At 42.2% G+C, this 144,179-nt stretch overlaps 2 protein-coding genes across 4 annotated transcripts in view; both read left to right on the forward strand.

Moving 5' to 3' along the window:
- Window positions 1-18,057: 18,057 nt before the first annotated feature.
- riok1 (RIO kinase 1 (yeast)) lies at window positions 18,058-108,131 on the forward strand. Of its 3 annotated transcripts, none has more exons than XM_034183462.1 (17): window positions 18,058-18,210; window positions 40,208-40,400; window positions 42,000-42,090; window positions 59,181-59,250; window positions 59,320-59,362; window positions 66,460-66,552; window positions 75,290-75,402; window positions 81,680-81,760; window positions 85,208-85,294; window positions 86,262-86,399; window positions 89,204-89,307; window positions 89,387-89,493; window positions 89,655-89,720; window positions 89,819-89,935; window positions 90,144-90,197; window positions 90,358-90,421; window positions 107,815-108,131. In XM_034183462.1, the coding sequence occupies exons 1-17, from the start codon at window positions 18,137-18,139 to the stop codon at window positions 107,970-107,972; spliced, it is 1,653 nt and encodes a 550-aa protein (XP_034039353.1). In that variant the 5' UTR covers window positions 18,058-18,136; the 3' UTR covers window positions 107,973-108,131. The 3 variants fall into 3 exon arrangements, with proteins under 3 accessions (XP_034039353.1, XP_034039355.1, XP_034039356.1); XM_034183464.1 differs by having other exon boundaries at window positions 40,211-40,400; XM_034183465.1 differs by lacking the exon at window positions 107,815-108,131 and adding an exon at window positions 105,476-105,736 and having other exon boundaries at window positions 90,358-90,462.
- Window positions 108,132-127,619: 19,488 nt separating this feature from the next.
- impa1 (inositol monophosphatase 1) overlaps window positions 127,620-144,179 on the forward strand; it is an 87,295-nt gene continuing 70,735 nt past the window's right edge. The window contains exon 1 of the mRNA XM_034183570.1: window positions 127,620-127,693. The gene's annotated coding sequence lies outside the window, so the exon portion shown is untranslated. The remainder of the gene's footprint in view (window positions 127,694-144,179) is intronic.

The following is a 144,179-nucleotide window of genomic DNA, read 5'->3' on the forward strand; positions in this document are numbered from 1 at the left end:
TAAATGTTATTAAGAAATGATCAGACAGAAGGGAGTTTTCAGGGAATACTGTTAAGTCTTCTATTTCCATACCATAAGTCAGAACAAGATCTAAGATATGATTAAAGTGGTGGGTGGACTCATTTACTTTTTGAGCAAAGCCAATAGAGTCTAATAATAGATTAAATGCAGTGTTGAGGCTGTCATTCTCAGCATCTGTGTGGATGTTAAAATCGCCCACTATAATTATCTTATCTGAGCTAAGCACTAAGTCAGACAAAAGTTCTGAAAATTCACAGAGAAACTCACAGTAACGACCAGGTGGACGATAGATAATAACAAATAAAACTGGTTTTTGGGACTTCCAATTTGGATGGACAAGACTAAGAGACAAGCTTTCAAATGAATTAAAGCTCTGTCTGGGTTTTTGATTAATTAATAAGCTGGAATGGAAGATTGCTGCTAATCCTCCGCCCCGGCCCGTGCTACGAGCATTCTGACAGTTAGTGTGACTCGGGGGTGTTGACTCATTTAAACTAACATATTCATCCTGCTGTAACCAGGTTTCTGTTAGGCAGAATAAATCAATATGTTGATCAATTATTATATCATTTACCAACAGGGACTTAGAAGAGAGAGACCTAATGTTTAATAGACCACATTTAACTGTTTTAGTCTGTGGTGCAGTTGAAGGTGCTATATTATTTTTTCTTTTTGAATTTTTATGCTTAAATAGATTTTTGCTGGTTATTGGTAGTCTGGGAGCAGGCACCGTCTCTACGGGGATGGGGTAATGAGGGGATGGCAGGGGGAGAGAAGCTGCAGAGAGGTGTGTAAGACTACAACTCTGCTTCCTGGTCCCAACCCTGGATAGTCACAGTTTGGAGGATTTAAGAAAATTGGCCAGATTTCTTGAAATGAGAGCTGCTCCATCCAAAGTGGGATGGGTGCCATCTCTCCTAACAAGACCAGGTTTTCCCCAGAAGCTTTGCCAATTATCTATGAAGCCCACCTCATTTTTTGGACACCACTCAGACAGACAGCAATTCAAGGAGAACATGCGGCTAAACATGTCACTCCCGGTCCGATTGGGGAGGGGCCCAGAGAGTCCGACATTGTTTTTGCAAAGTTACATACCGATTTAATGTTAATTTTAGTGACCTCCGATTGGCGTAACCGGGTGTCATTACTGCCGACGTGAATTACAATCTTACCAAATTTACGCTTAGCCTTAGCCAGCAGTTTCAAATTTCCTTCAATGTCGCCTGCTCTGGCCCCCGGAAGACAATTGACTATGGTTGCTGGTGTCGCTAACTTCACATTTCTCAAAACAGAGTCGCCAATAACCAGAGTTTGATCCTCGGCGGGTGTGTCGTCGAGTGGGGAAAAACGGTTAGAGATGTGAACGGGTTGGCGGTGTACACGGGGCTTCTGTTTAGGGCTACGCTTCCTCCTCACAGTCACCCAGTCGGCCTGCTTTCCTGGCTGCTCGGGATCTGCCAGGGGGTAACTAACGGCGGCTAAGCTACCTTGGTCCGCACCGACTACAGGGGCCTGGCTAGCTGTAGAATTTTCCACGGTGCGGAGCCGAGTCTCCAATTCGCCCAGCCTGGCCTCCAAAGCTACGAATAAGCTACACTTATTACAAGTACCATTACTGCTAAAGGAGGCCGAGGAATAACTAAACATTTCACACCCAGAGCAGAAAAGTGCGGGAGAGACAGGAGAAGCCGCCATGCTAAATCGGCTAAGAGCTAGTAGCTACGCTAAGCTAGCGGATTCCTAAAAACACGCAAAGTGAATAATGTGTAAATAATTTAGAGGTGATTCTCAGAAGGAGTGCTTCAGTTAAGGCACGTAAAGATTACACTGGGAAACAAATCGTAATCTAGATAACTAGATCAATCTAACTGCGCAGATTAAACAGCTAACAGATACAGAAAAACACCGCTGTGCTCCGGAACAGGAAGTGATACAATACCGCAGTGAGAGCCAACCACCAAATGCCAAATAAAAGAGGAAAACCCACCACACCTGCACGATGGCATCCAAAGCATGTTTAGACAGCAGGTGGATGACGCAGATTTCTGTCAGACGGCCATAAAAAGCTCTGCAGTCTGCAGCAAATAATTACTTAGTCTCTGTTTTACTTGTAGCCACGTTGTTTTCTTAGTCAGTTCCAGTTTAATTTTGTCTTAGTGTTTATTTTCTTATTATTCTCTTATCAGTTCTTATGTAGTTTTTCTTCTGTACTTATTGTCTGATGTTTTGCTTTTCAGTTCTTATGTTTATGCTCAGTTCGGTCATGTTCATATTAGTATTGTATTCTGCCCTCAGTTTCTGATTGATCTTTGTTCTCAGTTTTCCTCACTCCTATCTGATTGTATTGTCACTCCATGCCCCTGCACCAGCTCTTGTGTCTTCGTCTCTCACTGTGACTCTTTCTGCTTAGTGTTTCTATTCACTCCCACTCTTTGCACCTATTCACGTGTCGTTGTCTCTTTCATCACCCCACTTTGTGAATTCCTTCCTCACTATCTTGCACCATGCACAATCTTTGTCCTCCAGCCATGCCCCCTTTCTAGATCGTACACCTGCACGTGCACCTTGTTAACACCTGCCTATTTAAACTCCTCCCAGCAAACACTCCTTTGCCAGTTTGTTGTCTCTATACACATTCCAGCTCTTGTATCAGTCCTGTTTTTGCCTAGTCATGTTTCTGAATCCTGCTCTGTGTTTTTGACTGCGGCTTTTGCCTCAATGCTGATATCGGTGTTTGCTCGTGCCTTTGGACCCTGCTTGATCATGACCGCATTTTTGCCTAGCCCTGCCTGTAACATTGCTCCACTGACTGATAACCTGTGTACCATACCTTGTCCTGGAATAAAGAGTACGAGTCTGCATTGAGGGTCCACCCTCTTCTGGTGCCAGACATCCTCACAGCCTGATAGAACATACTGGCCATAACATGGACTCCGCGGGCTCCACCCTTGCCTTAGACTCTTTTTCTAAGAACCAGGACATTGAGGTGATTCAAGAGATTTTTTTCTGACCTCTCCTTTTTTGTGTGTGTTTTCATGACTGCTATGCTCCCAGGGAAATATTTGAGTATCTAGAGCAAGCCTGGGAGCTGGTACAATCAAATTCATGGCTGTTTGATATTTTACCAGAGCTACAGGGCTTGGACGATATTTTTTCTGAGAAGAGACTTCCTGATTGGGTGAGGCCCCCCGAGGCACACTTGCCATCCGAGCACTCACCTGCTGACAACGAGCTGGACTGGAGTGAACTAGAAGAGGATTTTTCTTCTGAAACAGAGCAGGTAGCTCTCCAGGACACGGCTACATTTTGATCAAAATTCAAGACTTATTTTTTAAATATCAGGACTGCCCCAGTCGGCAGAGCAAACAGCAAATCTTTTCAGCTCTCGACCAGATCCTTCAAGCTGAGCCTGAGCTGGTAATAATTTTTCCTGAGCTATGGGACATTAAAACGCAGTTCAAGCAGGGCAGGGTTCGTCTCCGCATCGAGGATCCCATAGACTTTTTGTCTGATATTACCACCGCTTGCTGCGAGGAGCCACGCACACTCACCCTCTCAGATGCAGCAGGTGCTCTTCCCCAGGCACGCAGCAGCACAGAAAATGGCTGCTTCCCTTCAGCCATCAGTTCCGGTTTTACAACCACGCTCAACACCAAGGCCAGTCTCGCCTTGAGTGCCTCCAAAGCTTGCTCCATGGAGGAACCAAGTGGCACCCACATTCATGCTTCCAGATCCAGCAGAGCTACTCACCTCTGTGACGAGCACATCGACACATCCAGGAAGTTCTGGTGTCGGCACCTCTGAAACTGTGAGCGTATCCTCTTAATCCACTGATACCTGCTTCAAGAGTTACTACACCGATGAACTCTGCAGCACCTGCTTTGCCGACTCTCTGGCAGCCTCACCCACCTGTCTTTCTGGACAGTCTGTGTCCTCTACGTCACCAGTTGAGCCATCGGGAAGGTGCACGTCTCCATCAGCGTCAATCAGCTCAGCCTCAGCGCGCACAGCGGTACCAACACTGACGGTGCCACCCGGGCCAGGGTCATTGATGTCACCAGCTGACTCAGCCTCAGAGTGTACTGCCGTTGCATTATCTGCGATGCCACCCGGATCTGCTCTCTCGATGGCACCAGCTGGTTCCGCCTCAGCACGCACCACGGTCGCCTCATCTCCACCTTCATCCTCAGCTTGCTCAGCCTCTTCATCACCAGCAGTCGACACAGCTTCAACGTGCACCGCTGCTGCATCACCGAAGATGCCGCTCAGTTCAGCAGCTTCTGTGATGTCAGCCGAATCATCACCTGCTGTCGAGTCAGCCTCTGCACATACCGCTGCCGTTTCTCCCACAGCACCTGCTTGAAGAGTTACTATACGCCCAGCTACACGGCCAGCAGTGGCACCTGAGGGTGCGATTCACACACACAAACAATTCAGCTGCCCCAGATCCTCCTCGGCCGGCCCCAGCATCTGTGTCGACTGAAGATGACTACTGAGATCTGTAATTATGGGACGTTTAGTAATTTTACTTTTTGCATCTGGATTATGCTGCTCTGTTTTCATGCTTATGAATCTGTTGTGTTGTGTGGGCCGCTGAAGAGGAGGTACTGCTGGCCCACCACCACAAGATGGCGCCCTGCTTGAAGTGCGGGCTTCAAGCACGAGAGGGCGTCGGCTTTGCTGGAGGTGACAGCTGTCATTAATCAACACAAGCTGTCACCCATCACCACCACTACAAAGACCGGACTGCAACTCCACCTCCTCGCCGAGAAATCAACTACCATTCAGGTAATTTCTCTGCTGACTGACACTTTGTGTGTAATAACCTGAACTTCTGTTGCAGCCGTTTTCCTGGAGTGTGTCCTTATCTGAGGGATTGGCGTTTGGTGTGACAGCGACGGCTTCGCCTCACACCCCAACCCAGATAAGTGGTTGACCAGGAGCTGCACGAGTGTGTGTGATTGGAGGTGGAGGTTTTCCCTCCTTTACTTAATACAGACTGTGGGATTACTGAGTGTGCGAACTCACACTCATCTGGACTGTCTCTGTTCTCTGCCAGCAGTACCGGGTCTGACTGCTGAAGACAGCGGCCACCTGGGGCGCAGGGCTTGGCGGCTCCGGTGTTCTTCAGCTCCGTTGGTGTTGGAAGCTGTGTGGGGATCCGGCTCTTCTCTCTCCAGGCGTCTTCTATCGTCGAGCCTGCCCACACATCACCTGGTGTATGATTGACAGTCCACCATATTGTTATTGTCTGTACGTTGTTGTGCGATTCATAACATTAAATTGTTACTTTTTGGCTTATCCATTGTCCGTTCATTAACGCCCCCTGTTGTGGGTCCGTGTCATGACACTTTCACAACACTGTTGGTAATCTGTTAAAAGTGCCACATCTGAACCTGAGATGGTTTTCATGTAAGCGTCTTATGAAATTAATGATTGCCATGTGTTTAATGATGAGCTGCAGACTTATTTCAATCTTAGGGTCCTCTCTGGGGAAAGGTTGCCATTTTGTGGGTATAAACTCCACTCATGAAGTAGTAGAGCACTGTCATTGGTTCCTGAACAATTTTGCTTTGGATTTATCTGGAGGAACCTGTTATTTTTAGCTTTTTTTTTTTTGAGGGAAATTGTTTTCAAGATTAGCTCTTTCTCTGGTGAGATTTCTTTTCTTTGGTCATGCAATTGGCTGCTGAACTTTTAATGTTTTTGGATTAAGCATCTGTGTGCCTCATATAAGCTCTCTCTTGGTGCTCACCTCAGCCCTTTGATTGAATTGTTCAGACCTTGAATTGTTTATCTGAATACATTAGTTCTCTGGTTCCTGTAATGTTTCTGTGTAGGCTCTCAGTTGTCCAGGTGGTTTCCATAGTAGAGAAGCTTGAATCTTCGACTGGACTGGGTTGCTTGATGCGAGGACGTTTCGCTTCAAATCGCAGAAGCTTCCTCAACTAGTTAGCACCCTCCTTATAACAGGGACAGTTGTCCTGTCATTAGGAGGGTGCTAACTAGAGCACTAGTTAGAGCTATTGTTTAGTCACTAGCCCACAGCAGTCTGCCTCTCCTTAGGAGGGGTCTGGTTAGGTTCAAAACTCCAGCTTTTGTGGCTTCTGTTTATTCTTCTCTACAAGAGTCAAGACAGAAGTCAGACTACCAGAGCAAGACTTTTAGCTGAGGAAGCTTCTGCGATTTGAAGCGAAATATCCTCGCGTCAAGCAACCCAGTCCAGTTGAAGATTCAAGCTTCTCTACTCTGGTTCCAGTCCTCATTTGAATGGATTGTTGTCTGGATTTAGGGTTTCGAGACAAGTTGCAATGTTTCCTCTCATTGGGTATACAGGATGATATTTGTGTTATTATTCATTCTGTCTCTATGGCTTCCCTGCTTTGTGGGCCGCACCTTCAAGTGTCTGTGCAGCCCCTTATGTGGTTCCTGGTTGTAGCGCATGGCCTCGCTTCGCCGTAAATAAATAAATACATTAATGCTTTCTCAACAAAAACCTGAGGTTTTAAACTGAGGACAGAGACTGTTGTCTTTTCACTCCTAACTGAGAAATTCCTGGTTCCATCTGGAGATAAGCTTTGGAGACACCCCCCGTGGGCCTCCACTCTGGCCCCACATCACAATAGAACTGTAACTCAGTTTTTCAAAGGAGCCCTTGCTTGCTTGTTAAATTTCAGTCACTGTGAATTACATGACATTATAATTTCTTCACTTCAGAATCTGAGCTTCCCCAGGCCAAGAGAATCCACCTTTTATGGCTTCATGCCAAGGCCAGAAACTCTCCAGATGTGCAAGAGGAACTCTTCCATGATAAGATGTGGCCATAAACTTTGAGCCTTGACAACCAGCTATTATCTCTATGTAGCAGGATGAAGTCCGGATTGAAAAGATGTTCCTGCGAGCTTGGCTAATGGGAATTCCCCTTTGGCTGATCTGGTAGAGTTTTGGTCTTTAGTTTGATCAGTCCGGGGTTCGATCCCACCGCCGTCCCGGCCACAAAGGTCCACCGGTCACATCTAGGTCTAAGTGAAGAAAAAGGGGACCTTTGGTTTAAAGTCAGGAGAACAGTATTCTTTTATAGTATATAACAATTCTAATGTTTTCTCTGTTGTTTAATCAAACAAAATGCTTTGCATATAATCACTTCATTTAACTGACATATGTTCCTTGCAACTTATGTGTGTTTAAATGTAATATTTCTGTATTATCAATATGTGATGGTGAAATATTCTGTTTTAACCAAATGGAGTGTTTAAGTGACTATTAATAATGTGTATCCATTCGAGTGTCTTAGAACAGATAGCGTGCCAAAATAATGTGTTTAAATAGTTGAATCATTTCTTTGTCTTTCTCTTCACATGAATTTTCTGTGAAGTTACCTGTCCACGTCGGTGGGGTTTAATGATGCAAACCCACTTTAAAAGTTTCAGAAAAGAGATACCCTCTTCTGCCTACCTTCCCTCTTCTCTCACTTCCTTTCTTCAAACACTTTATTTTTGGGTCAACAAGGCCCCATGCAAGCCTAGCTAAGCTACCACGTGGCTTCATTCATTGTTTCATTCTTTGATAACTTTTAACAAATTAATAGCCTGACGTTTTTAAGGTTCATCAAGTCTTTCAAATTTTTAAGAGAACTTCCAAGCTGAACTTTTCAAAATAATAGCGAATTTACAGAAAAGCAACTTTCCTTTTCTGTACTTTACAAAGCTGCTCTTAAAGTTTTAACTTTTTTCTAAATTCACAGACTTTTAATCACTCCAACAAACTTTTTAAAAGCTACACTACCAGAACCCATTTTCAACAAACGCCTTCCACCTCTGGGGTCAAGCAAGTTGATGACAGACCTGACTGCAAAGCATCAGCCATCCTGTCGGTACAACCAGCCGACACTGAAGCCTTGGGATCGCTGGGGAGACCACTGGTTTAACCCCTGACCCAAGTGAGCTCATGCATCAACGGCAGACAGGCAGTTCATCTGAACCATCTCTTCAACGGATCAGCTAAGTGACCCAGTTAAAGGTTTCATAGAAACGGTTTTGTTGTCAATGGATGCAAAGTGGCTTCTTTTTAAACATATTCACACACACACACACACACACACACACACACACACACACACACACACACACACACACACACACACACACACACACACACACACTCATCTTCAACCGCCTAGTCCAATCAAGGGTTAAAGATATTCATATGTTTGTTTAATAATTTCTTAATAATTGGCTTTAAATTTCATCACTAAATTCAAATCAGATTTATTTACTTAAAGTCTTTAATCAAATTATCAATAATCCATTTCAACAGCAGAAGTCTATATGCAAACTTTAACAACATTAAAGAATATTTAAGTCAGTTTAAAAAAATATTTAACATAATTGCTATATCAGAAACATGGATCAATGAAGATAAAGGAATGGATTTTGAACTGGATGGATATGAATTTAATTGTGTAAACAGAAAAAATAAGAGTGGAGGAGGAGTGGCTGTGTATGTGGATAAGAACATGGATTATAAAATAGTAGACAATATGACAACTGTGATTGATAACTTATTAGAATGTATAACTATTGAAATATGTGAAGAAAAAAGCAAAAATGTATTAGTCAGCTGTATATATAGAGCACCAGGATCTAGTATTGAAACATTCACTGACTGTATGGGAAAAATGTTCTCAAAAACTAATCAAAAAACTGTGTTCATTTGTGGTGACTTAAATATTGATCTGCTCAATCCAAATAAGTATAAAATAACAGATGAATTTATCAGTATAATGTACAGTATGAGTTTATATCCAAAAATCACCAGGCCAAGCAGAATTACATCCCATAGTGCCACCTTAATTGATAATATATTCAGCAATGATATTGAGAATAACACTGTGAGTGGATTATTAATCAATGACATTAGTGATCATCTACCAGTTTTCATCGTTTATAATAGAAACCATCGGCAGAATCAGCCAGAGGAGAAAATAAAATACAGGCGAGTGCGGACAGAGGAAAACATGAACACACTAAAGAAGGATTTACAGGAGCAAAACTGGGAAAAGGTATACAGTGAAAGTGATGTTGATAGTGCATATGAAACTTTTTTACAATATTTACATCATTATATGATAAAAATTGTCCAATTAAACAAGACTACAGAAAACAAAAAATCCAAGCTCGACCATGGATGACGAAAGGGTTACGAAATGCATGTAATAAGAAAAATACACTGTATAGAGAATTCATAAAACTAAAGACTAAAGAGGCAGAAAATAGATATAAGAAATACAAAAATAGATTACCTAATATTATACGGGTATGTAGGAAGGAATATTATAGTAACATATTATATAATAACAAAAACAATATTAAAGGAATATGGGATATATTAAATAGCATTATCAAAATGGTAATAAAAAACAGAGTTACCCTCAGTATTTCATTGATAATAATGTCAAGAAGGAAAATAAGGATGAGGTAGTCAACGGTTTTAATAATTTTTTTGTAAATATTGGACCAAGCTTGGCAGAAAAAATTCCCGATTCCCAACCTGAGGATTGGGATAATAATCTCATAGAAAGAAATCCCTGTTCAATGTTCCTCACAGCAGTGGATGGAAAAGAAATTATAGACATTGTGAATAATTGTAAATATAAAACATCTACCGATTTAAATGAAATTGATGTGGTGGTGGTAAAACAGGTCATTGAATGGATTGTAGAACCATTAACATACATCTGTAACTTATCATTTCAAACCGGTAAATTTCCCAATCAAATGAAAATAGCTAAGGTTGTGCCGCTGTATAAGACTGGGGATAGACACCACTTCACAAATTATAGACCTGTTTCTTTGCTTCCACAATTTTCCAAATTATTAGAAACGTTATTCAATAATAGATTAGACAAATTCATAAATAAACATAAATTACTTACTGATAGTCAATATGGATTCAGAGCACATAGTTCAACATCACTTGCATTAATAGAATCAGTTGAGGAGATTACAAACGCCATAGACCACAAATTACATTCAGTTGGAATATTTATAGACCTTAAAAGGCTTTTGATACAATTAATCATGACATATAATCAATAAACTTGAACAGTATGGGATTAGGGGGTTGGTGTTGCACTGGGTGAGAAGCTACTTAAGTAACAGAAAACAGTTTGTGAAGTTGGGGGAATATACATCATCATGCTTGGACAATGCTTGTGGCGTCCCACAGGGGTCAGTATTGGGTCCAAAACTGTTTCTAATTTATATAAATGATATTGTCAATGTTTCCAAAATATTAAAATTAGTATTATTTGCAGATGACACAAGCATTTTTTGTTCAGGGGGGGATTTGCAGGAGTTACTGAGGAGGATCAGTATAGAAATGGGAAAATTGAAAATATGGTTTGACAGAAATAAATTATCATTAAACTTAAGTAAAACAAATACATGTTATTTGGCTATTGTAATACAGACATACAGGTTCAGTTACAAGTCGAGGGGGTAGATATTGAAAGGGTACATGAAAATAAGTTTCTGGGGGTGATAATAGATGATAAGATAAACTGGAAGACTCATATAAAACATATACAAAGTAAACTGTCAAGAAGCATTTCAGTTCTAAACAAAGCGAAACATATTCTGGACCACAACTCACTCCGCATTCTTTACTGCTCACTGGTTTTACCATATTTACAGTACTGTGCAGAGGTATGGGGTAATACTTATAAAGGTACAACACAATCACTATCAGTAATGCAGAAAAGAGCTATAAGAATTATTCATAATACTGGCTATAGAGATCATACAAATCCACTATTTTTACAATCCAAATTCTTAAAATTCACAGACTTGGTTCATTTTCAAACAGTACAAATTGTGTATAAAGCAATAAACAATTTACTTCCAGCAAATATTAAAAATATGTTTTTTAACAGATCAGGGGATTACAGTCTGAGGGGGAAATTTAATTTAAAGCATCAGTGGGCACGAACAACATTAAAAGGTTTCTGTATTTCTGTCTGTGGGGTGAGGATGTGGAACAGATTGGGAGTGGGGCTCAAGCAATGTCCAAGCATGAACCAGTTCAAACAGCGGTACAAAAATATGTTTTTTCTGGGTATAGGGAGGAGGAAGGGTAATGAGGGTTAGGGTGTTTTTGTTTTTTGCTTCGGCTTGTAAATATATAGTATTTTGTATGTAAGTAGGTATGTGTAGGTGTATATTTATGTTTGTGTATATATATGTGTATATATGTATATATGTATATATATATATATATATATATATATATATATATATATATATATATATATATATATATATATATATATATATATATATATATTGATATCGGTTTAGGTGTGTAGGAATCTATGTGTATATGTGGCAAAGGGTATTACTGGTTGTGGGGAAGAAGGGGTAGGGATAAATAAGCTGATGCTTCACCCTACCCCTTTTCGGACATGTTGGGTACACAGTAGGAACTTTTTTGTTGTTGTCTTTACTGATCTATCTTGTAATTGTTGTTGTATCAAATGTTCGAAATAAACAGTTTTCAATCATTCATTCATTCATTCATTCATTCATTCATTCATTCATTCATTCAATCTTTATCTCACTACTTTCTTTCAACGTCTCATGAGGAAGCAAATTGTTTCCATAAATGAACAAGTGACAGCTGTCACTTGTCAACCACACCAGCTGTCTCTCATCAACCACCTCATAAGAAGCGGATTACAACTCCACCTCCTCGCCGAGAAATCATCCACCACTAGAGGTAACCTTCTCTGCTGAATTATCGATTGTCTAACATTGTTCTGTGTGCAGCCGCATTCCTGTGGAGATCCAGAAGAGGGACAAACAGGAGCTGCACGAGAGAAAACGTATCTGGAGGTGGAGGTTTTCCCTCCCGGAGGAATTGAGTGTAAAGGTTGCTGGGTGTGAGGACTCACACTCACCGCCTTCTGTTTCTTCTTTGCCAGCAGTACCAGGGCCGACAACGGAGGACAGAGACCACCTGGGGACTCAGGACTTGGCGGCTCTGGTGTTCTTCAGGCCGTTGGTGGTGGAAGCGGTGTGGGCTCCGGCTCTTCGATCATCAGAGGTCTCCTATCTTCGAGCCTGCCCACAGTCCTCTTGTGTACAATTGGCACCCATTATTTCTGTTTGTATTCCGTTGTGTACTTTCACAGCATTAAATTGTTACTCCTTTTCTTATCCATTGTCCGTTCACTTGCGCCCCCTGTTGTGGGTCCGTGTTACGACACTTTCCCAACAAGTTTAACAATACTTTCACTACATATTTTTTGGTTCTCTCCGTGAGGCCAATAACACATTGCGAGGCTTAACTACTTATTCACTACATTAAATTGGTGCCTCTGTGTGATGTGCCATTCACTCCAAATAATTAAATTAATGTAATTTGTTACATGGTGTTTCGGCTCCTTTATGTTCCTCTGACTCCACCTTCAACTCCTGCATCCCCCATGGTCAGTTCCCTGAGTCTGTCATGCACTTTGAAAAGCCTCATGGCTACCCTCCGGACCTAGTCTTAAGCCGGCCCCTGATTTATTCCTGCACCAGGAGACTTCCTGCTAGTGCATCATGTCCTGTTTATCACCCGGTGGTTCCCTTAAGCTGCGTTTACACATAACGACAACAAGTCACGAATGCCACGAAGTACACATTCTTGGCCGCTGATCACGAATGTGATTATTCAGGGCAGAGGTGTCAGGTGTCCTCAGGAACTCCTGCAACCTGTTACCACACGTTACGATTAATGGTACGTGTTGCTGGAGAATTATCAGGAACCATTACGCACGGTCAAGAATAGTGTTTCGCCTTGTTGTGCGCTATTGCGCGTAACAGCGCATCGTTAAGTTCTGTCACGTTGTGAACGAGGTGAATTGTCTCCACACACACACCCATATTCATCCATCCGAATTCAGATCGCTCCAGTTTTTCAGAAGAACTTTGTGACTGCATGCGTAGTTGGGCTCTGTGCCATGGAGTGGTGCAGAGAGGAGGAGGAGGACAGAGCCAGATGTGTGGCTTCATGCGGCTCTCGTCTGGCGCGTTTTCCCAAACATCAGGCACATGCAGCAGGTGGAACACCTGCAGGAGCGCGCTGAAGAGCACTGAAATGAGATTTTTAGCCAACTTGCTGTCAGCAATCAAACTGAATGCGGTGCAGCAGGGTTTAATTGTGCGCGCGCTTCTTCCTCCGCCGGACTGGAGGAGGTGCAGAGATGTCTGGCTGCACGTGAGTCTCCTCTGGTTCCTCTGGTTGCTCAGACTCGTTCTCAGTGATGCCGGTAACGCGTTACATTACTCTAATCTGACCACTTTTTTTAGTAACGAGTAATCTAACGCGTTAATCTTTCCAAATCAGTAATCAAATTAAAGTTACTTCTCCATGTCACTGTGCGTTACTATTATTTTTCATTGTGGGTCGATAACAGCATTAAACTTGGTCTGTGGGCAGGAGGTCGGAGTTCAACTGAACTGTCCACTTTAAGTGAGCTGTGAGCTTTTCATCCGCGTTTTTTTGCAGCTGCTCAACTCGTCCTCACCTCTTAAAGCGCGGTGATCAGCACACCTGCACTGAGCTTTACAAAGACATTTTTATACTTTTTTTCCTCCTTTATTTAGAATTCTGAGCTGCACCGTATCTGCTCACTAAAAACAGCTGATCCTCCGCGACGTGTCAACAACTAACACTATTTTCCACTCAAATGCACCTAAACTCTCTTTCTGAGGACCACATGATGTGAAAACACAATAAAACTTTCTTACCTGTAAATCTGGTCCTGTTTTCTGCATAAATAAATGTTATCCATTCTTTGTGCTCAAACACCAAAGCAGGGGCGAATCCAGATGGAATGGGGGCGTGGGGCAAGGATGTGCCCCCCCCTCCCCCCACAACACCCCTAGATTAAAGGTCCAGTTTTGAAGCCGTTTTTTACTACACCTACTAATATTGCTTAAAATAATAATAATTTCAACAAGTAAAATGTTTAGAGAGAATTTAAATGTTAGAAAAATGTTAGAATTTAATAGTTACATTTATAAACAATGTAGGTTTGAAATTGTAAGTTTTACTGTTACAGTGCTGTCAACAGTTAAATATGAGGTCAAGAAAGAGGTCTTTATTTTACTTTTTATAAAACAAGTATTTATTTTCAATGAAGTCAAGAAAGGGTGACTATAAAGTGAGTTTTGGCAAAACAGGTATCATTGTCATGTTGATGTGGGTTGTTTTCGGCAGCTGGGAAAAGTAACTAAAAAAGTAACTAGTAATCTAACTTAGTTACTTTTACAATTGAGTAATCAGTAAAGTAACTAAGTTACTTTTTCAAGGAGTAATCAGTCATCAGTAATTGGATTACTTTTTCAAAGTAACTGTGGCAACACTGCTCGTTCTCCCACTAATTGGTTACAACAGCAGGTGGAACACCTACAGGAGCATCCTGAGGAGCTTCAGCAGGAACTGTGGAATGACACTTGGCTGATTTTGCGTCACTGTTCCTCTTCAGCATACTGCATCAAACTGAACGCTGTGGAGCCGAGTTTAATTGTGTGCACGTGACAGAAAACTGATTCATCATGGCGTGCAGTGAAATGTGACGCCGCGTTACAAGTCGTGTCAAAACTTGACAGTTTCCGTGTAATAACGCGTGACAGTTTGGGCTCCAAGAACATCACAGGAACCACTATGAACATTGTCACATTCCATTAAGGATCAATACTCATCAAGACGGATCAATACGCTCAGTTGCGACCTCCACGACGTGAGACGAAATGAGGGTGTTGTGTGACATTCGTGGAAGATTTTTTGACAGACAAAAACATGCTCCACGAATATCAAGAATATCACGCACCAACACGCACTATTAAGAAACATATTCAGAGGCGTTAAGTCACATTAAGAATGTCAGGAATGTGTCAGGAATGACAGAAAAATGACATTCGTAACGCGTCTTGGTTATGTGTAAACGCACCATTACCTGTTTTCAGTCATGTGGTCAGTCATCCTTGGGGTCTCCAGTCTTATAAGCTTTTTTTGTGTGAACTGGGTCTCTGTTTGTGTTGTTAGAAGGAAAGGTGATGTAACACAGTGGGAAACATACCACTGTCCCAACTTTTTTGAAACGTGTTGCAGGCATCATTTTAAAATGAGCAAATATTTGCACAAAAACAATAAAGTTTATCAGTTTGAACATTAAATATCTTGTCTTTGTGGTGTATTCAATTGAATATAGGTTGAAGAGGATTTGAAAATCATTGAATTCTGTTTTTATTTACATTTTACACAACGTCCCAACTTCATTGGAATTGAGGTTGTATAATGCAGACAGAAACAAAAATATTGTGGTGCCCCTATAGCTGCAGAGAAGTCAGCCATAGACCTCGGTTCTCTTTCAGGACTTTTATTGAACACCGATAAAAAGAAGAGTTGCTGTTACAGCCAGAACTCACACTCAACTCTGTAGTCAGACGCTCAAAAAAACAGTCTCACAACACTGAGAGGCCTCTCTCACGCCCCATCGCTCCGCTCCCAAACTAATGACCAGTTAACCCTTGCATGACAACATGAACATCAACTCTATGATCATTACACTGCTCCCCCCTCCCCCTTTATGAAGCTCCTTGCCCTCGAGGGGTCAACAAATACTCCTCAAACCGTGGGGGTCTCCATCTCTCTGGCCTGCGTGGAGCTGGCACACACTCATTCCCAGATGGCAACAGAGGCTGAATGGATGTCACTGGAAATGAGACTGGGGAATCTGGCTCTGCTGAATGATCTGGGCTATGGAGTGGGGTACAACTTTGTTCAAATGAAGGGACAGCTCCCTTCGTTTGATAGGCTCTTCAATAGGGTGCCAATCTATCCCGGTGGAGGGCTACTTTCCTGCCCTTAGGGGGCACTTGGACACTATAAGCCACCTCCCCAGCTTGTTCTAGCACCCTACATGGTCCATCCCAGTGACTGTCCAGAACGTCCTTTCATTTGGCCGTGTAGACCCAAACCAACTCACCAGCCCTGAAGCTTCTGCCTTTGCACCTCAAATCATAGTTCTTCTTTTGTCTCATGCCAGCCTTCTCTAGCTGGTCCCTGGCAAAAGTGTGATCTGTGTCGAGATGATCCTGCAGCATTCTTGCATACTCTGGTACTGGTGGGTCCCATGTTGTGTTTGGTGGCAGTCCAAAAATCAGCTCAGTTGGGGTCCGGATTTCCCTAGCTAGAATCAGCATGGCAGGGGTGCAGTTTGTGGAGCTCTGGACAGCAGAGGAGTAGGCCATTTAAGACCAGGGGAATGTGTCGGTCCCAGTCGCGCTGGTGAGTGGCAGTAAGGATGGCTAGCTGCTGCTGCATCGTACGGTTAAAACACTCCACTAAGCCATCACTCTGTGGATGTAATGGTGTGGTGTAGGTGTTGACGGCTTTATGGCACAGGTGGCGATCTCCCTCTCCAGGGCCAGTTCAAGCGCCTCACCCAGTGTCGCAGGGTGGGCGACCTGTACGTGTAAGCGCAGCTCCACAGGTGTCATTGCATGGATGAACTGGTCACAGACTAGCTCAGGGGTGGGCAGCGAGGGCCGAGACACTGCAGGTTTTCCTTGCAACCAGTCACCTCAGCAGGTGGGTTGCTGATGAGCTTCTCCTCTGAGCATAAACACCTGATCATGAATGAAATCACCTGCTGAGGTGATTGGTAGTAAGGAAAACCTGCAATGTTTTGGCCCTTCATGGCACATGATTGCCCACCCCTGGACTAGCTCATTCAGGTTTGTGCTTGGCATGCCACCGTATGCACGTCTGCCCAGGCTCTCAATCTCGTGAGCCAGGGATCGCAGGGGCTCATCTGGCCGCCTGACATGGTGTTAAAACTCACACTGCAGGGAGTCTTTCAGATTAAAAAGTCCAAAGCGTCTCTGCAGAGCTCCAACCAACATAGAGCAGTCCCCTCTCTCCTCTGGGCTCAGGAGCAGGAGGCAGTCTGCAGCTTCCTCTGTCAGTGAAAGTGTCAGTTGTACAGCTTTAATCTTCTCGGACCAGCCCGCCGTGGCTGCTAACAGTTTGAACTGCACTCAGTAAACTTCCCAGCTCCCTCTGCAGGAGAACAGTGGTGTTGTGGAGCAGGAGACAATGAGCTCCTAGGTGCCGTCATCTATGTTGACATCCGGACCCGAGCTGGGTTCAAGAGCGGGCCGCATGGCGTCCCGATGGTGGGGAACAGTGCCGTCCAGCCGCCGTAAAATCCAGCACTCTGAGGCAATCATGGTGCTTTCTTGAATGTCTATTGCACACTTGTTGATGTCTTTCTTTACCTGGAGTCGGGCACCGAGCCAGAGGACATCTCGCTCTGTTTAGAGCAGCGGCTCATGCATTGGGCGAATTCCGACCTTCTGACACCAATGTAGCGCCCCTAGCTGCATATAAGTCAGCCGTAGACCTCAGGAAGAGTTGCTGTTACAGCCACAACTCACGCTCAATTACAATATTATGTTGGGAAAAACAAAAATGTAATGTTGAGATAATCAAAAATATAATGTTGGGAAAAACAAAAATGTAACACAGAGCTAAAAAAAAATATATGCTAAGAGAAAAAAACATTTCAAGTGAAATAAAAGTATAATGTTGGGAGAAATAAAAATATCATGTTGAGAGAAACTTTTCCAGTCAACACAGGAAGAAGCAGCCAGAAACATGTATCATTAAATTCTTTGTTGTTGCTGTTTTTGGAGCAACTTTATTGAAGCAGCAATATATAACATATTTACATACAATTAAAAATAAACAAATAAAAAAACATAATTATTTTAAAATAAACAGAGTGAAAACAAAATATTTAAGGTAAAAGGATTCATTCATGTTTCATTCATGCAGATCATTCAGAGTATCTGGATATTTCTTCAGAGTAATTGGTCTAGTTCCCTGTTCCACACTCCAGTCCAGTTGGTGGCGGTAGTGCCCTTTTAAAGCTCACTTGTCAAGCGCCAATAAATGCTCCAGAAGAAGACGGCGCGCTCCTCCTTCCTCACATGTTGGATGCGTCGCGGTTCTTGTTCAGTTCCTGTTCGGTTCGAGCTTCTTTGGATCCGTCCGGGCCTTGATGGTGAATTGTGACGTCATGTCGCTGCTGATCGGTAGTGTGCCGGGACAGTTCGATGACGTAGACACGATCAGGTGAGGCAACTTTTAGACATATTCTAGCCTCCGGAGCTTAAACCACGACATCGGACTAGAGTGCCAGAGAGCAAAAAAAGAAACCAAAACACCCCGGTCACATGACTCCTGGTGCCATCTTGGGGCCAAACTAGCGTTCGCTCCGGTTCGCTCTTTCTGTCTGCCTGTAAATCCAACTATTTTATTGATTGATGGTTTGCCCCGAACTTTACACCGAACGCCCTCTGGTGGCCATTTTGGCCGATGAAACCACACTCTGGGAATGCGCATGCGCGACCAGTTTGGTTCAAAGGTCGAGAGGTGTAAAAAAACGTAAACAGTCGCTCGGCCGGTCAGTGACAGCGTCAAACAACTGTCTAAATCCATAATAAACATAATTTTACAGATGCTTATAGGAAGGAGTGAAAATGCAACTGTTTTACCAAGACATTACAATATAAATATTGTAAATAATGTCCTTTGAGAGGATCCCAGATGCTTTCTCCACCACATGAAGTGCACAAGAAAAGCTGCTGGAGAAAATTCCTCTGTGCTTCCGGAGTGAGATGGTTTTATCAGCCAATCTCTGAGAGCAAATGATGAATCCGCCACAAAATAAGTATTTTATATAACACATCGTCCAGCAGCACACAGCGCAGCGTCCAGCGGGTCGCGTTGGCCTGGCGAATAGATGGGTTTCCACTCCGGCGCATTTCCCATGACCCTTTGCTCTAGCCTTCAGGTTGTGTGTCAATCAAATTTTACAGGTCACTGATTCAGTTTGTTAACAAAACAGATATTGATATTGTCCCAAGTCACAATATACTGATAATCCAGGCACATATTGTCGCTGGTCATCAGAGCAAGAAGTAAAACTTGATGTTTAACTGTGAATTGTTTGTTTTTTCACACTCTGTCTCGCACGCACACACACACAAACACACACACACACACACACTCGCTCTCATTACGTCCACCGAGAACATAATAAAATCATCTGCATTCATTTAATATGCTGCTTTAATTCAGCGGGTGGTGTCATCTGATCTGAGGTCATAGTGTTCTAGGTATCTGGACATCGTTTGCGGGGTTCCCCAGGGTTCTGTGTTGGGACCAAAATTCTTTATTTTATATATCAATGATTTATGTAAAGTTTTGAATGTGTTCTGTTTGCTGACTGACAGAAACTTGTTTTTTTTTTCCAAGGAGAAAATTTACGAAAATTATTTGATTTAAGAACTGAAATGATAAAGTTGAAGAGTTTGTTTGATATTAACAAACTGTCATTAAATTGTCAAAAACTAAAATAATGTTATTTGGAAATTATAAAAAGGATGTACATATACAGTTAAATATACTTGGGGTAAATATAGCATGTGTCAAAGAGAATAAGTTGTTAGGTGTGATTATTGATGATAGAATTAACTGGAAAGTTCATATTCAAAAGAAAACATCCAAAAGTATTGCAGTATTAAATAAGGCAAAGCACATTCTTGGTGGCAAATCACTGCACACTCTATATTGTGCATTAATTACACCGTACTTGACTTACTGTGCTGAAGTCTGGGCAGTGGTGGGCACAGTTCCGATAATCCGATAACTGATAATTATCGAAGATAATGTTTTCATTATCGGATTATCTTTTCAGATAACTTTGAACACCATTATCGGACTAATTATCTTCTGATAAATTTTTGTCCAATCATTTTTAGACCATTAACGTGGTAAACAATGCTGAACAGCCACAAACACTTATAAAATTTAAAACCAGTTGAGCACCTACCTGTTAAATGTTTTGTAGCAGATGTGTAGTTCTACCCTCTGCAAACAGAGGAGAGCTGCTTCTAGAAGAAACCGCTCTATCGTCTGCAGGCAAAGGAGAACTGGTCACCAAAAAAAAAACCAACCTAATTTCTTTTAACCCCATACTGTTACACGGGCAATATCACCCAAGTCATCCAGAGGCATACATTTTTAACTTATGGTTCAAATTTTAACCAAACTAATTTTGGACAAGTTACGAGGGCTGTCCGTAAAGTATAGGTCCTTTTTTATTTTTTTCAAAAACTATATGGATTTCATTCATATGTTTTTACGTCAGACATGCTTGCACCCTCGTGCGCATGCGTGAGTTTTTCCATGCCTGTTGGTGACGTCATTTGCCTGTGAGCACTCCTTGTGGGAGGAGTCGTCCAGCCCCTCGTCGGAATTCCTTTGTCTGAGAAGTTGCTGAGAGACTGGCGCTTTGTTTGATCAAAATTTTTTCTAAACCTGTGAGACACATCGAAGTGGACATGGTTTGAAAAATTAAGCTGGTTTTCAGTGAAAATTTTAACAGCTGATGAGAGATTTTGAGGTGATTCTGTCGCTTTAAGGACTTTTCACAGTGCGAGACGTCGCGCTGCGCTCTCAGGCAGCGTCATCAGCCTGTTTCAAGCTTAAAACCTCCACATTTCAGGCTCTATTGATCCAGGACGTCGTGAGAGAACAGAGAAGTTTCAGAAGAAGTCGGTTTCAGCATTTTATCCGGATATTCCACTGTTAAAGGAGATTTTTTTAATGAAAGACGTGCGGACGGGTCCGCGCGTCGGGATGCAGCCGGCGCGGTGCGGCGGCACAGGAAAAACACCTCCGTGTTGATAACCATTTGTAAAATCCAGGCGGCTTTTGATGGCTTTCAGTGGAGTGAGTATATGAGAAATTGTTTATCAGCTGGAGATGTTCCAACTTGTCCTCAAGGCTTCCAACAGAGGTGTTTTTCCTGTGGCGGAGCGTCGCGGCGGCTGCGAGCCGACGCTGCAATCCGCCTGCACGTCTTTCATTAAAAAAATCTCCTTTAACAGTGGAATATCCGGATAAAATGCTGAAACCGACTTCTTCTGAAACTTCTCTGTTCTCTCACGACGTCCTGGATCAATAAAGCCTGAAATGTGGAGGTTTTCAGCTTGAAACAGGCTGACAACGCCGCCTGAGAGCGCTGCGCGACGTCTCGCACCGTGAAAAGTCCTTAAAGCGACAGAATCACCTCAAAATCTCTCATCAGCTGTTAAAATTTTCACTGAAGACCAGCTTAATTTTTCGAACCATGTCCACTTCGATGTGTCTCACAGGTTTAGAAAAAATTTTGATCAAACAGCGCCAGTCTCTCAGCAACTTCTCAGACAAAGGAATTCCGATGAGGGGCTGGACGACTCCTCCCACAAGGAGTGCTCACAGGCGAATGACGTCACCGACAGGCGTGGAAAAACTCACGCATGCGCACGAGGGTTCAAGCATGTCTGACGTAAAAACATATGAATGAAATCCATATAGTTTTAGAAAAAAATAAAAAGGACCTATACTTTACGGACAGCCCTCGTATTTAAATTAACGTCACGTCTGAAGTTTTATAAAGAGAAAATATCAGATATATGTTTTAGTTTTAAAGTAATGTGCAAATTCTTAAGGTTTTAGTGTGGACATGCTGTGTCCAGGTGCATTATGTGTAGGATAGGGTAATCTCATTACGTTCACGACATGAGAAATGCATTTGAAACACTCTGATCAGGCTCCACGGACAATAGCATTAAACTCTAGTACCTAAAACTCTCGTGAATATATTCTCTGGTTTTATAGACGTTGTTATTGTGTTTGCGTTTATTAAATTCCACGCATCTTAAAAGTAGCAACGCAGATTATCTGGAATTTTATTTTGCTACGTTTTCAAGGTCTCTACTGCCAACTACTGGCCAGTAGTTGGCAGTATTCAAACTGAAGCTGGGCTGATATTTTCAATCACTGTACTCGGTTCCAGCTCAAACTGTACCACAGAACCACATGGTGTAAAAGTTCAGAGCGCACAATTTATGTTCTCACACACATTGTATGTTCAGAAACCACATGTCGGACTCGTGTTTCCAGAAGCAAAACATAAACAGAAGCTTTTTTTTTTTTCAAACTTAATTTACAAAAACTCTCGCTGGGAGACATCAAAGTTACAAAAAAAAACAAACAAACAAAAAAAATTACAAGACAGGTCTGCGGTGTTTGCACAGGCACAGTGCGAGAGGTTGGATGCTTGTAGCGTTTCAGCAGCGGGATACCCTCATGACGGCTGACCAGAATATCAAACAGGTTTGATTTTCATCTGACCATACGATCGCTGATCAGGAGGTGGTCGTGAGATGTTAAATGCAGCTTGTTACTCCATGTATACTAAACGATGCAGGACACGTGATTAACCTGAAACTCGGTGCGATCCAAAAAATTGTCACACAAATAAAAAAACAGCTGAAAAAGGGCCAAAACTCGCACAGTGTAAACTGAACGTCTGGCACCAGTAGATCATGACAGTGTTCTATTTATTTTGACACCCGTTATATGAGACGGTTATCTAGTTACAGCTTGGCTCTTTTTTTTTTTTTTTTTTTTACAAATAAAAAAATGGCACATTTTACAAAAGCACATTTATCTGTAAACACCAACACACGACACACCTCACATTAATGTGTTGGTTTACATAATGAATGACTCAACCAATCAGTGTTAGCTGAGGCACATTTTACCCAGAATGCCATCTGTCTGTTTGTTACAAAACTTCAGAATTAGTGCATTATTCAACATTAGGGCAATTCTCTCAAAATAGAGCCTGCATGGCCAAATTTCAAAACTACTTGTATAATATATTTGTTGATTTTATTTAAAGCTTTATATATTATATTTTATTAGTATGGCCACCAAATTTCATGAAATGTTGATTTTTCAGGAGGGAAATGGCTATTAAAGAGGGCATGTTGTTTGAGTATGTTTGTTGTTAACAGAAATTGCTTTCAATTTTAAGGGTCGTTTTGTTATACATAATTGAATTTAGCATATATGTTAGAATCAATTTATATATTTAAGCCTTTTATTTCTTGTATTTTTTCATTTTCCTTTATATTAAGGAGTCAAACTAAACATTATAAGCCTAATATGTCACACATGTGACACTAGATATTAATTTATTTTTTAATCAAACATTTGTCTGGTTTCTCATTAACTTTATACTTAAAATTATAAATCGATAGAGCAGTCTTAAAGTATAAAATGAAAACTGTGTGGAAGGATCCATTAAATCAGCCTTTAAGGCAAAAAGAATAATTGTCACACACGTGACAAATTGTCACGTGCGTGACCACTGCAAATTATACGCTAAAAACACACTAAAATTATATAAATATTCATGATTTTTGCTTGAGCCTACAATATTTGCACTCAGTTGCAATTCACTTTGCACATGAGCAGAAATGAGCCATGAAAAACTACATGTGGCATAAACAAAGTGATTGAGCAATGGAACGAAACATCAAATTTACAGCCAAGGTTAGTGTTTTAATATACCGGATTGTTTATTATTTAAAGTAGAAACTGTTAGGAAAGCTTGAAATGTTTTTAATTCTAGCTAAAAACTAGTAGTTGTTGAAGAAAACATCAGAATAAAAGTGCTGTATTCTCTGGATCTTAAACAGTTTGTTCACCGTTACAACATGGCTGCTGTTGCACGTGTGTGATTTTGCTGTGTTGTTTTGGGACTAAAATATGGAAAGAAGAAATATTTTAATTAAATTCTGCATGAAAATTCTGTATGACTTGTTTCAGAAGGATTTCAGTGGGGTACATATTATGCGAGTAGGTTAGATGAGCTCATGAAGGCTGTTTAAAGTAACTTCCAAGCAAAACAGTGGAACACGTTACTGTATACTTTTTAGTTCTGTTAACTGTGGTTGTTTATATATATTCCATGTTTAATAATATCTGGTGCTATTTATACCAGATTTTTTTACTTGTTATTGTTTATGTTTTATCTTAACTCTGTACAAATGACAGAATTGACATTAATGGAGTTATTCTATCAGTGTTCATTTTATTTATACACCAAACCATAACTCAGCATTGCTTATTTTCCAAGACCTCGGCCTGACGGCAGCATTGTGATTGAGTAGAGAGTTGAGCTTTGTGGCTCCTCTCAGCTTGTGTCTGTGCTGGAAGCCATGTAGTAAACAGGAGCTTCCAGCAGGCGGCAGGATGCTCAAAGACAGAAGTGCTGACTCTTTGTTTGGGTCTGTAGTCGCTTTCAGTGCTTCCAGAAGTGATCGTGGTGTTAAAACTCAAAATCAGCTTGTTAGTAGTTGCAAGTCTACCGGAGACAATACTAGAATTACCCGTTATTGGTTATCTGTAACTTCCGATACATTTTTGGGTGGTTTATTGTTTTAGCTTTATCAAAGATAACTTTTCAGTTATCTGATTATCAGTTATCGAAGTTAATTTTTTGGTTATCTGTGCCCACCACTGAGTCTGGGGCAATAACTATAAAACTACAGTGCAACCATTATTCATCCTTCAACAAAGAGCATTAAGAATAATTCACAATGCAGAGTATCGGGATCATACTAATCCATTGTTCATTAAATCAAAGATATTAAAAGTTTATGATATGATTTCATTCAAGACTATCAATCAATCAATCAATCAATTTTTTTATATAGCGCCAAATCACAACAAACAGTTGCCCCAAGGCGCTTTATATTGTAAGGCAAGGCCATACAATAATTATGTAAAACCCCAACGGTCAAAACGACCCCCTGTGAGCAAGCACTTGGCGACAGTGGGAAGGAAAAACTCCCTTTTAACAGGAAGAAACCTCCAGCAGAACCAGGCTAAGGGAGGGGCAGTCTTCTGCTGGGACTGGTTGGGGCTGAGGGAGAGAACCAGGAAAAAGACATGCTGTGGAGGGGAGCAGAGATCGATCACTAATGATTAAATGCAGAGTGGTGCATACAGAGCAAAAAGAGAAAGAAACAGTGCATCATGGGAACCCCCCAGCAGTCTAAGTCTATAGCAGCATAACTAAGGGATGGTTCAGGGTCACCTGATCCAGCCCTAACTATAAGCTTTAGCAAAAAGGAAAGTTTTAAGCCTAATCTTAAAAGTAGAGAGGGTGTCTGTCTCCCTGATCTGAATTGGGAGCTGGTTCCACAGGAGAGGAGCCTGAAAGCTGAAGGCTCTGCCTCCCATTCTACTCTTACAAACCCTAGGAACTACAAGTAAGCCTGCAGTCTGAGAGCGAAGCGCTCTATTGGGGTGATATGGTACTATGAGGTCCCTAAGATAAGATGGGACCTGATTATTCAAAACCTTATAAGTAAGAAGAAGAATTTTAAATTCTATTCTAGAATTAACAGGAAGCCAATGAAGAGAGGCCAATATGGGTGATGGGTATTGATAAGATTTTATTGATATCGATGCCATTATCGATTCTGCTTATCGATCCGATTCCTTATCGATTCCCTTATCGATACCTCTTGTGAATTTTGTACTAAAAGTAGGCTTTACAGGTTTTCTATGTATTTCCTTGAGTCTTAAAGTAAATAAATGTGAAATTGGTCACTGTATCCTTGATCTCTGGACATAAATAATAACAGTAAATAAACAAAACGGTGTTTCTCTTTGAAGTTATTAATTCCGACTGGACTCTATCGTTCTAACTTGACTCAGCAGAGAGCCGCACAGTGTTTGGAGCTGTGTGAACAGAACGGAGGATGACTCTCATTTCTTTCTCGCAACGAGACAGGAGTCCCAGTTAGTAACTTTAATCTGCACAAAAGTGAATCACAACTCATATTCAGGGATGAAAGTGGTGAAAAACAAAAAAAGCTGAAACCCAAAATTACCCCCCAACACCAAAATGTTTGAATTCTAGAAGCTGTGAAATACAATCTGGGACTATTCCAGACAATAAACTGCAGTGAGTGCAGTGAGTTTCACTTTGAACGGCTGTCACGCCCACATACTTCATTGTATATCCTTCAAACCTGCTGGACATGATGAGGGCTCCACCCTGAACATCCCCATATATTAACTTCCCACCTAACTCATAGCGCCCTCCAGTGGTAACAGGGAATGTCCTATTTATACTTTAACAGGTCCTGATGTCACCTAGTTAACCCCATCAGCTTCATTCCACTTCTAAAACATGCAGAACAAGTTGATGAACGTATATGATGATCGCTGTGAAGCTACAAGTAATGGCATCTGTGTGGCAGCGTGCCGAATATCGACCCTTCACCATGAAATTACATTCATCCTTTTTATGGCTTTAATTTTGTCATGTCATCATGAAAATTGATATATAGGTCAAGAATGACAACCACTTACAGGTCATAGGGGCGTCGCCCATGGGTGGGGAAAATGCCTCTATAGCGCCCCCATGCAACTTTCAAAAACCCCTCCCCATAGAGGTTTTTTGGGGGTAGGGAGATGAAAATTGCTACATGTGTGACTTGCATAGACGTACAAAAACTCTTTTGGCGAGGGATTAAGGGATATAATAGCCTAGTAACTGTGGAAACCTTGGGGAATCCCCCTGGCAGATCTATGTGCAAGCGTTCTGGGGTGTGCCATGAATCATATGAATGCAGTGTGTGCACAATTAAAATGAAATTGTCATTTCAGTGGTAGAAATACATTTACGAGTGCACAAATTAGCCATAATTGGATGCTTAAATTAACCAGGAAGGAGTTTCATAAAGAAGGCCATATTTATAACACATAAAGTAGATATTAGGTCTCTCTCTTCTAAGTCCCTGTTAGTAAATGATATAATAATTGATCAACATATTGATTTATTCTGCCTTACAGAAACCTGGTTACAGCAGGATGAATATGTTAGTTTAAATGAGTCAACACCCCCGAGTCACACTAACTGTCAGAATGCTCGTAGCACGGGCCGGGGCGGAGGATTAGCAGCAATCTTCCATTCCAGCTTATTAATTAATCAAAAACCCAGACAGAGCTTTAATTCATTTGAAAGCTTGTCTCTTAGTCTTGTCCATCCAAATTGGAAGTCCCAAAAACCAGTTTTATTTGTTATTATCTATCGTCCACCTGGTCGTTACTGTGAGTTTCTCTGTGAATTTTCAGACCTTTTGTCTGACTTAGTGCTTAGCTCAGATAAGATAATTATAGTGGGCGATTTTAACATCCACACAGATGCTGAGAATGACATTCATGCATTTATTTCCTCTAGGCTGGACTATTGTAATTCATTATTATCAGGTTGTCCTAAAAGTTCCCTAAAAAGCCTTCAGTTAATTCAAAATGCTGCAGCTAGAGTACTGACGGGGACTAGAAGGAGAGAGCATATCTCACCCATATTTGCCTCTCTTCATTGGCTTCCTGTTAATTCTAGAATAGAATTTAAAATTCTTCTTCTTACTTATAAGGTTTTGAATAATCAGGTCCCATCTTATCTTAGGGACCTCATAGTACCATATCACCCCAATAGAGCGCTTCGCTCTCAGACTGCAGGCTTACTTGTAGTTCAGTTCAATTCAATTCAATCAATTTTTTTATATAGCGCCAAATCACAACAAACAGTTGCCCCAAGGCGCTTTATATTGTAAGGCAAGGCCATACAATAATTATGTAAAACCCCAACGGTCAAAACGACCCCCTGTGAGCAAGCACTTGGCTACAGTGGGAAGGAAAAACTCCCTTTTAACAGGAAGAAACCTCCAGCAGAACCAGGCTCAGGGAGGGGCAGTCTTCTGCTGGGACTGGTTGGGGCTGAGGGAGAGAACCAGGAAAAAGACATGCTGTGGAGGGGAGCAGAGATCGATCACTAATGATTAAATGCAGAGTGGTGCATACAGAGCAAAAAGAGAAAGAAACAGTGCATCATGGGAACCCCCCAGCAGTCTACGTCTATAGCAGCATAACTAAGGGATGGTTCAGGGTCACCTGATCCAGCCCTAACTATAAGCTTTAGCAAAAAGGAAAGTTTTAAGCCTAATCTTAAAAGTAGAGAGGGTGTCTGTCTCCCTGATCTGAATTGGGAGCTGGTTCCACAGGAGAGGAGCCTGAAAGCTGAAGGCTCTGCCTCCCATTCTACTCTTACAAACCCTAGGAACTACAAGTAAGCCTGCAGTCTGAGAGCGAAGCGCTCTATTGGGGTGATATGGTACTACGAGGTCCCTAAGATAAGATGGGACCTGATTATTCAAAACCTTATAAGTAAGAAGAAGAATTTCAAATTCTATTCTAGAATGAACAGGAAGCCAATGAAGAGAGGCCAATATGGGTGAGATATGCTCTCTTCTTCTAGTCCCCGTCAGTACTCTAGCTGCAGCATTTTGAATTAACTGAAGGCTTTTTAGGGAACTTTTAGGACAACCTGATAATAATGAATTACAATAGTCCAGCCTAGAGGAAATAAATGCATGAATTAGTTTTTCAGCATCACTCTGAGACAAGACCTTTCTGATTTTAGAGATATTGCGTAAATGCAAAAAAGCAGTCCTACATATTTGTTTAATATGCGCTTTGAATGACATATCCTGATCAAAAATGACTCCAAGATTTCTCACAGTATTACTAGAGGTCAGGGTAATGCCATCCACAGTAAGGATCTGGTTAGACACCATGTTTCTAAGATTTGTGGGGCCAAGTACAATAACTTCAGTTTTATCTGAGTTTAAAAGCAGGAAATTAGAGGTCATCCATGTCTTTATGTCTGTAAGACAATCCTGCAGTTTAGCTAATTGGTGTGTGTCCTCTGGCTTCATGGATAGATAAAGCTGGGTATCATCTGCGTAACAATGAAAATTTAAGCAATACCGTCTAATAATACTGCCTAAGGGAAGCATGTATAAAGTGAATAAAATTGGTCCTAGCACAGAACCTTGTGGAACTCCATAATTAACCTTAGTCTGTGAAGAAGATTCCCCATTTACATGAACAAATTGTAATCTATTAGATAAATACTCGTATGATTCAAAACACTGCAGCACAGTGCCTTTAATACCTATGACATGCTCTAATCTCTGTAATAAAATTTTATGGTCAACAGTATCAAAAGCAGCACTGAGGTCTAACAGAACAAGCACAGAGATGAGTCCACTGTCCGAGGCCATAAGAAGATCATTTGTAACCTTCACTAATGCTGTTCCTGTACTATGATGAATTCTAAAACCTGACTGAAACTCTTCAAATAGACCATTCCTCTGCAGATGATCAGTTAGCTGTTTTACAACTACCCTTTCAAGAATTTTTGAGAGAAAAAGAAGGTTGGAGATTGGCCTATAATTAGCTAAGATACCTGGGTCAAGTGATGGCTTTTTAAGTAATGGTTTAATTACTGCCACCTTAAAAGCCTGTGGTACATAACCAACTAACAAAGATAGATTGATCATATTTAAGATCGAAGCATTAAATAATGGTAGGGCTTCCTTGAGCAGCCTGGTAGGAATGGGGTCTAATAAACATGTTGATGGTTTGGATGAAGTAACTAATGAAAATAACTCAGACAGAACAATCGGAGAGAAAGAGTCTAACCAAATACCGGCATCACTGAAAGCAGCCAAAGATAACTTACGGGTTATCTGCTTTAAGCTACGAGTTTGTGAGTTGTACCACGGAGTCAGGCACTTCTGATTTAAAGCTCTCTTTTTTTAGAGGAGCTACAGCATCCAAAGTTGTCTTCAGTGAGGATGTAAAACTATTGACGAGATACTCTATCTCACTTACAGAGTTTAGGTAGCTACTCTGCACTGTGTTGGTATATGGCATTAGAGAACATAAAGAAGGAATCATATCCTTAAACCTAGTTACAGCGCTTTCTGAAAGACTTCTAGTGTAATGAAACTTATTCCCTACTGCTGGGTAGTCCATCAGAGTAAATGTAAATGTTATTAAGAAATGATCAGACAGAAGGGAGTTTTCAGGGAATACTGTTAAGTCTTCTATTTCCATACCATAAGTCAGAACAAGATCTAAGATATGATTAAAGTGGTGGGTGGACTCATTTACTTTTTGAGCAAAGCCAATAGAGTCTAATAATAGATTAAATGCAGTGTTGAGGCTGTCATTCTCAGCATCTGTGTGGATGTTAAAATCGCCCACTATAATTATCTTATCTGAGCTAAGCACTAAGTCAGACAAAAGTTCTGAAAATTCACAGAGAAACTCACAGTAACGACCAGGTGGACGATAGATAATAACAAATAAAACTGGTTTTTGGGACTTCCAATTTGGATGGACAAGACTAAGAGTCAAGCTTTCAAATGAATTAAAGCTCTGTCTGGGTTTTTGATTAATTAATAAGCTGGAATGGAAGATTGCTGCTAATCCTCCCCCTCGGCCCGTGCTACGAGCATTCTGACAGTTAGTGTGACTCGGGGTGTTGACTCATTTAAACTAACATATTCATCCTGCTGTAACCAGGTTTCTGTAAGGCAGAATAAATCAATATGTTGATCAATTATTATATCATTTACTAACAGGGACTTAGAAGAGAGAGACCTAATGTTTAATAGACCACATTTAACTGTTTTAGTCTGTGGTGCAGTTGAAGGTGCTATATTATTTTTCTTTTTGAATTTTTATGCTTAAATAGATTTTTGCTGGTTATTGGTAGTCTGGGAGCAGGCACCGTCTCTACGGGGATGGGGCAATGAGGGGATGGCAGGGGGAGAGAAGCTGCAGAGAGGTGTGTAAGACTACAACTCTGCTTCCTGGTCCCAACCCTGGATAGTCACGGTTTGGAGGATTTAAGAAAATTGGCCAGATTTCTAGAAATGAGAGCTGCTCCATCCAAAGTGGGATGGATGCCGTCTCTCCTAACAAGACCAGGTTTTCCCCAGAAGCTTTGCCAATTATCTATGAAGCCCACCTCATTTTTTGGACACCACTCAGACAGCCAGCAATTCAAGGAGAACATGCGGCTAAACATGTCACTCCCGGTCTGATTGGGGAGGGGCCCAGAGAAAACTACAGAGTCCGACATTGTTTTTGCAAAGTTACACACCGATTTAATGTTAATTTTAGTGACCTCCGATTGGCGTAACCGGGTGTCATTACTGCCGACGTGAATTACAATCTTACCAAATTTACGCTTAGCCTTAGCCAGCAGTTTCAAATTTCCTTCAGTGTCGCCTGCTCTGGCCCCCGGAAGACAATTGACTATGGTTGCTGGTGTCGCTAACTTCACATTTCGCAAAACAGAGTCGCCAATAATCAGAGTTTGATCCTCGGCGAGTGTATCGTCGAGTGGGGAAAAACGGTTAGAAATGTGAACGGGTTGACGGTGTACACGGGGCTTCTGTTTAGGGCTACGCTTCCTCCTCACAGTCACCCAGTCAGCCTGCTTTCCCGGCTGCTCGGGATCTGCCAGGGGGTAACTAACGGCGGCTAAGCTACCTTGGTCCGCACCGACTACAGGGGCCTGGCTAGCTGTAGAATTTTCCACGGTGCGGAGCCGAGTCTCCAATTCGCCCAGCCTGGCCTCCAAAGCTACGAATAAGCTACACTTATTACAAGTACCGTTACTGCTAAAGGAGGCCGAGGAATAACTAAACATTTCACACCCAGAGCAGAAACGTGCGGGAGAGACAGGAGAAGCCGCCATGCTAAATCGGCTAAGAGCTAGTAGCTACGCTAAGCTAGCGGATTCCTAAAAACACGCAAAGTGAATAATGTGTAAATAATTTAGAGGTGATTCAGCAGAAGGAGTGCTTTAGTTAAGGCACGTAAAGATTACACTGGGAAACAAATCGTAATCTAGATAACTAGATCAATCTAACTGCGCAGATTAAACAGCTAACAGATACAGAAAAACACCGCTGTGCTCCGGAACAGGAAGTGATACAATACCGCAGTGAGAGCCAACCACCAGTAGAGGCAAGCCTGATGCAACAAACAGTTCCTAGGGTTTGTAAGAGTAGAATGGGAGGCAGAGCCTTCAGCTTTCAGGCTCCTCTCCTGTGGAACCAGCTCCCAATTCAGATCAGGGAGACAGACACCCTCTCTACTTTTAAGATTAGGCTTAAAACTTTCCTTTTTGCTAAAGCTTATAGTTAGGGCTGGATCAGGTGACCCTGAACCATCCCTTAGTTATGCTGCTGTAGACGTAGACTGCTGGGGGGTTCCCATGATGCACTGAGTGTTTCTTTCTCTTTTTGCTCTGTATGCACCACTCTGCATTTAATCATTAGTGATTGATCTCTGCTCCCCTCCACAGCATGTCTTTTTCCTGGTTCTCTCCCTCAGTCCCAACCAGTCCCAGCAGAAGACTTCCCCTCCCTGAGCCTGGTTCTGCTGGAGGTTTCTTCCTGTTAAAAGGGAGTTTTTCCTTCCCACTGTAGACAAGTGCTTGCTCACAGGGGGTCGTTTTGACCGTTGGGGTTTTTACGTAATTATTGTATGGCCTTGCCTTACAATATAAAGCGCCTTGGGGCAACTGTTTGTTGTGATTTGGCGCTATATAAATAAAATTGATTGATTGATTGATATCAATACCTTCAAAATGGAATCAGTTTGAAGAGTTTTATTTACTGCCCACATGAGCTTTTCTTCTAATAAAATTCGACCACAAAATGTTTTTTTAGCTTTTAGTGGTTTCTCCCACAATAACTGTTGACCACAGATATGCCAAATTTACATATTTCATAGCCAGTATAGCTGCATTAAGGAGCCAAGAAATGGAAAGGCTTCTTTGAGTGTAATGGTATGCTTCAGTGTCTCAAACATGGATGCTTGCAATAGTCAGTGTAATATTTTCCATAGTTTGAGCATACATAAACTTCACAGTTTAGTGTCAGTGTCTGTAGTTTGACTATAGTCCAAGTCTGGGTGTCCATGACAACTGCCACAGAAAATTTCAGGCCTCTAAGTCCATTATTTGCTGAGATATTACCTTGAACATGGCTCCAGAAATGACGGCCATAATTTTTGCCTAAAAAGCAGCAGACCCCATGCAGACTAAATTGGCCATATCTCAGAAACTACTTGGCCTACAGGCCTCAAACTTCAGATTTATTGTTCTGAATAGTCTGGGAATAGTTGATTAAAATTTGAAGAAAATCTGAGACAAAGTGCGTGAGACCCCTCAAATATTCATTGAATTGACATGGAATGACCCAACTGTTTGAGGTTTGATTAACAGACAAACTCTGTTTTTTCCAGCTTTGTCTTGTGTCTAAAGTCCTTCCTCAGTAGACGTGATCTTCAGGTGGCTGTTCCAGCTTTCATTAGCTCTAGACTTGATTATTGTAATGTACTTTATTTGAGCATTAACTGGTCCAGTCCAATCCAGTTGGTGCAGAATGCTGCTCCTCGTCTTTTAACAAACATGAGCACATAACACCTGCCCTGTACTCACTCCACTGGCTTCCAGTTGGTTTTAGAATTGATTATAACATTGTAATGTTTGCTTTTTAAAGCTGAAATTGTAACTGTGCATTTAAAGTAGGACTTCACAGGTGTCTGGCTAGCTTTATTTCGATGTTCTGAGGTCACACTCCAAACTCTGGGGTGACCGTGCTTTTGCGGTAGCTGGCCCCAGACTGTGGAACAAGCTACCTCTTGACTTGTGCACTATTCCTCACCGAGCACTTTTTAAATGTAAGTTAAAAACTTATTTAAGGTGGCTTTTGACACCTGGTGGGGAGGAGACATGTTTGACATTTCTTTGTTGCATGTGTGTTTTATTTTATTTTTATAAATCTGCGTCGTGGAAGTACAAATTCTTGCCTTCGGATTGGCCACTTTCCCCGAAGTGATGTGTACCCAACCTCATCACTTGGGCAGCAGTTTCATTTGAACCCCTGCGTGATATCGAGCTAAACTGCCTCGACACGTTTGAGCTCCGGGTCATAAACAAACTGCAACACATGTCCACTTTTCACCGCATCGTCACTTTTTCTTTGCATTTTCACTTTGTTTGCTGTGTAATTTGCCCAAAACCTCAGAGAAAGTGCCATGTTTTTGATGGGGACAGATGAGGGCCGTCCCTGGCTGGAGGATTGTTGCATCATAGTTTAACCCTCAAATGAGACTGTGCTGCAGTAGCATTGTATAGCAGCACACAGGGTAAGAAGCACACAGAACATCAAAAGTGAAAGTAAGGCCCAATCTCAATTCTCTTTTGTTCCCCTTGGCCCTGCCCCTTTAAAACAAGGGCTGAGGGGTATGCCTCTGGGCCTATGAATTGAGACACCCCTCCACCTTAGGTGAAAAAAAAACAAACTCTGCCTGTCTCATGAGTTTGATGTCATCATGTTGCTTTGCTTAAAGTGCCGTCTTCGCTGTTTGTTAACATGGCAACCGAAGCACAACTTGTTGCAGTAGCCTGTGTGCTCTTTTTATTTTCTCGCCTCGTCAACGCAAAGAAACAGAAGGAGGCGCAGATTTCTTTGACGCATTGCAATCATGTGGGAGAATTTTGTGGTATGTATTCAGTGTCGATATGTCTTTTCTTGGCACTAGTTTGAGCTGACCTACGTTACTGCAGCTGCTCAACATGATTACACAATGAACATAATTTCAGCTGTTTAGAGAATCACTCCATTTTGCATTGATACTGACTTTAATGCAGCGTTACTTTTTAAAAGTGTACGGTGTGTGTTAGATATTTACAGATATATAGGTAATCAAAAACGTGTGGTCCATGTTAGTGCCGCTTTTCAATCTTAACAGGGGGAAGAATCACTCCGATGTGCAATATTACAGACCACGCGCAGACGTGTGCCTCTCCTCTCTTCCTCCACACTCTGGGACCTTGGCTTCCAAAGGAAATGCAAAATTTACTTTGATCAGAGAGCATAACTTTGGAGCACTCAGCAGCAGTCCAGAGTCCTTTTTGTCTTTAGTCCTGACAAGATGCTTCTGACGCTGTCTCTTGTTCAAGAGTGGCTTGACACAGGGAGTGTGAGAGCTGAAGCCTGTGGCTTGCACACGTCTGTGTGTGGTGGTTCTTGAAGCACTGAGTCCAGCTGCAGTCCGCTCTCTGTCAATCTCCCCCACAGTTTTGAGTGGGTTTTATTTTCACAATATTCTGATTTTCTCAGATACTGAATTTGGGGTTTTCATTAGTTGTCAGTTATAATCATCAAAATTAAAATAAATAAACACTTGAAATATATCAGTCTGTGTGTAATGAATGTATACATTATACAAGTTTCACTTTTTGAATGGAATTACTGAAATAAATCAACTTTGTCATGATATTCCATGGTACTAGCTAGGATAAAATTTTAGCATAGTGGTAATGTTGAGGGAGCAAAGCGACCAAGGGGGGAGGGGGGTGCAGAAGGGGGAAGCTTTTGAAAATTCAAGCTAAAAATGGGCCATTCTAGGGGCACCCAAAGGGGAAAAGGCTGTGGAAGTTTGTTGAGTGGACAATCTCATTCTGGGTTACCAGTACATGGCCCTCAGTGAGGCAGTCGGAGTCCGGAGACCTATTTTAATTTCTTTCTTATGAGTAGTTTTGATTTTGTTATGTTTTATTCTACTTCTGTTTTTAATTAGGTATTTGAATTTTATTTATTTATTTATTTAATTTTTTTATGTTGAACTGTTCTGTGTGAGGCACCTTGAGACGGCTTTTGTTGTAATTTGGTGCTTTATAAGCTGATTAAATTGAAATTGAACAACATTTTATTGAGTCTTAAAGTAAATAAATATGAAATTGGTTACTGGATCCTTAAACTCTGGACATAATAAACTCTACATGGTGGATCCTTGATCTCTGGACATAAACAGAAATAAAATCTGTTAGTTTTTGTCAAAAGCATTTTCTTTCAGACATTATTATTGGCATGAATGTCTTTCCATACTATGAGCTGCAGGTCAGGTTCATAAAGAATGCAGGTCGTCTCATTTTGGGAGGAAAAACGTTTTAGTCGATTGTAGCTTATTGTCTGTATTGCAACGTTTGTAAGAGGTGTCATTTTATTTAAAGCGGCGATTCATTTTCAAGTTATTAATTCAGAGAGACAGAGTCAGAGAGCTGCGCAGCGTTCGAATCTCGTTTCTCGACTGCAACCAGAGACCCAGTTAGTGACTTTAATCCACACAAAAATGACTCATGATATTTTAATGGCTTTCAGAGGGGTTCAGAAGCGGACTTACCGCTTCTGAAGAGCAGCAAATCAAAGAGCCACGAGCCATTGAATCGAAGCATTGCTTCGATTCACGCTGCAGAAACGGTTGATTACAGATGCTGTATTGAAAATAAGCGTAACGGTCCAAAATTATAGAGTAACGGGCCGTAACGCAAGTTTGCGCTAGCTAGAACCCTATATTCTAATTATATGACCAGCACCTGTATGTAAATTTTGGGCTGCATCTAGTTCTGTTCACCTGATATTTCTTTTTCAAATTCTCCCATTTTTTTTTTGCGTCCAGCCCTATTTCCTTTAGAAATGTCCTGACAGATAATATCGGTCTGTCAGGACATCAGGTTATGTGTTACACATGTACATGTGTGTGTAGATATTTTCCAACTTACTCCCACTGATGAAACTTATCATGTTCTGCCTCATTTTCTTATTAGGAGTCGAGTGTGTTCAGAGCTCCCTGTTTGTTAACTAAATACACACACGTTACAGACCTTGAAATCCAACAGCAGGGGGCGCTATTATCCAAAGATTTATGAACATACAGATTAACGTGTTTATCCTTTATCATGATTTCCTCCATTGTGAGATATAGGGCTGCAGCTATCGAGTATTTTTGCAATCGAGTATTCTATCAATTATTTTATCGATTAATCGAGTAATTGGATAAAAAAGTACTTTTGTATTTTTAAACGATATCAGTAGTGGCAGAGCTCAATGTCGCTGTGCCATCATGCAGATTTTTAAGTTTAGGATGTTCTCTCTCTCTGTTTTCCCAGCTAATTATTTATTGTTTCACATTATTAAGAGTTTTGGAGCTTTGTCAGACCATAAGCCCAGGCGCTCTGTGAAATGTTCAGTCTGCGGACAGGACATTCTTTTTTTTTTTTTTCTTCTTCTTCTTCTTATTGCACATTTCATTTGCACTTTTTATTACTGTGATTTATTCAGTGTTTAGTGTATATTTCTACATGCCGTACAGAGCATCTCAAACCAAAGTCAAATTCCTTGTTTTCTGTGGATACTTGGTGAATAACAAAGACTTTGAAAAAACGGCTGTGGAGTGCAACATTTCCACAACAGCTGCACTGATAAATTAACTCTACAGGCTGCTGATAAAAAAAAAACTCTTATCAAATCTGAATATAGGCATTTTTTTGAATATGTAGTTAAACATGATTAATTTAAACTGTGCTTCCTTTTACTTCATCTGCGGAGGTGGAGAGCAGCCAGTGGAGCAAACCACGTTTTTATATATATATATATATATATATATATAAACACACTGCTTCACTTTAAATGCATAATAAGTCCGTTTCAGACAATCAGCACAGAGTCTTTCTCTTAAAAGGCTTTATTTTACTCAGCATGTGGCTTTGTAAACTTGTAGCATCACCTGCTACATTGATTAGCACCAGTGTTGCCAGATAGGAAATATGCAACTATCGTACAAAAACCTCAAAATTATCATATTTTGGTAGAAATTATCGTACACAAATAAAACACATACAACGTAGCTATTTTAGCGTTTTTTTTTTTATATTTCCAAAGAATTTTATGTCACATTTTTAAACAGTAATTCACAATATCCCTATAGTAATGAGGAAACTATGGCACAAAAAGAATGCAAATGCACTACCAGACTAGAAAGATTTTTTTTCTGTGAAGGGACACAAACGTGTGTAGTGATGGTGATGGGGGTGGGCTAAGCTACATATGTGCGCATGTGCAGCCAAAACAGTCCACATTACAGGTCAGTTGTCTCAGGCCCAGGGAGGGAGGGGCAGGGCCGAGAATTAGGAAGTCATTACTTTGTAGGGAGAGGGGGCGGGCTTTCAAATGACTTTGTCCCCAGGCCGACCAAAGCCAGCAGCAGCCCTGTGTGTGGTGTGTCTTTGATGCCGCCTGAGTGCAACGCCTGCAAAATGATTCTTGGGTGTCAGAGAGAGATGTGTGTTTGGGCAACCAACTGAAATTATCGTACATTTTGGATTTTTTCCCATTATTGATCGTACATCGTACAGAGGGCAAAACTATCGTACAAATACGATAATTATCGTACATCTGGCAACACTGATTAGCGCTTACATTAGTTATGGGCATGCTCTACAGTCGTTTTCTCGTTTTTTTGTGGGAGTGTTACAGAATTTGCCTCAAACATTTATTGTAATCAAATGATTTGAATTACTTGATTAATCATTTCAGCCCTTTGAGATATAAAAGTGTCTTATCGTAGCGTTCGTGTGTATGTGCATTATAACACCTCAGTGCACGAGTGAAGTTACGATATTCTTCAGAATGACAATATACGCAACATGCATCCAGCAGCAAACATGTTACTGTCATAGACAACTGCCTGTAATGTTTTTTGGCAAGTTATAACTTTCTAAACAGCCTAATTTGTAACGAAAGCCGCTTCATTTGTGCGACTCTGGGCGCCATGTTTGTTTCTGTGGAGACAGCAGTAAGCTCCTCCTACCCCTCTAAACAGAGTGTGCATCCAGATTCACTCCCTTTGAAGGGGTTTGTAGCCCCCCGCCTACCCCTCCGCCTCGCTCCAAAAAGAGAATTGAGACACCTCTCTGTCTCTCGTGCCCGCGCAAAACGGAGGGGAAAGGGAAGGGGAGGGGCCAAGGGGTAGAATTGAGATTCAGCCTAAAAAAAACAATTTGCAAATATAAATATAAATACACAAATACTGGACATACTGATCAATCCTGGTTTACTGGTTTCTACTGTTCCTCTCCTTCCCGTCCTCTGTCTTCCTGTTCCTCCTCCTCCCCCTGAGTGAGGAGTTGTACAGTCTGATGGTCTGAGGGACAAAGGAGTTTTTCAGTCTGTTGGTCCTGCACTTGGGAAGGAGCAGTCTGTGGCTGAAGAGGCTCCTCTGGTTGCTGATGACGGTGTGCAGAGGCAGACTGGCATCATCCATAATGTCCAACAGTTTGTCCAGTGGTCTCTTCTCTGCCACCGTCACCAGAGAGTCCAGCTTCATGCCAGCCGCAGAGCCAGCCCACCTGATCAGTTTGTCCAGCCTGGATGTGTCCTGTCCTTCTGGAATGTGCTGCCTCCCCCAGCACATCACGGTGTAAAAGAGGACACTGGTTACCACAGACTGGTAGAACATCCACAGGAGTTTCCCGAAGATGTTAAACGCCTGCAGCCTCCTCAGGAAGTCCAGCCTGCTCTGTCCCTTCCTGTACAGGTGGTTGGTGTGGGTTGTCCAGTCCAGTTTGCTGTGCAGCCACAGCCTGAAGTTCTTGTAGGAATCCACAGCCTCCACCTCAGCTCCTTCAATCAGAACTGGTCACAGACTTGGTCTGGACTTCCCAAAGTCATTGACCAGCTCCTTTGCCTTGGAGGTGTTGAGCTGTAGATGGTTTGTGTGACACCAGGCAGCAAAGTCCTTCACTGGGCTCCTGTGCTCCTCCTCTCTGTCATCCCTGATACATCCAACAATGTCTGTGTCATCTGTGAACTTCTGGATGTGACACAGTTCAGAGTTGTAGCAGAAGTCAGACTGTACAGGGTGAAGACGAGAGAGGCCAGCACTGTGCCCTGGGGTGCTCCAGTGCTGCTGATCACAGTGTCAGACGTGGTGTCCCTCAGCCTGACATACTGCGGCCTGTTGGAGAGGCAGCTGGAGATCCAAGTGACCAGGCAGGGGTCCACTCACATCCTGTTCAGTTTGTCCTGAAGCACAAGGGGCTGGATGATGCCGAAGGCACTCGAGAAGTCCAGGAAGAGAATCCGCTTCCCTTATCCAGGTGCGAGTGGACTCGGTGTAGCAGGTAGACAGTGGTGTCCTCAACACCAACACCTGCCTGATACACAAAGTGCAGACAGTCCTGTATCCTGATGATACTAATTTTACAAAACAATTTGATGCAGGATTCGTGATTCAGTTGTGGTGTTTGTCGTTACATCTCTACACCGACTGTGGAGTTATGTTACAGTGATGGTTTTTATGGACGAAGTGGACGGCACCTTTATTACAGTGTAATAAGGAGTGAGAGAAAACAGACATCACTTGTGGTTTGATGAAGGTGTGTTCCTTTGCTCTTCAGTATTCTCTCATTTAAAATGTCTGTTATTTTCCTCTTCTGTAGTGACCAATCAGAGGAGCCGACCTCGCACAGTCAGCTCAGTGATGTCACACAGCAGCCGCCTTCAGCTGGTCCACACAGCGACGGTGATGATGACGATGATGATGATGATGATGATGACGATGAGTGGGCGTGGAGCACAGATGGAACAGATTTGACCAAACTCTACAACAGAACTCCTCTCAACAGTCAGGTCAGCTGAACAGCAGTCAGTTGATCGATCAGTCGGTCAGTGAGCCATTCAGATCAGAATGGTATCACTTGAGGTCAGTGCAGCAAAGGGAATTATGGGAATCAAATGCTGTGCTGTCATGCTGCTGGGAGAAAGAAGCTGATTGGCTGAACAGTGCGTTGCGTGTTTACTAGGCATGTGAATCTCATCACTGAAAACGATTCGATGCGCACCGCGATGCACTACCAGCAATACGATACATGACGATGTGATATGATTCACCCCTGTTCTTGATTCAGTGCGATTTGATATGTTTTTGATGGTGATTCAATTCGTCACAATGCGATATGATGTGATTCAACATGATACAAAAAAATTACACCAAAAATTTAAATAGAAAATAAGAAGCTGCAATTCAGTATGGTACTGTGGTATTCTTCTGATTCTACTAGAGGCAGACGATTTGTTTTACTCCTTATAAGCAGCAAATTTACCAGATTCAGTGGTGGGCACAGCCAACCAAAATGTTAGCTTCAATAACTGTTAATCTGCTAAAAGTTAGCTTTTATAAAGCTAAACCGATAAACCCCTAAAAATTTAGTGGAAGTTACAAATAAAAGCTAAGCTGATAACTTTCAATATTGATTTTAGTACACTAGCAGCTACTGACACAACATCAAGTCAGCACTTCTGTCTCAGATCAACCATCTGTCAGCAAAAGAGACCTGGTGACCAGAGATAAGGGAAAGAGAAGAATGAAAGGGAGGAGGAGGAGAAAAAAGATAATTTCTCTTCACACCATACAGACTCACTGGCATATCACACAAGTCATGCACAGGCAGACAGTTTTGACTTATGGTTTAAATTTTAAACAAACTAATTCCAGACAAATGATGAAATTAATGTCACGTCTGTCATTTTACAAAGTGAAAATATCAGCTATATGTTTTAGTAATGTGCTAATGTTGAAGGTTTTAGCGCAGGGGTCACTAACTCTTTTTACTGGAGGGCACCTACCCTGCATGTTTTCTAATTCTCCCAGATCCACTCCCAGGCACTTAACTCTGTCAGGTGTGCTCAGCTAACCAAGAAATGGAAAACAGCACTTTTAAAAAATCAGGTGTGTCTTGAGTACATAAATGTGGAAAACATGCAGGACAGGTGCCCTCCAGGAACAGGGTTGGTGACCCCTGGTTTAGCATTTAGACACACATTCCGCGGTGCATTATGGGTAAATTAGTTTCCTGACATGAGTGGTTTGTTGATTGGTAACACAGACAATTTACTGAAACGTGTGGTGGGTTTGAAAAACTGAAAATACAGATTTATTTGTAAAACCCACCACATGTTTCAGTAACTGTGTTATATGTTTTGGGTTTGGTGCGCTGTCGAGGGGTTTTGGACTTTGTTGGATTGCTTTGGGTCTGTGGTGGTGTTCCGTCCAGTTGTTGGAGCATTAATTGAACCTCACAGATGTGGCACTTGCTTATCCCTCCACTGTGTGGATCTGGACGTTGAGTTTAAAGATACGTTGGTGCGTTTCTCTGATCACTGTTTCTACTCCACTTTGATCCTGAAGATCTGGAGCTTTGCTTTGTTTATTTCTTCATTCATGTTCAGGCCAACAAACAGAATGTGTCCAGTAAGATGGTGCAGGTGTCCACACCCACCGACAAAGCTCTGAGGAAGTACGAGAACAGGATCAACCTCGGTAAGTCAGTAAAAATTAATAAATAAAAACGTATATTTTTACATCTGATGTCAGTGCCTAATAGGGATGGGTATCGAGAACCGGTTCCTTTCGGGTATCGTTAAGAAATGATTCGATCCACCGACATCAATAAGCTTTTTACTTAACGATTCCCTTATCAGTCCTTCAGAGTGGCCGTTGTTTTTGGGGGTGTTTGTCAGGAAAATGATCATTTCTCTATATTGATTACAGACCCTGCAGCGGGTCTGTAATCAACTTTTCTGCAGCGCTGCTTTGCTTTGAACCTTGAACCAATCGAAGCAGTGATTCACAGATTGAAGCAGTGCTTCGATCATTGCTTCGTTGATTCATTTTTTTCTTTCGCTTTCCCCTGCTAAAACCCTAAAGAGCATATGGCTGTGAGTATTATTTACCTTTTTTATGTTAAACCGACCTGTTATGGTCTTCTGAAACAGTTAATGTATTTTAGAACTTAAAAACGGGACCGATGCTAACACGTTAGCATGTCTATGGCATTTTCAATGTTAAAGTTAGCATTAAGCAGTTGCAGCTGTCAAGTGTTTGTTGTTGTAAAAGAGTCAAATGTATTACAAATTGTAACATTTTTTTAAATTTATTTTTGTTTATATGTTAATAATCTAATGATTAGCTATTATATACAATTTTAGAGAAAGAGACAAAAAGAACCTGAATAGAAACACGACACCGGTCACCGGTTCTGTTCATTATTTTTATGGACAGAATTTCTAGGTGCAGCCAGGGTGTAGAGGGGGTCTGGTTTGGGAACCACAGAATCTCGTCTCTGGTGTTTGTGGACGATGTGGTTCTGTTGGCTTCGTCAAATCAGGACCTTCAGCGTGCACTGGGGCGGTTTGCAGCCGAGTGTGAAGCGTCCGGGAATCAGCACCTCCAAATCTGAGGCCATGGTTCTCGACCGGAAAAAGGTGCTTTGCCCTCTTCAGGTCGGTGGAGTGTCCTTGCCTCAAGTGGAGGAGTTTAAGTATCTCGGGGTCTTGTTCACGAGTGAGGGACGGATGGAGCGTGAGATCGATAGACGGATCGGTGCAGCATCTGCAGTGATGCGGTCGCTGTATCGGACCGTCGTGGTGAAGAGAGAGCTGAGTGGGGGGGCAAAGCTCTCGATTTACCGATCGATCTACGTTCTGATCCTCACCTATGGTCATGAGATTTGGCTCATGACCGAAAGAACGAGATTGCGAGTACAAGCGGCCGAGATGAGTTTCCTCCGCAGGGTGGCTGGGCGCTCCCTTAGAGATAGGGTGAGGAGCTCGGTCACTCGGGAGGAGCTCGGAGTCGAGCCGCTGCTCCTCCACATCGAAAGGAGTCAGTTGAGGTGGCTCGGGCATCTTTTTTGGATGCCCCCTGGACGCCTCGCTGGAGAGGTGTTCCGGGCACGTCCCAGTGGGAGGAGGCCCCGGGGAAGACCCAGGACACGGGGAAGGGACTACATCTCTCGGCTGGCTTGGGAACGCCTTGGGGTTCCCCCAGAGGAGCTGGGGGAGGTGTGTGTGGATCGGGAGGTCTGGGCGGCTTTGCTTGAGCTGCTGCCCCCGCGACCTGACTCTGGATAAGAAAATGGGTGGATGGATGGATAGAAACACAACAGAAAATATAAAACCAACTAACAATGAACATACATGAATAAATAAATAAATACATACATAAATAAATGTGTTTCCTGTGAACACCTAGTGACTCTCACACCTCCATTTCATCCCTGTCTTATTTAAGTTTAATGACAGTTTCTTTCGGTCAAACCATATTTTCAGTTTGTTAATTTCTTCAGTGATTTCCTCCAGAACTATCTGACAAACTAGAAAACTGCTGCATCCTAGTAAGAGCAGAATACTACTGGAATGAATCTGAATAAGGAAAGTTGGGTTTTTTTCTTACCTAAATGGATGCTGCACTCACTGCAGTTTATTGTCTGGAATAGTCCCAGATTGTATTTCAGAGCTTCTAGAATTCAAACATTTTCATGCAGGTGGTGTTGGGGTATTCATCCCTGAATATGTGAAATCGTGAGTCACTTTTGTGCAGATTAAAGTTACTAACTGGGACTCCTGTCTTGTTGCGAGAAAGAAACGAGAATCGTCCTCCGTTCTGTTCACACAGCTCCAAACGCTGCACAGCTCTCTGCCGAGTCAAGATAGAACGATAGAGTCCAGTCGGAATTAATAACTTCAAAGAGAAACACCGTTTTATTTTTATTTATGTCCAGAGATCAAGGATACAGTGACCAATTTCATATTTATTTACTTTAAGACTCAATGAAATACATAGAAAACCTGTAAAGCCTACTTTTAGTACAAAATTCACAAGAGGTATCGATAAGTGAATCGATAAGGAATCGGCTCGATAAGCATTGCAGGGGTGGTGGCTAAGTGGTTAATGCGCTTGGTTTCAGTTCAGAAGGTTCCGGGTTCAAATCCCACCCCTGCCACATTTCTCCATGTAATGTGGAGTTACGTCAGGAAGGGCATCCGGCGTAAAACTTGTGCCAATTCAACATGCAGATACACCTTGGATTTGCTGTGGCGACCCCAAGTGCAAACAAGGGAGCAGCCGAAGGGACTTACTTACATGTTCAGGTTTTGCATTCTTTTTATGCTTTGTCTGTCTCTCCTTAGAGGCTATTTGGAATAATTTGTATGCTGTATAACGTGTTTATTGTATTTACTGAGGAAAAAACAGTGTGTGCCCCCACTACACCACATTTTACGGAATTGCTGGCATTGATTTTTGCCAGGAAAAAATTTCAGTCAGATGAAAATTTATTGCTTTTAACTAGGGATGTCCCGATCAGGGTTTTTTGGCCCCGATCCGATTCCGAGTCATTTGATTTTGAGTATCTGCCGATACCGAGTCCCGATCCGATACTTTAAAAAACTGAATGAACAATGAACAAATGCTAAATATATAATATTTTCATTTTAATCACCTTATTTTATTCTTTATCACTTAAACAGTGCACGTCTCCTTGAAGTAGCTTGAACAATCAAGTAATAATCTGCCAGACTTAAAAAATGTACAAATTTCCATGTTATTTTATTTGTCTAAAAATAAATGTCAAAGGTTCCTTATGTTAAACAAGAAATTATCTAATCTGAAATAACAGGTGGTTTTAATTTATAGATGAAAGGTTTTTAAAGAACCACTTATTGATTTAGCTATTTTAATTACAAGTGTTCTAAACTTTTTTAAACAGTAATCAGAGCCCATGGGCAAAGCCTTTAATCCCCTGTTGCTCCCAGTGTGTAGTGAGCGCCTTGTATGGCAGTACACTGATATCGGGGTGAATGTGAGGCATAATTGTAAAGCGCTTTGAGCATCTGATGCAGATGGAAAAGCGCTATATTTTTTTATTTATTTATTTCATTTAAAAGAAAAAGACAGAAAAGCAGAAATGAAATTTACCAGACTTTGAATGAAAAGGAGCAGAGAGAAGAACAAGTCTTATATTTTCTGCCCCTTTTTACAATACAATCTTTCAATTTTAAGTATCATTATTCAACATTATTAAACAGATTACATTTTGACTTGTCACATACCATATAAATGCAGTCCATTTACCATTTGTACAGATCGGTGGTTTCTGCCACTAGTCTTCCGTGTTTTGGCCCGACGCGTCGTTCCTATTGGACAGCATGAAGCTATGTCACAGCTCAGAGCGTCGAAAGTTCAAAAGTCAACTTGAAAAGTAAAAGGAAAAAAACAACTTACGTTTGCGTCCGGACAGTCCTCAGTGTCCCTCTGATGCTTTATCAGTGTTCAACAAGTTCAGAGCAGCGCAGTGAACGTGAATGAAGACAGAAGCTCTTTAAGACGCGCTCCTAAATGTGATTAGTGTGCACGTCGCTCATGCACACCATCTCTCGCTCCGTTTTGCAGACAAACGATCACAGGACAATTTGTTTTTTTTTGTTTTTTTTCTTTTTGTTAATCAGATGACAGATCGTCGTCCTGAGGACTTGGTCAGCACCGGGTCCTGCTGCGCAAGGAGGGATGACTGAGCAAGAGTTTTGGTGGGAAAGTGTCCATCATCCTCTTGTCGTTCCATCGAAGCGTCAGGCTGAGCGCGTAAACACACCAACAGCAGTTCTGCCAAAGAAACTTTGCGCGCGTAACTCCCCCCACCTCTGTCCGGGTGAACTTACGTTTTTTCTTTTGTTCAATTAAACAAAAAAGAAAAGATTGGGTTGAACTTTGACCACGTCAGCCTGCTGACAAGCAGCAATGCGCGCTCCCGTCAGAAGCGTCACTGACGCCTCTAAAAAGCAAAGCATCTCACACCTCTGACGCTTCCGACAGGTGAAAGGCCCATTAATCTGCAATAATGAGCCTGAAATAGGGCTGATCAAAATAATGAGGATAAAATCTATATTGGATTCCTGATCGGGATGCAACGTCCGATTTCAGTCAAGTCTGAAACCACGTGATTGGGCCAGATTTCCAATCACGTGATCGGATCGGGACATCCCTACTTTTAACCCATGCACTAGGGTCAAGATTAGGTTTCTTAAGTAATGGTTTAATCACTGCAGATTTAAAACATTTTAGGAACAGATCCAGAAGTTAAAGAAAGATAAATCATTTCCAGCACAGTCGGCCCAAGAGTGGGCCACAGGTCCTTAAACAGTTTTGTTGGTATAGGATCAAATAAACAGGTTGTGCTTACAAGATTACAAGATTTGTCAGCATTTCTAGTGAGATACTGTCAAATTCTGTAAATCTAGGTAATACCTCAGTAGTGGAGCCCACATCAATAGCAGGGTGTAGTGGCTGGATTAAGGCATGCTGGGATATATTTAACCTGATGTCTTTTATTTTCTTCTCAAAGTAATCCAGGAAATCTTGTGCTGTAAAAGGAGAGTGAACTACAGGTGGTTGTCCATGCAAATGTTTTGCCACCTTTGTTGAACAAGAACTTTGAGTTATGTTTGTTTTTGTTGAACAATCAGAGTAATAGGTCCAATAGGGGTGGTTGGCTCTCACTGCGGTATTGTATCACTTCCTGTTCTGGAGCACAGCGGTGTTTTTCTGTATCTGTTAGCTGTTTAATCTGCGCAGTTAGATTGATCTAGTTATCTAGATTACGATTTGTTTCACAGTGTAATCTTTACGTGCCTTAACTAAAGCACTCCTTCTGCTGAATCACCTCTAAATTATTTACACATTATTCACTTTGCGTGTTTTTAGGAATCCGCTAGCTTAGCGCAGCTACTAGCTCTTAGCCGATTTAGCATGGCGGCTTCTCCTGTCTCTCCCGCACGTTTCTGCTCTGGGTGTGAAATGTTTAGTTATTCCTCGGCCTCCTTTAGCAGTAATGGTACTTGTAATAAGTGTAGCTTATTCGTAGCTTTGGAGGCCAGGCTGGGCGAATTGGAGACTCGGCTCCGCACCGTGGAAAATTCTACAGCTAGCCAGGCCCCTGTAGTCGGTGCGGACCAAGGTAGCTTAGCCGCCGTTAGTTACCCCCTGGCAGATCCCGAGCAGCCGGGAAAGCAGGCCGACTGGGTGACTGTGAGGAGGAAGCGTAGTTCTAAACAGAAGCCCCGTGTACACCGCCAACCCGTTCACATTTCTAACCGTTTTTCCCCACTCGGCGACACACCCGCCGAGGATCAAACTCTGGTTATTGGCGACTCTGTTTTGAGAAATGTGAAGTTAGCGACACCAGCAACCATAGTCAATTGTCTTCCGGGGGCCAGAGCAGGCGACATTGAAGGAAATTTGAAACTGCTGGCTAAGGCTAAGCGTAAATTTGGTAAGATTGTAATTCACGTCGGCAGTAATGACACCCGGTTACGCCAATCGGAGGTCACTAAAATTAACATTGAATCGGTGTGTAACTTTGCAAAAACAATGTCGGACTCTGTAGTTTTCTCTGGTCCCCTCCCCAATCGGACCAGGAGTGACATGTTTAGCCGCATGTTCTCCCTGAATTGCTGGCTGTCTGAGTGGTGTCCAAAAAATGAGGTGGGCTTCATAGATAATTGGCAAAGCTTCTGGGGAAAACCTGGTCTTGTTAGGAGAGACGGCATCCATCCCACTTTGGATGGAGCAGCTCTCATTTCTAGAAATCTGGCCAATTTTCTTAAATCCTCCAAACCGTGACTATCCAGGGTTGGGACCAGGAAGCAGAGTTGTAGTCTTACACACCTCTCTGCAGCTTCTCTCCCCCTGCCATCCCCTCATTACCCCATCCCCGTAGAGACGGTGCCTGCTCCCAGACTACCAATAACCAGCAAAAATCTATTTAAGCATAAAAATTCAAAAAGAAAAAATAATATAGCACCTTCAACTGCACCACAGACTAAAACAGTTAAATGTGGTCTATTAAACATTAGGTCTCTCTCTTCTAAGTCCCTGTTGGTAAATGATATAATAATTGATTAACATATTGATTTATTCTGCCTTACAGAAACCTGGTTACAGCAGGATGAATATGTTAGTTTAAATGAGTCAACACCCCCGAGTCACACTAACTGTCAGAATGCTCGTAGTACGGGCCGAGGCGGAGGATTAGCAGCAATCTTCCATTCCAGCTTATTAATTAATCAAAAACCCAGACAGAGCTTTAATTCATTTGAAAGCTTGACTCTTAGTCTTGTCCATCCAAATTGGAAGTCCCAAAAACCAGTTTTATTTGTTATTATCTATCGTCCACCTGGTCGTTACTGTGAGTTTCTCTGTGAATTTTCAGACCTTTTGTCTGACTTAGTGCTTAGCTCAGATAAGATAATTATAGTGGGCGATTTTAACATCCACACAGATGCTGAGAATGACAGCCTCAACACTGCATTTAATCTATTATTAGACTCTATTGGCTTTGCTCAAAAAGTAAATGAGTCCACCCACCACTTTAATCATATCTTAGATCTTGTTTTGACTTATGGTATGGAAATAGAAGACTTAACAGTATTCCCTGAAAACTCCCTGCTGTCTGATCATTTCTTAATAACATTTACATTTACTCTGATGGACTACCCAGCAGTGGGGAATAAGTTTCATTACACTAGAAGTCTTTCAGAAAGCGCTGTAACTAGGTTTAAGGATATGATTCCTTCTTTATGTTCTCTAATGCCATATACCAACACAGTGCAGAGTAGCTACCTAAACTCTGTAAGTGAGATAGAGTATCTCGTCAATAGTTTTACATCCTCATTGAAGACAACTTTGGATGCTGTAGCTCCTCTGAAAAAGAGAGCTTTAAATCAGAAGTGCCTGACTCCGTGGTATAACTCACAAACTCGTAGCTTAAAGCAGATAACCCGTAAGTTGGAGAGGAAATGGCGTCTCACTAATTTAGAAGATCTTCACTTAACCTGGAAAAAGAGTCTGTTGCTCTATAAAAAAAGCCTCCGTAAAGCTAGGACATCTTTCTACTCATCACTAATTGAAGAAAATAAGAACAACCCCAGGTTTCTTTTCAGCATTGTAGCCAGGCTGACAGAGTCAGAGCTCTATTGAGCTGAGTATTCCATTAACTTTAACTAGTAATGACTTCATGACTTTCTTTGCTAACAAAATTTTAACTATTAGAGAAAAAATTACTCATAACCATCCCAAAGACATATCGTTATCTTTGGCTGCTTTCAGTGATGCCGGTATTTGGTTAGACTCTTTCTCTCCGATTGTTCTGTCTGAGTTATTTTCATTAGTTACTTCATCCAAACCATCAACATGTTTATTAGACCCCATTCCTACCAGGCTGCTCAAGGAAGCCCTACCATTATTTAATGCTTCGATCTTAAATATGATCAATCTATCTTTGTTAGTTGGCTATGTACCACAGGCTTTTAAGGTGGCAGTAATTAAACCATTACTTAAAAAGCCATCACTTGACCCAGCTATCTTAGCTAATTATAGGCCAATCTCCAACCTTCCTTTTCTCTCAAAAATTCTTGAAAGGGTAGTTGTAAAACAGCTAACTGATCATCTGCAGAGGAATGGTCTATTTGAAGAGTTTCAGTCAGGTTTTAGAATTCATCATAGTACAGAAACAGCATTAGTGAAGGTTACAAATGATCTTCTTATGGCCTCGGACAGTGGACTCATCTCTGTGCTTGTTCTGTTAGACCTCAGTGCTGCTTTTGATACTGTTGACCATCAAATTTTATTACAGAGATTAGAGCATGCCATAGGTATTAAAGGCACTGCGCTGCGGTGGTTTGAATCATATTTGTCTAATAGATTACAATTTGTTCATGTACATGGGGAATCTTCTTCACAGACTAGGGTTAATTATGGAGTTCCACAAGGTTCTGTGCTAGGACCAATTTTATTCACTTTATACATGCTTCCCATAGGTAGTATTATTAGACGGTATAGCTTAAATTTTCATTGTTACGCAGATGATACCCAGCTTTATCTATCCATGAAGCCAGAGGACACACACCAAGTAGCTAAACTGCAGGATTGTCTTACAGACATAAAGACATGGATGACCTCTAATTTCCTGCTTTTAAACTCAGATAAAACTGAAGTTATTGTACTTGGCCCACAAATCTTAGAAACATGGTGTCTAACCAGATCCTTACTCTGGATGGCATTACCCTGACCTCTAGTAATACTGTGAGAAATCTTGAGTCATTTTTGATCAGGATATGTCATTCAAAGTGCATATTAAACAAATATGTAGGACTGCTTTTTTGCATTTACGCAATATCTCTAAAATCAGAAAGGTCTTGTCTCAGAGTGATGCTGAAAAACTAATTCATGCATTTATTTCCTCTAGGCTGGACTATTGTAATTCATTATTATCAGGTTGTCCTAAAAGTTCCCTAAAAAGCCTTCAGTTAATTCAAAATGCTGCAGCTAGAGTACTGACGGGGACTAGAAGGAGAGAGCATATCTCAGCCAAATTGGCCTCTCTTCATTGGCTTCCTGTTAATTCTAGAACAGAATTTAAAATTCTTCTTCTTACTTATAAGGTTTTGAATAATCAGGTCCCATCTTATCTTAGGGACCTCGTAGTACCATATCACCCCAATAGAGCGCTTCGCTCTCAGACTGCAGGCTTACTTGTAGTTCCTAGGGTTTGTAAGAGTAGAATGGGAGGCAGAGCCTTCAGCTTTCAGGCTCCTCTCCTGTGGAACCAGCTCCCAATTCAGATCAGGGAGACAGACACCCTCTCTACTTTTAAGATTAGGCTTAAAACTTTCCTTTTTGCTAAAGCTTATAGTTAGGGCTGGATCAGGTGACCCTGAACCATCCCTTAGTTATGCTGCTATAGACGTAGACTGCTGGGGGGTTCCCATATGCACTGTTTCTTTCTCTTTTTGCTCTGTATGCACCACTCTGCATTTAATCATTAGTGATCGATCTCTGCTCCCCTCCACAGCATGTCTTTTTCCTGGTTCTCTCCCTCAGCCCCAACCAGTCCCAGCAGAAGACTGCCCCTCCCTGAGCCTGGTTCTGCTGGAGGTTTCTTCCTGTTTAAAGGGAGTTTTCCTTCCCACTGTAGCCAAGTGCTTGCTCACAGGGGGTCGTTTTGACCGTTGGGGTTTTACATAATTATTGTATGGCCTTGCCTTACAATATAAAGCGCCTTGGGGCAACTGTTTGTTGTGATTTGGCGCTATATAAAAAAAATTGATTGATTGATTGATTGACTTATTATTGTATTGCTCTCTGTCATTAATATTAAATTTAGAGGAAAATTCTGCAAAGGATAAAATATTGCCAGAGTTATCTAAAAAAAAAATGCATTACAGACCATATTCCCTCATTTCACCAGTTTTTCTGGTTTGTTTTTGACAACATACGTCAGAATCCATTCAGTTCATTTCAGTTCCATGCCCAGGCAGTTGGTGGCAGTAATGCACCGTGTTGGTTTGCAAGCTGCCAGTAATTTCCAAAGAAGGGTTCATTTGTTTTGGGTTTAAAAGTTTATAAAGTCATATTTTTGGGGATTGCGCTGTTGTTTTCTTAACAGTTTACTTTGTTGTGGACTTTAAACGTCATGAGCTGTGTTTTTCCTCCAGTAATCATACACTGAGTGGAGATAACGGGTGAAGCCTTAAGCTGCTAAAAATACTAACACCATTAGCATTCCGACCAGAGTTTAATTCTCAGCATGCGAGTCAAAACCACAAGATTGAGTTTGAGCAACGGACAAAAATTTGTCTGATTGAGTGAGTGAGTGGAAATAATACGTGACGTTGATGCTCTGCTGAAATTTATCAGCTAAATTAGCTTTTAGCTGCAGGATGTTGAATCAACCACTGTGTGACTTTAAAATAAAAGCGCACTTGCTGCATGTCGGTGCACTCATCAAACGCCCTGATCGTGGCAGTAATGAAACTGTAAAAACCCCATGATACAGTCCACTGTTTTCCAAGTGCAGTGATGTGTTCTGCACAGCCGGCAGGAGTGACCTGGGTTTAAACAGTGGCATGGTACATGCGACTGTGTGCACATTAAAAAAACGAACACATGCAGCTGCAAGTATGAAACGAACACAGAAAAAGGCTGAGTATGCGCGCATTTCGGGCGCATTTAAATGAAACACAATGCTGCAATACACAGCTCTACGAATACGCCAATGTGAAAGGGGCTTAAGGATTAAACAACGAGAAGCTGAAGCTTCGCATCGTGGTGTTTTAGACTCCGCAAAGTGCATTCAAACCGTATAATGCACGGCTTCCATCCATCCATCCATCCATCCATTTTCTTCCGCTTTATCCGGAGTCAGGTCGCGGGGGCAGCAGCTCAAGCAAAGCCGCCCAGACCTCCCGATCCACACACACCTCCCCCAGCTCCTCCGGGGGAACCCCAAGGCGTTCCCAAGCCAGCCGAGAGATGTAGTCCCTCCAGCGTGTCCTGGGTCTTCCCCGGGGCCTCCTCCCAGTGGGACGTGCCCGGAACACCTCTCCAGCGAGGCGTCCAGGGGGCATCCGGAAAAGATGCCCGAGCCACCTCAACTGACTCCTTTCAACGTGGAGGAGCAGTGGCTCGACTCCGAGCTCCTCCCGAGTGACGGAGCTCCTCACCCTATCTCTAAGGGAGCGCCCAGCCACCCTGCGGAGAAAACCCATCTCGGCCGCTTGTAATCGCGATCTCGTTCTTTCTTTCATGAGCCAAATCTCATGACCATATGTGAGGATCGGAACGTAGATCGATCGGTAAATTGAGAGTTTTGCCCCCCTACTCAGCTCTCTCTTCACCATGACGGTCCGATACAGCGACCGCATCACTGCAGATGCTGCACCGATCCATCTATCGATCTCATGCTCCATCCGTCCCTCACTCGTGAACAAGACCCCGAGATACTTAAACTCCTCCACTTGAGGAAAGGACACTCCACCAACCTGAAGAGGGCAAAGCACCTTTTTCCAGTCGAGAACCATGGCCTCGGATTTGGAGGTGCTGATTTTCATCCCGGACGCTTCACACTTGGCTGCAAACCGCCCCAGTGCACGCTGAAGGTCGTGATTTGACAAAACCAACAGAACCACATCATCCACAAACAGCAGAGACGAGATTCTGTGGTTCCCAAACCAGACCCCCTCTACACCCTGGCTGTGCCCAGAAATTCTGTCCATAAAAATAATGAACAGAACCGGTGACAAAGGGCAGCCCTGGCGGAGGCCAACGTGCACTGGAAACAGGTTTGACTTACTACCGGCAATGCGAACCAAGCTCCTGCTGCGATCGTACAGAAACCAGATAGCCCTTAGCAAAGGACCCCGGACCCCATACTCCCGGAGCACTCCCCACAGGGTGCCCCGAGGGACACGGTCGAACGCCTTCTCCAGATCCACAAAACACATGTGGACTGGTTGGGCGAACTCCCATGAACCCTCGAGCACCCGATGGAGCGTGTAGAGCTGGTCCAGTGTGCCGTGACCAGGACGAAAACTACATTGCTCCTCCTGGATCCGAGGTTCGACCATCAGTCAAGTTCTCCTCTCCAGTACTCTGGAATAGACCTTACCGGGGAGGCTGAGGAGTGTGATCCCCCTATAGTTGGAACACACCCCTCTGGTCCCCCTTCTTAAACAGAGGGACCTTCTCGTTTGCTCTCCTCCTCTTTCCATTCCTCAAAAGTTTTATTTTGGCCAAAAATATTAAAATTCACCTGGAAATCCATGTTTTATCGCGTTTCTGTCATTCACCTGTCAAAACACAGCTGATCTGCGCCAAATGATTTGCTGGTGACGACCAGAGCGAAGTGATTATTACAATGACTTAACTCACCAAACTACGTGTGTGTATACACGAAAATAATGCACGCCAGTTAGACATGGAATTCTCACTGACCGTGGTATAAAGTTTTTTAACCATCAAGTAATCAAAGAAAAGAGCACAGTGCTGTTTCATATTTCTCATGTTTCATATCAGAAACATACATTTGCTGAATACATGAATATACAATTACTACATTACACATTACTTTTCATGCTATTTTATTTGTCTAAAAATAGTTTTCAAATGTAAAGAAAAGTTTAACTTAAAAATGTCCAGTAATCAGAAATTAATGTTGAATTAGAAACTTATTTGTAAGGATTTTAAGGTGGCCAAGAATTTGAAAACAGAGATAATCAATAGCTCCAAAGCTCCTACCAAAATGTGGAAAACTCAGAAGTGAGTGAAGCTTGAACAAGTTGATCAGTTAATGTGTGATAAATACTCCAATTGTTCCATTGGAATTGATACTGAGAATGATTATTTTTGAGTTCTTTGAATTGTCTTTTCTCTTATGGTGTAGTTTTCTGAACCACAATGTAAGTTGTTTTTTGGATTAAAGGCTGGTAGCACAATACAAGTTGTGTGAAAAGACGGGGGTGGGAATCTTGACTTGACTCAACAAAAAATGTAATTATTTGGAGGTTTTTTTGGTGGGTAAATAAACCTGAAAATTAGGGCTCATCGATGGATCATCGATTAATCTGATGGGGTTTCGACACGATTAATCGGATTAGCGGGGATTTTTTTTTTTTTAAATATACCTGGGAAACAATTTTTCTCTCCTTCCATCACTTTATTTAACAACAGAACATTATTTGAAAACTTAAAATACTTGAAAATCAACAAATTGTCAAATGTCCCTTGGCTGTTGAAATATAAAATAATAAAGAATAAAACAGTTATAATAAAGAACAAAAATAATTATTTCAAATGACATTCCTTTATCAAAGTGCTGAGCTGCCATAAAACAACATTGAAACATATAAATGTTATAAAATATATGGTGAAAAAAGAGGTGTTTTTGTTGCTGTAAATGAGCAATTAGCATAACCAGTTAACCATCAAACCTAAATCAAAAACTGTAGCCGACTCATTATATGTGCAACGTTCTCTGTATAACTTTATGTGGTCATTTCACAATGACACACGTGACTCATGTCTCTTTCTCTAAAATTGTATTGTAGCATTATTAGTTATTATTACTATTATTATTGTTGCTATTATTATTAATATATAAATAAAAATAAATTAAAATATTATAATTTATAATACATTTGACTCTTTTACGACAACAAACGCTGAGCCATTAATTATTATACAGAAAACAAATGCACAAACATGCTGAAATGCTAGCAGCTTAATGCTAACTTTAACATTGAAAACACCATAGACATGCTAACACGTTAGCATCGGCGTTAGCACAAAATACATCTATCAACTGTTTCAGAAGACCATAACAGGTCAGTTTAACATAAAAAGGTGAATATTCCTCACAGACATATGCTCTTTAGGGTTTTAGTGGGGAAAAATTAAGATAAAGTGAAATTAAAAAAATGAAACCAACAAAGCAGCAGCTCGAAGCACTGCTTCATTGGTTCAAGATTCAAAGCAAAGCTTGGTTGATTATATGGAAGAAACAAAACATTTGCGGTAAAACAAAGTTATTTAGCAACTAATCGATGACTAAATTAGTTGACAACTACTTTAATAATCGATTTTAATTGATTAACTCGATTAGTTGTTTCAGCTGTACTGAAAATGCATCAGAATGTGATGAGATGAGTACCCCCAGACCCCCTCCAGGGGCTTTAGGCCTTTGGCCCTTGCCAGACCTAGACCACTAGTTTCCTCATATACACGGGAACCGCATTGCTGAAATGCACAATGTCATTGGTTACTTTTTCTACAGCAGCAAAATTTCAGCTAGTCAGAATCTCTGTAATATCTAAAGGCACTAAAAGTACCCGGACGTGGACATTTTGAGTTTCTGCAAGTTTTGGTCTGTCGAGCTGCGTCTTTAACATGGCCAAAATTACAGAGAGAGAGGACAAAGACCACGTTAAAGGGGAACAGAAACGCCTACGGATTATTTATAGCACGAATAAACACAAACAAGTGTGTCATTTTGATAGTTCAAGAAACACTAAAGACCATAAAACATGTACAGAAAACCTTGTTTCAGTTGTGGTCTGAGAGGCTTTGACATCAGTGGGGCTTATAGTTGGGGCTGGATCGGGTGACCCTGGACCATCCCTTGGTTATGTTGCTTTAGACGTAGACTGTGTTTCATAATTATTGTATGGCCTTGCCTTGCAATGTGGAGCGCCTTGGGGCAACTGTTTGTTGTGATTTGGCGCTATACAAGAAAAAAGTTGATTGATTGATTGATCAGCTGGCTGCTGCCATTTATGCAGGTCAGGTGGGTGACATCACCGGTTCGGAGGAGATGAGCCTCGTTCTGAGATTCCCTGCCAGAGGCACCAACAAAGAGGTTATATATGACTACTAGAGTCCACACTCCCAATGCTGCCCACTAAATGCCAACGTCCCTTCATGGACACCTCCTAACGGCGCAGAATATTGACTAAGTTCCTGGATGTTCATGCATTTTCAATGGGGACTCACTCAGAACACAGACACACTCAGAAAACACACGCAAAATACGTGTTAAAATGCCATTCTGACCTGGATATCGAGCCAGTAAAATTAATGCACAAATTCTCAAAAAGCGTTTCTGTTCCCCTTTAAAGACGTGATAGTGGTGTAAAAAAAGTTTCAGTGGACATGTTTGGAGCGGGAGGTGGACATGGACAAAAGCAAGACTCTGAATTTGTCTGCAAGGTTGAGCTCCCCGGAAAAGTCTCTGCACTTTCAGAGTGCAGAAGGGGCACAGCGAAACACGAAGCCTTTCAACTGTTAAATCAACCATAAACTTCTAAATATAGCATTAGCGACACTCATTAGACGGTATTGCTTAAATTTTCATTGTTACGCAGATGATACCCAGCTTTATCTATCCATGAAGCCAGAGGACACACACCAATTAGCTAAACTGCAGGATTGTCTTACAGACATAAAGACATGGATGACCTCTAATTTCCTGCTTTTAAACTCAGATAAAACTGAAGTTATTGTACTTGGCCCCACAAATCTTAGAAACATGGTGTCTAACCAGATCCTTACTCTGGATGGCATTTCCCTGATCTCTAGTAATACTGTGAGAAATCTTGGAGTCATTTTTGATCAGGATATGTCATTCAAAGCGCATATTAAACAAATATGTAGGACTGCTTTTTTGCATTTACGCAATATCTAAAATCAGAAAGGTCTTGTCTCAGAGTGATGCTGAAAAACTAATTCATGCATTTATTTCCTCTAGGCTGGACTATTGTAATTCATTATTATCAGGTTGTCCTAAAAGTTCCCTAAAAGCCTTCAGTTAATTCAAATGCTGCAGCTAGAGTACTGACGGGGACTAGAAGGAGAGAGCATATTTCACCCATATTGGCCTCTCTTCATTGGCTTCCTGTTAATTCTAGAATAGAATTTAAAATTCTTCTTCTTACTTATAAGGTTTTGAATAATCAGGTCCCATCTTATCTTAGGGACCTCGTAGTACCATATCACCCCAATAGAGCGCTTCGCTCTCAGACTGCAGGCTTACTTGTAGTTCCTAGGGTTTGTAAGAGTAGAATGGGAGGCAGAGCCTTCAGCTTTCAGGCTCCTCTCCTGTGGAACCAGCTCCCAATTCAGATCAGGGAGAACAGACACCCTCTCTACTTTTAAGATTAGGCTTAAAACTTTTCTTTTGCTAAAGCTTATAGTTAGGGCTGGATCAGGTGACCCTGAACCATCCCTTAGTTATGCTGCTATAGACGTAGACTGCTGGGGGGTTCCCATGATGCACTGTTTCTTTCTCTTTTTGCTGTGTATGCACCACTCTGCATTTAATCATTAGTGATCGATCTCTGCTCCCCTCCACAGCATGTCTTTTTCCTGGTTCTCTCCCTCAGCCCCAACCAGTCCCAGCAGAAGACTGCCCCTCCCTGAGCCTGGTTCTGCTGGAGGTTTCTTCCTGTTAAAAGGGAGTTTTTCCTTCCCACTGTAGCCAAGTGCTTGCTCACAGGGGGTCGTTTTGACCGTTGGGGTTTTACATAATTATTGTATGGCCTTGCCTTACAATATAAAGCGCCTTGGGGCAACTGTTTGTTGTGATTTGGCGCTATATAAAAAAAAAATTGATTGATTGATTGACTCACGCGCAGGATGTTAATGGAGTTTTTTTTTTTTCTTTTTTCTTTCAGCAGACAGAATCTCTGTTCAGCTGTCCTCCTCAGCTGCAATCTGAGCTGGCATTTCACAGCCTCGGGACTCTGAAGCAGCTAACTTTTCAGCAGCAATTTAGTTCATTTTTCAGAAAATCTATGCTCGATGAACAGACAATTTGAACCAGATAGCCGGGCGGAAATTTGCCGCTAACCGCAGCTAGAACACTGCGGAAGAGAGCTCTCTCAAACAGCCCGGCTTCAGAAAACCTCCCCTTCCGCAGCAAACAAAAACGTGATGGGTTGGATCAGTATTTTCCAATACTTGAATTACGTCTGTATCGGATCAGTCGAAACCTCTGGGATAGGGACTAGGACTAGGGATAGGGTTCGGATTGGGGAGAGGAGGGTTAGGGTTTGGATTAGGGATAGGGTTAGGTACCTATTTAACTGTACTGCAGAAAATGTCTTTGTTTAAAAAGTGATGATGCTGTTTTATTTATTTATTTGTTGTTGTCTGTAATATTGGTCCTCTAAGTGTCTGAATTGAGCCTTGGGGTCAAATAAAGTAGTTTGAATTTGTATTAACCCTTTGACCTCTGTTGGCAGACAAATTGAGGTTTTGTGACTCTGTCATCAACAAAGTGACGACGATGCAGAAACAGAACGATGCAGACATGTAGGTTCTTCAGTGATCATTAGTTATTGATAATGTGATCAGTGTGTCTGATTGGTTCCTTTTCCACAGGTACAGAGTTAAGGACAAATCAGATCGAGCCACAGTGGAGCAGGTGAGTGTCTCAGGAACACTCTCCTTTATTCCACATTCTGTACTGACATTTAACCCAAAGGCAGCAGATGAGGGTCAAGGTTTAAAGCGAGGGACCCGCAGTATGTCCAAAGACTGCACAACGCTTCAGTGCTGTCAGCTGGAGGAGCGCAGTTAGCACATTTAACTGTTACGTTTGTGCCAACAGTCAGACGTGCTAACAGTCAAACGTGTTAACGTTCAAATATACTAATGGTGAAATGTGCAAACAGTCCTTTTTATTTTTTCAAAAAATAAATGGATTTGATTCATATGTTTTTATGTCAGACAAGCTTGAACCCTCGTGCGCATGCGTGAGTTTTTTCACGCGTGCCGGTGACGTCATTCGCCTGTGGGCAGGCCTTGAGTGAGGAGTGCTCCACCCCGCCCGTCGGAATCTCTTTGTCTGCCGCTGCGGACGGCATTTTTTCTGGACCTGTGAGGAATATCCGAGTGGACACTATTCGAGAAATTAAGCTGGTTTTCAGTGAAAAGTTTAATGGCTGATGAGAGATTATGGGGTGTTTCTGTCACTGTAAGGACTTCCCACGGAGCGGGACGTCGTGCAGCGCTTCCAGACGCCGGACTTTATGCGGACATTCCACTGTTTAAGGACATTTTTTAATGAAAGACGTGCGCGCAAATTCGCCGAGTCGTTTCCGTGACGACTCGGCGAATCTGTGTGCGCCGCGACAGGAAAAACACCTCCGTGTTGAAAACCATTTGTAAAATTCAGGCGGCTTTTGACGCTTTCAACAAGTGAGTAACTGAGAAATTGTTTAACAGCTTGGGCATGTTCCAACTTGCCCGTTAAGGTTTCCAACGGAGGTGTTTTTCCTGTCGCGACCCCCCGCGGTCGGGTCCGGCCCGAGATGCGACTCTGCCCGCACGTTCTTTCATTACAAAATGTTCGTTAACAATGGAATGTCCGAATAAACTCCTCATGCCGACTTCTTCTGAAAGTTCTCTGACGACTTCCTGGATCAACAGAGCCTGAAATGTGGAAGTTTTCAACTTGAAACGGTGAGACGCTGCTGCCTCGAAGCGCAGATCGCTGTCAGGCGCCGTGGGCCGTCCTTACGGTGACACTACCAGACCAAAATCTCTCATCAGCCTTTAAAATTTTTACTGAAAACCAGCTGAATTTATCGAATGGTGTCCACTCAGTTGTGCCTTACAGTTTTGAAAAAATTTTGATCAAACAAAGCAGCAGTCTCTGAACCATTCCTAAACAATGAAAAAAATCGACGAGAGGGTGGGTCACTCCTCACTCAAAGACTGCCCACAGGCGAATGACGTAACCTACAGGCGTGAAAAAACTCTCGCATGCCCACGAGGGTTCAAGCATGTCTGATGTAATCACACGTGATTCAAATCCATATGGTTTTTGAAAAAATAATAAGGTCGGATACTTTTCTAATAGACCTCGTATACTAATGGTGAAACATGCTGTCAAATATACTAATGGTGAAATGCGCAAACAGTCAAACGTGCTACCGGTTAATCGTGCTAACAGTCTGACGTGTTAACGGTCCCCCTGTGCCGCTCTGGGCCACTGTGACTACGCCATGGTCCACCTGATTCCTACCTACAGACAGAAACTAAAGATTTTCAAACCTGTAGTGAGGACATCCAGACTGAAAGTACTCAGACGTGGACATTTTGAGTTTCTGCAACTTTGCTCTGTCGAGCTGCGCCTGTAGCATGGCCAACATTACAGAGAGAGCATGAAGACCACGTTCAAGACATCGATAGTGGTGTAAAAAAAAAATTAAGTGGACATGCTGGGAGCAGGAGGTGGACGTGGACAAAGGAAAGACTCTGTCAATGTGTGTGCAAGGTTGAGCTCCCCAGCGAAGCCCTCTGCACGTTATGTTCGGATTTCATCAACAAAACCTTGGAAGAACACTGCAAGATGAAGAAACATGTTACCAAAGTTAATATTAAACGGACTAATCTGCCCGGGTCCAGAAGAGGCACAGCGAGCCCCAAAGCCCACAGCACTCATACCGCTCAGCGACCCAACATCCAGTTCATGCAGTTAAAATGTTTACAATCACTTAATTTTTGAAATGTACAGTTATTTATACTGTACACACACTGAAGTGAAATTCAGTGTTGCAAAACCAGCGTTTGTATATGGATTTTTGTCGAAATTTGTTTCCATGTTCAGTTGATATAAAACCTGTTACTGAGGCTATGAGAGCAGGGTGGTAGTTCGTTTAGAGGCTAACTGTAGACAAGATGTTGTCGGTCAGATGAAGACACCAGACTCCAGTGTGCCCTTCAGCAGGCTTTACTCCAGCAGATATTCATGAACATCTTTACAGTTAGGGAGGGTGATGGAGTGAAGAGGTGAGTCTGAAACAACAACCCAAATAATATTAATTAGTTCAAAACATTACAGCTCTCAATTATTATAAACAAATAAGATGCAGCTCCTCATTGGTGTGCACACAGCATGGAAACTCCAAACCAGTAAATCACTACAGAAAGTAGTGAAATGGCACCATCTAGTGGCATTAGAAAACGACTACAACATAGGGACCATATGGACACAACTTTAACCGTAACTCATTTCAGCATTAACATAACTAAGAGTAAACGCGTTATAGCGCGAGATGACTCTGTAACATGCAAACACTCATTTACAGGCTCCTACTTGTGCATTATAATGACCGTGACTGGACCTCAAAGCTAACTGCTAGCGTGGCTAATTAAGTCACACAGACAGTCGAAACTTGCATTAACTGCATGTTACAGACACACAAACCGCACACTTACTTTTTGTCATTAACTCAATGCTGAGAAGGAACTTATTTCACTGGACTGCTCGTCTGTATTGTACTACACCTGAGAAGAAAAAACCCAGGTAAATCAGCAACAACACGAGACAATGAACAGAACCTCGTGTGACTACGATGAAGAAGGGCTGAGCCTTTATTACAAACTGCTAACTTAAAACAAAACAAATGTGTTTTATGGCTTTATTTTGACACGAAACACGCTTTTTCTGAAAACATGACCGTGTGGAGGAAACAAAAACAATGCCGCCGCCTTCTTTTGTGGCATTTAAGGGCAGCCGGCAGCCTTATTGTTACATTACTGCCACCTGCTGCATCAGTCTGTTATAGCAGGACTAAATCCTCTCGATGAATCCAGTGTCTTTCAAGTACGGTTGTATGGAAAAGTTTGGTCCCCCTTGATAATTTTCATGATTTTTCCTTTATAAATCATTGGTTGTCTGGATCAGAAATTTCAGTTAAATATATCATATAGCAGACAAACACGCTGATATTTGAGAAGTGAAATTAAGTTTCTAGTATGTACAGAAAGTGTGCAATAATTCTTTAAACAAAATTAGGCAGGTGCATAAATTTGGGTGATAGTGCAGATAGTGTGTTTGTGCTTCGTTCAACTGTACAGGGCACTTTGCACAAAGAGATGCTGTATGATGCTGTAATGCAGAGGAAGCCTTTTCTGCGTACACGCCACAAACAGAGTCACTTGAGGTATGCTAAAGCACATTTGGACAAGCCAGCTTCACTTTGGAATAAGGTGCGCTGGACTGCTGAAACTAAAATTGAGTTATTTGAACATAACAAGGGGCGGTATGCATGGCTGAAAAAGAACACAGCATTCCAAGAAAAACACTTGCTACCTACAGTAAAATTTGGAGGTGGTTCCATCATGCTGTGGGGCTGTGTGGCCAGTGCAGGTACTGGGAATCTTGTTAAAGTTGAGGGTCACATGGATTCCAGTCAATATCAGCAGATTCTTGAGAACAGTGTTCATGAATCAGTGACAAAGTTGAAGTTGTTCCGGGGCTGGATCTTCCAACAAGACAACAGTCCTAAACACTGCTCAAAATCTAAGCATTCATGCAGAGGAACAAGTACAATATTCTAGAATGACCATCTCAGTCCCCAGACCTCAATATTATTGAAAATCTGTGGTGTGATTTTAAGCGGACTGTCCATGCTCGGAAACCAACAAACCTGAGATGTTTTGTAAAGAAGAATGGTCCAAAATACGTACCTTCAACCAGAATCCAGACTCTCATTGGAAGCTATAGGAAGTGTTTAGAGGCTGTTATTTCTGCAAAAGGAGGATCTACTAAATATTGATGTATTTTTTCTTTTGAGATGCTCAAATTTATGCACCTGCCTGATTTTGTTTAAAGAATAATCGCACACTTTCTGTAAATCCTATAAACTTCATTTCACTTCTCAAATATCAGTGTGTTTGTCTGCTATATGATATATTTAACTGAAATTGCTGATCCAAACAACCAATGATTTATAAAGGAAAATCATGGAAATCATCAGGGGGCCCAAACCTTTACATACAAACAACTATGTGTAAAAAGCAAACACTTTCCCCTCTCACTTGATCTTATGGCTAAACTACTTCCTACAGAAACTTCTTTCAGGATTTACAATTAATTTCCTTCAGTTTGTACTCTCTAATAGATAAACCATTCAAAAATGACAATATATTTTTACCCACATGCTGAAATCATCCTGCATCAATTTTATGCTTATTTTTTATTTTGGTGAATTTCATAGACTGTAGTACAGCTGGTGCTCAGGATGTGTGCTTTTTAATGATATGTAAGGATTAAATAACTCGAAGTTGTGCATTATACTGTTTTAATGCACTTCGTGGAGTAACAGTACTCGGCTTCATGTCGTGCATTCAAACCGTATAATGCACGACTTCGAGTTATTTAATCCGCTTATACCACGGTCCCACACAGTGAGCTAACACACAAATATTTATTTAAGTTAACAGAACTTGATAAAAATGTGTGAGTATTTGGGACTATTTTATGCCAGTCTCAAGATATTTTGCCTCCGATGCGTTTACCGAGTCTGCGGGCTCGGTAAACGCTGCAGCGGGTCACTCACACCGCCCGCCTCTCTCTGCTGTGTGGAGCTGTGGCCAACTCTGGTAACAGGTCCAGAAACTACGCTCGCTGTTTTGATGCAGAGCGCTCCGACAGCCCGCAAGGACACTTCTTGCGGAAAAATCCGCAGCGCCACAGGGTCTTGGTAACCGCAGCCGCAGAGCTCCGTGGCCACTGAGAGGTTTGTATCTTTTTAATGACTTGGATTCGCTGCGGGTCCTGCATCTGTACCCCACAACGGTAACACCGGAGGCAGTGTGAGCGAGAGGTCATCCTTGGCAACCGTTCTCTTCTTCTTTCCCGTCTTCAATCTTGTCCAGTTCGTCCGATGTTCTTTACACTGTTGCTTTTGCTCTTCTTCTCGTTTGCTCTCCTCCTCTTTCCATTACTCAAATGTTTTATTTTGGCCAAAAATATTAAAATTCACTTCGAAATCCATGTTTTATCATGTTTCTGTCATTCACTTGTCAAAACACAGCTGATCTGTGCCATCTGATTTGCGCGTTGCTATGGTGACGACCAGAGCAGAGTGATTATTACAGTGACTTAACTCGCTGAACTATGTGTGCGTATACACGAAAATAATGCACGCCAGTTAGACATGGAATTCTCACTGACCGTGGTATAAAATGCTGTGTGTGTGACTGTGGGGTTTGGGTTAGTCGGGCTGCAAACTCACAGGGTGTGAATTAGCAATTTATTATGGGGCAGTAATTTGTAAGCATACATTTTATATGTAATTATTAATAAAGGTCATTGTTTTATACCACAAATGTTCTTTTGACAGGTTTTAATCTCTCTAAATAATTTACACATACTTGCTTGATGTTCCAGTATATTTCAGAGCTCATTCCAAGTTAAGGAAAGACACTTGAAGAATAGTTTTAGTAGGTTGAGTTGGGGTTTTACATAATTATTGTATGGCCTTGCCTTACAATATAAAGCGCCTTGGGGCAACTGTTTGTTGTGATTTGGCGCTATATAAAAAAATTGATTGACTGATTGATTGATTGATCTGTCCAATATTCTAAGTACATGTGCTACAGCACGAGGCAGGTATCGCTGAAAGAAGGTCTACACAGGCAGATTCTGTTATTACAGTCAGGTTTCCACAAACCCCAACATACAAAACTATCAGATGGAAATTCATGAAATTAGGTCTCTGAAATGCCTCTAAAATGCACAAAAAGCTGTGGGTCCCCGGCCACACGCCCCCTGGACTCCTGCTGATTTTCAGAGTTTTTTTTCTTTGCCCGTTCTCATCCCTGCTGTACACCAACATCTGCACCTGCAGTCACCAGCCTGTGAAGCTCCTGAAGTTCGGATGATAGAGATGAGTCGTCGTTGGACTCATCTCTGGACTCGTGCACAGTATAAATAACTGCACATTTAACAATTTTTGGTGATTGTAAGCACATTTTAATTGTCTGAATAGAATTATTGGACACGCACCTGAGCACTGGATATTGGGTCGCTGAGCGGTACGAGTGCTGTGGGCTTTGGGTCTCACTGTGCCTCTTCCACGTTCTGGACCCGGGAAGATTAGTCTGTGTCATTTCAATAAATAAAAATAAAGTGAAAACTGAATTGACGAGTCTGCCTACAGATGGGAGATCGATCACCTGGTGTCCTGGTGCATACAGAGCAACCTGGAGCTCAACGCCCTCAAGACAGTGGAGATGGACTTGGCATGCTAACATGCTAGTGTGCTAACAGTTAAACATGCTAACGTGCTAACAGTTAAATCTGTGAGTGGTTAAAAGACTCGGTAGTCGGAAAATCAGTTGGCCTTCAGTAGAAAAACCTCTGAAGAATAACGGTGAAAGTAGAAAATGTCTTCAGCTTTATTAAACATATAATTCAAAAATAACCACCAGCCTGAATGAGTAGCATATGAACATGTACTCCTGTGATTTTTGGAAGCAGAGGAAGTGCACAGACGTGCAAACCACGAACGGCTCCGTCAGCACACCCCAGTAAAACTAACAACTGGCAGACCCCTTTATCAGGTACCATGATAACGTTAAGATGATAACATACTGGTTTTTAGCATTAGTACATTGCTAACATGAGCATTTCTCTGCCTTAATTATGAGCTTTAGCATTGAAGCATGTGGCAACACATGAGGATGATGCTGCAGATGTAAATGTGCTGAGTCATGTTTTTGCAGGTGTTGGATCCACGAACGCGGATCATTCTGTTCAAGATGCTGAGTCGCGGTGTCATCTCTGAGATCAACGGCTGCATCAGCACCGGCAAAGAGGTGAAGAAAAAACAAAACCCCGAACCCACTGTCAGAGTTCCTGGTTGGTCGAAACTGATTCTAGGCTCTTTGTGTCAGATATCAGCCACCGCCACTTATTTAAGATGAGGAAGAACCAGATTCAGTCTTTATTGATTTGATTACCTGTTAATCCACTAGTTAAAAAAAATAATCTAATATCAAATGTTAAATTTCTGTCGAGTGTCTGAGACTTTAACAGGTCTAAATACTGTAACAGGTTCGAGTTTGAACATAACTGAACTAAGTGATTTTGTGTTCATACAGGTTTTAAGATGCACAACTTTAAGAGCCCCGTCACACTGGAGCACGACTACCGTACGAATCACACCAATGAGCCGAACAAACAAAAGTCGAGCTGCATTCGTACGGGACAGACAATTAAGGCAATCTGAACGGCAGCCGTACCGCCACGTATGACTGCCATTGGATTAGCCAGAATGTGGTTTAGAGCAGGCTTCAGTGATTCGTGCAGGTCACATGTAGCACAGCATGAAGGACCAGACATAACAACGGTATAACATCCAGATTATGCATGTAATCACACATCCATTGACAATCCACATGTCACGTGTCAGAGGATTCATCTGAATATTCATGTCATCATGGCTGTTAGGCTCCATCCACAGGGCCGCAGTGCATGTCAGCGCGTCACAGAGATGCACTGACGAACTGACATGCAGTGTATTTGGTGTGATTGCGCAATGTTCACATCCAGTGCACTGCACTTCATGATTGCAGCTTTGCACATATTTTCTTTGTGCATCAAATAGGATTTGGGCAGGGGCTCCTTGGTGGCACAATTGGGACATGCCAATGCAGTCAGACTGCTCTGAATGCTGGTGGGTTGCCTTTTCAGATGCCAGTACGAATGCCATTCGGGCTAGCAGTCACACAGCAGTACGACTGCCGTACAAATATTCCCTAGTTGGACTGCAGCACGACAGTAGTCTGCCTGCGCTCTACATTCATGCTGGCCTGCCAATTTGGCGTGTTTCCCTACGTGCCACACAAATGGTGTATGAGGAATTCGAATGCAGCTGGACTACAGCACGACTTGCACAAATGTAGTTTGAATGTCAATTTGTGCTGTAGTGTGACGGGGGTTTAAGATTTGATATGCTGCAGAGTTCAGCAGGAACGTTTTTACTAACTGGACCAGGAACCTGCAGGATTCACCCCACCTGGCCTCATGTCAAATTATTGGCTTTCTTTGTGCACTAGTTTTGTGGAATGATCTCCCCATTGAGATAAAAACACTCTGATTCTGTAGAGACATTTCTCTCATTTGGCTAGCATACTGGCATAGTATGGTACTATGCTTCTTCCATCCATCCATCCATTTTCTTCTGCTTTGTCCGGAGTCAGGTCACTGGGACAGCAGCTCAAGCAAAGCCGCCCAGACCTCCCGATCCACACACCTCCCCCAGCTCCTCCGGAGGAACCCCGAGGCGTTCCCAAGCCAGCCGAGAGATGTAGTCCCTCCAGTGTGTCCTGGGTCTTCCCCGGGGCCTCCTCCCAATGGGACGTGCCCAGAACGCCTCTCCAGCGAGGTGTCCAGGGGGCATCCGGAAAAGATGCCCGAGCCACCTCAGCTGGCTCCTTTCGACGTGGAGGAGCAGTGGCTCAACTCCGAGCTCCTCCCGAGTGACCGAGCTCCTCACCCTATCTCTAAGGAAGCGCCCAGCCACCCTGCGGAAGAAACTCATCTCGGCCGCTTGTACTCACGATGTCGTTCTTTTGGTCATGAGCCAAATCTCATGACCATAGGTGAGGATCGGAACGTAGATCTATCGGTAAATCGAGAGCTTTGCCCCCCTGCTCAGCTCTCTCTTCACCACGATGGTCCGATACAGTGACCGCATCACTGCAGACACTGCACCGATCGGTCCCTCGCTCGTGAACAAGACCCCGAGATACTTAAACTCCTGCACTTGAAGCAAGGACACTCCACTGACCTGAAGAGGGCAAGCCACCTTTTTCCGGTAGAGAAACATGGCCTCGGATTTGGAGGTGTTGATTTTCATCCCGGATGCTTCACACTCAGCTGCAAACCACCCCAGTGCACGCTGAAGGTCCTGATTTGACAAAGCCAACAGAACCACATCTTCTGCAAACAGCAGAGATGAGATTCTGTGTTTCCCAAACCGGACCCCCTCTACACCCTGGCTGCGCCTAGAAATTCTGTCCATAAAGGTAACGAACAGAACCAGTGACAAAGGGCAGCCCTGGCGGAGGCCAACGTGCACTGGAAACAGGTTTGACTTACTACCGGCAATGCGAACCAAGCTCTTTCTGCAGTTGTACAGGGACCGGATAGCCCTTAGCAAAGGACCCCGGACGCGTACTCCCAGAGCACACCCCACAGGGTGCCCCGAGGGACATGGTCGAACACTTTCTCCAGATCCACAAAGCACATGTGGACTGGTTGGGCAAACTTCCATGAACTCTCAAGCACCCGATGGAGGGTGGAGAGCTGGTCCAGTGTGCCGCGACCAGGATGAAAACCACACTGCTCCTCCTGAATCTGAGGTTTGACTTTCGGTCGAATTCTCCTCTCCAGTACTCTGGAATAGACCTTACCGGGGAGGCTCAGGAGTGTGGTCCCCCTGTAGTTGGAACACACCCTCCAGTCCCCCTTCTTTAACAGAAGGACCACCACCCCGGTCTGCCAATCCAGAGGCACTGTCCCGACCGCCACGCGATGTTGCAGAGGCATGTCAGCCAAGACAGTCCCACAACATCCAGAGATTTAAGGTACTCAGGATGGGTTTCATCCACCCCAGGAGCCTTGCCACTGAGGATTTTTCTGACCACCTCGGTGACTTCGGCCTGGTTGATGGATGAGTCTGCCTCTGAGTCCGCAGTCTCTGCTTCCTCTTCGGAAGACGTGACTATGGGATTGAGGAGATCCTCAAAGTATTCCTTCCACCACCTGACAACATCCCCAGTCAGGGTCAACAGTTCCCCACCCGCACGGTAGACAGTGCCGGTGGAGAACTGCTTCCGCCTCTTGAGGTGTCGGACGGTTTGCCAGAATTTCCTCGAGGCCATCCGATAGTCCTCCTACAAGACCCGAGTTTTTGCCTCTGCGACCGCACGGGCTGCAGCATGCTTGGCCTGCCAGTACCTGTCAGCTGCCTCCGGGGTCCCACTTACCAACAAAGACAAGTAGGACTCCTTCAGCTTGTCGGCATCCCTTACTTCCGATGTCCACCACCGGGTTTGGGGATTGCCGCCGCGACAGGCACCAGAGACCTTGTGACGACAGCTACGAGCGGCCGCATTGACAAGGGAGGTGGAGAACATGGTCCACTCGGACTCCATGTCTCCAACTTCCCCCGGGATCTGGGAAAAGCTCTCCTGGAGGTGGGAGTTGAAGACCTCGCTGACAGAGGGTTCTGCCAGTCATTCCCAGCAGACCCTCACGATATGTTTGGGCCTGCCAGGTCTGACCGGCTTCCTCCCCTCCCAGCGGATCCAATTCACTACCAGGTGGTGATCGGTCGACAGCTCAGCCCCTCTCTTCACCCGAGTGGCCGAAAGTCAGATGATACAACTGCAAAGTCGATCATCGAGCTCCGGCTCAGGGTGTCCTGGTGCCACGTGCACTTATGGACATACTTGTGCTCGAACATGGTGTTTGTGATGGACAAACTGTGACTAGCACAGACGTCCAACAACTCAACACCACTCGAGTTCAGATCGGGGAGGCTGTGCTTCCCGATCACCCCCCTCCAGGTCTCACTGTCGCCGCCCACGTGGGCATTGAAATCCCCCAGGAGAACAATGGTCCCCAATCGGAGCACTATCTAGTACCCCTCCCATGGTCTCTAAGAACGTCGGGTACTCTGCACTGCCGCTTGGCCCATAGGCCGAGACAACAGTGAGAGACCTGTCCCAGACCCGAAGGCGTAGGAATGCGACCCTCTCGTTCACCGGAGTAAACTCCAACACACGGTGACTGAGCTGGGGAGCAATAAGCAATGCTACCCCAGCTCTCCGCCTCTCCACGTGGGCAATGCCAGAAAAGTGGAGCATCCAGCCCCTCTCCAGGATTTGGGTACCAGAGCCCAAGCTGTGCGTGGAGGTGAGCCCAACTATCTCTAGTCGGTATATCTCAACCTCCCGCACAAGCTCAGGCTCCTTCCCCCCTAGCGAGGTGATGTTCCACGTCCCAACAGCCAGGGGCTGAGAGTGCGGACCGGGCCGCCGGGCCACCCGCCCTTGACTGCCACCCAGTCCTCTCTACATCCGACCCCCATGGCCCCCTCTGCAGGTGGTGAACCCACAGGAGGGTGGGCCCACGTCACTCTTTCAGGAGCCCAGCTGGGCCCCGTGGGCTAAGACCCGACCACCAGGCGCTCGCACGCGAGCCCCAAGCCCAGGCCTGGCTCCAGGGTGGGGCCCCGGCTCCGCCATATCGGGCGATGTCTCGGTCCTTGATTTTGTACTGGTCATGGGAGCTTCTGAACTGCCCTCAGTTTGACCCATCACCTAGGACCTGTTTGCCTTGGGAGACCCTACCAGGGGCACAAAGCACCCGACAACATAGCTCCTAGGATCATCTGGGTATGCAAACTCCCCCACCACAATAAGGTGGCAGTTCGAGGGGGAGACTATGCTTCTTGTCCTTTTTAAAGTAATTTTATTAATAATGCAACAGGTCTTGGCCTCAACCTTATCTAAATTCTGGGTATGTTAGTGAAGCTTACCGGCCGGCGATCATCTTAGTATTTTCCTCTGCTTTCCTGGCGATTTATTGCTGATGATTTCTGCCTTAGGTGTAGTTTTTCCGGCCAACTGATTCTGCTGTTTTCCTCTGTCTGAAGCACGGATCGCAGGATGGCTACTGCAGACAGGATGGTGGACTGATAGTGAGATGCCATGCCTGAAGCTGATGCAGCATATGTATTGATTTCCTGTTTTCTGTTTCTTCAGCTTTGTAAAGTTTTGTAGAAACCTTTTAACTGTTAGCATGGGCCAAGCAGAGGGTCACCCCCTTTGAGTCTGGTCTGCTTGAGGTTTCTTCCTCAATATCATCAGGTAGTTTTTTTCTTACCACTGGAGGTTGGTAAGGTTAGACTTTACTCATGTGAAGCGCCTTGAGGCAGCTTTGTTGTGATTTGGCGCTATATAAATGAAAATAAATTGAAATGTAAGTTATTTGCTGGATGACTGTACATGAGGTTCTTTGTGCCCTCCTCCGGTATGTTCCTGGATCAGTGGCAGGGGACAGCGCTCCATGACGGGGCAAAGACGGTGCAGGTTTTCCTCCCATCGCCTCAGCATCTGGTTTCATTGATGAGCTCCTCCCCTAAACTAAAGTCCTGATCATCTGTCCAATCACCTGCTGAGGCGATCAATAGCAAAGACAGCCTGCAGTATCTTCACCCTTTTTACTACATTCTTTTATTTCAGTTAAAGACTGTACATGCCAAGTCTGGGAGCATGTCCTGGTGCTGCACTTCACTGCATCCACAGTACCACAGAACTGCCTTGGGTCCTGGATGGCAACCACCCAGGAAACAGTCGGCCCATTCCCTCATTTTTAAAATCACCTTATCTGCCACAGCCTGAAACGTGGCGCGTCCTTGGCCTTCTGCAGCTACTAGGGTCCACTGTACTGGATCGTGCACAGAGAAATGCATCTCATGAGGTCACTCATGTTCCCTCATAATGTCACTGAGCCTCCTCATCTCAGTCTCTGCAAGTAACCATTCTATCGGGACCCAAGGATCCTACAAGGAGACCTGGTACCAAAGATATCCAGTACTCACATTATGCCACTGGTTAGTGTCTATGTCTCAGAATCATACAGGAGGCACCAGGACCCTAAAGACTTGGTCTTTGTTCTCCTACAAACAGACCAGCATTGAATACGCACTTTGATGAAATATGTAAGGCTGCCCCCAAGTGGTGGCAGTGCTAAAATGACATGCCTGGATTAGAAAACCAGACTGGACCGGATCAATTCTCAGTCTTGAATAACATCACAGTTTGTTCACTATTTCACTTGTGGACAGATGCAGGAATGAAAATGAAGAGCTGGAGATCAGAGACCCCTCAGAGAGTGAGTCATCGATCTGTGAGTTAACCTCACATGGCAAATTACTGTGATGTCAATCACAGCCCGCCTTGTTTACTGAAGTGGCTGCTCCATTCTATATCTCACTCTGGGTATTTTCTGTGGAGCTCAGGTTACTTAATTTGTATCTGTGGGTAAATTTGTTTTGCAGTGCAGCAGCTGGGCTCCTGCCCCGGTCCTGGAGGGGGCCCTGCCCTAGTTAGGGTTAGCCATTAAAAATTGTGTTGTGCGATGGGGTCACTGGTATCCCTCATTGTGGCCAATCTGTACACAGAGCTAGTGGAGAAGAGAGCCTTGGCGTCGTTCACGGGCATCTCTCCCAGTCACTGGTTCAGATATGTCGATGACACATGGGTTAAAATCAAGCAACAGGAGGTTGAGGACTTTACAGAGCACATCAACTCGGTGGACTCCAATATCAAGTTCACACGTGAGGATGCCAGAAACAACCATTTAGCCTTCTTGGACTGTGATGTTACGATTGGAGAGAACAGGCAGCTCCAGACGGGTTTACAGAAAACCCACTCACACTGACCAATATCTGCTCTTTGGCTCAAACCACCCCCTTGAACACAAGCTCAGGGTGATCAGGACTCTTCAACACAGAGCCCTACAGGTGCCCACAACTAAAGAGGGAAGGGCTAAAGAACATGTCCAGAAAGCCCTCACAGTATGTGGGTACCCACGATGGTCCCTGGATAAAGTGCAGAAGTCCCAAAGAACAAAGAGACCAGACAGACAGGAGACTGAGCCAAGAAGAGGAGTGTCTCTCCCTTATTTAGCAGGACTAGGGGAAAAAACTACATAGGATCTTCAGACAGCACAAAATCCCATTTTACTTTAAACCTGTTACTACCTTGAGACAGAAATTACTCTTAAAGACACCAACCACACTTTTGAGGACAAGGAAGTGAAGGGGAGTGAAGGAAGCATTGTTTGTGAAACAGTTGAAACTCAGCCTTTACTGGGGAGGGGGTCTGAGACATACTTTGTCCCCTGTTTACAATGGGGTACTCAGGTCAAATTAGTTTCTGTCTTTTGTTCATGGTAATGAGTCACTCACGTCATCAGGAGAGGCGTCAGTCCCATCATTAGGAGGGACAGCTGCCCTGTCATTAGGAGGGTGCTAACTAGAGCACAATAGGTGCTAAATAGAGCAATTGTTAGTCACTAGCCAATAGCAGTCTGTCTCTCGGTAGGAGGAGTCTGGTTATGTTTAAAACTCCAGCTTTTGCTGGCTTCTGTTAATCTTCTCTACAAGAGTCAAGACAGAAGTCAGACTACCAGAGCAGCTGAGGAAGCTTCTGCGATGAGAAGCAAAAGGTCCTCGCTTCAAGCAACCCAGTCCAGTCGAATATTCAGCTTCTCTACCACAGGTGATAGTGTTAATTGCCTGGGAGTGGAACAGGGAGAGTTATAAAACATGAAGGGCAGGTTCCTTCCAGGACCAGGGTTGGGCCCAGCTGCAGTACAGAGTCCTCTTTCATTGTACCTCGAGCAGTGCGAAGTATTTCAACATCAGCAGCATTGGAAGATGGACAATGGTCTTCTGAGGCTTAGCCACACGAACCACCATGAGTTTGGACCTGGTTATCTCTATGAAGTGGACAACCCTCAGCACCACACCAGGGTCACCCGACAAAGTGCAGACTGCTAATTTCTTCAGTTCCACCATTGAGGATCCAAGTTGCTTTCCCAGTCCTCTGCATAATGTCGTACTTGATGGACTGCAGAGATCATCTTCTCCGGTGTTGAAATCTGTCAGTGTTTTTACAGTGGACACCAACTGGCTGATTAGGTGGAGCCTTGTCTGGGATGAGCTTTGACTAGCTGCATGGTCATGCCAGTATTGTGCTGGGAGGGGAAAGGTCCAAGTCTTTAGTATCCTCATGCTTCCAGTCTTACCCTATGGTCACATTAACTACTGTGGAGGCAAAAATGATTTTAAGTCAAAGTGTCTGAGGCTGTTTGTGGAAATGAAGTCAAGAAATTAACAGATTAAATAACAGGCTTTTAATTTGAGGCCTCGAAGACGAACGCAAAGTCAAAAAATCAGAACAGCAGGATTTTGAATGAGTGCGCTTGACTGCTTAATAGAACTAAAGGTCACTTAATTTGTTTCAGTCCTTTGTCTTTTTTAGATTTGTGTTTATTTCTTGCTAAGTTTTCCAAAATATGAGGAAAAATGTCAAACATATTAGATTTGTACAGAAATTAGATGTTTCAGAGCGTATTCCTCCAGCTTGGTTTATTTTGTTTGAGGAAGCAGATGGCTGACGTCACGCTGCCTTTTTACTCGTATTGGCAGTCGCTGTGTCTCATCACTCATTATAAAATAGACTTCTCCTGTATTTTGGCCCTGCCTAATTGGCAGTATAGTACATCTGATCTGATCATTGCCTCTCTTGCTTGTAGTTAATGTGACCGTAGCATAGGCTTGACTTGAACCAGTGACCTAAGACAGGGACTGGATGTCTTTAGTCCCAGTTCCCTCTGGAGAATTCATGGGTATCACTGGAATGACTGTATGATATGAGCGTTTACTTCGGGAGATGCCACCTGCGTCTACTACTTGTGCTCTGATTGGATGATTGCGTTTTTTTTTTTTTTTTTCCATTTTCTTTTTTTCAGGCCAACGTTTACCACGCCAGCAGCTCCAGCGGGGACAGCAGGGCCATCAAGATCTACAAGACATCCATCCTGCTGTTCAAAGACCGAGACAAATACGTGAGCGGAGAGTTCAGGTCCGAACCACAACTGAGTCACATGAACAACAAGTCAAAAACATTTTAGGAAATTATATTGGACAGCAGGAAGTTAATGAGTAGCGTATTTTCTGGAGTGTAGGTTGTAGTGTTTGTTTGTTTTTGCTTTTATATAACTACTTTTAGAGGTTCTGCAACCTGGACCCCAGTGCAACATATAAACCTTTTTTAAAGAAATAAAAACTCATGTGATTATATTATTATTAATGAATTGTTATAATAATAATAATTCCAGGAATCAACACAGTAAACAAAAAAACTCCAGTAATAAACGTTCACTATAACAGTGCACAAAAATTCCAAGTTAAAGAGCTGATTAAAATAATAATAATTCAATTCAATTCAATTTTATTTATATAGCGCCAAATCACAACAAACAGTTGCCCCAAGGCGCTTTATATTGTAAGGCAAGGCCATACAATAATTACATAAAAACCCCAAAGGTCAAAACGACCCCCTGTGAGCAAGCACTTGGCGACAGTGGGAAGGAAAACTCCCTTTTAACAGGAAGAAACCTCCAGCAGAACCAGGCTCAGGGAGGGGCAGTCTTCTGCTGGGACTGGTTGGGGCTGAGGGAGAGAACCAGGAAAAAGACATGCTGTGGAGGGGAGATAATAATGATAATGATGATGATCAGAAGGACTCGTGTTTTTAGGGCCCGAGTAGGCAACGTCCTACGAGGACCCTATTGTAATTGCGCTGTTTATTATTATTATTATTTATTAGGGCCCGAGTAGGTAACGTCCTACGAGGACCCTATTGTAATTGCGCTGTTTATTATTATTATTATTATTATTAGGGCCCGAGTAGGCAACGTCCTACAAGGACCCTATTGTAATTGCGCTGTTTATTATTATTATTTATTATTATTATTATTATTCTCACTCTTGAAATCGAAATTTCGGCCTCTTCCCATGCTCAAAAACTCAACAAACTTTCCAAAGTCGTCTGGCCGGATCCGAAATTCTATATTTTGGGGGCGTCGCACATGGTCGCAGAAAAATCGCGAAATAGTGCCCCTAGAAATTTTCAAAAACCCCTCCGCATTGGGCTTTTTTCGTCGTAGCCTCACGAAATTCAGTACACATATTTACCATGCCAGCACGCACGAAAAAGTCTTACTGTCATGGTGAAATATCGACAGGAAGTCGGCCATTTTGATTTTAAGTTTCGATTTTGAGCAACTTTTTTGCCATTTTTGGCCATTTCCACTACTTACATTTGAACGAACTCGTCCTAGGGATTTTATCCGATCGTCTTCAAATTTGGTCAAAATCATCACAACACAATGGTGATCAAAAGGTATCAAAAGATTCTAATTAAGTCAAAAGGCGTGGCTGCTAGGGGTCGTCAAACTTTGGCGAGCTTTTCGGAGCACGCCATTTCACTTCGAACGGCTGTCACGCCCACATACTTCATCGTAGATCCTTCAAACTTGCTGGACATGATGAGGGCTCCGCCCTGAACGTCTACATATCTTAAGTTCTCACCTGCGCCATAGCGCCCCCCGGTGGTTGCGGGAAATGTCCTATTTTTACTTTGAGGTCCTGATGTCACATACTTAACCCAATCAACTTCATTCTACTTCTGAAACATGCAGAACAAATTGGTGAATGTAGGCGATGAACGCCGTGAAGTTACGAGTAACAGCGTCCGTGTGGCGGCGTACCGAATATTGCCCATTCGCCATGAAATTCTTCATTCTTCATTTTGACGGCTTTAATTTTGTCACATCATCATGAAAATTGATACACAGGTCGAGCACGACAACCTCTTACAATTCATGGGGACGTCGCCCATGGGCGGGGCAAAATGTCTCAATAGCGCCCCCTTGAAACTTTCAAAACCCCCTCCCCATAGGGGTTTTTTTGGAGTAGGGAGATGAAAACTGGTACACGTGTGACTTGCATAGACGTACAAAAAAGTCTCTTGCACCATGGGTCTACTCCAAACAGGAAGTTGGACATTTTGAATTTTCTTGTCATTTTGGTGTGATTTCCACATGTTGTATTTGAACGAACTCCTCCTAGGGATTTTGTCCAATGCACTTCAAATTTCTTACAGATCACCCAGAGACGATACTGACCAAAAGTTATCGAAAGCTTTTCTGTATGTCGAAGGGTGTGGCCGCTATGGTGCCGCCATTTTGACCCTTCGCCATATGAACATTATACTTAAACGGGTACTGAAGTCACATAGTTAACCCCATTAACTTCCTTCCACTTCTAAAACATGCAGAACAACTTGGTGAACGTAGGCGATGATCGCCGTGAAGTTACGAGTAACGGCATCCGTGTGGCGGCGTGCCGAATATTGCCCATTCGCCATGATATTACGTTCTTCCTTTTGATGGCTTTAATTTTGTCATATCATCATGAAAATTGATAACACAGGTCAAGCACGACAACCTCTTACAATTCATAGGGGCATCGCCCGTGGGCGGGGCAAAATGCCTCAATAGCACCCCCTTGAAACTTTCCAAAACCCCTCCCCATAGGGGTTTTTTTGGAGTAGGGAGATGAAATTGGTACACGTGTGACTTGCATAGACGTACAAAAAGTCTCTTGCACCATGAGTCTACTCCAAACAGGAAGTCGGCCATTTTGCATTTTCTTCTCATTTTGGCGTGATTTCCACATGTTGTATTTGAATGAACTCTTCCTACGGATTTTGTCCAATGCACTTCAAATTTCTTTGACAGCATCCAAAGATGATACTGACCAAAAGTTATCGAAAGCTTTTCTCTGTTGAAGGGTGTGTCCGCTATGGTGCCGCCATTTTGACCCTTTGCCATGGAACATCAAGTCATGATAACTCCTTCATGCTTTGCCTGATTGACTTGAAACTTCACATGTATGATGACGGTTGGCCCCTCAACACACCTGGCCCCTCTGTTTGTACACTGAGCGCCCCCTAGTGGATGAACAATCAACATGTCATAACTCCTTGATGCATTGTGTGATTTGTTTAAAATTTTAACTGTGTAATGAGTGGTTGTCCCTGCATGCACATGCCCACATGTGGTCACAAGGGCACCCACTGGCCTGGGTAGGCGGTTGCGCGGAATGAGGGCCCGTATATGACTGCTTGCAGGCCTAGTTATTATTATTAGGGCCCGAGTAGGCAACGTCCTACGAGGACCCTATTGTAATTGCGCTGTTTATTATTATTATTATTTATTATTATTATTCTCACTCTTGAAATCGAAATTTCGGCCTCTTCCCATGCTCAAAAACTCAGCAAACTTTCCAAAGTCCTCCGGCCGGATCCAAAATTCGATATTTTGGGGGCGTCGCACATGGTTGCAGAAAAATCGTGAAATAGCGCCCCCTAGAAATTTTCAAAAACCCCTCCTCATTGGGCTTTTTTCATCGTAGCCTCACGAAATCCGGTACACATATTTACCATGCCAGGACGCACGAAAAAGTCTCTTACTGTCATGGTGAAATATCGACAGGAAGTCGGCCATTTTGATTTTAAGTTTCGATTTTGAGCAAATTTTTGCCATTTTTGGCCATTTCCACTACTTACATTTGAACAAACTCGTCCTAGGCATTTCATCCGATTGTCTTCAAATTTGGTCAAAATCATCACAACACAATCATAATCAAAAGTTATCAAAAGATTCTAATTAAGTCAAAAAGCGTGGCTGCTAGGGGTCGTCAAACTTTGGCGAGCTTTTCGGAGCACGCCATTTCACTTCGAACGGCTGTCACGCCCACATACGTCATCGTAGATCCTTCAAACTTGCTGGACGTGATGAGGGCTCCGCCCTGAACGTCTACATATCTTAAGTTCCCCCCTGCGCCATAGCGCCCCCCCGGTGGTGGCGGGAAATGTCCTATTTTTACTTTAAGAGGTCCTGACGTCACATACTTAACCCAATCAACTTCATTCCACTTCTAAAACATGCACAACAAATTGGTGAACGTAGGCGATGAACGCCGTGAAGTTACGAGTAACGGCGTCGGTGTGGCGGCGTGCCGAATATTGCCGAATATACACATGTGTGACTTGCATAGACGTACAAAAAAGTCTCTTGCACCATGGGTCTACTCCAAACAGGAAGTCAGCCATTTTGAATTTTGTTCTCATTTTGGCGTGATTTCCACATGTTGTATTTGAACGAACTCCTCCCAGGGATTTTGTCCAATGCACTTCAAATTTATTTAACAGTATCCACAGATGATACTAACCAAAAGTTTTCAAAAGCTTTTCTCTATGTTGAAGGGTGTGGCCGCTGTGGTGCTGCCATTTTGACCCTTTGCCATAGAACATCAAGTCATGATAACTCCTTCATGCTTTGCCTGATTGACTTGAAACTTCACATGTATGGCCTGTATATGACTGCTTGCAGTCCTAGTTATTGTTGTATTTCTAACACTGGGCCAGAAATCCCCGTTCATGTGTGTCAATTAACATCCAATGCATCGTCCATCTTGCTTATATTTGAAAATACAACAGTCCTTGTATTAAGTAACATCGCAGGCTGTGGTGTGCACATTTTTACTACGCTGATCTCTTATTCCTTGTTAAAGTTGCCCCAGTGGAAACACTGTGTTAAACAGTGTGTTCATTTTTTCTTAATCTAATTTATCCTTTACAGTGGCTTGCAAAAGTATTCAGCCCCTTGGTATTTCACACATTTTAATTTGTTCATGGCATTTCAAATACAAAAAGTAAATCAGGTTTCTCAATAAAAAAAAAAGTCTAAAATTATCTTCCTTAGACTCTAAATAAAGTTCAAGACATATTCAGTGACTTGGAAATGTTTGTGTATCCATCCCCTGACTTGTCTGAAGAAAACTGGCAATAAAACTGAATATTTACAGGTATTATACCAAAGGGGCTCAATACTTATGCAACCCATCATCTTAGCTTTTATATTTTTAATTTATATCAAATGAGAGAGATTTGCTTTGAGTTTGGGTTAAAATGGACTGCATTTATATTAAAGGAAGATCATTTTAAAAATTTTTGTATTGAGAAAGCTGACTTACGTTATATTTGAAATGCCAATGTGAAATACCATGGGGCCAAATACTTTTGGAAGCCGCTGCCTTTAAACGGGTTAGTCCCATTGAGATCGAGATCTCTTTTACAAGGGAGACCTGGACAATTTAAAGTTTCCGGTCCACCTAACCCGCATGACTTTGGATGTGGGAGGAAGCCGGAGCACACGGAGGAAACCCACACAAACGCCACACAGAAAGGCCACAGGTGGGAATCGAACCCATGACCTTCTTGCTGTGAAGAAACAGGACTAACCACTAATCCACCGTGCTGCCGCAGAAAAATACCACTGTAATTTCTCCCGTCTCTTTATGTAATTTCCTGGTCCTCACCAAGAACCAAACCATTATTTTCCTCATTTTGAGTTAATTAAAGGTCACGTTAGAAACCAGGCCTGGGACAGACAGTGTCCATCTTGTGAAAGGCCCAGAAAAAAGCTCACATAACACTTTGATACAATGGGCCGGCCGGCACAGTAGGTGTGGTTTAGTCTCACGTTTCTAATCTTACTGGCTCTCACCAACAGGGGGAGCTCTCGCTGTATCTGGAACTTGCACATATGATGGAAGTGAAATGTAACTCATATTTCTCAGAAACTTCCAAATAACACAAACACTTGATAACTAACATAAAATAAGGAATTAGCACAGATATTATCTAACGCCTCCCCCCCGAAACTATTTTTCTCTTTTCCCTCTTCAAGATGCATTTTTTGATTGATGCAACTCCAGAAAACATGCGAATTGATCTGTGATGAGTGACATCAGTGACAACGAAGATGATGAACCTTAAGAATTGTTTCCTGAAGTTGGTGTTTCTCAATAAATGCTGAGTCACTGTTCAGCTTTCTGTTAAATCTGCAGTGCGAATTTCAGATCTGAAAGTTTGTTTCAAAGAGTTACAGACTGAAACTGGCTTCCGGATTCTGCTTAAATCCATTTCTGCTGATCGCTTCAATAATCAGAACACATCTGTCCATCCATGTTCCGAACCTGATTAGTATTGTTGTTTGGGTCATGGGGGTGGAGCCTCTGGCTGCGTTCACTGGGTGAGAGGCGGAGTTCCTCCTGGATGGGCCGCCAGCCTGTCGCAGGGCCGACACCCACAGACAAGACACGTTCACAGGGAACCTCGCTGAATCAGAAAGCATCAGCTCTCACCGTCGCACTTTATTATTAAAATCAGATGCAGTCACTTATCAGTCACTGAATATTGTCCATAACTGTGAGATGTTCTGTTCTAGGTTTCGTCGTGGTTACTGCAAAGGAAACCCCAGAAAGATGGTGAGAACGTGGGCCGAAAAGGAGATGAGGAACCTCGTCAGGTCAGATCCACTTTCTTAATGGCCAGAATCCAGTAGAACCTGGAAGATTCTGAAGGCACACACATAGTTGTATGTAAAAGTTTGTGCCCCCTGATGATTTCCATGATTTTCCTTTATAAATCATTGGTTGTTTGGATCAGCAACTTCAGTTAAATATATCAAATAGCAGACAAACACACTGATATTTGAGAAGTGAAATGAAGTTTATAGGATTTACAGAAAGTGTGCAATAATTCTTTAAACAAAATTAGGCAGGTGCATAAATTTGAGCATCTCAACAGAAAAAATACATCAATATTTAGTAGATCCTCCTTTTGCAGAAATAACAGCCTCTAAACGCTTCCTATAGCTTCCAATGAGAGTCTGGATTCTGCTTGAAGGCATTTTGGACCATTCTTCTTTACAAAACATCTCAGGTTTGTTGGTTTCTGAGTATGGACAGCCCGCTTAAAATCACACCACAGATTTTCAATAATATTCAGGTCTGGGGACTGAGATGGTCATTCCAGAACGTTGTACTTGTTCCTCTGCATGAATGCCTTAGTAGATTTTGAGCAGTGTTTAGGGTCGTTGTCTTGTTGAAAGATCCAGCCCCGGAACAACTTCAACTTCATCACTGATTCATGAACACTGTTCTCAAGAATCTGCTGATATTGACTGGAATCCATGTGACCCTCAACTTTAACAAGATTACCAGTACCTGCACTGGCCACACAGCCCCACAGCATGATGGAACCACCTCCAAATTTTACTGTAGGTAGCAAGTGTTTTACTTGGAATGTTGTGTTCTTTTTCAGCCATGCATACCGCCCCTTGTTATGTCCAAATAACTCAATTTTAGTTTCATCAGTCCACAGCACCTTATTCCAAAATGAAGCTGGCTTGTCCAAATGTGCTTTAGCATACCTCAAGTGACTCTGTTTGTGGCCTGTACGCAGAAAAGGCTTCCTCTGCATTACAGCATCATACAGCATCTCTTTGCATCATACAGCATCTCTTTGTGCAAAGTGCGCTGTACAGTTGAACCATGCACTATCTGCAGCAAGATCATGTTGTAGGTCTTTGGAGCAGGTCTGTGGGTTGACTATGACTATTCTCACCATCCTTCACTTATCGGTCCTTCAGAGTGGCTGTTGTTTTTTAGGGTGTTTGTCAGGAAAATGATCATTTCTCTACATTGGTTACAAACCCTGCAGCGGGTCTGTAATCAACCGTTTCTGCAGCGCGGCTTTGCGTTTAACCTTGAATCAATGAAGCAGTGCTTTGATCTGCTGCTTTGTTGGTTCTTTGTTTTATTTCGCGTTATCTTAATTTTTCCCGACTAAAATCCTAATCTATGAGTATTATTTACCTTTTCTATGTTAAACCGACCTGTTATGGTCTTCTGAAACAGTTGATAGATGTATTTTATAACTTATAAATGGGACAGATGCTAATGCGTTAGCATGTCTATGGCATTTTCAGTGTTAAAGTTAGCATTAAGCTGTTTGCATCTCAGCACAGTTTATGTGCATTTGTTTTCTGTATAATAATTAATGGTTCAGCGTTTGTCATAAGAGTCAAATGTATTACAAATTGTAATATTTTTTCATCTATTTTTATTTATATATTAATAACAACAATAATAGTAATAATATCTCATAATAATTAATAATGCTGCCATTTTAGAGAAAGAGACAAAAAGAAACAGAACAAAACACAACAGAAAATATAAAACCAACTAACAATGAAAATAAATAAATATAGAAATAAGTATTTCCTGTGAACACCTAGTGACTCTCACTCCTCCATTTCATCCCTGTCTTATTTAAGTTTAATGACAGTTTGTTTCGGTCAAACCATATTTTCAGTTTGTTAATTTCTTCAGTGATTTCCTCCAGAACTTTCTGCCAAACTAGAAAACTGCTGCATCCTAGTAAGAGCAGAATATTACTGGAATCAATTTGAATAAGGAAAGTTGTATTTTTTTTTTCTCACTAAATGGATGCTGCACTCACTGCAGTTTATTGTCTGGAATAGTCCCAGATTGCATTTCAGAGCTTCTAGAATTCAAACATTTTGGTGTTGGGGGGTAATTTTGGGTTTCAGCTTTTTTTGTTTATCACCACTTTCATCCCTGAATATGAGTTGTGATTCACTTTTGTGCAGATTAAAGTTACTAACTGGGACTCCTGTCTTGTGAGAAAGAAAAGAGAATCATCGTCTGTTCTGTTCACACAGCTCCAAACACTGTGCGGCTCTCTGCCGAGTCAAGTTAGAACGATAGAATCCAGTCGGAATTAATAACTTCAAAGTGAAACACCGTTTAAATCAAATAACGCCTCTTTACAAATGTTGTAATAAAAACAAACTGCAATCAATCAAAATGTTTTTTTTTTGTTTTTTTCCCCTCCCAAAATGAGACGTCCTGTGCTGACGTGCAGCTATTCATGCCAAAATGTCAAAGGAAATGCTTTTGACAAAAACTACAGATTTTACTTATTTTTATTTATGTCCAGAGATCAAGGATCCAGTGACCAATTTAAAATGTTGACATAGAAAACCTGTAAAGCCTACTTTTAGTACACAGAAAATTCACACAAGACCTATTGATAAGGAATCGGATCAATAAGTGGAATCAATAATGGTATTGACATCGATAAAATCTTATCAATACCCATCCCTATCTGTGTATTTTGAAATTTCAAGATTTGGTGGATTATTTTACGATACAGATCATGAACAAAGTTAAAAATAATCTTTTGCCTCTACACGTTCAGGAGTTGTTTAAAATGAGGGAGTCCAGTTATCATTTGTGAGAAACACTGACATCTGAGAGAGGAAAGATTCAGACTACTGTTAAAAGTCATTGTATTTCTGTAAAAGGTGTTAGAATCTGGAATGATTGTTGTGATAGTATTAAATTCTCTGGTACATTGGTAGGTGTCAAGTCTATAAAAACAACATTTCTTACTATAGAACACTATATTAGGCAAACTGTTTTTGTGGTTCTTTTTTTTATTTGCACATCATATTACTGATTGTTTTGTTGTGTTCAGTTACGTTAGTTTTCTGATTAGTACCTTGTTCTGAGCATATTTACATGTGTATAGTAACTGGTGTGGGGGGGGGGGGGGGTCCTTTTATCAGCTGTTGCTTCAGCCCTTTCAGTGGCCCTCAGTTGGGAAATTGTTTGAGTTATTGTTGTATTTCCCCCCCCAATTTGTTTTGTTAGTAAGAGATTCATGTGTTGGTATTTTGTTTATGTGTGCGCTGAATAAAACGTATTCATTCATTTAACTGAAATTTCTGATCCAGAGAAACAATGATTTATAAAGGAAAATCATGAACTGCAGATCAAAACCCAAGTTTTCCACATGGGTAGAAGCTGACCTGACGGACAGAACCTGGTAGAACTTGATTTGCGCTCAGAGGCGGGCTCAGTAGAATCTAACACTTTATGTTCAGGCTGCAGACTGCTGGTATTCCAAGTCCACAACCTTTGCTACTCCGAAGTCATGTTCTGCTGATGAGCTTCATTGGAACCGACAACATGTAAGCACCAGTTAGAGTGGAAGGAAAAAACACTGACTGCTCTTTTTGTGAATGTTTCACCAACCTAAAGCCCCACCCCTTCTTGCCTACACTTCCTGTAATTATTTGAAGGCCTGTGGAGATGTAGTTTGTGTATGCTAATAAACTGAGTTGTTCTATGTAAGAATGATGATGTGTTCTTCTCGATTTGTCAGTATGGCTCAGGGCGCGGTATTGGCAAGAATAACAAATAGGTCACTGTACAGCTGTATTGCAATACATTATAGGATCCTACGTAATTTACTGCAAATTTATAGATGTGAGAATACAACTTGTGGTGTACTACCTGCGTAGGCTAATATTTCCATCTCAGGTCAGGTCTGGGGCCGTATCCATCACCCTGTGGAACCAGCTAGGTTCCTTAAAGAAAACCACCTGCACAGACAGGTGGTCCGTCCCCACCTGTCAACTGTTTCATGGCTGGGGAAGAACAAAGACACGCTGGGGAGAATATATTTCCCAGCTGGTTTGGGAATGCCTTGGGATCCCCCAGAAAGACTTTGTATTTGTATTTGTGCTGGAGACCCTCCTGTCCTGTGCACCAACAGCATTTCCTGTATATTTGTTTTGTGAATTGTTCTGTAATTTATGTCTGTATCATGGCCCAAGCAGAGGGTCACCCCTTTGAGTCTGGTCTGCTTGAGGTTTCTTCCTCAGAGGGAGTTTTTCCTTACCACTGTTGCTCTGGGGGTTAGTAAGGTTAGACCTTACTTGTGTGAAGCACCTTGAGGCAACTCTGTTGTGATTTGGTGCTATATAAATGATAATAAATTGAATTGAATTGACTTACAGGAGATAGGGAAGTGTGGGATGAGCTTGCTTGGTTGACTGGCACTGCGAGTTACAATGATGATGGTGTGTGTGTGTGTGTGTGTGGGTCTGTGTTGACGATGATATGTGTATTGATGACTCCTCTGTTGCCCATCAGACCTGCTGCACTGCTCAAGAACGCTGCGTTGTCAGAATCGAAGGCACGGCAGCTCTACCTTCAGGTGGTGCACAACATGAGGACAATGTTCCAGGAGGCTCGACTCGTCCACGCTGATCTCAGCGAATTCAACATGCTGTATGCGGACACACCCACTAATTTTCTCTCCAATCTCAAACTTTGCAGTGAGCTATGCTCACTGGAGACTGTTTTGACATATAATGTTGCTGAAGATACTTTCAGATCTGTTTGATAAATATGATATTGGCCGTTGGAGAACATTATCAGTAATCCCAAAATAAATCTCAAGCGTATCTAATAATATACAATCATCCACTGTGTCAAACGCAGCGCTAAGGTCTGACAATTGCATCACTGGGGTGGTATCGGAGTCCATTGCCAACAGATCATTCACCACTTTAGTAAGTGCCGTCTCCATGGAGTGGTGCATTCTAAGCACTGACTGCAGCAGCCCAAACAGTTTATTATCAGCAGGATACATAATCCAGAAATTGCTGTCAAACCATACTTTTTCAAGAATTTTAGACCAAAAGGACAAATTTTATATCTGTCTGATACTTCTGTTTTTCAGTGTAACTCCTGTGAATTTTAGGTCATTATTTTACTCCTTTGTAAATCTTAGGAGTGGTTAGCATTTTCACAAGCGGTTAGCTTGCAATTGCTTGGCTACACACTTGAATTTTCTGGTGCATAAAGTACACTACTTTACACTTTATGTAAATCCTGCGTGATGCTGGCAGATAGGGTGGCTCTTTTAGAGAGCCGTGTCCGTAAGCTAAAACAGCTTCTTAGCTCAGTGGAGTGAGATGTTACAGGCACTCCAGGCGAGGTTAGTGTTGGGCCGGCTAGCGTGCCCATTAGCATCAGCCTAGAAACACGGGCTGTGGAGGATGGCTTTCAGACTGTGGGTAGGTGGAGGAAGCCCCGTAGGGCTTGCTGCCCAGTTATGGTACCTCAATCACACTCACCACTGTGAACTGGTTTTCTCCCTTGGATTTGCCTGATGTGAGGTTTTTGAGCCCACAAGTGCCCCCTGTGTCCACGGTTGTTTGCAGTACATGTGGCCCAGAAGAAGAAGCTGTTTGTCAGTCTGCTGGTGTGGGACGTTGGTGATCTGTAGCAGCTCCCGGAGGGCAACAGGTCAAACAGGGTGGACAGGGTGTGTGGGGCCTCCTGCGATGGCCTTGGTTTTCCTAAGGTAGCAGGATGTGGTGATGTTTTCCAGGCTGGGTAGAGGCCAGCCGATGACAGTGATCTTTTGGGCAATGTTTATGACCCTCTGCACCACCTTTCTGTCCCGGCATACCACACACTCGGACAGTATGTCATCACACTCTCCACCGAGGAGTGATAGAAGGCCAGCAGCAGCTTTTTGTCCTTGTTTTTCTTGAGGACATGCAGGAAGTGTAGCTGCTGCTCAGCCTTCTTAACCAGAGCCCTGATGTTGGTGGTCCAGGAGCAGGTGTGGAGATGTGGGTGTCCAGAAACGTGAAGGTGGTGACAGTTTCTACCCATTCTCCATTTATGAGGAGGGGGTGTGGTTCTGTCTGTTTTTCCTGAAGTCCATCAGTTCTTTTGTCTTATGAGCGTTCAGGGTCAGGTTGTTCTCTGAGCACCAGAGTGAGTTTCTCCACCTTGGTCCTGTACGCTTTCTCGTCCTCATCGCAGATGAGTCCAACTGCTGTGGTATCATCTGCATATTTCATTATGTGGTTGGTTGGGTGGGTTGAAGAGCAGTCGTGGGTGTAGAGGGCGTACAGTCGAGGACTCGGAACACAGCCATGAGAGGAACCGGTGCGGAGTGTGAGTGTGGAGGAGTGGTGGGGCCTGAGTCTCACAGACTGGGCGGCTGGTCAGAAGGTTTTTGATCCAGTTACAGGTGGTGAGGGGGATCTGTAATTCCAGCAGTTTGGTGATGAGGATGTCCAGTTTGATGGTGTTAAACGCTGAGCTGTAGTCCATGAAGAGCATCCTCACATAGCTCTTCTTATTCTCCAGGCGGCTCAGCAAACTGGTGGGGGTCGAGGGAGGCACTCTCTGATTTGCTGGGAGACTGATCGCTCCAGGCACGTCATGATTACAGACGTCAGGGCGATGGGTCTATAATTATTCAGTCTGTCTGTGGCAGGTGTTTTGGGGATGGGGACTATGGTGGAGGCCTTCAGATGTGCAAATGGTGGCATGTGTCTGGGAGAGGTTGATGAGTGTAAGGATCCCTGCCAGTTGGTCACCACATACTTTAATCACCGCTCCCGGGATACCGTCAGGGCCAGCAGCTTTCCTGGGGTTCACTGCTCTTAGGTTTTTCCTCACCTCATGCTTCTGGAGAGAGAGAGGTGAGGTGTTGGAACCAGGGGGAGGCAGTGACTGCAGGTGTGTGGTGGTGGTGTTCTGGAAACGGGCAAAGAAGCTGTTTAGCTCTGCTGCTAGTGCTGGAGGATGTTGCAGGGGGATGACCTTTGTAGTTAGTTAGGGCCTGGAGGCCCTTCCACATCTGACGTGAGTTATTGTCCGTCAGGTATCCCTCTATTTTTTTCTTTTTGTAGAAGTGTTTAGCCTGTTTGATGTCCCTTGTCAGGTCAGCTCTGGCGGTGCTGTAGAGAGCTCTGTCTCCTGTCCTGAAGGTCAAGGTACGAGCTCTGATCAGGGTCTGGACTTCCTTTGTCATCCAGGACTACCTGTTTGGAAAGACCCAGATGTGTGTCTCCTTTGTGATGTTTTCCACACAGCACCTGATGTCGAAGAGGACAGACTCTGTGTGTGTGTGTGTGTGTGTGTGTGTGTGTGTGTGTGTGTGTGTGTGTGTGTGTGTGTGTGTTTCAAACTGAGCTTTTTTTTTTTTGTCTTTCAGTTTTTGATTAAAAAAAAAAACACTGACATCATATACATGCTCACCTTTACTAACCACTGACACTGTGTAGATACCACAATGGTGATGCTTACATCATCGATGTGTCGCAGTCGGTGGAGCACGATCATCCGCACGCTCTGGAGTTCCTCAGGAAGGACTGCAGCAATGTCAATGGTAAAGCTTTTTATTTTGACAGGAACAGGAAGTAGATGCAGTCATGATGCGAGTGTACTCATAGGGTGTGTGCCTGCAGAGTTCTTCAGGAAACATGGTGTAGCAGTGATGACGGTCAGAGAGCTGTTTGATTTCATCACAGACCCGTTAATAACCTGTCACAACATCGACCTCTACCTGGAGAAGGTTTGAGCACAAATATACAAGCTAATGAGAAGCTAATTGAACTAAATGAAGTGCATGTCAGTCAAGACATGAGTCAGAGTGCCAATCAGGGTGTCGGTCAGGGCATCGATCAGTCAGGGCGTGAGTCAGGATGTCCTCTATGTTTCTAACTGGTTGCCCAGGTGATGGTGATTGCAGCAGAGCGAACAGCAGAGCAGCGGTCTGATCAGGATTGTGTGGACGAGGAGGTGAATGGTTGTTTGGCGTCATGCCATCACTTTAAAATCTGCAGTGGAACCTATCAAGTTTGACCTCTGACCTGTGTGACAATGATTATCCTCCTCAGGTGTTCAAGAGGGCTTACATCCCTCAAACGCTGACCGAGGTCGGCCACTACGAACATCATGTCGACCAGTTGAGGGCGAAGGACAAGGAGCTTGCGCTCAGTGGAAACGATGACAGTGTAAGAGCTGCTGACGAGTGTTCATGTGTTCAGTCACAGACGAGAGCAGGAGAGATGAGTACCGAGTGTTACTGCTGAATGTGAGACATTCTAGAACCAAATGTTTTGTTTGTCCACCGGCAGCATCACTTGTCCCAAAATGTTCCTCACAGTTGTTTCAAACTGGTTCCGGGTCTAAGACTGACTTGCTGTGTCTTGTGTTGTGCAGATTCTATACCGGACTCTGACGGGCCTCAACAAGGACCTGTCTGGAGTGCAAACGGTATGACGACAACTGCGGCTTAGCTCCGCCTACAGTGGGACTGAACACATTTTTTTTTAGAACCTTGTTCATGTTTTTTGGGGTCCAAAGTCTTCCTGAGGCCCTGCAGACTCAAGTAGTCAGAGACAGCACACATGGATTATTGTCCTCCTGTCTGCAGGTTCCTGCTCTGCTGGAGGATGAGCACTCTTCATCAACAGAGGGGGATGAGGAGGATGAGGATGGTACCCAAAGGCAGAGTGAAGAAGCTCCCGTGGACAGAAAGGTCAGCATGTGATAGTGCTGCATGTCACCACACTACACAACCGCCTTAGGTCCTGAATGGTTCCACCGCGACACGCCACTCATACAGCAAGGTGACGCATGGGCGTGTCCTTGGCCAGGTGACACGTTAGGGTGTCTCATTTTTTGCAAAAGTTCTCAGATTTTGCTGCTCTTTAAACCTATTTGTCTCCTATGTGAACTGATGAAACAGTGAAATTGGACAAGACTTGACACCCCCCAACCCCATCTTTCATGCATCAGCGTATTTTGCTGCGAAACATCCATTTTCACATAAAAAACATTAAAGAGTTCAACAGAAAACACTATTATCTGAAGACAAACTACCTTACTATGGTTTTTGGGGTGCTGGTTTCATTAATGATGGTTATTTAGTCAATTTATATGGAAATTAAATGATTTTTTTTTTTTTCCATTTTCATTATCAAAACCATGTGTGAAATATGTTTCTGAAGACAGATGGTAACTATGAAACCATACCAAAGTAAGGTAGGCAATATATATTTAATTTGTTACAATGTTATGAGGTCACACATATCAATCTTTTTAACAGTAGCAAAATACGAGGTCTGTTAGAAAAGTATCCGACCTTATTATTTTTTTCAAAAACCATATGGATTTGAATCACGTGTGATTACATCAGACATGCTTGAACCCTCGTGGGCATGCGAGAGTTTTTTCACGCCTGTCGGTTACGTCATTCGCCTGTGGGCAGTCTTTGAGTGAGGAGTGGCCCACCCTCTCGTCGTTTTTTCATTGTATAGGAATGGCTCAGAGACTGCTGCTTTGTTTGATCAAAATTTTTTCAAAACTGTAAGGCACAACTGAGTGGACACCATTCGATAAATTCAGCTGGTTTTCAGTAAAAATTTTAACGGCTGATGAGAGATTTTGGTCTGGTAGTGTCGCCGTAAGGACGGCCCACGGCGCCTGACGGCGATCTGCGCTTCCAGGCGGCAGCGTCTCACCGTTTCAAGTTGAAAACTTCCACATTTCAGGCTCTGTTGATCCAGTAAGTCGTCAGAGAACTTTCAGAAGAAGTCAGCATGAGGAGTTTATTCAGACATTCCATTGTTAACGGACATTTTGTAATGAAAGAACGTGCGGGCAGAGTCGCATGTCGGGCCGGACCCGACCGCGGGGGGTCGCGACAGGAAAAACACCTCCGTTGGAAACCTTAACGGGCAAGTTGGAACATGCCCAAGCTGTTAAACAATTTCTCAGTTACTCACTTGTTGAAAGCCATTAAAAGCCGCCTGAATTTTACAAATGGTTTTCAACACGGAGGTGTTTTTCCTGTCGCGGCGCACACAGATTTGCCGAGTCGTCACGGAAAGAACTTGGCGAATTTGTGCGCACGTCTTTCATTACAAAATGTCCTTAAACAGTGGAATGTCCGCATAAAGTCCTCATGCCGGCCTCTTCTGAATCTTCTCTGTTCTCTCACGACGTCCTGGGTGAATTAAGCCTTAATTTATCCTTAAATTAAGGATGTTTTCAGGTCGAAACAGGCCGACGACGGCGCCTGGAAGCGCTGCGCGATGTCCCACTCTGTGGGAAGTCCTTACACCAACAGAAACACCCCATAATCTCTCTCTCAGCTTAATTTCTCGAATAGTGTCCACTCGGATATTCCTCACAGGTCCAGAAAAAATGTTGATAAAGCAACGCGCGCCGTCTCAAGCAGCGTGTGAAACAAAGGAATTCAGCCAAGAGGGCGGGACCACATCTCACTCAAGGCCTGCCCACAGGGAAATGACGTCACGACACGCGTGAAAAAACTCACGCATGCGCACGAGGGTTCAAGCATGATTGGTGTAATCGCACGTCATTCAAATCCATATAGTTAAAAAAAAATAAAAGGGTCGGTTTATTATCTAAGAGACCTCGTATACAAAATATAAGCTAATGCTTGACATAAAACAACATAAACAATAACCTGAGGTCATCTGACATAGTTACACAGTGTCATCATCCATCTTACTCTTTGTGAAGGTTGGGACATTCCGACGGTGGGATTCGGTTACCAGCACAGCCTCCTCTGTGTGATTCATCTTTTGAGACATTTGCAAAGTCCTGAACGTCGTTGATGGTCCGTTCCACAGCATCATTCACAACAGAAATGTTACACACAAATGATTTCATTCTCACAAAATCATCAACCTCGTCCCACTGGCCAGGGGGCAAGGCCAGCCAGTGCCCAGTCTCACCCAGCAGGTTGAATAGCAGCCAGGAATGTGGTGCCACCAGGGAGGTAAGGCTGGTATCCCCTTGAAGCATAGCTGTACGTGGGAAGGTCGGCTTTCCAGGGGTGTAGACTGGTGGCTTCAAGGAAGTCTGGAGCTGAACAGCCACGGCAGCTTTCATATCACATCCAAGATGGCTATCAAATAGGCCCAGAACAACAAGTGGCTCTGTCGGATACCACAGATGTCTCTGGATGGACTTCTTGACAGCCTTGGCCACAGGAGCATCCACAGGCTGAAAGTACAGTGGAAGCTGTCTGCTGGTCATAGTACTTGGCTCACTTGGCTTCACGTTCTTCTGTGGCTTTCTCTTTCTTGTGAAGTGTCACATCAGCTGCTCCTGGGTGTTGAAGACGGGCGCCAGAGTACTGGTCCATATAGAACTTGTAGTCTGTCTCCCAGCTGTCTCTTTGTTGCTTCATCAGAGACTTTAGCTTCTCAAGCTGTGTCTCTTCACTGGCCTTACCTCTTAACTTAGGTTTCAGGTCCAGGAGTGAGTCCAGGGTGCCTGACAGCCTGTGTCTCAGTTCGCCTGGGTTGTGGCACTTTTTCCATTTGTCAGTGACTTCAGAAACACTCTTGACACAGTTCTTGTGAGCCAGAGTAGGGACCCTGGCTTTGTCCCAAATTGCCTCAGCTTCTGTGGCAATGACTTCAGCAGTGGCAGAGGTGTCATCACTGGCACGTTCAGTGCGCAAGGACCTGTAGCGTTGCAATATGGTTCTGATAGTTGGAAGCTGGTGGGCAGGCATTGCAGCCAGGGACGGGCCAGCAACATCCTCCCACTCCTCTGCTGAGCTTCCCCTCCTCTCGAACGGTCCTGCTGCATGTTTCTGTCTGTCAGAACTACTCTGTCTTTCTTTTCTTTCCCCTTGGATGGATTGGCATATCTACATCTGTCACAGTACCTCTACCTATCTGAAATATACATTTTACTTTATATTAATTGTGCTCACGTCTATATTTCCACAAAACATTATATAATCCCTTTTAATTACACTTATGAATAAGTTTAACTTAAACAAAACATGTAGGTATACTGTATGGTAGTTTTAAAAGATCATGAAAAAAGCACTTACTAAAGGAAGCTCTAACCACCACAACGACGCATCTTGACCACTAGGAGCAGCACTGATTAGTTGTCTCAAAAGCATTGCAGTGACCTCTATGGTTAAACTATTCAATCTTTCTTAGTTGGAAATGTTAATGTAACCTTAGAAAAAAGTATCTAGCTTGAGTAAGATTTTTATAACATGAAATTGTGAAGTGTGAGTATATTTTTCTATTAAATCAATATAACTTGATGTCAACCTCACACAAATGGACTAAGTAACCATCATAAATGAAACCAGCAAACCCAAAAACCACAGTACGCTAGTTTTTGTTCAGATAAGTGTTTTCTGTTGAATTTTTTTAACGTTTTTATGCGAAAATGGGCATTTTGCGACAAAATACGCTGACGCAAGAAAGATGGCAGAAAGGGGGGGGTGTGTCAAGCCTTGTCCGATTTTGCTAAAAAATTTTACTGTTTCATCAGTTCACATGGGAGACAAATTGGTTTAAAAAGCAGCAAGATCTGAGAACTTTTGCAAAAAATGAAACTAGTGACGCGTGGGCGTGTCCTTGGCCAGGTGAAGCCACTGGGATCCTCAATACTGAGGCACCTGCATGCTGGATCATGTCCAGAGAAACAGAGAAACACGCCACATGGACAGGAATCCTAGCAGCGGTTTGATCAGGATTTAAAAGTAGGATGTTTCTAGACATCCAGCTTGTCACTGATGCAAGGCAATCTTCTAAGGATTTTATGTGGATGAGATTACCAGCAGTTATCGGCATGTATAACTGAGTATCATCAGCATAGCAGTGAAAGGTAATCCCAAAACACCGCAATATGTGCCCAAGGGGTGCTATATAAAGGGAGAAAAGCAGGAGGCCTAAGACGGACCCCTGTGGAACTCCAAATTTCATGTCACTAAGGTTAGAGGTAGTCAGAGGTGTTAAATCCAGCTTCAGAAAGTAAAAGTCCAGCCACATATTTGTTCCATCTTCCCAATAAACCAGCTGGTTGTAATTAGTTCATCTATTCAGGCAGGTGGATGAGCTCATTATTGAGATCACCTGTTTTAGGTGCACAGGTAGAAAGAACACATGGGAGGGTTTTTACTTTCTGAAGCTGGATTTGACACCTCTTGAGGTAGTGTTACTATACAAAACACAGTGAGAACGACTGGTCAAGTATGATGTCAGCCATGCAAGGGCACTCCCAGTAATCCCAAAATGATTTTCCAGCCTATCAAGTAGAATATGATGATCCACTGTATCAAATGCAGCACTGAGATCTAACAGCAACAGAACCGTAGTGGCGTCCGAATCCATTGTAAGCAGAAGATCATTCACCACTTTAGTGAGAGCCGTCTCTGTGGAATGATATTTTCTAAAAGCAGACTGCAGTGGCTCAAAGAGATTATTCTCAGTAAAATAGTCTATGAGCTGCCGTGAAACCACTTTTTACAGAATTTTAGAGCAAAATGATAGATTTGATATCGGCCGATAGTTTGTCAATACACTAGGGTCAAGATTAGGTTTCTTAAGTAATGGTTTAATCACTGCAGATTTGAAACATTTAGGAACAGATCCAGAAGTTAAAGAAAGATTAATAATTTCCAGCACAGTCGGCCCAAGAGTGGACCACAGGTCCTTAAACAGTTTTGTTGGTATAGGATCAAATAAACAGGTTGTGCTTTTTGACGTTATTACTTTCGTCAGCATGCCTAGTGAGATACTATCAAATTCTGTAAATCTAGGTAATACCTCAGTAGTGGCGCCCACCTCAATATCAGGGTGTAGTGTCTGGATTAAGGCATGCCGGGATATGTTTAACCTGATGTCTTCTATTTTCTTCCCAAAGTAATCCAGGAAATCTTGTGCTGTAAAAAAGCAGTGAAGCAATTTTAATCAACCATCATCTTCACCACACAGCTTCAGTGAAACAGTAAAGTCTGAAAAACTGATTCAGAATGTTTTTCATCCAGGATTTCATCATTAAAAGAGCAGATTTACTACTTCTTCCAGAATTAGTTTTTTTCATTTTCTTTTTATTGTTGTTTTTGCACCAGTGACACCTGATCAAATTACTTGTATGTGAGAACTTAATTGGCAGTAAAATTGATTCTGATTTCACAATCAAATCAGTCCAGTTTTAGCTCTTGATCAAACAAGACAATTAGGGGTTATATTGTTTTTTTTAAATAAGTCTGCAATCCCCCTCAGAAATGTTGGGGGGAAAAAAAACAAAACGCTAAACTGTCAAAATGACAGAAAAACTCTGCCTGTCTGACTGGATTAAAGGTACAGTGTGTCATTTTTAAAGAAGAGAGCACAGGTTATGTCCATCAAACATTAAATAAATTTTCTGTTATTTATTTTCTTAACTTAGACAGAAAAATGCAAAAAAGAGCTTTGATATTACAACATAAGTGTCATTTTTGTCTATTATTCTTGCTTTCAATGCATGTAAAACCAGTCAAAATGACTCATAACACGTGCCGCTTCAGGTTATAATTGCCAACAGCACCGCTATACTAAACATTTCTGGGGAGAACCCTGAAGAGCAACACCCCCGCCTTGCTTCGCATCACGAGGGATGTGACTAAATGTATATGTTGGTGGGCAGGCCTCATTTAAGGGGAGGACAGCTGTAGGTTTAAGCCAGGTTTCACATAACCCAATCATATCTAAGTGATGATCAATAATTAGATCATTGATCAACAATGATTTTGAGGACAGTGATCTAATGTTAATGAGACCCAGTCTAAGGACCTTAGTGGGGTTGACAGTTGAACTGTTTGGGTTTAGGGGTGGTTCCAGAGTAGCATATATAAGATGCCTAGAAGTAGGTTTAGGTTTAAGACATTCCACACGCGTTGTAGGTAGCATACACGAAATCTTTGCTATTGCTGGAACAACCACTGGGCCATCCTCAATTTCAACATCATCCAATATAGTAATGGGTGTTAAGTTTAAAAAGCATATCCCTCTGATTTTTATGGACACGACTACAGAAGCAGGCCACAGTCTCAACTTATTGAAATTCCCTCCCTGGCAAATAAACTGCACTATCACCATAGTGGATTTTCTGCACTAAATTTCCTGCTAAGCTAATGGATTCCACATCCACATTTGTCATAAGCCTTGCAGGGTCTCTAATCACCTGCTCCGTGGCCTGCTGTAGTTTCCTAATGTTACCCTCCCTGTAGAGCTCTATCTATGTTCACAGACAAGATGGCGGCGCCTTCCCCAGTAGGGTGGAGGCCGTCTGGCATCAGTAAGCCACGGTGGCCCCAGAACGAAGGCCAGTTATCAATAAAGCTAAAGCCTTGCTGTCTACAAAACTGTGCCAGCCACCTATTTAATGATGTCAGCCTGCTAAACACCTCATCAGTACCCCGGGAGGGGAGGGGACCAGAGACTATTAATCGATGCCGACAAATCTTTCTTGCAAGGTCACAAGTCCACTCTATGTCCATTTTTGTGACCTCTGAGTGCTTCATCCTGATATCATTGGTGCCAACGTGAATAACTATGTGAGTATATCTCATGTCATGTTCCTTTGTCTGTCTTCCCTTCTGCAGCGTCGGCACCCAAAGATGAGATGCAATGTTGGGAGCTCTGGCCCCAGGAATACATTTAACGTCAGCCGGCGTCTGTAACCTGACTTTGCGGGTGATAGAATCCCCTGTCACTAAAGTCCAGTGTTTCGGCCTGGAGACAGGAGTCTAAGTCACTTGTGGGCCCAGAGAATTCACATCTGGCAAATCCAAGGGGGAGAACCGATTCACAGTTCGCACTGGCGAGTGTGATCGGGGTGCCACAACTGGGCACCAAGCCCTATGGGGCTTCCTCCGCCTAGCCACAGTCCGAAAGCCGTCCTCCACAGCTGGCGTTTCTAAGCTGATGCTAATGGGCTTGCTAGCCAGCCCAACACTAACCTCATCTGGAGTACCCGTAACATCTAACTCCACTGTGCTAAGAAGCTGCTCTAACTTATGGACACGGCTCTCTAAGAGAGCCACCCTATCTTCCAACATCACGCAGGATTTACGGAGGGTGTAAAGTATAATAAGTAGTGTACTTTGTGCACTGAGAAATTCAAAAATGTAGCCAAGCAAACACGAGCTAACCAATAATGGATAAGCTAACCACTCCTAAGGCTCACACAGACATAAATACATTTATTAAAATCCACAGCAGTTACACTGAAAAACTAACAGAAGTATTAAACAGGTAAAAACGCAGTAGCTATAAAATACACTTAACAGTTAATTAACTAACAGGAGTGTAAAAAATGAAATGAAAAAATGATGAGAAGGGTCAGAAATAGCTAACGCAAGCTAACCGCTAGCGAAAATGCTAGCCGCTCCTAAGATTTTACACAGGAGTAAAAATTACAGCAAATTCACAGCAGTTCAACTGAAAAACAAACAGAAGTATTAAACGGGTAGAAAATAAACATCTATAAAAAGTAACAACGGAGGGGTTGACCTAGCTAGTGAAAGCTAACCGCTAGCGAATGCTAACTGCTAGCGATTCACAACAGGACTGTTGTTAAATAACGTTCAGAGTAGATACAATTAATAACCACAAGAGTGCTAAACAGAAGCGTATACAACCGTGTGAAGTTCAGAGTGGCGTCACAGCAACAAACAATCCGTCAGAAGCAAGTTGCCAGATCTGTGAAAATCAGCAACTGACAGTATATCATTATGATCAGTTGATTTTTGTATTCAGTTGAATATAGGTTGAAGAGGATTTGAAAATCATTGTATTCTGTTTTTATTTACATTTTACGCAACGTCCCAACTTCACTGGAATTGGGGTTGTAGTTAAACAAGATTCACAGTAGATGCACTTAAAAACTAAAAAGTTTTAAACAGAAATAAAAGAAATGAATACAATCATGTAGAGATTAGAAAGGTGTCACAACAGCACAGTCTGTCGGAAACAAGTTGCCAGATCTGTGAGCTAGCGTCAGTGATATTCTGCGTGGTGTACGTATGTCTCCATGCTGATGTTAGGATGTATCACAAGTGACATGACCATGGAAATGTGCACTGCTATCACACGCAACACGTGATTTTTTTTTTTTTTTTTTTTTGTGTACGTGGCCATATTGGATGGCAAGCTCCGTGTACACCACAACATGGCCGATGCTGGGTTGTTGGTGGACGGCCAAGCTAATTTGTCCATTATAACAAAAGCAGTTGATCCTGAACATTAGAAGAAGTATTTAGAGAAAATTCAGAGAATCAGTGTGGATCTCTACAACATTTCCCTCAAGAGGTTCACCGGTTTGATTGATTTTGAGCGGAAGCCAGACGTGTGGTATCTAAACATTTTCAACTACCGTATTTTCCGGACTATAAGTCACACCGGAGTATAAGTCGCACCAGCCACTTTATCCATTATAAAGAAAAACAAACCATAAATAAGTCGCACCGGAGTATAAGTCGCACCAGCCACTTTATCCATTATAAAGAAAAATAAACCATAAATAAGGTCCACTGGACTATAAGTCCCATGGACATACAGGTATGTTAACATGAAAAGTTCAGATGATAATATTGTGACGGCTACCGTTTTCAGATGCATATTTCACCAGTCGTAACTTGTAATCTGCAGAGTATGATTTTCTTTTTGGTGGCATTTTTTCGGGCCTTCTCCGTTGTCTTGTTATCAGTAACGTTAAAATTTTTATTTTTCTATGGTAGTCAGAAGTCGCAGGAACAGTCACACAAGCCTCGAGTGCCCTCTCGTGAGCTGCATTTTACCTACGGATATGTTTGTATTTTGCGGACCACATTGCGAGCCGAACCATGCAGCACCTACCTGCGCAGCTCATGACCACCCAGCGGTGTCGATCCAGCTCCTTCCAAGTGCAGACGCTAATCCTCCGCCGTCGCTCAGTACTCCCATGCAGCTCTCAGCGTCAACTCTGCTCACACTGATATCCAAGGGTTGAAGCTGTCTTGTTAGCCGTCCCGGAATAAACACCATGTTCGTCTGCTTCAAACGCTTTTCACAATCATCGACGCCAGCTCCTTCCAAGTGCACACGCTAATCCTCCGCCGTCGCTCACCCAATGCTCCCACGCAGCTCTCAGCGTCAACTTAAACACTCTGCTCACACTGATATCCAAGGGTTGAAGCTGTCTTGTTAGCCGTCCCGGAATAAACACCATGTTCGTCTGCTTCAAACGCTTTTCACAATCATCGACGCCAGCTCCTTCCAAGTGCACACGCTAATCCTCCGCCGTCGCTCACCCAATGCTCCCACGCAGCTCTCAGCGTCAACTTAAACACTCTGCTCACACTGATATCCAAGGGTTGAAGCTGTTCTGTTCGCCAAGCCGGAATAACAGCAAGCACCGTGTTTGTCAGCTTCACACGCTGTGGGTGAGGTGAGGAATACGCATCCAACGTTCTGTTCTCTGATTGGTTATCGCAACCAGCGTGAACTATAGGATGGCCGTCATACTACAGTGCCCATGATGCATTGCATTTCCTTTTCCGGTGGCCATTTTAAAACATAGATCGACTCTGTCACGTAAAATTGTTTTGTTACAGTAAATTAATTGAGATCCTACCGGTATATTTTTCATTTATAAGTCGCACCGGAGTATAGGTCGCACCCCCGGCCAAAACATGTAAAAAAGTGCGACTTATAGTCCGGAAAATACGGTAGTTTATCAACATTCCATCACCCTATCTGGGAGAAGCCCTGAAAACATAAACGTTTGGATGCCTACAGCTTCTTCATGGCTGAATAGGTGAAGAATGTGGTCATCAGTTGGGTTACTGATGAGATCTTGGTAATAAAAGCCTGAGTAAGTACAATAAAACTCACTTATACCACGGTCAGTGAGAATTCCATGTCTAACTGGCGTGCATTATTTTCGTGTATACACACACGTAGTTCAGCGAGTTAAGTCACGGTTATAATCACTCCGCTCTGGTCGTCACCATGGCAACGCGCAAACCAGTTGGCGCAGATCAGCTGTGTTTTGACAAGTGAATGAGAGAAACATGATAAAACATGGATTTCCAAGTGAATTTTAATATTTTTGGCCAAAATAAAACGTTTGAGTAATGGAAAGAGGAGGAGAGCAAACGAGAAGAAGAGCAAAAACAACGGTGTAAAGAACATCGAACAAAGTGGACAAGATTGAAGACGGGAAAGAAGAAGAGAACGGTTGCCGAGGATGACAATATTTTGTGACTGGCATAAAATAGTCCCAAATACTCACACATTTTTATCAAGTTCTGTTAACTTAAATAAATATTTGTGTGTTAGCTCACTGTGTGAGACCGTGGTATAAGCAGATTAAACAACTTGAAGCCGTGCATTATATGGTTTGAATGCACTTCGCGGAGTAACACCACTCTGCTTCGTGTTTTAGACTCCGTGTCGTGCATTCTAACCGTATAATGCACAGCTTTGAGTTGTTTAATCCTTACTTAAACCGTCGTGTAAACCGGATACTCGCACTCACCGGACAAAAACAAAAGTCTAACTGCTTTTGTTTGGTTGTATTCTATGTAATGAACACCATTTATTATATGGCTACAATGGTACGCACACTCTGATTGGCTGATTTCCGGCTTCATATTTTCCCATATCAGACTGTTACCATGACATTCGGTCCGGGTTGTGTATCAGATTTGCAACTTTGTTTACAATTTTCACAGCACAAAATAAAATGAAACAAAAAGTGAACAAAGAAATTATGAGCGATGAAGAGGACGATTCTCTGAGCGAGTTTTATTACTCTGGCGAGTTTGAACTAGAGGAATTAACAGCAAATCAGCTGGAAGTGCACATGAAGACAAACAAGATGAAAACACAGCTTAGAACAGCCACATAATAAACAAATGATTCACCTGGCTTGCTCAGTCTGTTCAGGAATATCAGACCTCAGTCTTTTTTGTACGGACCTTGCACTCTAATAATTTGGATTTTTGCTCATGTCCCATCTGATCACAATGCCTTTCTGTTTAAAACCCCTCACATGTAATAGAGATATGAAATGAAGTTCAGCACTGACACTAACCAATCTGAGGAAAGTGGGCATAGTTGCACTCACTGATTATATTTTCATCATGGATAAAATACATTTGACAGAAAAATCCACAAATATGACCAATTTTACAACACCGAGTTGGAAAAAGACACTCAAATGACCCACAATTCATAAAGGGAAATCGTTCACCTTACCTTTGATTTGGAGGTTGATGATTGTAGAAAGAAAAACTCATTGAGGGACAAATTAATCCAGAAAAGGCATCATCCAGAAAAATTGCATAAAGCTGTGACGGAGAACTTTAAAACAGTCGTGCATGTCGATGTCATTACATTACACACAGTTAAAGAAGCATAAATCAGTCTTTAAGATTTTAAGGTACCACTCTGCAGTGGACTTAAAAAAAAACAAAACAAATGTAATCATTTTAATTTACATAATGCCCACCGCTTATTTAAGGCAGGTCTTTATTTTTTTAATTTGTGTAGACAGTCATAAATAAAGTGAAAAAGCACATCTGCTAAACATAACGTTCAGTCATTTGCCATTCATGCAATGTGGAAGTTGCTGTCCAATATGGCTGCGTGAGCACATATCACATGATCTGTGGCATCACCTTCATATTATCTATAGGAAACAATTTCATTGCATCAATGTTCAAATCATATGTGATCCACAAATGCATTGGGTTGAGTTGGGAATGGGCTAGAGGCTGGCCCAGTGCATGATGGGTGGCTACTTGCTGTGTAAATAGTTTATTCGTGTAATTGTTCAAAACAAAAACCAGTGTGGGCACATGTGGGCATGCGCACATTCAAATATCACTCATCTTCAACTTCTTATCTGGGATCGGGTTGCGGGGGCAACAGCTCTAGCAGGAGACCCCAGACTTGCCTTTCCCGGGCCACATTGACCACCTCTGACTGGGGGATCCTGAGGTGTTCCCAGGCCAGTGTGGAAATATAATCTCTCCACCTAGTCCTGGGTCTTCCCTGGAGTCTCCTCCCAGATGGACATGCCTGGAACACCTCCCCAGGGAGGCTCCCAGGGGGCATCCTTACCAGATGCCTGAACCATCTCAGCTGACTCCTTTCAACGTCAAGGAGCAATGGCTCTACTCCGGGCTCCCCACAGATGACCAAGCTTCTCACCGTATCTCTAAGGAAAACACCAGCCACCCTCCTGAGGAAGTCCATTTCGACCGCTTGTACCAGCAATCTAGTTCTTTTGGTCATGACCCAAGCCTCATGACCATAGGTGAGAGTAGGAACTGTTGGAGACTAGCCCCCAGTATCCTTGACCTTGTCCGCCAGTCGCAGCACACCCGTTGATACCAGGGAGGGTGGAGCCAAAGAAGTCATGACACAAAAGGATCTGTTGAGAATGCACCCTGCGTGATTTACCGTTCAGAACAGAGTTTTATTTAAAACATTGAGTAGTAAAATCAGTCTTACACAGAGCTCTGTGGAACCTATTCTCAGTCCTGACGTAGCCTGAGCTCTCAGCAGGAGATAAGAAGACTCCCCCATGCTATTTTTCATTCACGTAAATAACCTCCTAACAGTGATTCAGCTATTCTTGAGGCATTGTTTTGTCCCTTCCTCTCATTGGACCAAGAGGTTGGTGAAAACTGTCTGCTTCTGGGAATTCTCTTCCCTTTGTGTTGTGTGGCAAAGCTAAAGCTAGCTCGGAAGGAGAGGTTACTAGCACATCACTTCCCTCGTGTGTCTTTACCACACCTGTCCCTGACTGGCCTGTACAGGACAGGTCACGGCCACATGCTTCAGGCTTCCTCCCTTGTTCCTGTGAGAATGTGCAAAACAACTCTGTGTGGGCCTGAACACACTTCGCCAGATTATCCTTAGTCATAACATATATCTTAAATGTCAGCAGGCAGACGTGCACAGATGTGCCTGCAGTTCAACACTTAGTTCCACAGCAACAATAGAGACGGGGTACATCTTGTCTAGACATTCCACTGATACCAAACAGACCGCATAAGCAGTTGCAGTATTCCCACAATTAGGCCAAAGTAGGATGATGAGTACAATATCTTGTGCTCTTACAAAGAAGCCCTGAATCTAATACAGTGAATATTATACTAATATGAGTCTAAACATGTTCAACTGGACAGTGCGAGCGTACATGAGCACAGTATGATTGTAAAACAGTAGTTTTAGCATTGTGGCAGAAACTTCACACTGTTACTCAAACGTCAACATAACAGAATCAGGTCAAAAAATATACATTTTAATCATACAGACCGGATGATTTATTCTGGTTGTTTCTGAAAGATATGCACAAGAATTAGTAGCAGAAAATGCAGTAATATTCTTCAGAATGAAGACTGACCAGTGGGTCAAGAGCTTCACCTTTTGGCTCAGCTCCCTTTTTGTCATAACAGTACAGTAGAGCGAATGCAACACCGTCCCTGCTGCACCGATTCTCCGGCCAATCTCACACGCCATTGTCCCCTCACTCGTGAACAAGACCCCGAGGTACTTGAACTGCTTCACTTGGGGTAAGACGTCATTCCCTACGCGGAGTAGGCAAGCCATTGGTTTCCTGCTGAGAACCATGGCCTCAGATTTAGAGGTGCTGATCCTAATCCCAGCCACTTCACACTCAGCTGTGAACCAATCCAGTGAGTGTTGGAGGTCACCGGCCGATGAATTCAAATGTTTTTATTATTATTATTATTATTATTATTAATGTTTGTTTTTCTTCTTGGTGGTGATACTAGAGTTTCAGATTAACAGGCCCCTGATTGTCTCCCTGTGTTCAGTATTTGTCAATAAACAGGTGTGTATAGTTGTGATGTCACACACTGTCGGCCACGGTGCACCTCATTTTCTGTAACTTAAGTGTGTGTGTGTGCGCGCGCTGCTCTGAGCTCACAGCATTTACAGCCTCACACACACATGCACGCCCTTACACTAACTTACCAGTTCATGTTTACTCTGTTTGACAGGGAACCAAGTAAACTGTCCTTGTGTGTCTCCACGTCATATCCAGTCATCTGTGGCTCACACCGGGTGTAATTTCTTTCCTGTGTTCATGTTGTCTGATCTGACTGAGAGGGGATTCCCAGCTCCCAGGGCTACTTACATGAATTTTCATATTTAAATAGGGGTGTGGAAAGGAAGGAGCTTGGTAGGTCTCAGTTCCACATTCAGTGGGATGTACAAATGGAATGTGCTTGGATCCATGAGTACACACGCTTTGATACATCTGGATATTTCTGTGCTGACACCAGTTCTGAGTTTCGGCGTACGTCAGGTCTCAGTAGGAAATCCACGCACGCCTTTGTACACGAGGCCCCCGGTGATCAGATCTTTCCTTTCACAGTGGACATTAAGTCCTGTGTTCCAGTCCAGAGGATGACCTTTGTCTCCCAGACTGGAGGAGTTCCTCCGCAGGACCACACGTCCCTGGAGCGCGATGCCCTTTGTGATGTCACTGAGATTTGATGTCAGTGGGTTGCTACAGCTGTCTGTCTGTTTTACTGACATAAAATCATGAAAGACTGTTTACAATTACCTCACAAGTGTGTGCAAATGTGTCGTCATGGTAACATGTACTACCCAAAACTGTTAGCCACAGTTAGCTACAAGTGACTTTCTGCTGTTAATCATGTTTTGTGTTTTTCTTTTTTTGTTTGTTTGTTGTAGGAGAAGAAGAAAATTGTGAAAGAGGCTCAGAGAGAAAAAAGGAAAACGAAAATTCCAAAGCATGTGAAGAAGCGAAAAGAGAAAGTGGCCAAAATGAAGAAGAGTTGATGAGACGGCATCGTGTCGCTCATGAAGCTTGTCCACGACAGTAGAGAAGTTTGAATCTTCTACTGGACTGGGTTGCTTGACGCGAGGACATTTCGTTTCAAATGACAGGGTGCTAACTAGAGCACACTAGGTGCTAATTAGAGCTATTGTTTAGTCACCACCCTGTAGCAGTCGGCCTCTCAGTAGGAGGGGTCTGGTTAGGTTTAAAACTCCAGCTCGTTGGGTTCTGTTTTATTCTTCTCTACAAGAGTCAGACAGAAGTCAGACTTCCAGAGCAAGAATTTTAGCTGAGGAAGCTTCTGCGATTTGAAGCGAAACATCCTCACGTCAAGCAACCCAGTCCAGTCGAAGATTCAAGCTTCTCTACTATGGAAACCACCTGGACAACTGAGAGCCTACACAGAAACTTGTCCACGACACCTGCTTCACTCCAGTGCTCAGCCTGACGTCTGTGTGTGTGTGTGTGTGTGTGTGTGTGTGTGTGTGTGTGTGTGTGTGTGTGTGTGTGTGTGTGTGTGTGTGTGTGTGTGTGAGAGAGAGAGTGGGGGGGGGGGGGTACAATTTAAAGCAGGATTTAAATGTTGTGTTTCAGGGCTTCTAGTGATTGAATCTGTTTGTGAAGTTGTTGCTTTTTTGTTTTCCCTGAGAGGAAATCGGTTTCAGAGGCAGCAGTTTAAAGGACGTGTCACACGCGTTTTAACATCCCCGTTAGCAACACAACATCAAAGTACTCATGATTATAAGTCTGTCTGTGCACATGCGCTCAGAATTAGTGTCTGTGATGGTTTTTATTTCTCTTCTGAGCGAGTTAACAGGTGCATTTCTGATAAACGTCTCACTGGACGTGCAACGTACTTATTAGCAAAACACAAAGATCCCGATGGCTGACAGACACAACAGAACCAATGCATTTACGGTAGTGTTCAGAATAATAGTAGTGCTATGTGACTAAAAGATTAATCCAGGTTTTGAGTATATTTCTTATTGTTACATGGGAAACAAGGTACCAGTAGATTCAGTAGATTCTCACAAATCCAACAAGACCAAGCATTCATGATATGCACACTCTTAAGGCTATGAAATTGGGCTATTAGTAAAAAAAAAGAAGTAGAAAAGGGGGTGTTCACAATAATAGTAGTGTGGCATTCAGTCAGTGAGTTTGTCAACTTTGTGGAATAAACAGGTGTGAATCAGGTGTCCCCTATTTAAGGATGAAGCCAGCACCTGTTGAACATGCTTTTCTCTTTGAAAGCCTGAGGAAAATGGAACCTTCAAGACATTGTTCAGAAGAACAGCGTAATTTGATTAAAAAGTTGATTGGAGAGGGGAAAACTTATACGCAGGTGCAAAAAATTATAGGCTGTTCATCTACAATGATCTCCAATGCTTTAAAATGGACAAAAAAAACAGATGTGTGGAAGAAAACAGAAAACAACCATCAAAATGGATAGAAGAATAACCAGAATGTCAAAGGCTCACCCATTGATCAGCTCCAGGATGATCAAAGACAGTCTGGAGTTACCTGTAAGTGCTGTGACAGTTAGAAGACGCCTGTGTGAAGCTAATTTATTTGCAAGAATCCCCCGCAAAGTCCCTCTGTTAAATAAAAGACATGTGCAGAAGAGGTTACAATTTGCCAAAGAACACATCAACTGGCCTAAAGAGAAATGGAGGAATATTTTGTGGACTGATGACAGTAAAATTGTTCTTTTTGGGTCCAAAGGCCACAGACAGTTTGTGAGACGACCCCCAAACTCTGAATTCAAGCCACAGTTCACAGTGAAGACAGTGAAGCATGGTGGTGCAAGCATCATGATATGGGCATGTTTCTCCTACTATGGTGTTGGGCCTATATATCACATACCAGGTATCATGGATCAGTTTGGATATGTCAAAATACTTGAAGAGGTCATGTTGCCTTATGCTGAAGAGGACATGCCCTTGAAATGGGTGTTTCAACAAGACAATGACCCCAAGCACACTAGTAAACCAGCAAAATCTTGGTTCCAAACCAACAAAATTAATGCCTCGCAGCTGTGAAGAAATCATGAAAAACTGTGGTTATACAACTAAATACTACTAATACCTTGTTTCCCATGTAACAATAAGAAATATACTCAAAACCTGGATTAATCTTTTTAGTCACATAGCACTACTATTATTCTGAACACTACTGTATGTCTGATAACGAAGCCTTGGAGCTTTTCTTTGAAAGTGATGCTCAGATTTAGAGGAGATGACACACTTCACCCCAAAACTCAACTTTTTCAGAGTCTGTTGGGTTTTGGATTTAAAGTGTGGTGCCACTGCTATTTGTGTCACAGGATGCTGGTTTCCTGCTGCTCTGATGATGGACATGAACTGTCTCCACCACACTGTTTTTACCTGAGGGTTAGGGTTATATGGCCATGGGGTATTGCTCAGACCTGTCTGTCTGTCTGTGTTCAGCATAAGTCCAGTCCTCTTACTGCCAGAGTCTTCAAATTCACAGGGAATGTTCTTGGGACACAGACCTTGGACAAGTTCAAAGATGGCTAACCTTGACCTATTTTAAGAGGTTAAAAAGTCACATTCTCTTTGAAACTGTTCTTTGTTTTTGAGTGGCGGGGGATGACAGCCAATCAGAGTGGAGCTCCACTGTGACGTCAGTGGAGCTCCACTGTGACGTCAGTGGCTGGTCTCTACAAAACGGGGATGAAAAATCGAATGAGACTAACACACGGGTTGAGTGTGTGGCACAAACCATTCAGAGGAAGATGGTGTCATAGCTCAGTGGTGAAAATATACCTCCCACATGTCATGTAAAATATGCATAATGCAAAATTATGGCAGTAAAATCCCTCATCAATGTCAATGATGATAACCTTTTTTTGGGGGGGGGGGGGGGGGATAATTGTTCCTAAGGCTGCTTTCTAGTTGAACTTTATATATATATCAATAATGATGGAATCACCGTCCTCGGAGGATGTTCATTCAGTTGTTTAATTTTGTAGAAAAAAAGCAGATCACAGACATGACACAAAACTAAAGTCATTTCAAATGGCAACTTTCTGGCTTTAAGAAACACTATAAGAAATCAAGAAAAAAAGATTGTGGCAGTCAGTAACAGTTACTTTTTTAGACCAAGCAGAGGGAAAAAAAATATGGAATCACTCAATTCTGAGGAATAAAATATGGAATCACCCTGTAAATTTTCATCCCCAAAACTAACAGCTGCATCAAATCAGATCTGCTCGTTGACATTGACCCTATGTGTCTTTTTGCAAGGAATGTTTTCACAGTTTTCGCTCTATGGCAAGATGCATTATCTTCTTGAAAAATGATTTCATCATCCTTAAACATCAGAAAAGTGTCCAAAATATCAACGTAAACTTGTGCATTTATTGATGATGTAATGACAGCCATCTCCCCAGTGCCTTTACCTGACATGCAGCCCCATATCATCAATGACTGTGGAAATTTACATGTTCTCTTCAGGCAGTCATCTTTATAAATCTCATTGGAACGGCACCAAACAAAAGTTCCAGCATCATCACCTTGCCCAATGCAGATTCGAGATTCATCACTGAATATGACTTTCATCCAGTCATCCACAGTCCACAATTGCTTTTCCTTAGCCCATTGTAACCTTGTTTTTTTCTGTTTAGGTGTTAATGATGGCTTTCATTTAGCTTTTCTGTATGTAAATCCCATTTCCTTTAGGAGGTTTCTTACAGTTCGGTCACAGACGTTGACTCCAGTTTCCTCCCATTCATTCCTCATTTGTTTTGTTGTGCATTTTCGATTTTTGAGACATATTGCTTTAAGTTTTCTGTCTTGACACTTTGATGTCTTCCTTGGTCTACCAGTATGTTTGCCTTTAACAACCTTCCCATGTTTTGTATTTGGTCCAGAGTTTAGACACAGCTGACTGTGAACAACCAACATCTTTTGCAACATTGCGTGATGATTTACCCTCTTTTAAGAGTTTGATAATCCTCTCCTTTGTTTCAACTGACATCTCTCGTGTTGGAGCCATGATTCATGTCAGTCCACTTGGTGCAACAGCTCTCCAAGGTGTGATCACTCCTTTTTAGATGCAGACTAACGAGCAGATCTGATTTGATGCAGGTGTTAGTTTTGGGGATGAAAATTTACAGGGTGATTCCATAATTTTTTCCTCAGAATTGACTGATTCCATATTTTTTTTCCCTCTGCTTGGTCTAAAAAAGTAAAGCCAGAAAGTTTCCATTTGAAATGACTTTAGTTTTGTGTCATGTCTGTGATCTGCTTTTTTTCTACAAAATTAAACAACTGGATGAACATCCTCCGAGGACGGTGATTCCATAATTATTGCCAGGGGTTGTGTGTGTGTATATATATATATATATATATATATATATATATATATATATATATATATGGTGGGGATCATTTGGGACAGCTTGGAGAATGAATTACATAAATTTAAACTGGTTTGATAAAACTAAGTGTATCATATTTGGTAATAAGCCAAAGAACATAAATAGAAATTTATTACATGAAATTGAAATTGTAACAAGCACAAAATTTATTGGTTTATATTGATGATAAATTAAGCTGGAAAGTGCATATTATGTTAAATCTAAAATGTCAAAAGTCATTGCAATTCTGCATAATGTATAAGACTTCCTCTCTCAACATTCTTTGGCTATTTTGTATAACAGTATTTGTTCCATATATGACATATTGTGTTGTTTGGGAAAACATACAGTAGAACTAATACTAATCCAGTATTTCTATTGCAAAAGAAAGCTATAAGAATTATCAGTAATAAGCCATATCAGGAGCTAACAAATCTATTATTTGCTGGTTTGCAAATTTTAAAATTCTGGGACTTTGTTGATTATTACAATACAAACTATAAAGTCAACATGTCCAGGATCTGTTTAAAATGAGGGATTCCTGCTACAATTTCAGAGGGACATTTGTATTTGATAAACTAAGAATCAGAACTACTGCAAAAAGTCATTGTGTTTCCATTAAGGCTGTTAATATTTGGAATAAGTGTCCTGATAATATTGTTACTTGGTACCTTAGTCAGCTTTAAAATACTTACTTGTTATAGTTCATGATGTTATAGTTTGGAAAATTAGGTTTATCATTTTGTTGTGCTTGGGTTTATGTACTGTTGCTCTTTTGGTTTTAAAATTCTGGTGCATTGAGTTTTGTTTTTGCACATTTCTTTTATATTGTTGTTATGAGTATATATGTTTATATGTGGGGAGTTCAGATGAAAAATCCAGTATTGTCAAAACCATAAATTTCCTTAAATGTATACATTCTTTATTTTTTATGGTATTTTTTATGGGTATCTATAAGCTTTGCTTCTGCCTTTGAGTTGTTGCCTGTGTTGTTAGTTCCGTGTGCTATATATATATATATATATATATATATATATATATATAACCACAATAAGCAACAATTAGGCCCCATTTAAAAATAAAATTTTTAAAAAATACTTTATCATCCTTGATGTCAAGAAAAAAAAGTGATGAGGGATTTTATTTTTTCATAGAAACCAAGAACAAACAAAACAGTAAAATTTTGAAGTTGGGAAATTGCCCTTGTAATATGATTTAACATAAGTTTATGGCACTCAGTTCATGTCATTCTTGAGGATTCACAGTCTGGTTCTTTCCTGAAGCTTGTGACCATCAGCAAGACAAGACTTGGTTATTTTTTTATTGAAAGCAATAAAAAAATATAGCAAAACATATCTTGTCGGGGCTATACGTTTTCATAGAAGTAAATGGTCTGCATTTATATCATGCTTTTCCATCTGCATCAGATGATCAAAGCGCTTTACAATAATGCCTCACATTCACCCCAGTGTCAGGGTGCTGCCATACAAGGTGCCCACTACACACTGGGAGCAACTAGGGGAGTAAAGACCTTGCTCAAGGGCCCTTAGTGATTTTTCCAGTCAGGCTGGGATTTGAATAAAGGTTCTTCTGGTCTCAAGCCAAATGCTTATCCACTAGACCATCACCTCCCCTCCCCACATCACACTTTTGATGTGTACAATGATGCATCACATTTCTTAACATTGTTCATTTATTTACACACAGAGGGGGAAAAGAGCCGGGGGGGGGGCAATAGGAGCTGAGGGTCAGTCAGTACTGCAGCTGGCAGAACTCGCTGCAAATTCCACGGTGGGAATCTCCCGAATTTATACCCCACAGCTCTCCCAACATCCCACATCCAACATAACCTGTGGGTATATCAAGAACAAAAAACAGTTCCATATATGTAGTGTTGCGGTACCACAGATAGTTCATTGAACGGACCAGAACCAGAATAGAGTTTAACAATATTTATTCTTCACAGAGATGGGGAAGGCCACAGTGAGTTAACACTCGATCTCCATCTGACCAATTTAAAACACAAGTTCACAGCAGAACACCGCAAAGTAACATACATCATGATTCACTGTAAGCCAAAAACACTGCAGGCAAATAAGATTGAAAAGAGTCCGAATCTGAATAGTGGAGCGGAGGAACGGGGAAGTGACAAAAATGAAGAAAACTGAGTTAGTCTGTCCATAAAAACACTGTCATGATGACACAGATGTCCTACTCTGAACACTAACTTGAACAAAGACACCAAACTAAAGCACAGAAAAAGACAGCAAGTTAAAACTGCACAACAAAACAAAAACATTACAGTCAGTGAAACTATAAGTTTAATTACACATTATAATATTAAAACACCATGTAGCTGAGTCGCCGGTCTCCCGCGCCCAGTCACACACACCGAGTGTGTCTCTGCATCCTGCTTTTGGACTGTGTTTCTCCCACAGAAAGGCAGGGATGGAAACGGGCACCGATTCCCGGACACAAGTATTTTCTCGTAGTCTGTTTCTCCTGGTATGTAAATTCACACAAAGTCAGTACTACCTACGTCATTCACACAATTAGCATACAATTAACATACCAATGCACATGTGCCAAAAGGTGAGCAAACACTGGCCCCCACTTGCATTCTGGGTAAAACGTGCTGATAATAAATGAAGTTTTATTACATGCTTCAAAAAAAAAAAAGAGCTTCGTGCTGTTGGAATAATCCCAAAATGTCTCCTGTTTGCTCACAAAAAGAACATTTAATGCGTATGACTGGAGTTTGACTGGTGTGTTTCAATCTTTAAATTATCACTCCATAAAAAATTGCGTCACAAAATGAACAAACTCTGGCCATCACCCAAAACTCCAGCGACTACATGTTGGTGACATTTTGTTTGCCTCATGAATGAATTAGGACACATGCGTTTGTTTTGTAGAACTTTTTTTTTCAGTGTCCATCTCAGTGCACTGGATATAATACTCCAGCAAATCTACAGAATCACCCAAAACAAACTGCAACAGTAATGAGCCATATACCAGTTTGCTCTATAACTTATCAAAAATCTACCAAAATCTAATTAGTGGACAACATTTTTCTCGAGGGGGAAAAGATTTTGTCTTACAGATATCCAGAATGAGAGAGATATTCTTCTTGACTGTAATATAAATGTTTAACATGAAGAAAAAAACCTTAAGATTGTGTATAAAACAGGATAGATAGGTCAGTAAAATGAATTATAATTAATAATAGGATGTAATTTCAGACGGGGGGGGGGGGGAGTTAAATGTTAAGTTCTGTAAATAGTTTGAACTTAAAAATAAGCTTCATACCAGAGGATGGTATCTGAATGACTTGACCTCAGCCTTGGTTTCCATGTACCCAAGTAGAGATACAAGGTCTGTTAGAAAAGTATCCAACCTTTTTATTTTTTGCAAGCGCACGAAGGTTCAAGGTTGGTTCATGCAAGCACACGTAATTCAAATCCATCAGGTTTTTGCAAAAAATAAAACGGTCCGATACTTTTCTAACAGACCTCATATAGCATGGGCCTATGACCTGAATAGAGTTCTGTGGGCATCACTCAAGGTGACAACTGGGGGGATCCCCGCTGGGTACACAACCATGGCCACGTGGTCCCTCAAACAGGTTTCCAGGGATTCTGTGCAAGTTTTACAAGTCCACAGCCTTAAGATTGCTCCCAGAGTGCAGAATTATTGACAGTAAGTTATTTCATGATATTTTCATCACTGAAATACCACAGCCTGAGAGTGTATCAGCAGATCCAGGAATGGCTTGGCGTTGAAATGGCTCCTGTGTAGTGGGGCTGAAGGGACATTACTGCCCATCATGACTGACCTGCAACCTGCTCCTCAGAAACTCCTGGAACTTATTCGTTGTGGTTGCAAGTCTGGCTGTGATACCCTGCAGTGTTCATGTCGAAAGCACGGGACGCTGTGTGTGTGTGTGTAATCATAATCGTTTTGTACAATGTGCTTCCATACTTCCAGTCCCTCGGTAAAGACAAGCGTCAGAATTCCCGAGTCATAATTGAAAATTGGCCACTTTCTAACATCCCACACTGATCTGGATTTCCCCCTAAACTGTTCCTGGGTGAATGAAACTCCTCCAGCGAGGCACCGGGTACACAGACTGGCATGTGCCCGGGTGGCAGTGAGCCCCACTGTGTCCCTCAGCGGTCGGTGGGTCTGTGTGAGTGACAGCTGTCAGACTGCTCCTCCTCGGACATTCATCAGGGGAAAATCCACACTTTGTGTTTGATTCCAGTGTTTTATCATCAGCTGAGCTCAGCCCACGTCTTTCCTGAGAAGAATATACAGAAAACAGACACCTGATCTTTTCTTATAATTATACGAGATCACCGGCCAGTTTTTTAAATCCAGTGAATACAACACGCTTCCATAACAACACAGTCCAATGTACCGGGAAACATTTATTCTGCTTACTTTGGATGAGAAACGACAATTACCGCACGCAGTGAGCGACATTACGTTGAATCCGCGTCCACCATCAAACACGTGCATTTGTTTGTCCCGATGCCTTCCCATCAGGCACCGTGCGCCCGACATGCTGAACAGGCTGGGTTCTGGTCACTAAACTCTGGTTCTGGTCACTAAACTCTGGTTCTGGTCACTAAACTCTGGTTCTGGTCACTAAACTCTGGTTCTTTTTCACTGAACTCTGGTTCTGGTCTCTGAACTCTGGTTCTTTTTCACTGAACTCTGGTTCTGGTCACTGAACTCTGGTTCTGGTCACTGATCTCTGGTTCTTTTTCACTAACTCTGGTTCTGGTCACTGAACTCTGGTTCTGGTCACTAATCTCTGGTTCTTTTTCACGGAACTCTGGTTCTTTTTCACTGAACTCTGGTTCTGGTCTCTGAACTCTGGTTCTTTTTCACTGAACTCTGGTTCTGGTCACTGAACTCTGGTTCTGGTCACTAATCTCTGGTTCTTTTTCACGGAACTCTGGTTCTTTTTCACTGAACTCTGATTCTGGTCTCTGAACTCTGGTTCTTTTTCACCAACTCTGGTTCTGGTCACTGAACTCTGGTTCTGGTCACTAATCTCTGGTTCTTTTTCACTGAACTCTGGTTCTTTTTCATGGAACTCTGGTTCTTTTTCACTGAACTCTGGTTCTGGTCACTGAACTCTGGTTCTTTTTCACGGAACTCTGGTTCTTTTTCACTAACTCTGGTTCTCGTCACTGAACTCTGGTTCTCGTCACTGAACTCTGGTTCTTTTTCACTGAACTCTGGTTCTGGTCACCGAACTCTGGTTTTTTTTCACTGAACTCTGGTTCTTTTTCACTAACTCTGGTTCTCGTCACTGAACTCTGGTTCTTTTTCACGGAACTCTGGTTCTTTTTCACTAACTCTGGTTCTTGTCACTGCTCTGGTTCTGGTCACTAAATGGATGAGAAACGACAATTACCGCACGAGATCACCGGCCAGTTTTTTTAATCCAGTGAATACAACACGCTTCCATAACAACACAGTCCAATGTACCGGGAAACATTTATTCTGCTTACTTTGGATGAGAAACGACAATTACCGCACGCAGTGAGCGACATTACGTTGAATCCGCGTCCACCATCAAACACGTGCATTTGTTTGTCCCGATGCCTTCCCATCAGGCACCGTGCGCCCGACATGCTGAACAGGCTGGGTTCTGGTCACTAAACTCTGGTTCTGGTCACTAATCTCTGGTTCTTTTTCACGGAACTCTGGTTCTTTTTCACTGAACTCTGGTTCTGGTCACTGAACTCTGGTTCTGGTCACTAATCTCTGGTTCTTTTTCACGGAACTCTGGTTCTTTTTCACTGAACTCTGGTTCTGGTCTCTGAACTCTGGTTCTTTTTCACCAACTCTGGTTCTGGTCACTGAACTCTGGTTCTGGTCACTAATCTCTGGTTCTTTTTCACTGAACTCTGGTTCTTTTTCACGGAACTCTGGTTCTTTTTCACGGAACTCTGGTTCTGGTCACGGAACTCTGGTTCTTTTTCACGGAACTCTGGTTCTTTTTCACTAACTCTGGTTCTTTTTCACGGAACTCTGGTTCTCGTCACTGAACTCTGGTTCTCGTCACTGAACTCTGGTTCTTTTTCACTGAACTCTGGTTCTGGTCACCGAACTCTGTTTTTTTTTTCACTGAACTCTGGTTTTTTTTCACTGAACTCTGGTTTTTTTTCACTGAACTCTGGTTTTTTTTCACTGAACTCTGGTTCTGGTCACCGAACTCTGTTTTTTTTTTCACTGAACTCTGTTTTTTTTCACTGAAATCTGGTTCTTGTCACTGCTCTGGTTCTGGTCACTAAATGGATGAGAAACGACAATTACCGCACGAGATCACCGGCCAGTTTTTTTAATCCAGTGAATACAACACGCTTCCATAACAACACAGTCCAATGTACCGGGAAACATTTATTCTGCTTACTTTGGATGAGAAACGACAATTACCGCACGCAGTGAGCGACATTACGTTGAATCCGCGTCCACCATCAAACACGTGCATTTGTTTGTCCCGATGCCTTCCCATCAGGCACCGTGCGCCCGACATGCTGAACAGGCTGGGTTCTGGTCACTAAACTCTGGTTCTGGTCACTAAACTCTGGTTCTGGTCACTAAACTCTGGTTCTTTTTCACTGAACTCTGGTTCTGGTCTCTGAACTCTGGTTCTTTTTCACTAACTCTGGTTCTGGTCACTAATCTCTGGTTCTTTTTCACGGAACTCTGGTTCTTTTTCACTAACTCTGGTTCTTTTTCACTGAACTCTGGTTCTGGTCACTGAACTCTGGTTCTGGTCACTAATCTCTGGTTCTTTTTCACGGAACTCTGGTTCTTTTTCATTGAACTCTGGTTCTGGTCTCTGAACTCTGGTTCTTTTTCACTAACTCTGGTTCTTTTTCACTGAACTCTGGTTCTGGTCACTGAACTCTGGTTCTGGTCACTGATCTCTGGTTCTTTTTCACGGAACTCTGGTTCTTTTTCACTGAACTCTGGTTCTGGTCTCTGAACTCTGGTTCTTTTTCACTAACTCTGGTTCTTTTTCACTAACTCTGGTTCTTTTTCACTGAACTCTGGTTCTTTTTCACTGAACTCTGGTTCTTTTTCACTGAACTCTGGTTCTGGTCACTGAACTCTGGTTCTGGTCACTAATCTCTGGTTCTTTTTCACGGAACTCTGGTTCTTTTTCATTGAACTCTGGTTCTTTTTCACTAACTCTGGTTCTTTTTCACTGAACTCTGGTTCTGGTCACTAATCTCTGGTTCTTTTTCACGGAACTCTGGTTCTGGTCTCTGAACTCTGGTTCTTTTTCACTAACTCTGGTTCTTTTTCACTGAACTCTGGTTCTGGTCACTGAACTCTGGTTCTGGTCACTGAACTCTGGTTCTGGTCACGGAACTCTGGTTCTTTTTCACGGAACTCTGGTTCTTTTTCACGGAACTCTGGTTCTCGTCACTGAACTCTGGTTCTTTTTCATTAACTCTGGTTCTTTTTCATTAACTCTGGTTCTGGTCACTGAACACTGGTTCTTGTCACTGAACTCTGGTTCTTTTTCACGGAACTCTGGTTCTTTTTCACGGAACTCTGGTTCTTTTTCACGGAACTCTGGTTCTGGTCACTGAACTCTGGTTCTTTTTCATTGAACTCTGGTTCTTTTTCACTAACTCTGGTTCTTGTCACTGAGCTCTGGTTCTGGTCCCTGAACTCTGGTTCTTTTTCACTGAACTCTGGTTCTTTTTCACTGAACTCTGGTTCTCGTCACTGAACTCTAGTTCTGGTCACTGAGCTCTGGTTCTGGTCACTGAACTCTGGTTCTTTTTCACTGAACTCTGGTTCTTTTTCACTGAACTCTGGTTCTCGTCACTGAACTCTGGTTCTTTTTCACTGAACTCTGGTTCTTTTTCACTAACTCTGGTTCTTGTCACTAAGCTCTGGTTCTTGTCACTGAACTCTGGTTCTTTTTCACTGAACTCTGGTTCTTTTTCACTGAACTCTGGTTTTCCTCACTGAACTCTGGTTTTCCTCACTGAACTCTGGTTCTTTTTCGCTGAACTCTGGTTCTTTTTCACTAACTCTGGTTCTTTTTCACTGAACTCTGGTTCTTTTTCACTAACTCTGGTTCTTTTTCGCTGAACTCTGGTTTTTTTTCACTAACTCTGGTTCTTTTTCGCTGAACTCTGGTTCTCGTCACTGAACTCTGGTTCTTTTTCACTGAACTCTGGTTCTCGTCACTGAACTCTGGTTCTGGTCACTGAACTCTGGTTCTTTTTCACTGAACTCTGGTTCTGGTCACTGAACTCTGGTTCTGGTCACTAATCTCTGGTTCTTTTTCACGGAACTCTGGTTCTTTTTCACTGAACTCTGGTTCTGGTCTCTGAACTCTGGTTCTTTTTCACGGAACTCTGGTTCTTTTTCACTGAACTCTGGTTCTGGTCACTGAACTCTGGTTCTGGTCACTAATCTCTGGTTCTTTTTCACGGAACTCTGGTTCTTTTTCACTGAACTCTGGTTCTGGTCTCTGAACTCTGGTTCTTTTTCACTGAACTCTGGTTCTGGTCACTGAACTCTGGTTCTGGTCACTAATCTCTGGTTCTTTTCATTGAACTCTGGTTCTTTTTCATGGAACTCTGGTTCTTTTTCACTGAACTCTGGTTCTGGTCTCTGAACTCTGGTTCTGGTCTCTGAACTCTGGTTCTTTTTCACTGAACTCTGGTTCTGGTCACTGAACTCTGGTTCTGGTCACTAATCTCTGGTTCTTTTTCACGGAACTCTGGTTCTTTTTCACTGAACTCTGGTTCTGGTCTCTGAACTCTGGTTCTTTTTCACTAACTCTGGTTCTTTTTCACTGAACTCTGGTTCTGGTCACTGAACTCTGGTTCTGGTCACTAAACTCTGGTTCTGGTCACTAAACTCTGGTTCTTTTTCACTAACTCTGGTTCTGGTCTCTGAACTCTGGTTCTTTTTCACTGAACTCTGGTTCTTTTTCACGGAACTCTGGTTCTTTTTCACGGAACTCTGGTTCTTTTTCACTGAACACTGGTTCTGGTCACTGAACTCTGGTTCTTTTTCGCTGAACTCTGGTTCTTTTTCGCTGAACTCTGGTTCTTTTTCACTGAACTCTGGTTCTTTTTCGCTGAACTCTGGTTCTTTTTCACTGAACTCTGGTTCTTTTTCGCTGAACTCTGGTTCTTTTTCACGGAACTCTGGTTCTTTTTCACGGAACTCTGGTTCTTTTTCACTGAACTCTGGTTCTGGTCTCTGAACTCTGGTTCTTTTTCACTGAACTCTGGTTCTGGTCTCTGAACTCTGGTTCTTTTTCACTAACTCTGGTTCTTTTTCACTGAACTCTGGTTCTTTTTCGCGGAACTCTGGTTCTTTTTCGCTGAACTCTGGTTCTTTTTCACGGAACTCTGGTTCTTTTTCACTGAACTCTGGTTCTTTTTCACGGAACTCTGGTTCTTTTTCACGGAACTCTGGTTCTGGTCTCTGAACTCTGGTTCTTTTTCACTGAACTCTGGTTCTTTTTCACTGAACTCTGGTTCTGGTCACTGAACTCTGGTTCTTTTTCGCTGAACTCTGGTTCTTTTTCGCTGAACTCTGGTTCTTTTTCACTGAACTCTGGTTCTGGTCTCTGAACTCTGGTTCTTTTTTGCTGAACTCTGGTTCTTTTTCACTGAACTCTGGTTCTTTTTCACTGAACTCTGGTTCTGGTCACTGAACTCTGGTTCTGGCCACTGAACTCTGGTTCTTTTTCACTGAACTCTGGTTCTGGTCTCTGAACTCTGGTTCTTTTTCACTAACTCTGGTTCTGGTCACTGAACTCTGGTTCTGGTCACTAATCTCTGGTTCTTTTTCACGGAACTCTGGTTCTTTTTCACTGAACTCTGGTTCTGGTCTCTGAACTCTGGTTCTTTTTCACTGAACTCTGGTTCTGGTCACTGAACTCTGGTTCTGGTCACTGATCTCTGGTTCTTTTTCACGGATCTCTGGTTCTTTTTCACTGAACTCTGGTTCTGGTCTCTGAACTCTGGTTCTTTTTCACTAACTCTGGTTCTTTTTCACTGAACTCTGGTTCTTTTTCACTGAACTCTGGTTCTGGTCACTGAACTCTGGTTCTGGTCACTAATCTCTGGTTCTTTTTCACGGAACTCTGGTTCTTTTTCATTGAACTCTGGTTCTGGTCTCTGAACTCTGGTTCTTTTTCACTAACTCTGGTTCTTTTTCACTGAACTCTGGTTCTGGTCACTAATCTCTGGTTCTTTTTCACGGAACTCTGGTTCTTTTTCACTGAACTCTGGTTCTGGTCTCTGAACTCTGGTTCTTTTTCACTAACTCTGGTTCTTTTTCACTGAACTCTGGTTCTGGTCACTGAACTCTGGTTCTGGTCACTGAACTCTGGTTCTGGTCACGGAACTCTGGTTCTTTTTCACGGAACTCTGGTTCTCGTCACGGAACTCTGGTTCTTTTTCATTAACTCTGGTTCTTTTTCATTAACTCTGGTTCTGGTCACTGAACACTGGTTCTTGTCACTGAACTCTGGTTCTTTTTCACGGAACTCTGGTTCTTTTTCACGGAACTCTGGTTCTTTTTCACGGAACTCTGGTTCTGGTCACTGAACTCTGGTTCTTTTCATTGAACTCTGGTTCTTTTTCACTAACTCTGGTTCTTGTCACTGAGCTCTGGTTCTGGTCCCTGAACTCTGGTTCTTTTTCACTGAACTCTGGTTCTTTTTCACTGAACTCTGGTTCTCGTCACTGAACTCTGGTTCTGGTCACTAATCTCTGGTTCTTTTTCACGGAACTCTGGTTCTTTTTCATTGAACTCTGGTTCTGGTCTCTGAACTCTGGTTCTTTTTCACTAACTCTGGTTGTTTTTCACTGAACTCTGGTTCTGGTCACTAATCTCTGGTTCTTTTTCACGGAACTCTGGTTCTTTTTCACTGAACTCTGGTTCTGGTCTCTGAACTCTGGTTCTTTTTCACTAACTCTGGTTCTTTTTCACTGAACTCTGGTTCTGGTCACTGAACTCTGGTTCTGGTCACTGAACTCTGGTTCTGGTCACGGAACTCTGGTTCTTTTTCACGGAACTCTGGTTCTTTTTCACGGAACTCTGGTTCTCGTCACGGAACTCTGGTTCTTTTTCATTAACTCTGGTTCTTTTTCATTAACTCTGGTTCTGGTCACTGAACACTGGTTCTTGTCACTGAACTCTGGTTCTTTTTCACGGAACTCTGGTTCTTTTTCACGGAACTCTGGTTCTTTTTCACGGAACTCTGGTTCTGGTCACTGAACTCTGGTTCTTTTTCATTGAACTCTGGTTCTTTTTCACTAACTCTGGTTCTTGTCACTGAGCTCTGGTTCTGGTCCCTGAACTCTGGTTCTTTTTCACTGAACTCTGGTTCTTTTTCACTGAACTCTGGTTCTCGTCACTGAACTCTGGTTCTGGTCACTGAGCTCTGGTTCTGGTCACTGAACTCTGGTTCTTTTTCACTGAACTCTGGTTCTTTTTCACTGAACTCTGGTTCTCGTCACTGAACTCTGGTTCTCGTCACTGAACTCTGGTTCTTTTTCACTGAACTCTGGTTCTTTTTCACTAACTCTGGTTCTTGTCACTAAGCTCTGGTTCTTGTCACTGAACTCTGGTTCTTTTTCACTGAACTCTGGTTCTTTTTCACTGAACTCTGGTTTTCCTCACTGAACTCTGGTTTTCCTCACTGAACTCTGGTTCTTTTTCGCTGAACTCTGGTTCTTTTTCACTAACTCTGGTTCTTTTTCACTGAACTCTGGTTCTTTTTCACTAACTCTGGTTCTTTTTCGCTGAACTCTGGTTTTTTTTCACTAACTCTGGTTCTTTTTCGCTGAACTCTGGTTTTTTTTCACTAACTCTGGTTCTTTTTCGCTGAACTCTGGTTCTCGTCACTGAACTCTGGTTCTTTTTCACTGAACTCTGGTTCTCGTCACTGAACTCTGGTTCTGGTCACTGAACTCTGGTTCTTTTTCACTGAACTCTGGTTCTGGTCACTGAACTCTGGTTCTGGTCACTAATCTCTGGTTCTTTTTCACGGAACTCTGGTTCTTTTTCACTGAACTCTGGTTCTGGTCTCTGAACTCTGGTTCTTTTTCACGGAACTCTGGTTCTTTTTCACTGAACTCTGGTTCTTGTCACTGAACTCTGGTTCTGGTCACTAATCTCTGGTTCTTTTTCACGGAACTCTGGTTCTTTTTCACTGAACTCTGGTTCTGGTCTCTGAACTCTGGTTCTTTTTCACTGAACTCTGGTTCTGGTCACTGAACTCTGGTTCTGGTCACTAATCTCTGGTTCTTTTTCACTGAACTCTGGTTCTTTTTCATGGAACTCTGGTTCTTTTTCACTGAACTCTGGTTCTGGTCTCTGAACTCTGGTTCTGGTCTCTGAACTCTGGTTCTTTTTCACTGAACTCTGGTTCTGGTCACTGAACTCTGGTTCTGGTCACTAATCTCTGGTTCTTTTTCACGGAACTCTGGTTCTTTTTCACTGAACTCTGGTTCTGGTCTCTGAACTCTGGTTCTTTTTCACTAACTCTGGTTCTTTTTCACTGAACTCTGGTTCTGGTCACTGAACTCTGGTTCTGGTCACTAAACTCTGGTTCTGGTCACTAAACTCTGGTTCTTTTTCACTAACTCTGGTTCTGGTCTCTGAACTCTGGTTCTTTTTCACTGAACTCTGGTTCTTTTTCACGGAACTCTGGTTCTTTTTCACTGAACTCTGGTTCTTTTTCACTGAACTCTGGTTCTGGTCACTGAACTCTGGTTCTTTTTCGCTGAACTCTGGTTCTTTTTCGCTGAACTCTGGTTCTTTTTCACTGAACTCTGGTTCTTTTTCGCTGAACTCTGGTTCTTTTTCACTGAACTCTGGTTCTGGTCTCTGAACTCTGGTTCTTTTTCACTAACTCTGGTTCTTTTTCACTGAACTCTGGTTCTTTTTCACTGAACTCTGGTTCTTTTTCGCTGAACTCTGGTTCTTTTTCACGGAACTCTGGTTCTTTTTCACGGAACTCTGGTTCTTTTTCACGGAACTCTGGTTCTGGTCTCTGAACTCTGGTTCTTTTTCGCTGAACTCTGGTTCTTTTTCACTGAACTCTGGTTCTGGTCTCTGAACTCTGGTTCTTTTTCACTAACTCTGGTTCTTTTTCACTGAACTCTGGTTCTTTTTCGCTGAACTCTGGTTCTTTTTCACGGAACTCTGGTTCTTTTTCACGGAACTCTGGTTCTTTTTCACGGAACTCTGGTTCTTTTTCACTGAACTCTGGTTCTTTTTCACGGAACTCTGGTTCTTTTTCACGGAACTCTGGTTCTGGTCTCTGAACTCTGGTTCTTTTTCACTGAACTCTGGTTCTTTTTCACTGAACTCTGGTTCTGGTCTCTGAACTCTGGTTCTTTTTCACTAACTCTGGTTCTTTTTCACTGAACTCTGGTTCTGGTCACTGAACTCTGGTTCTGGTCACTGAACTCTGGTTCTGGTCACGGAACTCTGGTTCTTTTTCACGGAACTCTGGTTCTTTTTCACGGAACTCTGGTTCTTTTTCACGGAACTCTGGTTCTCGTCACTGAACTCTGGTTCTTTTTCATTAACTCTGGTTCTTTTTCATTAACTCTGGTTCTGGTCACTGAACACTGGTTCTTGTCACTGAACTCTGGTTCTTTTTCACGGAACTCTGGTTCTTTTTCACGGAACTCTGGTTCTTTTTCACGGAACTCTGGTTCTGGTCACTGAACTCTGGTTCTTTTTCATTGAACTCTGGTTCTTTTTCACTAACTCTGGTTCTTGTCACTGAGCTCTGGTTCTGGTCCCTGAACTCTGGTTCTTTTTCACTGAACTCTGGTTCTTTTTCACTGAACTCTGGTTCTCGTCACTGAACTCTAGTTCTGGTCACTAAGCTCTGGTTCTTGTCACTGAACTCTGGTTCTTTTTCACTGAACTCTGGTTCTTTTTCACTGAACTCTGGTTTTCCTCACTGAACTCTGGTTTTCCTCACTGAACTCTGGTTCTTTTTCGCTGAACTCTGGTTCTTTTTCACTAACTCTGGTTCTTTTTCACTGAACTCTGGTTCTTTTTCACTAACTCTGGTTCTTTTTCGCTGAACTCTGGTTCTTTTTCGCTGAACTCTGGTTTTTTTCCGCTGAACTCTGGTTTTTTTTCACTAACTCTGGTTCTTTTTCGCTGAACTCTGGTTCTCGTCACTGAACTCTGGTTCTTTTTCACTGAACTCTGGTTCTCGTCACTGAACTCTGGTTCTGGTCACTGAACTCTGGTTCTTTTTCACTGAACTCTGGTTCTGGTCACTGAACTCTGGTTCTGGTCACTAATCTCTGGTTCTTTTTCACGGAACTCTGGTTCTTTTTCACTGAACTCTGGTTCTGGTCTCTGAACTCTGGTTCTTTTTCACGGAACTCTGGTTCTTTTTCACTGAACTCTGGTTCTGGTCACTGAACTCTGGTTCTGGTCACTAATCTCTGGTTCTTTTTCACGGAACTCTGGTTCTTTTTCACTGAACTCTGGTTCTTTTTCACTGAACTCTGGTTCTGGTCACTGAACTCTGGTTCTGGTCACTAATCTCTGGTTCTTTTTCACTGAACTCTGGTTCTTTTTCATGGAACTCTGGTTCTTTTTCACTGAACTCTGGTTCTGGTCTCTGAACTCTGGTTCTGGTCTCTGAACTCTGGTTCTTTTTCACTGAACTCTGGTTCTGGTCACTGAACTCTGGTTCTGGTCACTAATCTCTGGTTCTTTTTCACGGAACTCTGGTTCTTTTTCACTGAACTCTGGTTCTGGTCTCTGAACTCTGGTTCTTTTTCACTAACTCTGGTTCTTTTTCACTGAACTCTGGTTCTGGTCACTGAACTCTGGTTCTGGTCACTAAACTCTGGTTCTGGTCACTAAACTCTGGTTCTTTTTCACTAACTCTGGTTCTGGTCTCTGAACTCTGGTTCTTTTTCACTGAACTCTGGTTCTTTTTCACGGAACTCTGGTTCTTTTTCACTGAACTCTGGTTCTTTTTCACTGAACTCTGGTTCTGGTCACTGAACTCTGGTTCTTTTTCGCTGAACTCTGGTTCTTTTTCGCTGAACTCTGGTTCTTTTTCACTGAACTCTGGTTCTTTTTCACTGAACTCTGGTTCTTTTTCACTGAACTCTGGTTCTGGTCTCTGAACTCTGGTTCTTTTTCACTAACTCTGGTTCTTTTTCACTGAACTCTGGTTCTTTTTCACTGAACTCTGGTTCTTTTTCGCTGAACTCTGGTTCTTTTTCACGGAACTCTGGTTCTTTTTCACGGAACTCTGGTTCTGGTCTCTGAACTCTGGTTCTTTTTCACTGAACTCTGGTTCTGGTCTCTGAACTCTGGTTCTTTTTCACTGAACTCTGGTTCTTTTTCACTGAACTCTGGTTCTTTTTCGCTGAACTCTGGTTCTTTTTCGCGGAACTCTGGTTCTTTTTCACAGAACTCTGGTTCTTTTTCACTGAACTCTGGTTCTTTTTCACGGAACTCTGGTTCTTTTTCACGGAACTCTGGTTCTGGTCTCTGAACTCTGGTTCTTTTTCACTGAACTCTGGTTCTTTTTCACTGAACTCTGGTTCTTTTTCACTGAACTCTGGTTCTGGTCACTGAACTCTGGTTCTTTTTCGCTGAACTCTGGTTCTTTTTCGCTGAACTCTGGTTCTTTTTCACTGAACTCTGGTTCTGGTCTCTGAACTCTGGTTCTTTTTCGCTGAACTCTGGTTCTTTTTCACTGAACTCTGGTTCTTTTTCACTGAACTCTGGTTCTGGTCACTGAACTCTGGTTCTGGCCACTGAACTCTGGTTCTTTTTCACTAACTGTGGTTCTTTTTCACTAACTCTGGTTCTGGTCTCTGAACTCTGGTTCTTTTTCACGGAACTCTGGTTCTTTTTCACGGAACTCTGGTTCTTTTTCACTGAACTCTGGTTCTGGTCTCTGAACTCTGGTTCTTTTTCACTAACTCTGGTTCTTTTTCACTGAACTCTGGTTCTTTTTCACTGAACTCTGGTTCTGGTCACTGAACTCTGGTTCTTTTTCGCTGAACTCTGGTTCTTTTTCGCTGAACTCTGGTTCTTTTTCGCTGAACTCTGGTTCTTTTTCGCTGAACTCTGGTTCTTTTTCACTGAACTCTGGTTCTTTTTCGCTGAACTCTGGTTCTTTTTCACTGAACTCTGGTTCTTTTTCACGGAACTCTGGTTCTGGTCTCTGAACTCTGGTTCTTTTTCACTGAACTCTGGTTCTGGTCTCTGAACTCTGGTTCTTTTTCACTGAACTCTGGTTCTTTTTCACTGAACTCTGGTTCTTTTTCGCTGAACTCTGGTTCTTTTTCACGGAACTCTGGTTCTTTTTCACGGAACTCTGGTTCTTTTTCACTGAACTCTGGTTCTTTTTCACGGAACTCTGGTTCTTTTTCACGGAACTCTGGTTCTGGTCTCTGAACTCTGGTTCTTTTTCACTGAACTCTGGTTCTTTTTCACTGAACTCTGGTTCTGGTCACTGAACTCTGGTTCTTTTTCGCTGAACTCTGGTTCTTTTTCGCTGAACTCTGGTTCTTTTTCACTGAACTCTGGTTCTGGTCTCTGAACTCTGGTTCTTTTTCGCTGAACTCTGGTTCTTTTTCACTGAACTCTGGTTCTTTTTCACTGAACTCTGGTTCTGGTCACTGAACTCTGGTTCTGGCCACTGAACTCTGGTTCTTTTTCACTAACTGTGGTTCTTTTTCACTAACTCTGGTTCTGGTCTCTGAACTCTGGTTCTTTTTCACGGAACTCTGGTTCTTTTTCACGGAACTCTGGTTCTTTTTCACTGAACTCTGGTTCTGGTCTCTGAACTCTGGTTCTTTTTCACTAACTCTGGTTCTTTTTCGCTGAACTCTGGTTCTTTTTCGCTGAACTCTGGTTCTTTTTCGCTGAACTCTGGTTCTTTTTCGCTGAACTCTGGTTCTTTTTCGCTGAACTCTGGTTCTTTTTCACTGAACTCTGGTTCTTTTTCGCTGAACTCTGGTTCTTTTTCACTGAACTCTGGTTCTTTTTCGCTGAACTCTGGTTCTTTTTCACTGAACTCTGGTTCTTTTTCGCTGAACTCTGGTTCTTTTTCACTGAACTCTGGTTCTTTTTCGCTGAACTCTGGTTCTTTTTCGCTGAACTCTGGTTCTTTTTCACTGAACTCTGGTTCTTTTTCACTGAACTCTGGTTCTTTTTCACTGAACTCTGGTTCTTTTTCGCTGAACTCTGGTTCTTTTTCACTGAACTCTGGTTCTTGTCCGTTGTCACGTACAGTTCTTTCCATTCGTTGTCGTCTACGTTTCTACATGTCAACTGGCACCTGGCAGAAGTAAACTCGATCTATTTTATCGTTAACTCTGGTTAATCAACGAAAATGCAAGTGTTTAGTGAGCAAGTTCCAAGCGCTGTTTTGTAAGCGAGGCGGAAAGAACTGTACGTGACACCGGGTACGTGGGAGAAAGAGTCAGAGCAAAAAAAAAAAAAAGACTCGGTACAGACGCGGAGAGAGTATATGAGAAATGGGGAAAGCATTCATTTCCACTCCCGCTCAGCAGGTGGCGATCGTGCTTCTTTCAGAAGACTTTTCAGCATAAAGAAAAAGAAAACGCTCTTCTTCGGTCACGTGACGGTCCAGAACCGTTTACAGTTTTTTTTTTTTCTTTTTTCAAGCTCAGGACCGCAAGAAACGGTGAGTTGCTCGTGTGGAAAAGAAGAAACCGTAAAGCATGTCCTGATGGAGTGTGTCACCTATTAGACGGTTTTCATGTGACGTATCGGTCACGTCATTTTGTGTCCCGCGGACATTCTGGATTATGACGCGGTGGCCGCTGTGATACGTTACGTGCATTTGGCGAACAATTGCAGAAGCTTCAACGTCGGTGTGAAGAAGCCTCACGGCACCGTGGCGCTGAGAGCTCCGCCGCCACCAGAAATCCACTGCTCCCAGAATTTTATTTTATTCGGCAATAAAATTGTATTACATAAAAATTCCACTGAGGATAACACAAGAACGCTTCCAATACGGATGCTTATTTACATTGTGGTCCTCGAGCACCGAGCTGCTGATCCACAAGCTGCCCTTCCAGCGCCTGGTGAGAGAAATCGCTCAGGACCTCCGCTTTCAGAGCTCCGCTGTGATGCTCTGCAGGAGGCCGGCGAGGCTGATCTGGTCGGCAGCTTCCTAGTTCACAATATCGCAGTGTGACACTGTCGGCCAGTTCGTTACATCAACACTAAACTCACTATCTGGTATAAGATACGGATCCACTCAACCAACTGCTACACATCTATATCGATAATTAGCTTTATCTCGAGGATTTAAAGCCTCGTAATAACCAGACATTCTCTCCATTTTTCTACAACCCCTGGCAAAAATGATCACCGGCCTCGGAGGATGTTCATTCAGTTGTTTAATTTAGTAGAAAAAAAAAGCAGATCACAGACATGACACAAAACTAAAGTTATTTCAAATGGCAGCTTTCTGGCTTTAAGAAACACTATAAGAAATCAGGGAAAAACAATTGTGGCAGTCAGTAACAGTTACTTTTTTAGACCAAGCAGAGGGAAAAAATATGGAATCACTCAAGGAAGAAATTATAGAATCACCCTGTAAATTTTCATCCCCAAAACTAACACCTGCATCAAATCAGATCTGCTCGTTAGTCTGCATCTAAAAAGTAGTGATCACACCTTGGAGAGCTGTTGCACCAAGTGGACTGACATGAATCATGGCTCCAACACGAGAGATGTCAATTGAAACAAAGGAGAGGATTATCAACCTCTTAAAAGAGAGTAAATCATCACGCAATGTTGCAAAAGATGTTGGTTGTTCACAGTCAGCTGTGTCTAAACTCTGGACCAAATACAAACAACATGGGAAGGTTGTTAAAGGCAAACATACTGGTAGACCAAGGAAGACATCAAAGCATCAAGACAGAAAAGTTAAAGCAATATGTCTCAAAAATCAAAAATGCACAACAAAACAAATGAGGAACGAATGGGAGGAAACTGGAGTCAACGTCTGTGACCGAACTGTAAGAAACGGCCTAAAGGAAATGGGATTTACATACAGAAAAGCTAAACAAAAGCCATCATTAACACCTAAACAGAAAAAAACAAGGTTACAATGGGCTAAGGAAAAGCAATCATGGACTGTGGATGACTGGATGAAAGTCATATTCAGCAATGAATCTTGAATCTGCATTGGGCAAGGTGATGATGCTGGAACTTTTGTTTGGTGCCGTTCCAATGAGATTTATAAAGATGACTGCCTGAAGAGAACATGTAAATTTCCACAGTCATTGATGATATGGGGCTGCATGTCAGGTAAAGGCACTGGGGAGATGGCTGTCATTACATCATCAATAAATGCACAAGTTTACGTTGATATTTTGGACACTTTTCTTATCCCATCAATTGAAAGGATGTTTGGGGATGATGAAATCATTTTTCAAGATGATAATGCATCTTGCCATAGAGCAAAAACTGTGAAAACATTCCTTGCAAAAAGACACATAGGGTCAATGTCATGGCCTGCAAATAGTCCGGATCTTAATCCAATTGAAAATCTTTGGTGGAAGTTGAAGAAAATGGTCCATGACAAGGCTTCAACCTGCAAAGCTGATCTGGCAACAGCAATCAGATAAAGTTGGAGCCAGATTGATGAAGAGTACTGTTTGTCACTCATTAAGTCCATGCCTCAGAGACTGCAAGCTGTTAGAAAAGCCAGAGGTGGTGCAACAAAATACTAGTGATGTGTTGGAGCGTTCTTTTGTTTTTCATGATTCCATCATTTTTTCCTCAGAATTGAGTGAGTCCATGTTTTTCCCTCTGCTTGGTCTAAAAAAGTAACCGTTACTGACTGCCACAATTTTTTTTCCTGATTTCTTATAATGTTTCTTAAAGCCAGAAAGTTGCCATTTGAAATGACTTTAGTTTTGTGTCATGTCTGTGATCTGCTTTTTTTCTACAAAATTAAACAACTGAATGAACATCCTCCGAGGCCGGTGATTCCATCATTATTGCCAGGGGTTGTATAACGCGCTAGCCTCCTTGTAATCCAGAACGGATACGGCACCTGTCCGGCAGCAAATCGGTCACGTGTTTGAAAACCCTCTATAAAGTGCAGAGAAGGCGCCTCTATCAAAGAATCACTGAGTTAGGCTTTAAAAAATCTCTCTGAAGACTCTTCTTGGCCTAGATAGACACAGAGATGAAGTTGTGGCCGCTGTTGTATTGTTAATTTGTTGCACAAATCTCCATCTAAAGATTTGAGTAAATCAGCGTAGTACTTTCAGCAACCTGTGAGAGGCATCAACACGCCTGGAGGCGTCTAGTCTGCTGGAAACATAATAGAAGAAGAAACGGTGAGTTTGTCTTTTCAACAGAAAACACTGATTTAAGCTCAGCTGTGACGAAAGTCTCTGTGACTCAGAAACAACGAAACACAAACCTTTAATTAATTTGCTGCCGAAATTCTTCAATGACGTGAAGCCTGTAGTTTGAGTTAAACAGGAAGCCTATAGATTACAAGATACACAACGTGAAGCCTGTAGTTTGAGTTAAACAGGAAGCCTATAGATTACAAGATACACAACGTGAAGCCTGGAGTTTGAGTTAAACAGGAAGCCTATAGATTACAAGATACACAACGTGAAGCCTGGAGTTTGAGATTAAGACAGGAAGCCTATAGATTACAAGATACACAACGTGAAGCCTGGAGTTTGAGATAAGACAGGAAGCCTATAGATTACAAGATACACAACGTGAAGCCTGGAGTTTGAGTTAAACAGGAAGCCTATAGATTACAAGATACACAACGTGAAGCCTGGAGTTTGAGTTAAACAGGAAGCCTATAGATTACAAGATACACAACGTGAAGCCTGGAGTTTGAGTTAAACAGGAAGCCTATAGATTACAAGATACACAACGTGAAGCCTGGAGTTTGAGTTAAACAGGAAGCCTGTAGATTACAAGATACACAACGTGAAGCCTGGAGTTTGAGTTAAACAGGAAGCCTAGTAGATTACAAGATACACAACGTGAAGCCTGGAGTTTGAGTTAAACAGGAAGCCTATAGATTACAAGATACACAACGTGAAGCCTGGAGTTTGAGTTAAACAGGAAGCCTGTAGATTACAAGATACACAACGTGAAGCCTGGAGTTTGAGTTAAACAGGAAGCCTATAGATTACAAGATACACAACGTGAAGCCTGGAGTTTGAGTTAAACAGGAAGCCTATAGATTACAAGATACACAACGTGAAGCCTGGAGTTTGAGTTAAACAGGAAGCCTATAGATTACAAGATACACAACGTGAAGCCTGGAGTTTGAGTTAAACAGGAAGCCTATAGATTACAAGATACACAACGTGAAGCCTGGAGTTTGAGTTAAACAGGAAGCCTATAGATTACAAGATACACAACGTGAAGCCTGGAGTTTGAGTTAAACAGGAAGCCTATAGATTACAAGATACACAACGTGAAGCCTGGAGTTTGAGTTAAACAGGAAGCCTATAGATTACAAGATACACAACGTGAAGCCTGGAGTTTGAGTTAAACAGGAAGCCTATAGATTACAAGATACACAACGTGAAGCCTGGAGTTTGAGTTAAACAGGAAGCCTATAGATTACAAGATACACAACGTGAAGCCTGGAGTTTGAGTTAAACAGGAAGCCTATAGATTACAAGATACACAACGTGAAGCCTGGAGTTTGAGTTGAACAACAGGAAGCCTATAGATTACAAGATACACGACGTGAAGCCTGGAGTTTGAGTTAAACAACAGGGAGCCTATAGATTACAAGATACACAACGTGAAGCCTGTAGTTTGAGTTGAACAACAGGGAGCCTATAGATTACAAGATACACGACGTGAAGCCTGTAGTTTGAGTTGAACAGGAAGTCTATAGATTACAAGATACACGACGTGAAGCCTGTAGTTTGAGTTGAACAGGAAGTCTATAGATTACAAGATACACGACGTGAAGCCTGTAGTTTGAGTTAAACAGGAAGTCTATAGATTACAAGATACACGACGTGAAGCCTGTAGTTTGAGTTAAACAGGAAGTCTATAGATTACAAGATACACGACGTGAAGCCTGTAGTTTGAGTTAAACAGGAAGTCTATAGATTACAAGATACACGACGTGAAGCCTGTAGTTTGAGTTGAACAGGAAGCCTATAGATTACAAGATACACCACGTGAAGCATGTAGTTTGAGATAATTGATGTGAAGCTTGTAGTTTGAGATAATTGATGTGAAGCCTGTAGTTTGAGTTAAACAGGAAGTCTATAGATTACAAGATACACAACGTGAAGCCTGTAGTTTGAGTTAAACAGGAAGTCTATAGATTACAAGATACACAACGTGAAGCCTGTAGTTTGAGTTGAACAACAGGAAGCCTATAGATTACAAGATACACGACGTGAAGCCTGTAGTTTGAGTTGAACAACAGGGAGCCTATAGATTACAAGATACACGACGTGAAGCCTGTAGTTTGAGTTAAACAGGAAGCCTATAGATTACAAGATACACGACGTGAAGCCTGTAGTTTGAGATAATTGATGTGAAGCCTGTAGTTTGAGATAAGACAGGAAGCCTATAGATTACAAGATACACAACGTGAAGCCTGTAGTTTGAGTTGAACAACAGGAAGCCTATAGATTACAAGATACACAACGTGAAGCCTGTAGTTTGAGTTGAACAACAGGAAGCCTATAGATTACAAGATACACGACGTGAAGCCTGTAGTTTGAGATAATTGATGTGAAGCCTATAGTTTGAGTTGAACAGGAAGCCTATAGATTACAAGATACACAACGTGAAGCCTGTAGTTTGAGATAATTGACGTGAAGCCTGTAGTTTGAGATAATTGATGTGAAGCCTGTAGTTTGAGTTAAACAGGAAGTCTATAGATTATAAGATACACAACATGAAGCCTGTAGTTTGAGATAAGACAGGAAGCCTATAGATTACAAGATACACGGCGTGAAGCCTGTAGTTTGAGATAATTGATGTGAAGCCTGTAGTTTGAGTTAAACAGGAAGCCTATAGATTACAAGATACACGACATGAAGCCTGTAGTTTGAGATAATTGATGTGAAGCCTGTAGTTTGAGTTAAACAGGAAGACTATAGATTACAAGATACACAATATGAAGCCTGTAGTTTGAGATAATTGATGTGAAGCCTGTAGTTTGAGATAAGACAGGAAGCCTGTAGATTACAAGATACACAACATGGAGCCTGTAGTTTGAGATAATTGACGTGAAGCCTGTAGTTTGAGATAATTGACGTGAAGCCTGTAGTTTGAGATAATTGATGTGAAGCGTGTAGTTTGAGATAATTGATGTGAAGCCTATAGATTACAAGATACACCACGTGAAGCATGTAGTTTGAGATAATTGATGTGAAGCCTGTAGTTTGAGATAATTGATGTGAAGCCTGTAGTTTGAGATAATTGATGTGAAGCCTATAGATTACAATATACACGACATGAAGCCTGTAGTTTGAGATAATTGATGTGAAGCCTGTAGTTTGAGTTAAACAGGAAGACTATAGATTACAAGATACACAATATGAAGCCTGTAGTTTGAGATAATTGATGTGAAGCCTGTAGTTTGAGATAAGACAGGAAGCCTATAGATTACAAGATACACAACATGAAGCCTGTAGTTTGAGTTAAACAGGAAGCCTATAGATTACAAGATACACCACGTGAAGCCTGTAGTTTGAGATAATTGACGTGAAGCCTGTAGTTTGAGATAATTGACGTGAAGCCTGTAGTTTGAGATAATTGACGTGAAGCCTATAGATTACAAGATACACCACGTGAAGCCTGTAGTTTGAGATAATTGACGTAAAGCCTGTAGTTTGAGATAATTGACGTGAAGCCTGTAGTTTGAGATAATTGACGTGAAGCCTGTAGTTTGAGATAATTGATGTGAAGCCTGTAGTTTGAGATTGGAAGTTGGAAGTCCCAAAAACCAGTTTTATTTGTTATTATCTATCGTCCACCTGGTCGTTACTGTGAGTTTCTCTGTGAATTTTCAGACCTTTTGTCTGACTTAGTGCTTAGCTCAGATAAGATAATTATAGTGGGCGATTTTAACATCCACACAGATGCTGAGAATGACAGCCTCAACACTGCATTTAATCTATTATTAGACTCTATTGGCTTTGCTCAAAAAGTAAATGAGTCCACCCACCACTTTAATCATATCTTAGATCTTGTTCTGACTTATGGTATGGAAATAGAAGACTTAACAGTATTCCCTGAAAACTCCCTTCTGTCTGATCATTTTTTAATAACATTTACATTTACTCTGATGGACTACCCAGCAGTAGGGAATAAGTTTCATTACACTAGAAGTCTTTCAGAAAGCGCTGTAACTAGGTTTAAGGATATGATTCCTTCTTTATGTTCTCTAATGCCATATAACAACACAGTGCAGAGTAGCTACCTAAACTCTGTAAGGGAGATAGAGTATCTCGTCAATAGTTTTACATCCTCATTGAAGACAACTTTGGATGCTGTAGCTCCTCTGAAAAAGAGAGCTTTAAATCAGAAGTGTCTGACTCCATGGTATAACTCTCAAACTCGTAGCTTAAAGCAGATAACCCGTAAGTTGGAGAGGAAATGGCGTCTCACTAATTTAGAAGATCTTCACTTAGCCTGGAAAAAGAGTCTGTTGCTCTATAAAAAAGCCCTCCGTAAAGCTAGGACATCTTTCTACTCATCACTAATTGAAGAAAATAAGAACAACCCCAGGTTTCTTTTCAGCACTGTAGCCAGGCTGACAAAGAGTCAGAGCTCTATTGAGCTGAGTATTCCATTATCTTTAACTAGTAATGAGTTCATGACTTTCTTTGCTAACAAAATTTTAACTATTAGAGAAAAAATTACTCATAACCATCCCAAAGACGTATCGTTATCTTTGGCTGCTTTCAGTGATGCCGGTATTTGGTTAGACTCTTTCTCTCCGATTGTTCTGTCTGAGTTATTTTCATTAGTTACTTCATCCAAACCATCAACATGTTTATTAGACCCCATTCCTACCAGGCTGCTCAAGGAAGCCCTACCATTATTTAATGCTTCGATCTTAAATATGATCAATCTATCTTTGTTAGTTGGCTATGTACCACAGGCTTTTAAGGTGGCAGTAATTAAACCATTACTTAAAAAGCCATCACTTGACCCAGCTATCTTAGCTAATTATAGGCCAATCTCCAACCTTCCTTTTCTCTCAAAAATTCTTGAAAGGGTAGTTGTAAAACAGCTAACTGATCATCTGCAGAGGAATGGTCTATTTGAAGAGTTTCAGTCAGGTTTTAGAATTCATCATAGTACAGAAACAGCATTAGTGAAGGTTACAAATGATCTTCTTATGGCCTCGGACAGTGGACTCATCTCTGTGCTTGTTCTGTTAGACCTCAGTGCTGCTTTTGATACTGTTGACCATAAAATTTTATTACAGAGATTAGAGCATGCCATAGGTATTAAAGGCACTGCGCTGCGGTGGTTTGAATCATATTTGTCTAATAGATTACAATTTGTTCATGTAAATGGGGAATCTTCTTCACAGACTAAAGTTAATTATGGAGTTCCACAAGGTTCTGTGCTAGGACCAATTTTATTCACTTTATATATGCTTCCCTTAGGCAGTATTATTAGACGGTATTGCTTAAATTTTCATTGTTACGCAGATGATACCCAGCTTTATCTATCCATGAAGCCAGAGGACACACACCAATTAGCTAAACTGCAGGATTGTCTTACAGACATAAAGACATGGATGACCTCTAATTTCCTGCTTTTAAACTCAGATAAAACTGAAGTTATTGTTCTTGGCCCCACAAATCTTAGAAACATGGTGTCTAACCAGATCCTTACTCTGGATGGCATTACCCTGACCTCTAGTAATACTGTGAGAAATCTTGGAGTCATTTTTGATCAGGATATGTCATTCAAAGCGCATATTAAACAAATATGTAGGACTGCTTTTTTGCATTTACGCAATATCTCTAAAATCAGAAAGGTCTTGTCTCAGAGTGATGCTGAAAAACTAATTCATGCATTTATTTCCTCTAGGCTGGACTATTGTAATTCATTATTATCAGGTTGTCCTAAAAGTTCCCTAAAAAGCCTTCAGTTAATTCAAAATGCTGCAGCTAGAGTGCTGACGGGGACTAGAAGGAGAGAGCATATCTCACCCATATTGGCCTCTCTTCATTGGCTTCCTGTTAATTCTAGAATAGAATTTAAAATTCTTCTTCTTACTTATAAGGTTTTGAATAATCAGGTCCCATCTTATCTTAGGGACCTCGTAGTACCATATCACCCCAATAGAGCGCTTCGCTCTCAGACTGCAGGCTTACTTGTAGTTCCTAGGGTTTGTAAGAGTAGAATGGGAGGCAGAGCCTTCAGCTTTCAGGCTCCTCTCCTGTGGAACCAGCTCCCAATTCAGATCAGGGAGACAGACACCCTCTCTACTTTTAAGATTAGGCTTAAAACTTTCCTTTTTGCTAAAGCTTATAGTTAGGGCTGGATCAGGTGACCCTGAACCATCCCTTAGTTATGCTGCTATAGACGTAGACTGCTGGGGGGTTCCCATGATGCACTGTTTCTTTCTCTTTTTGCTCTGTATGCACCACTCTGCATTTAATCATTAGTGATCGATCTCTGCTCCCCTCCACAGCATGTCTTTTTCCTGGTTCTCTCCCTCAGCCCCAACCAGTCCCAGCAGAAGACTGCCCCTCCCTGAGCCTGGTTCTGCTGGAGGTTTCTTCCTGTTAAAAGGGAGTTTTTCCTTCCCACTGTAGCCAAGTGCTTGCTCACAGGGGGTCGTTTTGACCGTTGGGGTTTTACATCATTATTGTATGGCCTTGCCTTACAATATAAAGCGCCTTGGGGCAACTGTTTGTTGTGATTTGGCGCTATATAAAAAAAAAATTGATTGATTGAAGCCTGTAGTTTGAGATAATTGATGTGAAGCCTGTAGTTTGAGTTAAACAGGAAGTCTATAGATTACAAGATACACAACGTGAAGCCTGTAGTTTGAGTTAAACAGGAAGTCTATAGATTACAAGATACACGACGTGAAGCATGTAGTTTGAGATAATTGATGTGAAGCCTGTAGTTTGAGTTAAACAGGAAGTCTATAGATTACAAGATACACAACGTGAAGCCTGTAGTTTGAGATAAACAGGAAGCCTATAGATTATAAGATACACAACAGGAAGCCTATAGATTATAAGATACACAACATGAAGCCTGTAGTTTGAGATAATTGATGTGAAGCCTGTAGTTTGAGATAAGACAGGAAGCCTATAGATTACAAGATACACAACGTGAAGCCTGTAGTTTGAGATAATTGATGTGAAGCCTGTAGTTTGAGTTAAACAACTGGAAGCCTATAGATTACAAGATACACGGCGTGAAGCCTGTAGTTTGAGATAATTGATGTGAAGCCTGTAGTTGGAGTTAAACAGGAAGCCTATAGATTACAAGATACACGACATGAAGCCTGTAGTTTGAGATAATTGATGTGAAGCCTGTAGTTTGAGTTAAACAGGAAGACTATAGATTACAAGATACACAATATGAAGCCTGTAGTTTGAGATAATTGATGTGAAGCCTGTAGTTTGAGATAAGACAGGAAGCCTATAGATTACAAGATACACAACATGAAGCCTGTAGTTTGAGATAATTGACGTAAAGCCTGTAGTTTGAGATAATTGACGTGAAGCCTGTAGTTTGAGATAATTGACGTGAAGCCTGTAGTTTGAGATAATTGACGTGAAGCCTATAGATTACAAGATACACCATGTGAAGCATGTAGTTTGAGATAATTGATGTGAAGCCTGTAGTTTGAGATAATTGATGTGAAGCCTGTAGTTTGAGTTAAACAGGAAGTCTATAGATTACAAGATACACAACGTGAAGCCTGTAGTTTGAGATAATTGATGTGAAGCCTGTAGTTTGAGATAATTGATGTGCAGCCTGTAGTTTGAGTTAAACAGGAAGTCTATAGATTACAAGATACACAACGTGAAGCCTGTAGTTTGAGTTAAACAGGAAGCCTATAGATTACAAGATACACCACGTGAAGCATGTAGTTTGAGATAATTGATGTGAAGCCTGTAGTTTGAGTTAAACAGGAAGTCTATAGATTACAAGATACACAACGTGAAGCCTGTAGTTTGAGTTGAACAACAGGAAGCCTATAGATTACAAGATACACGACGTGAAGCCTGTAGTTTGAGTTGAACAACAGGGAGCCTATAGATTACAAGATACACGACGTGAAGCCTGTAGTTTGAGTTAAACAGGAAGCCTATAGATTACAAGATACACGACGTGAAGCCTGTAGTTTGAGATAATTGATGTGAAGCCTGTAGTTTGAGATAAGACAGGAAGCCTATAGATTACAAGATACACAACGTGAAGCCTGTAGTTTGAGTTGAACAACAGGAAGTCTATAGATTACAAGATACACGACGTGAAGCCTGTAGTTTGAGTTGAACAACAGGAAGCCTATAGATTACAAGATACACGACGTGAAGCCTGTAGTTTGAGATAATTGATGTGAAGCCTATAGTTTGAGTTGAACAGGAAGCCTATAGATTACAAGATACACAACGTGAAGCCTGTAGTTTGAGATAAACAGGAAGCCTATAGATTACAAGATACACAACGTGAAGCCTGTAGTTTGAGATAAACAGGAAGCCTATAGATTACAAGATACACAACGTGAAGCCTGTAGTTTGAGTTAAACAGGAAGTCTATAGATTACAAGATACACAACGTGAAGCCTGTAGTTTGAGATAAACAGGAAGCCTATAGATTACAAGATACACAACGTGAAGCCTGTAGTTTGAGATAAACAGGAAGCCTATAGATTACAAGATACACAACGTGAAGCCTGTAGTTTGAGATAAACAGGAAGCCTATAGATTACAAGATACACAACGTGAAGCCTGTAGTTTGAGATAAACAGGAAGCCTATAGATTACAAGATACACAACGTGAAGCCTGTAGTTTGAGATAAACAGGAAGCCTATAGATTACAAGATACACAACGTGAAGCCTGTAGTTTGAGATAAACAGGAAGCCTATAGATTACAAGATACACAACGTGAAGCCTGTAGTTTGAGATAAACAGGAAGCCTATAGATTACAAGATACACAACGTGAAGCCTGTAGTTTGAGATAAACAGGAAGCCTATAGATTACAAGATACACAACGTGAAGCCTGTAGTTTGAGATAAACAGGAAGCCTATAGATTACAAGATACACAACGTGAAGCCTGTAGTTTGAGTTAAACAGGAAGCGTATAGATTACAAGATACACAACGTGAAGCCTGTAGTTTGAGATAAGACAGGAAGCGTATAGATTATAAGATACACAACGTGAAGCCTGTAGTTTGAGATAAGACAGGAAGCCTATAGATTACAAGATACACAATGTGAAGCGTGTAGTTTGAGATAATTGATGTGAAGCCTGTAGTTTGAGTTAAACAACTGGAAGCCTATAGATTACAAGATACACGACATGAAGCCTGTAGTTTGAGATAATTGATGTGAAGCCTGTAGTTTGAGTTAAACAGGAAGACTATAGATTACAAGATACACGATATGAAGCCTGTAGTTTGAGATAATTGATGTGAAGCCTGTAGTTTGAGATAAGACAGGAAGCCTGTAGATTACAAGATACACAACATGAAGCCTGTAGTTTGAGATAATTGACGTAAAGCCTGTAGTTTGAGATAATTGACGTGAAGCCTGTAGTTTGAGATAATTGACGTGAAGCCTGTAGTTTGAGATAATTGATGTGAAGCGTGTAGTTTGAGATAATTGATGTGAAGCCTATAGATTACAAGATACACCACGTGAAGCATGTAGTTTGAGATAATTGATGTGAAGCCTGTAGTTTGAGATAATTGATGTGAAGCCTATAGATTACAAGATACACCACGTGAAGCATGTAGTTTGAGATAATTGACGTGAAGCCTGTAGTTTGAGATAATTGACGTGAAGCCTATAGATTACAAGATACACAACGTGAAGCCTGTAGTTTGAGATAAGACAGGAAGCCTATAGATTACAAGATACACAATGTGAAGCGTGTAGTTTGAGATAATTGATGTGAAGCCTGTAGTTTGAGTTAAACAACTGGAAGCCTATAGATTACAAGATACACGGCGTGAAGCCTGTAGTTTGAGATAATTGATGTGAAGCCTGTAGTTTGAGTTAAACAGGAAGCCTATAGATTACAAGATACACGACATGAAGCCTGTAGTTTGAGATAATTGATGTGAAGCCTGTAGTTTGAGTTAAACAGGAAGACTATAGATTACAAGATACACAATATGAAGCCTGTAGTTTGAGATAATTGATGTGAAGCCTGTAGTTTGAGATAAGACAGGAAGCCTGTAGATTACAAGATACACAACATGAAGCCTGTAGTTTGAGATAATTGACGTAAAGCCTGTAGTTTGAGATAATTGACGTGAAGCCTGTAGTTTGAGATAATTGACGTGAAGCCTGTAGTTTGAGATAATTGATGTGAAGCGTGTAGTTTGAGATAATTGATGTGAAGCCTATAGATTACAAGATACACCACGTGAAGCATGTAGTTTGAGATAATTGATGTGAAGCCTGTAGTTTGAGATAATTGATGTGAAGCCTGTAGTTTGAGATAATTGATGTGAAGCCTATAGATTACAAGATACACCACGTGAAGCATGTAGTTTGAGATAATTGACGTGAAGCCTGTAGTTTGAGATAATTGACGTGAAGCCTGTAGTTTGAGATAATTGATGTGAAGCCTATAGATTACAAGATACACCACGTGAAGCATGTAGTTTGAGATAATTGACGTGAAGCCTGTAGTTTGAGATAATTGATGTGAAGCCTGTAGTTTGAGATAATTGATGTGAAGCCTGTAGTTTGAGTTAAACAGGAAGTCTATAGATTACAAGATACACAACGTGAAGCCTGTAGTTTGAGATAAGTGATGTGAAGCCTATAGATTACAAGATACACCACGTGAAGCATGTAGTTTAAGATAATTGATGTGAAGCCTGTAGTTTGAGATAATTGACGTGAAGCCTATAGATTACAAGATACACCACGTGAAGCATGTAGTTTGAGATAATTGACGTGAAGCCTGTAGTTTGAGATAATTGACGTGAAGCCTGTAGTTTGAGATAATTTATGTGAAGCCTGTAGTTTGAGTTAAACAGGAAGTCTATAGATTACAAGATACACAACGTGAAGCCTGTAGTTTGAGTTAAACAGGAAGCCTATAGATTACAAGATACACAACGTGAAGCCTGTAGTTTGAGATAAGTGATGTGAAGCCTGTAGTTTGAGATAAGACAGGAAGCCTATAGATTACAAGATACACAACGTGAAGCCTGTAGTTTGAGATAATTGATGTGAAGCCTGTAGTTTGAGTTAAACAGGAAGCCTATAAATTACAAGATACACAACGTGAAGCCTGTAGTTTGAGATAAGTGATGTGAAGCCTATAGATTACAAGATACACAACGTGAAGCCTGTAGTTTGAGATAATTGATGTGAAGCCTGTAGTTTGAGTTAAACAGGAAGCCTATAAATTACAAGATACACAACGTGAAGCCTGTAGTTTGAGATAAGTGATGTGAAGCCTATAGATTACAAGATACACAACGTGAAGCCTGTAGTTTGAGATAAGTGATGTGAAGCCTATAGATTACAAGATACACAACGTGAAGCCTGTAGTTTGAGATAAGTGATGTGAAGCCTATAGATTACAAGATACACAACGTGAAGCCTGTAGTTTGAGTAAGTGATGTGAAGCCTATAGATTACAAGATACACAACGTGAAGCCTGTAGTTTGAGTAAGTGATGTGAAGCCTATAGATTACAAGATACACAACGTGAAGCCTGTAGTTTGAGTAAGTGATGTGAAGCCTATAGATTACAAGATACACAACGTGAAGCCTGTAGTTTGAGATAAGTGATGTGAAGCCTATAGATTACAAGATACACAATGTGAAGCCTGTAGTTTGAGATAAGTGATGTGAAGCCTATAGATTACAAGATACACAACGTGAAGCCTGTAGTTTGAGATAAGTGATGTGAAGCCTATAGATTACAAGATACACAACGTGAAGCCTGTAGTTTGAGATAAGTGATGTGAAGCCTATAGATTACAAGATACACAACGTGAAGCCTGTAGTTTGACATAATTGATGTGAAGCCTGTAGTTTGAGTTAAACAACAGGAAGCCTATAGATTACAAGATACACAACGTGAAGCCTGTAGTTTGAGTTGAACAGGAAGCCTATAGATTACAAGATACACAACGTGAAGCCTGTAGTTTGAGTTGAACAGGAAGCCTATAGATTACAAGATACACAACGTGAAGCCTGTAGTTTGAGTTAAACAACAGGAAGCCTATAGATTACAAGATACACAACGTGAAGCCTGTAGTTTGAGTTAAACAACAGGAAGCCTATAGATTACAAGATACACAACGTGAAGCCTGTAGTTTGAGTTAAACAACAGGAAGCCTATAGATTACAAGATACACAACGTGAAGCCTGTAGTTTGAGTTAAACAGGAAGCCTATAGATTACAAGATACACAACGTGAAGCCTGTAGTTTGAGTTAAACAACAGGAAGCCTATAGATTACAAGATACACAACGTGAAGCCTGTAGTTTGAGTTAAACAACAGGAAGCCTATAGATTACAAGATACACAACGTGAAGCCTGTAGTTTGAGTTAAACAACAGGAAGCCTATAGATTACAAGATACACTTGTAAGCTTGTAGTTAACGTGTTAAGTCATATGAAGCCTGCAGTTTACACCAGTAAATGACAGGAGTCTGTAGTTTCCAGCGATAATGTGAAACCTGTAGTTTACGTGATAAATGATGCAATGAATAGAATACAACCCCTGGCAAAAATTATGGAATCACCGGCCTCAGAGGATGTTCATTCAATTGTTTAATTTTGTAGAAAAAAAGCAGATCACAGACATGACACAAAACTAAAGTCATTTCAAATGGCAACTTTCTGGCTTTAAGAAACACTATAAGAAATCAGGAAAAAAATTGTGGCAGTCAGTAACAGTTACTTTTTTAGACCAAGCAGAGGAAAAAAAATATGGAATCACTCAATTCTGAGGAATAAAGTATGGAATCACCCTGTAAATTTTCATCCCCCAAATTAACACCTGCATCAAATCAGATCTGCTCGTTAGTCTGCATCTAAAAAGGAGTGATCACACCTTGGAGAGCTGTTGCACCAAGTGGACTGACATGAATCATGGCTCCAACACGAGAGATGTCAATTGAAACAAAGGAGAGGATTATCAAACTCTTAAAAGAGGGTAAATCATCACGCAATGTTGCAAAAGATGTTGGTTGTTCAGTCATCTGTGTCTAAACTCTGGACCAAATACAAACAACATGGGAAGGTTGTTAAAGGCAAACATACTGGTAGACCAAGGAAGACATCAAAGCGTCAAGACAGAAAACTTAAAGCAGTATGTCTCAAAAATCGAAAATGCACAACAAAACAAATGAGGAATGAATGGGAGGAAACTGGAGTCAACGTCTGTGACCGAACTGTAAGAAACCTCCTAAAGGAAATGGGATTTACATACAGAAAAGCTAAATGAAAGCCATCATTAACACCTAAACAGAAAAAAACAAGGTTACAATGGGCTAAGGAAAAACAATCGTGGACTGTGGATGACTGGATGAAAGTCATATTCAGTGATGAATCTCGAATCTGCATTGGGCAAGGTGATGATGCTGGAACTTTTGTTTGGTGCCGTTCCAATTAGATTTATAAAGATGACTGCCTGAAGAGAACATGTAAATTTCCACAGTCATTGATGATATGGGGCTGCATGTCAGGTAAAGGCACTGGGGAGATGGCTGTCATTACATCATCAATAAATGCACAAGTTTACGTTGATATTTTGGACAGTTGAAAGGATGTTTGGGGATGATGAAATCATTTTTCAAGATAATGCATCTTGCCGTAGAGCAAAAACTGTGAAAACATTCCTTGCAAAAAGACACATAGGGTCAATGTCAACGAGCAGATCTGATTTGATGCAGCTGTTAGTTTTGGGGATGAAAATTTACAGGGTGATTCCATAATTTTT

Source organism: Thalassophryne amazonica, chromosome 12 (genome assembly GCF_902500255.1).
Source record: "Thalassophryne amazonica chromosome 12, fThaAma1.1, whole genome shotgun sequence".
In the NCBI taxonomy this organism is placed as follows: domain Eukaryota; kingdom Metazoa; phylum Chordata; class Actinopteri; order Batrachoidiformes; family Batrachoididae; genus Thalassophryne; species Thalassophryne amazonica.

Coding starts and splice junctions, on each gene's coding strand:
- riok1 (XM_034183462.1), top strand. CDS start 18,137: ATGGTGAATTGTGACGTCATGTCGCTGCTGATCGGTAGTGTGCCGGGA. Junction 85,295..86,261: donor TTCATTGGAACCGACAACAT/GTAAGCACCAGT, acceptor GTTGCCCATCAG/ACCTGCTGCACTGCTCAAGA. Junction 90,422..107,814: donor GGATGAGGAGGATGAGGATG/GTACCCAAAGGC, acceptor GCTCAGATTTAG/AGGAGATGACACACTTCACC.